At 37.3% G+C, this 119802-nt stretch overlaps 17 protein-coding genes across 20 annotated transcripts; 12 read left to right on the top strand and 5 right to left on the bottom strand.

The window, feature by feature from the left end:
- Positions 1-16345: 16345 nt before the first annotated feature.
- Positions 16346-17185, bottom strand: LOC115624266. Its single transcript, XM_030518890.1, has 3 exons — positions 16796-17185; positions 16602-16724; positions 16346-16544 (listed from the first exon to the last, which is right to left on the bottom strand). The coding sequence occupies exons 1-3, from the start codon at positions 17128-17130 to the stop codon at positions 16418-16420; spliced, it is 585 nt and encodes a 194-aa protein (XP_030374750.1). The 5' UTR covers positions 17131-17185; the 3' UTR covers positions 16346-16417.
- An 840-nt stretch (positions 17186-18025) lies between these two features.
- LOC115624269 lies at positions 18026-18916 on the top strand. Its single transcript, XM_030518895.1, has 3 exons — positions 18026-18411; positions 18487-18609; positions 18668-18916. The coding sequence occupies exons 1-3, from the start codon at positions 18071-18073 to the stop codon at positions 18798-18800; spliced, it is 597 nt and encodes a 198-aa protein (XP_030374755.1). The 5' UTR covers positions 18026-18070; the 3' UTR covers positions 18801-18916.
- Positions 18917-21003: 2087 nt separating this feature from the next.
- LOC115623477 (serine protease 7) lies at positions 21004-24740 on the top strand. The gene is made up of 5 exons (XM_030517845.1): positions 21004-21274; positions 22101-22499; positions 22602-22710; positions 23513-23799; positions 24376-24740. The coding sequence occupies exons 1-5, from the start codon at positions 21205-21207 to the stop codon at positions 24678-24680; spliced, it is 1170 nt and encodes a 389-aa protein (XP_030373705.1). The 5' UTR covers positions 21004-21204; the 3' UTR covers positions 24681-24740.
- A 12320-nt stretch (positions 24741-37060) lies between these two features.
- LOC115624228 lies at positions 37061-38062 on the top strand. 3 transcript variants are annotated; one of them, XM_030518844.1, is made up of 3 exons: positions 37061-37386; positions 37454-37576; positions 37674-38062. In XM_030518844.1, exons 1-3 carry the CDS (start codon positions 37100-37102, stop codon positions 37711-37713), a joined length of 450 nt encoding a protein of 149 aa, XP_030374704.1. In that variant the 5' UTR covers positions 37061-37099; the 3' UTR covers positions 37714-38062. The 3 variants fall into 3 exon arrangements, with proteins under 3 accessions (XP_030374704.1, XP_030374705.1, XP_030374703.1); XM_030518845.1 differs by having other exon boundaries at positions 37678-37733; XM_030518843.1 differs by having other exon boundaries at positions 37062-37386; positions 37631-38062.
- Positions 38063-66496: 28434 nt separating this feature from the next.
- LOC115624275 (arrestin domain-containing protein 3-like) lies at positions 66497-69989 on the top strand. The gene is made up of 5 exons (XM_030518901.1): positions 66497-66612; positions 67159-67296; positions 67365-67576; positions 69086-69662; positions 69717-69989. Exons 1-5 carry the CDS (start codon positions 66498-66500, stop codon positions 69947-69949), a joined length of 1275 nt encoding a protein of 424 aa, XP_030374761.1. The 5' UTR covers position 66497; the 3' UTR covers positions 69950-69989.
- Positions 69990-70653: 664 nt separating this feature from the next.
- LOC115624098 (arrestin domain-containing protein 17) lies at positions 70654-73910 on the top strand. Its single transcript, XM_030518688.1, has 5 exons — positions 70654-70871; positions 72294-72440; positions 72498-72709; positions 72780-73365; positions 73424-73910. The coding sequence occupies exons 1-5, from the start codon at positions 70757-70759 to the stop codon at positions 73660-73662; spliced, it is 1299 nt and encodes a 432-aa protein (XP_030374548.1). The 5' UTR covers positions 70654-70756; the 3' UTR covers positions 73663-73910.
- Positions 73911-75253: 1343 nt separating this feature from the next.
- On the top strand, positions 75254-78334 carry LOC115624150 (arrestin domain-containing protein 17). The gene is made up of 5 exons (XM_030518747.1): positions 75254-75405; positions 76469-76597; positions 76655-76872; positions 76925-77516; positions 77572-78334. Exons 1-5 carry the CDS (start codon positions 75291-75293, stop codon positions 77754-77756), a joined length of 1239 nt encoding a protein of 412 aa, XP_030374607.1. The 5' UTR covers positions 75254-75290; the 3' UTR covers positions 77757-78334.
- A 2677-nt stretch (positions 78335-81011) lies between these two features.
- Positions 81012-83609, top strand: LOC115623991 (arrestin domain-containing protein 17). Its single transcript, XM_030518562.1, has 3 exons — positions 81012-81208; positions 82026-83042; positions 83160-83609. The coding sequence occupies exons 1-3, from the start codon at positions 81094-81096 to the stop codon at positions 83411-83413; spliced, it is 1386 nt and encodes a 461-aa protein (XP_030374422.1). The 5' UTR covers positions 81012-81093; the 3' UTR covers positions 83414-83609.
- A 1745-nt stretch (positions 83610-85354) lies between these two features.
- LOC115624042 (arrestin domain-containing protein 3-like) lies at positions 85355-88089 on the top strand. The gene is made up of 4 exons (XM_030518619.1): positions 85355-85597; positions 86676-87025; positions 87086-87641; positions 87710-88089. Exons 1-4 carry the CDS (start codon positions 85486-85488, stop codon positions 87982-87984), a joined length of 1293 nt encoding a protein of 430 aa, XP_030374479.1. The 5' UTR covers positions 85355-85485; the 3' UTR covers positions 87985-88089.
- Positions 88090-89098: 1009 nt separating this feature from the next.
- On the top strand, positions 89099-91266 carry LOC115623820 (arrestin domain-containing protein 1-like). Its single transcript, XM_030518364.1, has 4 exons — positions 89099-89210; positions 89924-90279; positions 90346-90919; positions 90983-91266. Exons 1-4 carry the CDS (start codon positions 89099-89101, stop codon positions 91264-91266), a joined length of 1326 nt encoding a protein of 441 aa, XP_030374224.1.
- A 1671-nt stretch (positions 91267-92937) lies between these two features.
- LOC115623818 (arrestin domain-containing protein 1-like) lies at positions 92938-94164 on the top strand. Its single transcript, XM_030518362.1, has 4 exons — positions 92938-93180; positions 93238-93763; positions 93826-94002; positions 94061-94164. The coding sequence occupies exons 1-4, from the start codon at positions 92938-92940 to the stop codon at positions 94162-94164; spliced, it is 1050 nt and encodes a 349-aa protein (XP_030374222.1).
- A 1272-nt stretch (positions 94165-95436) lies between these two features.
- LOC115623817 (arrestin domain-containing protein 17) lies at positions 95437-96985 on the bottom strand. The gene is made up of 3 exons (XM_030518360.1): positions 96872-96985; positions 95487-96355; positions 95437-95442 (listed from the first exon to the last, which is right to left on the bottom strand). Exons 1-3 carry the CDS (start codon positions 96981-96983, stop codon positions 95437-95439), a joined length of 987 nt encoding a protein of 328 aa, XP_030374220.1. The 5' UTR covers positions 96984-96985.
- A 1864-nt stretch (positions 96986-98849) lies between these two features.
- LOC115624282 (arrestin domain-containing protein 3) lies at positions 98850-101536 on the bottom strand (the record flags this gene model as incomplete). Its single annotated transcript, XM_030518905.1, has 4 exons — positions 101425-101536; positions 100831-101156; positions 99197-99839; positions 98850-99139 (listed from the first exon to the last, which is right to left on the bottom strand). Coding segments are annotated over exons 1-4 (1371 nt in total), but the record flags the coding sequence as incomplete, so codon positions are not given.
- A 1881-nt stretch (positions 101537-103417) lies between these two features.
- On the bottom strand, positions 103418-106610 carry LOC115624093. Its single transcript, XM_030518683.1, has 3 exons — positions 106409-106610; positions 104116-104901; positions 103418-104029 (listed from the first exon to the last, which is right to left on the bottom strand). Exons 1-3 carry the CDS (start codon positions 106521-106523, stop codon positions 103839-103841), a joined length of 1092 nt encoding a protein of 363 aa, XP_030374543.1. The 5' UTR covers positions 106524-106610; the 3' UTR covers positions 103418-103838.
- Positions 106611-107591: 981 nt separating this feature from the next.
- Positions 107592-114654, bottom strand: LOC115623484. Its single transcript, XM_030517853.1, has 5 exons — positions 113785-114654; positions 111640-111992; positions 110689-111577; positions 109687-109863; positions 107592-108497 (listed from the first exon to the last, which is right to left on the bottom strand). Exons 1-5 carry the CDS (start codon positions 113897-113899, stop codon positions 108370-108372), a joined length of 1662 nt encoding a protein of 553 aa, XP_030373713.1. The 5' UTR covers positions 113900-114654; the 3' UTR covers positions 107592-108369.
- An 806-nt stretch (positions 114655-115460) lies between these two features.
- Positions 115461-116659, top strand: LOC115623992 (pyridoxine/pyridoxamine 5'-phosphate oxidase 1). Its single transcript, XM_030518563.1, has 3 exons — positions 115461-115646; positions 115719-115790; positions 115865-116659. Coding segments are annotated over exons 1-3 (753 nt in total). The 5' UTR covers positions 115461-115645; the 3' UTR covers positions 116545-116659.
- Positions 116660-116932: 273 nt separating this feature from the next.
- On the top strand, positions 116933-117981 carry LOC115624246 (pyridoxine/pyridoxamine 5'-phosphate oxidase). 2 transcript variants are annotated; one of them, XM_030518867.1, is made up of 4 exons: positions 116933-117045; positions 117104-117254; positions 117313-117746; positions 117804-117981. In XM_030518867.1, the coding sequence occupies exons 3-4, from the start codon at positions 117432-117434 to the stop codon at positions 117867-117869; spliced, it is 381 nt and encodes a 126-aa protein (XP_030374727.1). In that variant the 5' UTR covers positions 116933-117045; positions 117104-117254; positions 117313-117431; the 3' UTR covers positions 117870-117981. The 2 variants fall into 2 exon arrangements, with proteins under 2 accessions (XP_030374727.1, XP_030374726.1); XM_030518866.1 differs by having other exon boundaries at positions 117308-117746.
- Positions 117982-119802: the final 1821 nt, after the last annotated feature.

Here is a 119802-nt window from a genome sequence, read left to right as displayed (position 1 = left end):
GGGGGACTCTGGGAAGCATGCGTGAAGTCCGTTAAAAAACATTTTACGCGTTCTATAGAAGGAATAATGACCTTTGACGAAATGACCACACTAATGATAGAAATAGAAGCGATACTAAATTCAAGACCATTAACTCCGCTGTCAGAAGATCCAAATGATCTTCAGGTTCTAACCCCAGGGCATTTTATATTGGGAGAGTCTTTTTCTACAATAGTAGACTCAGTAGACAGTAAAAGTTATAAAGGGTTGCGAGACCACTGGAAGGCAGTTCAAGAAAACAAAGAACAGTTTTGGAAAAGGTGGTCGTTAGAATATCTGTCCGAATTGCAAAAGCGTTACAAGTGGGATAAAGTAATGCCAAATTTAAAACCGGGAACCCTTGTATTATTAAAGGAAGAAAATCTGGCCCAAATGCATTGGAAGAGGGGCAGGGTCACAAAGACCATTGTAGGTAAAGATGGCCTTTGTAGAATGGTAGAAGTAAGGACAAGCAATGGAATATCGCTGAGGTCGGTGCACAATGTTTGTCCTTTTCCTGCCGAAGACGAGGATAACTCGTCAACTGCGGTAGTTACAACCGCAATACAAACAAGTAACCCAAATAAAATACAAAATAGTTATGAAAATGAACAGTATAAACCCAAGCCTGTAAAGTTAAAAAATAAGAATGTAATTTTATATATTTTAACATTTTTGTCGATATTTAACAATGTTAAGAGTCAAAAAATAGAATATTTAGAAAATAAGGCAGGGATATTTTTTGAGAACGTTGGCGACGTGGGATTAACGCGGACATCATGGAATATAATTATTCACGCAAATCTGGATGAGTATTGGGCATTTAAGCATCGAATAGAAGCATCTTGGTCCGTATTACTACATCTTAAGGAGAAGATTCAAAAAGACACAACTCTAGACTCAACGATGAAGCTGTTAGAAAACAAATTCAATAGGCTAGAACAAAATAATGACATTATTGTTCAAAATCAGAGGAGCAAGAAAGAACGACAACCTCGAGCGCCGCTCAGTTTCATGGGCAACATTTTCCACGCCGTATTTGGATTAATGGATGAAGACCATGCGGACGTATTGCTCAACAAAATCAACCAGAGCAGAGACAACGAGGAGTATCTCCGGGACCTAATTCGTAACCAGTCATCAGTGCAGGATTCTACAATAACCATTATGCGGAAACAGAATGAAGTCATTTGGGACAATTTCAAAGTTATTAACAACACGATGTATACGTTGTCAAGTGCTATAAATAAGAAACTAGACAACGATAACATTCTTTCCGCATTAGAAAGCTTTTCAATTGGAATGGATGCCTTCGAAGAGTTGCAGCGGGACATCATCGCAGTAGTCTGGAACACTAAGGGGAATTTTCTGGGGAGCTTGATGCCGTTGAAGCAATTTGAGCAGCAGATTCAAGTCATGGCTCTAAATATGCCTGAGGGCGTCCAATTACCAGATACGGATCCCGTCGAGCTGGGTAAAATTGCAAAAATAACGACGAGGGCTACAAGTACCTCACTGTTATTTAACATAAGAATCCCATTAATAAATCACAATAAAATGAGAGCTTATGTAATCTATCCATATCCCACATTACACGATGGAAAATTCGTCAGTATTCAGCCCGAATTTACTCAAATACTCGTCGATGACAACTCAGCCAGTTTCTATGGACTAACAGAAGGAAATCTGAATTACTGCCAAAAGATGGAAAGGCTGCTATTATGTCCGCAAATCCACCCAATATACAACGTTAACGCTGCTACAAATTGCGACATATTACTTTTACAAAAAACAAAAACGCTACCGCCGACCTGCCAGGTAAACGTGATGAACCCGCGAAATTATTGGGCTCAACTTCACAAGGCTAACTCCTGGATATTTTCACTGCCAAATAAAATAACAGCGGAAATGCATTGCAAGGAAAATATCACAAGCCTCACCATATTTGGTCAAGGGATCCTTCAACTTAATACAGGATGCTTCCTACAAACTGAAGAAGCCAACTTGTGGGCATACGAGGATACTACTATGGATGTTAACTTCCGTCTACCAACAGTAAATCTGTCCAGCCATTTGCCTGAAATAAGCCATATGCAGATAGAGGGTGAAATCAAAACATATAAGGTACGCGATATCCCAAGGATCAAAACAATCTTCGATTTCCCGATTCATCTCGATACGCATCAAATGGCACTTTACGGTATCAGCATCACCTCCTGGATTGTCGGATTTTGTCTCATCGTGGCGATCGTTATCATCTTTAAAAAGATGTGTCAACTTTCTACCCAATTTCTACCCGTAACATTTGCCTTACCACGTTTATCCTAAAAACTAAGAAAATATATGTAATCGTGTATAATTAAAATTAACCTTAAGAAACAATACTAGTTGAAAGGGAGTCCTTTCAAGGTGGGGAGCATGTTCAATTCTAACGAAATCCTAAGTAAATGTAAATTAATTGATAAGCTAGATTTGCTCTGTCTAGACCACAAATGGTACATTATCATATTGTTATAGATAAAACCTCGATAAACAGACATGCTCTCTTATACAGATAATAATGAGTTCGGCCTTAGATGCCGAACATAACACCAACATTTTCGTAGCTGGCAGGCGCCAGCTTAATAGATAAGGATGTGTAAGTACACAAATCATTAGCTCAGGCTCGCCACCGCGCTGGATGAGCATGCTGCGGCTGGCTAACATGAGCTACCTGATAAAGTACGCACACATGGTAGAAGATAAGGAATCGATGATAGTATGTAGGCGATAGCATAAGAACTAGGATAAGAATTTATATATAAATAAAGCAGTCGAGCTATCGACGTTGTTCATTCATCCACAAAACTTTGTCGCGTATTATTATCCTCCCACCAATCCTGCTCCGCTCAATACAATGATTGTTATAACAATTGATTTTTCAATTACATTTCCATATGCAATCATGGATGCGATTTTCAATGCAACTATTTTTCATAAAACTTTATTATTATTTAATAACATATTTGTTGTGGCTTGAAATATAAATAGCTTCCAAGTTGTGGGACTCTGATGCTAAGACAATTTGGTCTCATAATATTGATTTGAGGCTTTAAATCATGTAATGTAAAATTGTAGAGCAATATTTCTGGTTTTCCTCCACAGTTTCAATTTATAGTACTTATATAGGAAAGTTGCATTTACTCTTAATTCCTTAAAACCAGCTTAAATTTTATATTGAAATGTATGTAAGCCTTTTGCTATTCATATCATGGATCAATAAGGTTGCCTTTTAAGCTATTTTGTCCACATTGCTTTGCAGCCCTGTTTTGTGTGGAATGGACTTATGCATGCAATTTCCGTTTAGTTCTTGCACATTTTTGTCGATACCAAGCCATGCTCATTTATTGAACAGTCAGCTTGATCTCCTGACTGCTTTGTCCTGCTATAGTCCAGTACTATTATTACAGTTTTATTGTCTCGTTGCAGCACAAGTTTTGTCTCGCCTGCTGCTTGCAATTTATCGCGCCCGCCTTGACAACATGTTCGCAGGCATTTTTATCATTTCCGCATTTAAATGGTTTCCGCTTGAGCTGCAGGCAAACTCAGAAGTGGCTTTCTGCCTTATTGGGCTCCTCGACCAACTGGCCGACTAAGTATTGTGTGAGTGAGTGTGTGGCTGTGTGAGTGATGGAACTCAAATGGGCTAGAAATGTGCCCCAATGTTGCCAGCTGCGAGCAAGCTATATATACATATTTACTTACTACTTATATGTATATATTGTATGTGTGTATTTCTCTATAAACTCGTATACATGTACATACATAGTGTACTCTTGCTACATGTGTTCACTAGCTTCGGTCCAAATGAATTGTTTAGGTTTAATTTATTGGAGTGGACTGTGATGCAGACTCGCTCTGTATGCTATGCGCTTCATTGCACTGACAGAAAACACAGAACCAAGGGAAGAAGCAGAGATTACGGGTCAAAGTTGAAATTTGAACATGCAATACGAAGAGAAACTCACACACGATAGATTTCAGATTGAGCATAATAGGTTTGAAGTGCAACTTAAAATAGAGATTATTTCACTTCAGCCTTAATATGTATGTGAATAAAATAAATATATAAATATATATATAAAAAACCAGGTTCGCCTAATAATGTGAGGAAAGGAGTATCAAAAATATATAAAATTGGAATTCTTTACAAAGCCTTGAGGTCATTTGTTTTACAATTAATTTGTATTTATATATTTTTTTGAACATTTCTTTGTTTTATTAATTTTAAAAAAGTGCCATTAACCAAGCATCCCAAAAAACTAGCCGTGTAATATTGCAAAATATAAAAAATAGAAAAGAAACGCATGTCGTAAAAAAATTACAATGCTCATATTGTGTCCTCCACTGCTGGCCGCTGTTCCTATTTTCTCCTTCCTTTCATACTGTTGCTGTTGCTGTCCGCTCAGCATTGGGAAAAACAAACCTTGCCCAGCAAGTCTAGTTAAGGGTCAGTAATAAATCTCAGCAGCTTGTGCTGTAACTTAAATTAAATGCTGAAAATCGGGTGGGCATTGGGCAGACAGACCAAAAAAAGATGCCGGACGCGCTTGGTCGATCCGAACCGAGCGCGGAATGAGTGGCCAAGAAAAAAATTCAGCCAACTACACTCAGTTGAAATATGCGATGGAAAGCGGACAACGGGCAAGAAAAGTGCAGTGAAACGTGAGCAGACAAAAAAGTCGAAAAATTAAATAGAGTTTTCAAAACAAGCGGCTAAATATGCTGCAATTGCTTTTGGCCACCACGAACACACACGTATAAACACAATACGAGAAACACGCACAAACGAGATTGCGCCATGCAAATGAGAGTTGTGCAGTCTGTTTAGACTAGGTGAACTAAGTCTTATACTTTTTAGGTACTAATCAAATGATACCACAAGTTTTCATCTAGATAAAAAGGAGGGAATGTTCATAAGATGATATTAATCGTCCTAAGTTACTTTTTAAGTAAGTCGATTAAATAAAGTCACAGAAGAAAATGTAAATAGTATAGCTTCCAATTATTTATATAGATTGTGTAGAGCTTAAGTACAAAATGATAAAGTTCATACATTGCTATCAATACTTCAGTAAATTAAAAAGAATTCGGACTCAATTTGAAGCTAATATTGAATAATTTACTCTAATTACTTGTCCATAAAATGGAAAGAATAAAGCTGCAGCCATTAAGAAAATGTCAATTATTAAAAATATGAAAAGAAATGAATATATTTATAAAAAAGATTTATTATTTAAAGAGCCCTTATTCAGACCAATACTTTCGGATAACTATTTGATGATTTCGTTTTTAAGATTCAATTCAATAAATAAAATAATGCGTTTCCATCAGACGACTAGTAGATCCTGGCAGTAGCTCCTGAACCTAGATCTGTGAACAAGTTCCATATAAATCCACACAGATCGGACCGTAAAATTTCGCACATTTGTTAAAGCACACATGTGTAAAAGTCAGAGGCAAACTGCAAACTGAAAACTGTTGCCTACTTTTTAGCGCAGTCAAATTTATGGCAACTGCCATTTTCGTGTTCTGGTCTTTTTTCTTGTGTGACCAGCAAAAGGAACAGCACGAAATAAATGGCGGTGAAAAAAAGGAATGCGAGAGAATCGAGATTCGCACGAATGTGGCCAACAAACACATGTGAATTGTGTGAGGACGCATATAAAATAGCAGAGACTGGACAAGCGAAACATTTACAAATGTTTGCATTAAAAAGCCGCAACCATAATTCTGGACAGTTAAATGTATAAATATATTGTTGCTCAAGCTAGCGTGACTAACGGAAGGGTTGCCAAAATTAATTTTGATGACCATCAAATTGCAATGGGCAACAGTTTGTGAAAGGTCAGCCCAAGGGCGGGTGCGCACAATAAATAATATCGAACGTTGAATTATGACTTATTGGCTCATCAATTTTCCCCTTTCACATTTTTGTACCATGTTGGGCCTTTAGCATCAGACACATATTTCAATAAATTTTATTTTTGCAGTTTTTTCAGATATTGTACAGTATAAATGGTAGGGTTTCGAATGTTAAGCTGCTTATATATTTAATTTGTTATTGCGCACATTTATTTTCATTTAGATTTCGAGATAATAGTGCATCAAATAGTTGAATGGTCAAAGCATTTTACTAAAGGAAGTTTACTTTTTTACTTAAATAAATGGCTAGAAAAAAATTCAAATTCAAAAAACTCAATTGAAATTCTATATTTCAATTCTATATTCAACACAATTTAAAAGCTTGTTAAAGACAATCAGTTTTTAACTATAATGTATTCATAAGCTTAAAAATAAGAGTCATCCTTCAGGAAAAGTAATTTAACGCACCCCAAATGGCTTGGACATTCCATTTATTCAAATTTCATGCGCCGTCCTTTCTGGAAGGTCAAACATTAGCCATGATATTTCAAATTTAGCCATGCTCGCAACTAATTTGAATAAATTGGCACGCATTGGCAAAGTTTGTTGTCCATTCGGCTGCCACAAGTAATCAGACTCAAGTCCATATGGTGCATATTTCTTTGTAATATTCCGTAATCGATCAATAAGCCACTGAAATGAAAATGCCAACTCATCAACAATAAGTACCAGCAGACATCCATCCTGCTTGTAACATAAAAATATTCGTATGAATGTACATTACCATAACTTTGTTGTAAAACTAAGTTGTCCCGAAATGAGGATAACAAAAATTTCAGAAACCAATCAAAATTTTTGCAAACTGCATTAACGTTGAACGATTTTGTTGCTGCAACGGCAACTTTTGGACGCATAAACTTCATATTAGTTTTGGTTGGAGCTACGCAAAACTATAAAATTGAAATTATGGCGCTTGGCAGACTAATGAACAGCAATAAAAATAGATATAAGGGACCCCAGCGATGCTGCTTATATTCCCTTTTATTTTATCTTATCTTTTTTTTACACTACACCCAGACAAAGTTTTTGCACACACCTGAACGACTTTGATGTGCTCACGGAGCATCGGCAAGGGTGTAAGGAGAGGAAAGAAAAACTTACGGGGCGTTGACGTTAGTTGCTGAAAAACTGTAAAACTATGTCAATGCATTTAAGCCGACTATGCAAAAAATTGGTAACTGTACAGTAGAGGATGCCAAAGCTGAAGCCATAGATAGAAAAGTTAATGTTAATTACATACGTATATACATTTTCAATTTCAATGCCATCAATATTTATGTTGCTGTTTTTGTCAAGGTATCAAATATTTCCCATGTAGTGAACAGAAAATTAATAGTTCAATTCTTTAAATTCTTTTAATACATTTGTAAATAAAATTCAAATTCCAAAAGGAATGTGTAATTACGCACTAAATTCTTTGTAATATTTGTGTATAAATCAAATAAAGTGCATTCAGATATTTGTGAAATATTTGTAAGTCAATTTAAAACCTTAAATGAAAACTAGCTAACAGACATTGAATACCAAAGAAATTGTTGAAATATTACCCTTTTGACTTAACCTTTTAATTAATTTAATTAAATGGAAAAACGGGTTTTAAAAATGTCTTAGTTTGCTAATGTCTACTCACTAATAATCACAAAAAAGGCTAATACAATTCTGTGGACAGTTCTAAAACTAAAAAGTACCGTGGGTTTTCAATTCCTTCAACTTGAAGCTAACAAGTGACGAAAGGCCCCAATTCTCTTTTTCCAAACACTGGCCATTCCAACAGCCTCTACTGTACAAACGTGCATGGCTAGCCTGCCTGGCTGGTTGGCTGGCTGGATGGCTGGCTGGCTGGTTCGCTGGCTGACTTGGTTATCAATTTTACGCTTCAAATCAGCCAAAGGAAATGCGCGCATATGCGAAACTTGTTTAAGCCAAAATACACACACCGAATCTTCTTAAAGTGCCAACATTACGTATACGCAATGTATGCTACGAAAAAGAACATAAATTCATAGCCTCCTCTTGTGCGCTCCGCAAACTGCCTGCCGGTGCCCAGCTACGCATACTGACTTATAAAACCCGAAGCCCAAGTCACTTCGGGTGCTCAGCTTCGGCTGCTGGAGCTTTTCGCTCTTTACCGAATTCGAAGAGTGGCGGTTTCTCTTCGGTGTGTGAGCAGTGTGGAATGATATTGCTTGCGCCGCCAGCAAGAGACAGCAATATCATGCCGCTCGCTCGCACCTCGAAATGCCGGAAGCTGCAGCGGCGGCAGTGGCGGCCAAAAGCGTCGAGTGCCACTTGTGACGCTTTGCCATAACAAATGTTTGTAAAGCATGGCGCCAACTTTGGCTTTGTCTGTGTGTAGGCTTGTGTGTGGGTCTGTTTGTCAGCTTCGGCGTCCGTGTGTGTATGTGTGTTTATGTGTGTACGACATTAAATATTGTCGTTGTTGTTCCTCTTGTTGGTGTAGTTGCCTCCTGCTGCTGTCGCCTTTACCAATTGTTGTTTGTTTAGCGTGTGCCTGCAACAAGCAGTTAGTGTGCCAAAGCCGGCGACATTGCACACCAAGCGCCATAAGATTTGGGACAAAATTGTGCGGAACGTAATGTTCCACATACACCCACGCCAGAGAGCTGGCAAAAGATAAATCGCATAGCTAAGTCCTATACAAATATTTTGATACAACAACAATGTTTGCCAAATAATCATTAAAAATATTAGAGGCGGATTATATCAAACATTTCTAGTGCTGAGACTTAGAGGCACTACATTCAAGAACTACTAAGGCGTTCATCTTGTTTGCTGATTGAAGGGAAAATAATTTTAAATTATTGTTTTCGCTCAAGTTATTTTTAAGCAAATATATTCAAGGTACCATGGGGTTCATATGATTATAAACATTTTAATAAAAAATAGTATTGAGGTAAAGTGTGGCTACAATTTATTGTAATATTTATTTCAAAATAATTTCTTCTTTTAAGAAAATAATTTCTTTCATTAATATTATTATTTAAATTTCTACAATTGTATGTTTGTGAGCTGCCTAAGACCTACTAGAAACTAACTTAAATTAATATTAAGGGGCAAAGAAGTTATTCTTTAATGTCAACTAAAATACATAATAATATTTAATATTTTTAATAAGAAACAAAGCGACAGTGTCGTTTAATTACTTTCCTTCATTGTCAACGTACTTATGGCAGCTAGTGTAAGTGTAAGTTGTTAAGCGCTTTTTGTTTATGTTTTTACAGTTGTTGTTGTCTTTGGGAATTTGTGCCGAAAATGAAAAGGTACTGCGACAGTGAAATGCATTTCAAGTCTAAGTGTGGGACACACAGTTGCACATTGTTGCAATTGCAGTTGGAGAAAGTAAATACAAAAACGCAGGCACACACACGCACATGCACACCCACACCCACGCATACACACACAACAAAGACAAAGCTGTGTGCTAAATGTGCCACGTCTGGGTTTGCTTGGTTGGTAGTGTCCTCCCATCCTGGCTTGGCATGGCCTGACCTGGCCTGTGCTGTGCTGTGCTGGAATGGAAACACGTTTGAGCATTTAAGTGCAAAAATTGGGTTAATGGGTTTTTAGTTGCCCTTTTCATTTAAACTTGACTTGCAAATTGTTTGTTTGTTTGTTTGTTTCTATGTTTGTTTGTTAGCCAGTTTTGTTATTGCTGGTAATTTGTAGCTGATGCATTTGTGTGCTTTCATAAGCTGGTGGGTGTGTACCAACAAAACGTTAATCAAATTATTGCGTATAAATGCATGAGGGTCTTGCAAGCAATAAAATGCATAAATAAGAAAAACGCCCAGCTTTGTAGTTGCTGGGGGAGATACGAGTATTTAAGCCTGGCACAAACTGGTCGTTAAATCGTAGAACAATACCACATTGTATCACAAATAGTTTCAACCATGAATGTCTGCTAATAGTAAGTATTTTAACGAATTTACACTACCCACTTCCAGATCTTGAAAATGTCGAGCAGCTCCTCCAGAGAGTTCATGTAGCATCTCTGAGTATATTACTCAGCTCTCACTTGACAAGCGTCAACGGCGCACTTAGCATTCCCTGGGTGGACCAGCAGATTAGCTGAATAAATAATTGCTGTGGGCAGAACCAACCACCTGGCACTCAGCGAATGGTACAAAAGCTGAAGCAAGGAAACACTGAGCCACAGCTCTAGTGGCACAATTCTCTCCGATATAAATCATTGAATTTTATTTATTTATGATTTATTAAGTTGTATATAAATGGCATAATGTTCTTTTGTATGTGCTTTAAAGAACAACTTCGTAAATGAAAGTTGAATTAAATAAATGTCTGCACAATTGAATCTTCATTTTACTGTGCTGCTTTTTTAATTGAGTGAGCATTTTAACACATACTTGCATATTTTTTCTTTATGGTTGATATTTCTGGTATACTGGTATTTGCTGGTTTCACCAGTAAGGAGGAATTAAGCCAATTGTCTTATTCAACAAAAAATAGTTTTCAATGGATTTACTTTAACGAAACCCAAATACGCTTCATACAGTTCAATAATAATAATTATTAGGTTAGATTATTGCGATAGCCGGGGGTATATCCCTGACTTATTTACGCCTAAATTTGGAGCACTCTGAAGCCGCTCGGAGATATCCATTGGATTCTCAACAGATTTGGAATGAAGTTACCTACGAAAAATCGATGTCTAGTTCTTCGTAAGTCCACCGAAAAGATAGATCATTGTTTCCTCTTCCTCGTCATCCCAGTCGAAGGTCGACATTTCACATTTAAGTTGCGACAAATACTAAGTAGTTCCTAACTAATAGCTTACAGCTGGCCATCGGTATTCCAATACTATCAGTATCCGGAAAAGGGCTCTACAGTTATCCTTTGTATCCCTATGGTCTGAAGCCCATAGACACGTAGACTGTGAACTGTGTTGTCAACACTTGAAGAGATCTGTGACACGAAATTTTAATATTATTTATTATTACTTTTTCCAAATTAAACACTAAAAAATACGTTAACTACAAGCGCATGACACTTTCAAACTATCATGGTACCTCTATAACTTATTCTGGCCTTGGGGTAGCATTAAATTTATTCTATTTCTCAAATTCTATATGTGCTATCAAGACTTACCAATCACATTTAAGTTGCCTTTCAATGAGCTCGAGTTTCGTTTTGTTCCCCATTTTTCGAAAGTTTCCAAACTAGCTGTGAAAACTATTCTCTTGTGCCCAATTAATAATTTAAATTGACTGGCGCATAATCAGATATTCCACAAATTCCCAGAATTTTTTGCACTCTTAGCTACCAGCATTGAACGAGTTTCCAATTAACAGCACTTCAACTTTTTACCAAAAGGCACACATTTTAGTGCTGAACATGACAGAAACAATGTTTAAATTAACAAAGCTGCCTTAAATTTATGCCTCAATTACTGGAAACAATGCAAACGTGGCCAAAGTGCAAAGGTCTGCGCATGCAATTCAGATGCATAAATGGCGCGTGTAAACAAAAAATGTAAATTAGCAAAATGAAAGAGCCAGAAAGTAGGATGAAAGATCAGACAGTGGAGAGTACGGAACCGCTTTAATTTCAAATTGACCAACGTATCCAACCGACAGTGCCAACAGCACACTACAAATAAAAATAAAAATAAAAATAAAAGGAATCAGAATTAATGAACTAAAAAGAGCTACGAAAAAATAAAAGAGATGCAAATCAGCCACAACGGAAATTCATGGACGAGCAAAGCAAGCTGCATATGAGAGCTGTAGCCATGGCCCCAAATACTTGTTCAATTACGAAAATTTGTGTGGCAGCAGCAGCAGCATTTCAAACAATTTTGGCACACGAGTGCAAACAAAACGTTACTCGGCAGACAAACAACAAAACGTACCACGGTACGTATAATTTATATAAAACATAATTTTTAACTGCAATGTAAAATTTAATTACTATGTGTGCGTGTGTGTGTATGTGTGCGTATGTAAAGCATGTTCTGGAAAGGTTGTTGTGCTCCACACAAACAATTAAAAATGCCCGTAACTGCATTGCAGGTAAATAAGTTCAATTGCCCACATTGGATTCGCTGTGTTTCAGCTTGTAAATACTCGCACATGCAAATAAACACAAGTAGGTACGTGTGTGCGCATCTGCACTGGTTTGTGTGTATGTGGGCCATTGAATTAAATAACAATTAGCTGCGAACCAAGTTGTGTGAATGCTTCTCGGTCATGTTAATTAGTTAAGCGTGTAAATGGAAAATTGAAATTTCCGCCATTATTATTGCAAGAAAATGCACAAGTAACATAACCTTTTTATAGTTTTGAAGCTTAAATACGTTAAATATTGTGCTAAATATAAATAGTCTATGACAACTTTGATGCACTTTTATTCAATATGCAATAATATATGTTTAGTTTGCTCCATAGGTCATTATATTTAAGAAAACTACCCATTCTCCCTGTTCCAATACAAATCATGAGCAATATTCGTCCATCCTTGCCATGGCTAATTCAACAAATGCTTCATAGTGACTTGCTTGACAATTTGCTGAAGAGAGCCCTATGTACCGGACGCAGGAAAAGATTGTGTCATTTTTCATAAGCAAAGTATTCACTGGGAAATTTTTCGTATATTTTCATTCGAAGGTAATAATATTTATCATAACAATCAACTACTGATATTAGACTCTTTATCTTCTATACAAGCGCCTGCCAAGAAAGGCCTAATCTTATTTCTATATATCCAATATATTAAGCATAATTTTAAACAAAATTACTTTTTATAAGCTTTAAAGTTAGTTGTTACTCTTACTCTGAAAATGACGTCCATTAAAATGAAAATTACAACTAATTTGTCTGCAAAATTAAAATGTACAATTTATTCACAAATGAAGGGTAACTTAAATAATTGGCTCTTTGCTTAATGCGTACTGCTTACTAATTCACCTTCCATATTTCAAATTTAAATTTGTAGGACTTTCAGTATGCTTTTATCCATTTTGTTCGGAGTAGGATACTTATTTATAAAAGGTGTTGTAATTCTTCGCTTTCCAAACAATAAGTAACAAGAAAGATAGTCGGCAAATGTTGTTTTAAATAGTATTGATGTAAGTTTTCGGGGAGCAATGCTTCGCCGAGCAATGCGATAAATGCTAAACTGAATTTACTGTTGCATTTAAAGGGCAGCCAAGCAAAACCAAAGCCAACCATCCACAGCGATCACTGAAATTAGCACTCTAGGAAGGATAAGAGCACGCAATCAAATGTATCCATTTCAAATGCACAACACTTGAGCGTAAATCAAAGCCATAGCCGACACACCTATCTCTGGGAAAACACAAACATACCCACTTATGCATGTACGAGTATGTCCAATCAAGAAACAAGCAATTTGATGTGGTTCGTAATTTCAATTTATATGCGGAAAGTTCTTAAACGCAACCAAGTTCTCATTTACACTCCCCTTCTTCGGCTCTTAAAGCGAGCCAAAAACGCAAGTTGACAGCCACTTGAGAACCACAACTTGACTTGTCTGGCTTGCATCAGTAATGGTGAAGGAAAGCAAGTGGACTGTGCTGCAATTGATGGATGCAATTTAAAAGTGCAAGTGGACACCTAAAGACTCTCTCTCCCTGGCAATGAACTGCAGAAAATACTTGAGCGTAAGGCACAGCGTGGACCGCAGATAAATAGACTTTAAAGGAGGCATCAAGTGCGGCAGCAGGTGCTGCTCAGCGAAGCGTTCAAAAACGGGTTCAACTTTTCCCCAACTATTTAGTACGTGCCGTGAACTCGGAACAGAGCAACAAATTATCCCTAATGCCAGCCATCAGCTTTAAGAGCTGCTGTAATTTCATCATTATGTGCGCCAACTTATGTCGGAACAGCTGAAAAGAGAGATGCGAGCTTTGCAGCAGCAGCCGGCGCTTTGTTAAATTTGCTAGAAGCATAATTTTCAACAAGTTGTGCTTGGAATTTCCGGTGTCATGCTGGAAAACCCATGGGCTAAGCAGGAAAATTACTAAACAATGCACCAAAAGAAAAAACTCGAAAGGAAAAAATGGACAGGCAGGCAAATGAACAAATAGCAACAGAAATACCAACACCAGCACCAAAACCAACAACAAATGCGACAGGGGCGAGCCATGCAAGTATGAAAATGGCCAAAGTGCTGACCTAAGCCAACAAAACAAAAAACGTTGCAAACAACAGCAAAAAATTACACAAAAAAAGGCCAACGAGCCAAGTCAGAGACAAAAGCATTGCTAAGCAAAATGAGCAGCTCAGCACCAAAAACAAGAGAGACTGCCGACTTAATACCCTCAACGAATGTTTTCATATGCTATAAATGTTTAATAAACGTAAAAATATAACAAAATACGAAGCCAAAATGTGAGTTCTAAAGAAAATCGAGACAATATATACATAAAAAAATACATTGCAAAATAAAAAAGAAGACGTAGACGTTTCGGTTAAAAAACCGAAATCTCCCAACGCAACTGGCATTGTAGATGTCCCATACAAAAACCCATGATATTTCTGAGAAACTACTAGCTTATAAAAAATGACAAAATCTCTTTTTAATACTCATTTGAAGCTAGATATCCAAATATATTGGCAGATTTCTGTTCAATGCTAGCTAGAACTAAAGGAAATAGGTGTTTAAGGAACATTATAAAAATAAGATAAGCTTACCTTCTATATAAAGTTATTTCTGATAATACTATTTTAATTCAATAGATTTAAAAGCATAAGGTTATGTTCATTTAGCTATTATTTATTTATTTATGAATAAACTTTATCCTTGTGTTACAAGTACCAGATTACTTTTAAGTTATTACGCTAGTCATTACATATTTATTTCTAATTTAATTCAGTTTAATTGAATTTAATTACAAATTTAATTGAGTTTTATTTGTTTTATTTTTAATTAGAAACTCTGATGAAGGTAGAGTCTATTTTGAATTATTTAAAAATGTTATACAACATCGCTAGTTTTGTTGTTATTTTTATTTTGCACAAATTATGTGCTTTAGTATAAAGATAAGCCGCATTGAAAATATAACTACATATCAGAAATTAAACTACAGTTAGAGTTCGATATAATCCACATAGGTAAAGATAAAATACAATTTTATTTTTTAATATTTTTTATTATGAATTTAACATATACTCACATTACATACATAGTTTCACAAAGTTTTATCTAAATAAATATAGATGATAATAATCGAGGTTATAAAATATATTTACAACTGCGAGTACTATGTACAATCTAGATGTGATTTTATTTATTTATTTTGATACTTCTTTAAATTTGTTCAATATTTTTGTAAGTAATAAAAAAGTGGTATAAATATATTATTTAAAAAAATTATATAATTAACATAAATGTTTCGATTGGAAACTGCAATTAATTCATTACAAAAGAAATATCTCTTTTTCGTGGGGAAAAGCATTTATGGACCATTAGTTGTATGATCAACAACTCCATTAGTCGTGTCACAATTTAACGATTAGTGTAACCTCTAAACTCATAAACGACTGATTTAAGAGAAATCGCATGTACATGATTCAATTGGCATTCCAGCTTTATCTGAATGTTTATAGTTTAAAGCTTAATTTGAACAGTTTCTTTTTTTTTATTAATTTCAAGTAATAATGTTCGAAACGAAACACTCGTACACACGCACGTTGATTAGTTTGGGATTTAAGGCTGCATTTTACTGACCTCCACACCACATTTTACAGTGCTAATGACCCACTTTTTCAGACTTTGAAACGACAATCAACTGCTGTATAACTAGATTCAATTTAAATCAAACCCATAAAGCATGGATATGGGATTAAAATTGATGCAATGATATGTAATAATTCAATATTTGTTTTTTTGATATTCAGGCTCTCGAGACCTGGTATCGCAGACAAATTCCATTTCCTTTTGACATACGAGTACACAACTGGGCTGCCAGAGTGGTGGGGGAGTCAATAAAACGCACTCGAATGCACGCATACCATGACCAGCTAGATATACGCCATGAGTTACGACATATGTTGAAAACTGTTGGACGTTTATTGAGCAACTGATGCAGCACCAACGACGAGCGAGGACAATGAGCGCAGTAGGGGAGGGACGAACAACAGAACCGACAACGGCATGTGGCAGTCTGGGCAAAGTCAAAGCCGTAAACAAATAACCAACTCAACTGAAGTTGATGTAAAACACTGCGTATGAGTGATGTCCCATGGACACACACAACAACTACAATGACAAGAACTGGGCTGGCAATGCAAGGACAAACTTCTGCTGATATCCTGAGTGAGCGTGTGTGTCTGTGTAATTGAGATAGTAATCAGACCGTTCCTTTTCTAATTGCCAACTTTTTTTTATTTTTACATTGCTTTGCAAAGCTATACATGCATTATGATATTTTCTTTTAGCTTCCCATTATTTTGCCCAGACGTTCCTTCTCCTTCTTGGTCAGCTTGTAGAAATATTTGCTCGTGGTATTAAGCTCCGTTAAGTTATGGTAAGGCGGCCAGAAAGTGGTGTAAGAGATGATGCTGCGCAAATAGATTGGATATTAATGAGGAAAATATACAAATATACTCAGTACTCACCGGACAAAATGACAGGCCTCTCCGGCCGAAATCTGATAATTGATTAACTCATCGATTTCATGCCGAAATTGCTTCTCATATTTACGGCAAGTTCCGTTATAGCGGTCAAGACATACTATATCACTATAGAAATAAAGGTAAAAATGCTTAAAGGTTTCAGATGTATACTCGCATGAATAGAAGCCGCCACTTACAATGGTATTTTGAATTTGCTGTAGCTCGGTTGGAGACTAGCAGCATCGTTTGTGTCATCCGGAAGGTATTTATCTTGCTCAACATTCAAAATACGCGTTTCTCTGTTGTAGGTGTCATTTTTAGAGGTCCTGCGGAACAATAGATCCTCCTTGCTGCGGCTGAAAAATTGGCTATTCTGGCGGTTTGGGTCCACATTAGGAATCCCAAATACTACTTTAGTTATTGTGGACTTTCGTGGGTGTTCGGTTATCCGTTCGCGTATTGAACTAACCCGTCTTGACACAATACTTCTAAGCGACTCCCGCCGCTCTATTACACTTTCACTTTCCTCCATTTCATTTATCGTAGTATTTCGTTTGTTTTTGTGTAGTTCGTGTAATGCTTTAGCCTAATTTATGTTTGATTATGAGTTTCTGGGTACCTACGATGCTTTATAGATATAATGTCGATAGTCCAACTTTGATTTCGTCTTTTCTTAGAGTCGTCCCAAAATTTCTTCGTACGACGCAATAAGAAGTTCAAAATTAATGCGCTTGAAAAGGAGGATGTAGAGAAGGTTCTCGAACTTAAAACAGCAGCTGAAAAAATGTTGAACCATTATTATAGACTCCATGTAAGGGCTAGAAAAAATGTATGGTTTTGAAGTACCTTCAGGTTTCGAGGATATCACTGAAAGGCTCTTAATGCCTGTTAGCAACCTCAGAGCTATGGCTTTCCTAGACTAAACTAATCCATCCCGGGGCTTACATATTTTTTAAAGGCGTTGAACTAATACGCTTTATTCCAGCAATTTGAGGTCAGAAGGTTTTCGTATGATTTAGTAATTTTTTTTTTTTGTAAATTTTGGCTTCCTATTTCATAGATGTTGGCAGAATGTCTCGATCACATATACATATTTGTTCCTCCTAGAGAATATAAGGCATCAGTTTACGGGTATCAGCTTAAATTGTAAGCTTCACTCCAGTACTGCGTTTCGGTTCCGGTCCGTTTACATTACTAGTTAAAGCTACAATTATATTACTGGTACGGGCTTTACTTGCGATTCCTATACTGCTTCATATTTGATCTCTATTGCTCTCACATTTAATCTGCTCGTTAGAAAGCACCCCATTGTTTTTACTCAAAAACAAGGTGTAGTCATGATTTACTTGTACACATTTACACATTAATACAAAAAGTGGACAAAAATAAAAATAATAAAATAAAAACAAATACAAAAAAAACCCAGAAACCTTCAAAAAAAAACCCAAAAATAGAATAAAATCCTTGCCAAGATGAGTGTGAGCTTAAATCCACCCAATGCCGACTTGGAAACTTTCTCGTTGCGCTCGCATGACTCGAATATTTCGAGACGCAACAGCAAGTTTGAAAGGCGCAGTTCGCAGTTTATGAGTCAGAGACAAATAAAATACTCTATTCCGCCGGATCATGTCGACACGCGATCCTTTGCATCAATGTATAAGCGCAATTCAACGGACTATCAATTCGTTAAGGATTCATATCTGCTTCACGAAGGAGAGAAAGTGTTTTGGGAATCATTTCCAAAATATGTGCACAACGATAGTAGAGATATTCCAGATGTTTTTCCCGACTACGCGAAATTTGTGCTTCCCTTGTGAGTATATCATATTAAATACTATAATACTATCTCCCAATCAAACCAATGATTTGCAATTCATGATCTAATCAGGCACATTTACTGTCGTATGCGCTATTCGGATTCGCAAAAGAAATATGAGGCGCAGTTTCAAAAGGAAATCGAACTGTTGACCGAAAGTCAACCAACAGCCAGTGATGCATTTGGCTTTGTGCGGTTAGTTTTCCATTCATTAGTTTTGTTAAAGTTCATTTTTGCAGTGTCCTTTTCACAGCATTATGTCCTACACGACGCTGTGGCCCCCCTTGCATACCAAGGCTGAAGTAAACTGGTCGAGCTCAAATATTTGCCAACTGACGCCTAAAGAGAAGAGCCGGTATCATAAAATAATGAAATGGAATCTTTGAAGTTGCAGCAGCAATTCAGAGGATTGAGGAGCAACGGAAAAAAAAACTACACACATCACTTACTTATATACTAATAATAAAAAAAAGAAAGAATAAACTATTCAATCGGAATAGCAGTATAAGCATTTTATTTGTGTCTACAAGTAAATCTACAAATATGTGGATATTCGAAATATTTATTGTTTATTTCCTTTGTAAGTAATAAGAATGAGAATTTATAGCTGTGTTCCGTCAGTTTTTAGAACAACCTATATAGTAACGTTTTCAAATTTAAGAAGATGAAGGGTAGGAAAATAATGAAATAAACACAGAAAACGTGTTTTGATTAAATTGCCACACTAAGCAACAACAAACAAGAAAGGAATGCTAAAGTCGAGCAGGCTCAACTCTTAAATACCCTGTACCACCCCACAAAAAAGTAATTAAATTAATTAATTAATTAAATTAAATTAATTAACTAAATTAATTTAATTAATTAACTAAATATTAACTAATTAAATATAAAATATTCCATGCATGCATACATACATTTACATTTACATCAGAATCGTGCCTTATGCGTGTTTGTGTACTTGCACATATGTATGTATGTGTGCATTGGGCCTGGTTATATGGCTATAACTTTCTTTCCGATCATTTTATCATAATGAAACTTGGTATACGGATATATAATTACTAACCTAATGTGACTACCAAATTTTAGCTCAAAATTCCAAGAATTACGGGAGTTATAGAAAATCAGTAATAGGGGGGGAGTGGGGGGGCAGATCAGAAAAAATTAACAAACTCGTCCTTTCTCGGTCTCAGGAGAATCTGTATACCAAGTTTGGTTATTCTAGCTCTTATACTTTCGGAGATCCTTGCGTTCATACAGACAGACAGACAGACGGACAGACGGACAGACGGACAGACAGACGGACAGACGGACATGGCTATATCGACTCGGCTTGTCATGCTGATCAAGAATATATATACTTTGTGGGGTCTACCAAGCCTCCTTCTGTGTGTTCCATGTGCACTCGCACAAAACTAATATACCCTTGTACCCTTTGGGTACAGGGTATAAAAAGGCAAGCAGTTAGCTTCAATTTTTATTCAAATAGAGGAGAAACGATACAATATAATGCATACGTTTTTAAAATATCCCATAAGTTGTTTGTTTAGGACTTCTGATGCAACCTAAATCAACAAAACCAAGAGAATTAAAATCGAACGAGTGTAGAATTTTTTTTGACAATAAGAAAACCAATACCATTTGACACCAAATTATATCAGATTTCAATGATATCATGCAAGCCCGTTTTTTGTAAACAGATAAGATATGGATTTATGGTTTCGGTCATGCTTTGAAGCGTAGGTTAATATTTTAATATGAGATAAGACCAGTCAGCCCAACTGAACTAAAAGTAATGTCAACGAAACTAATAAGCGATTCAAAAGGTCACTCGTTAAAATTAGGCAAATAATATTTGTTAAAAGGACGGTTTATAAAGCACATATTGACCCTTTAATTGATAACTTTTACGATCGATCTTGTTTTAGACAGAAAAAGAGTCAGTTCCCATAATTGCGGGAAGTTAATTACAAAACTCTTTTGGATTCCGAGCTTTTGTCGTATTATCTTATAACATATGCACGTGTATATGAGGATTTGGATCGCAAATGGTCTAAAATGAAATATAGCTGTAGTAGGTGTTTATAGAAAACATTTTCTTGAATCTAAAGGCATACATTTTTAAACTGGTGATAATTAATTATATCGCTTTTAAGAAGGAAATATTTCAAATAAAAATGTCTCCTACAAAATCTAGTTTTTTTTTTTGGATTTAACGCGTAAAGGGGTGAACATACTTACACTCATTTTAATTGTAGAAAAATAGTAATCCACTTATATCGGAAATTAACGACTAATTTATCGTACAGACATCATTCGCATGAAGAGACCGCGAGACTCAATCAGAGCTTAAAAGCTTTCATCGTCGTATACGATTTGAACTCAAGCTCATCTTTACAGCTCTCTTCAGCGCTCACTTTTAAGAACCGGCCTAATTGCTGCTCAGCAGAAATACACCGCACCAGCTCAACGACAACTAAAGACGTTCAGTCTATTTATCAGTTTCGAATCTGGTCTTTCGAGCATTAAGCATTTACTTAAGCGCTGCGATCGACGGCACTGCGATCAGTTCTAAGCTGGCGAGCGAGCGGCTAACAACGTCGGCCAGTACTTTATGGGAGTCACGTATCTGAGTGTATAATCCGCGTATATTCGAGGTCGAAACGCCCAGTGTGCACAATCGAAAGTGAAAGACCAAGAATTAATCAATAACAATACGACAAAGTGTAAAGACTGTGGGAAAAACCGCACTCGCGATTTACATTAATCGACTGCAAATAAACAACGACAATGAAGTCGAAAGCAGTGGGAATTCTCATCGTTTGCAGTCTCCTGCAGCTCGCAGTGCACGCACAGCAAAGTTAGTAATTAACATTCTCGCTCACAGTAGCCACAACAACAGCAGCAACAGCAGCAACAGCAACAACAACATCAAACTGATTCATGAACTTGAACCTATTGACGTTTCAAGCTGCGCTATCAAACAGAAATGACGGCAACGAACGTAATCAACGCCAATAGCCGCCGGCTGGTATCTCTTGTTGTGGTTTACATGCCGCTCATCTGACTTTCGCTCCTCATGCGCGGCCCTCAGTATTGTCATTTCCACAATTTGGCAATTTAGCAGCGCGAGTGGAAGTGACGTGCTTCGGGGCGCTTTTAGGAACCACACAGAAGTGCCTGACCAAGAAATGATTCATTTGGGTTTTATTCTGCTGTGATTTTGGAATTTTCTGACAAGTTGCTGTCAAGTGAGCAGCCTAATGAAGGCCATAAACAAAGCACCGATTATTCAAACTAAATTGTCATATGAATGTGTAACTTTCAGATTATATTTCTCGAAATATATAATCAAATACAAATAAATCACTTTCTACTACATTTTATAAAACCTATCTACATTTATAGAGCGGGTAGCTAAATAAAGTCAGATGCCATGCATAGAAACTGTTCGGCACTGCACATTACTTAAACCATTACAACAACAGAGAATTATACGGTCATAATACAGTTAGTCTCTATTGCAAATTTGAATGATTCAAGCTGATCCACAATGTTTATACTATTTCATAAAATGTATATATCTAATAGCAACTTTTAGCACAGGACCTTCCCGTAATAAGCTTTGACAATTAGAAAAGCGAAATGAATTAAAAAAAAGTTATCCCTTCTCTTCCATTTTATAGGATGCCGTAACCCCAATCAAAATTTCGGCTACTGCATATCGATCTATGATTGTCCCAGTCTCATCGAGGTCCTTCAACGCATTTCACTTACAAGTAGTGATCGAAGCTTTCTGCTTGAATCTCAATGCTCAAATGGATTTGGACGTCAGCCTTATGTCTGCTGCACAGCCGATCAGAGCTATGCGGGTCGCATAAGCACGCCCCCACCAGTAACGCCCACACAAACAGCGCCCACCCAAGCGCCCAGACCCACAACACTTACACGCGGCAATGGGCTAGGAAATGTGTTGCCTTCTCCACCAAATTGCGGGCCCGATTCATTTTCGGATAAAATCTACAATGGCAACGATACGGCTATAGATGAATATACATGGATGGTCCTATTGGAATATGTGGATAGTAAGTGCAGAGTGAATTAAGATAATTATTTCTTGTCTGCCTAATACAGCACAGGCAGGTTTTCTCTGATGCAGCTTAATTTATTTAGTTCCACATTTATAGAGACTGGTCGACGTGTGCTTAATTGTGGAGGCAGCCTAATCAATAGCCGATATGTATTGACTGCCGCCCATTGTGTGGTTGGACCTATTGAAACCGAAGTGGGTCGCCTGTAAGTACACAAAGCAATTCAACTTTCCCGCCTTAAAGGCAGCAGAGAACCTTTAGGTAATAACTAGATAGATAACTATGTTAATTATTCTAAAAATGCATGCTAGAGCAGTTTGATTGTGAAAATCCAGACCGAGATAGTTACACAAAATGAAAGAGCGAGAGAGAGGGAGAGATGAAATCTCAATATCTAGAGCCCACTATTATTCCAATTTGTAGCTAATTCAATTAGTAGAGAACAATGCATAAAGCAATTAGCTGGTAGCATATGAAAGCGTATTTCAACATTCTCGTGTATTTGATTCAACAAGTTAGTAATGCACGAAAATAAAATATATATACTATCTATCTCTACTACATACTACCTATCCATATTGCTATCCACACATTTATATATTTATCTCTAAAAAATAGATAGTATTTTTAATTGTAACAATATCAAATTTAAAAGCTCACCATAAGTTCAGTTTTTAGAACGCCTAAATAAAACAGCTCTGTACGGAATGCAATTATTTAATTACGTGGAATTGGAAAAGAGAGCATTTATTTATCTCCGATCCTGACTATTTTATGTTATCTACAAATTTTGCTTCCACTTATCTAAGCCGATAATGATGAATTTCAAAATCTCACAATGAAATACAATTTGAGTTTGTCAATTTTAAAACTATTCAACATTTTTTTTTATAAAATATTAAACATTTGTAAAAAAAAGTCCGGTCTAATTAAACTCTGACTTGTTAAAGCATTTTTCTGTTTATTATTAAATAATAATCTTTGATACCATATATTTTTGATAACAGGACCACAGTTCGCTTGGGAGAGTACGACATCAGCAAAGATGTGGACTGTGTGCGAGGTGATTGTAACAAACCCATTATAGAACTGGGCATTGAACGGGCCATACCGCATCCGGAGTTCGATGCTGCGAGTGCTAGTCGTCACCATGATATTGCTCTGATACGTTTGGATGCCGATGTGGAACTCAGTCCTTATATACAGCCCGTGTGCCTGCCCCTGGCGAGCACACGGCAAGCAATAAATGCTGGAGAGACTCTGACTGTTAGCGGCTGGGGCCGGACATTATTAGGTGAGTCCCTAGAATGGATCCTAAGAATAGTCTAGCTCACAAAATAGTTTGGTTATTTCAAGTTAATTAACTTAGAAAATAACTGATTTTGGTTTGAGGAAGAGATCTAATCGGACTAATATATTGCATATTTAAATAAATGGATTTTATTTAAACCTATATTCTGAACATAAATCAAGCCGTTAGATTAAATAATTCAACTGCTTGCATTAGCAATAGATCTAAACAAGTATCAGGCACAGAAAATCCATAAATTCATTTATAAACATTATATCTAAAAAATATTTACCGTAACCAAAAATCTCAACATTTTCTACAGACTTAAGAATATGAAATATATATACAAACCCTTACAATTGATAAAAAGCTGATCCGATCAAGTAATTATCTTGTTTTTCAAATCCGGTTCATTCGACTTCCTTAGACAAAGTGGCCAACTAGTTCTCACCATCCACTTCTTAAAACCGAATAACTCGGTTGTTGTTTTTCTTCTTGGAACTGAAGACATCAATATAATAACTATCTAGGATTGAACTGAATTATATGCTCTTATTAATACTTCATTTCTCCTTGTAGCGCGACAGAGCAACATTAAGCAGCATCTGAATCTTCCAGTCACAGATCACGACCAGTGCGCTCAGAAGTTCTCCTCGAGACGCATTCAGTTGCTCGATTCGCAGCTGTGTGCTGGTGGCGAATTCGCACGCGATAGCTGCGATGGGGACTCTGGTGGTCCGCTGATGCGTCGTGGCACCTCGAAGAACTGGTATCTGGAAGGCATTGTTTCGTTTGGCAATCGCTGTGGGCTGGAAGGCTGGCCAGGTGTGTACACGCGCGTGGCCGATTATATAGAATGGATTCAGGCGAACCTACAACCCTGAAGTTGAACGCTTTGTTCAAATTAAGTTTTAATTAAAGCCAAGTCGAGTGTTACACTTAAATATGTAGTTTGTATAGAATGCGGTGTGTTGGAGTATATGTAGTGTGCGAGCATTTTGCACATTTCAATTAACTTGCATTGAATGCGAGATTTTATCGCATCAGCAGCTGCCACGCTGCGTATACGTAATGCGCTTAGCTCGTGCTGTCGTCGTTTGCGGTAATTAAAATGGTAGCATCCTTGAAGTAACTTGCAACTGGCATTTACCATCTTATGCTGCCCCTCCCCCTACAACGCCTCTACGCCTGCTCACCAGCTTTTCTCTCCATTCAGCTCGCCGGCACTTTGAACAATTTTCTATGCAATTTGGCAATGATTTTCTATTATGCACATTTTGCGCCAAACGCTTGGGGGGTCCGAGCAACGCCTCCCACGTCCAGCAGCTAAGTAAATTGTTTGTTAGCGCGTAGACAATGCTTCGCTCATTATTTTTGCATAAAAAGGTTAATGGTGCCTTCAAGAACTCACCGGCAAAATAATGAATGGCAAGGTGAGGCTTTATTTAACAGTGTGTGTGTGTGTGTGTACGTGTCTTCCCTTTTGTGATTGAGTCGCAGTTGTTGGCCAGCCTCCGGCTATTGAATTTGCAAATGCAGCACGGAAAGTGCAAGAAGCCAAGTGGGGGAAAAAGGGCTGCCTTTTCTCATGGTACTTATGGCAGTCTTATTGTAGCTGACCATTTCAATGGAGCGGCAGAAAGTAAGTAAGCATAACAGATTGTGTTTTAGCTTAGTAATTAAATTATATTGTTTTCTTTTGAAATGCAACCGACAGCTAAACGAAAAAGATTTACCTTTAAGTCCAGCAAAAATAGCTGAACCATTAGGCAAACCATTAGGTATTCTTTCTACAAATTAAATTCACAACTAGTTGCAATTTGAATGCTCTGGCGAATGAAACAAGCCAATTGAAAGTAAAAAGTCAAAGCTGGCAGCTTAATAGATCAAAGACAATATGCATATTAAACCAATTATTTACTTTCTTCCCAGTGTGCTGAATTTATTTTAAGCTATGGTTGGGCACTTAAAAAAATGTGTAGAGTAGATGGCAGTTTATACTATTTTAAGACTGCCCTAGCCATGTCGAACGTTTAGACTGAGCTCGCTTAGACTGAGCTGGTGTGGTTGCCTGAAAATAAAGCATTATGTGGAAATAAAAAGTGGAAAGTATGACGAAGTTATCTATGGATCTTGTATAGAAACTGACTGGTGCGACACAATAAACGACTAATGTAAATTTACACGATGTTGTCAGATGGCAGATCGCTATCTACCTCAACAGTCTGATCAATTTCTTGTAACGATTACTTTAGAATCGTTTAATGGTGTCGTGTTCAAAAACCAAACCAAGAGCCATTGAAATATATACCAATATTTATAAATGGTCGCATGATCACTTTTTTTACCGTCCGCTTAAAATGGTGTTATTTGCACAATTTCTAGTGAATCTTTTTTCAATAGCTACAATCTATAGTCATATGCTCGGCATTGTCAGTATTTTTAAAATTATCTTCAAATCCGACTGTGATGAACGTCTTTCATTCTTAGTATCTACAAAATAAACACTACTTGTTTAATATATTTAATTTGTTCATGAGATATATATTTTTTGTATTTTGAAAGCCGATCGTTGTTAAGTTTCCTTTTTTTAATGCCGACTTTTGTTTCTTACATCTGCATATATTTAAATAGTTTCCATTGTCTCTGCTCTGCTAAATTCCTCGTTATATTGTCAAGCCTCCAAGACATTATAGAACCAAAATATTTGTGAACATTTCAAAAAAAAATAAGATTAGGAAGTCTTCCCTAATTCTCTCTCTCCTGCTCACTCTAATTATTAGCAGTAAGGATCAGGGTCGTGCAGCTTTAGTTACACTTCTTAAATTGTAAAAACTTTTGCAATATCTTGAGTCTAGGCATTCCTTTCGCTTTGCATGCCAGCCATGCAAGAAGCAATTTATTTAAAGTTTGCTCCATCATCGCTTACTTTCTCTAGTAATTGTTTGTATTTGCAGGCCTAGAAAAACAAATAGTAAATTTAAATGACAAACTGCAGCTCTCAACTACTTAAGTTATCGCTTGCCAACTATTTTTTAGGAGAGGTTGTGCCAAGAAAAAAGGCCCGTCGACAGCATTGGGCAGTCGGCCATGTGTGACTAAATGGGGCAATAAAAACAACAAAAACGACATACCAAATGCCTGTGAACGAAAAACTTGTAATTCAATTTTGGCAAACTTCACACAAATGCAAACCAAATGTAATTAACACCGACAGAGCGCACACAGACATGCATACTCGTACATACGGTGACACAAATACAAACAGAAACGAAAACAGAAACAGAAACAAACACGGCCAACGCAACGAAATGAAGTGGCTAAAATCCACCTGCTGACCATAACGATGGACAGAGAACGAGGGAGGGAGAGAGGATGAGGCGGAGTAGAGGTGATGTCAATTGGCCTCACGCACACTAAGTGAAACGGACCACCCTCAGCGAGGAGGGGGAACAGCACAGGACAGGACAGGACAGGCCAGGCCAGACCAGGCCAGCCAGGCTAAGCGCTGTGCAAATTTGTTGTTGGCTGCCAGGCGGGGGCAACGTATAGAATGGGCTCTGGCCATGGCACTTACAGACGTAATTGAGTTGCAATGCCCACATTTAAAATGCCCGTCAGCGCTAACGAGCGAGATGTGGGTCCGGGAATGGGCTCAGACACAACACCTACAAACGTTTCCGGTGCAAATCGGAGCAGGGACGAGGGCACATGAGGTTGATTCCGCCTGTCTGTCACCAAAACTGTCAAAACGTTCAAACCGCATGTGTTGGCTTTTTTCTTTGATAATGATCTTATGGGGAAACCATAAGAGGATTTTTTTTTACAGAAATATAAGTATGTCGAGTATGTCCTGCAGCAAGGCTTTTAAGGTGGTCATAAAACTATCAATTTATTTTTATATGCCGGCTTACTAGAAGATTTTCGATTCTGGTTACAGCCAATTTTCTATTAGTGCTAAGCCGCAACCAAGCGAAAAAATGTATGCAAAGCACTAATAATATTTGCGCATACAAACCTTTATCGTCGCACTATTTTTTGTAGAGGCTTGGAAAGAAATGAAGGAATGGTTTCAAGACAGAAAGAAGTATTCAAGTGTTCAGTATTATAAGATGGGAAAAATAGCACGTTCTAGAAATTAAAATAAATTCTATTGCAATTTTGAATTTGGATATCATTAATAAATCACTGAATCCTGTTTTAAAGCAAGCGAATATTTTAATGAAAAAATGTGCAAAAGCCGAATACTTCTTCTTCTTCACTGATATCGCCATGGATTTAAATTATTTACCCGTTAAAGATGACTTTTCTTAGGCAACGTTTTGGCAAATACTTATCTAAATCGATTACTTAATGAAATAACTATTGGCAAATAATTATTACGATTGCTCAACTGTCCTTCTAAGAGCTCACCAGAACTGAATCTTAAATGTCAACAATAAAATGAATACGTGTTGTTTTTTCAAAATATGATGTCATCTTTTTCTATGTGCTACCTGGTAGGTTCACATTTCAATCACTCTTGATGATCCCGCCCATGGTGCGAGTGTGTTAAACGACCATGCATTCGTAGTATACGCACCAACAACTGCACCAAGCTTTTCGGTCGATCTCCCATGCCACAACATCCATGGGAAATTGGATTAAATTCACGCAATTTGCTGCTGGAACGGTGGCGTTGCGATGCGATGCGAGATGCTTGGTGTTGAGTTTAAGCTAAATTGGCGAAATTGAAATGGAATAAAAAGTGAAAGCAGTTTAACAAAGTTCTATTGTTGTGCTGTTGGCACAAAAGTTGCGTTGCAGCTGAAAGGCTCACATAACAAAATCACGCCCCATGGCGTCTGTCACATAAATCTAAACCGTTTTGATGGTTCTGCCTGCGCCTTCCCCACAACAACAACAACAACAACCATATCAAAAAAAAAAAAATTATATATATGCATGTACACATCACAAAATTGCCGCAACAAAACGGGGCTAAAACTGAGGGCGAACAACAGCTGACGTGGCAGACACGATATTTTCGTTGATTGATGAATTGAGCGAAGGAGCGAACGTGCATGTGAGCCCACAGTGATTGCCGCACGTTGCGCATACGCCATGTGTGCGTGTGTGGGGCAGAGTTGCAATAATTTCATTTAACATGCATACCAAAAATGCCGCTGGACGTGGGCGCTGCCTTCTACCAAATTTATGGGAAATTTATGACTTTGGGCCTAAACAAACTTGCAACATGGCAACGAGCACAACACACACACAATTTTTCGTGGACAACCAGAGGGACAGACAGAAAAAAATGGATTTTACAGCAATTTTCGTTTCACTACAATGGAGTGTGCGATTTGCATTTGAGTGTGTCAGTGTGTGTGTGTTTTTGTAGGTATGTGCATCGCTCTCTTGATTACCATTGTTGGGCATTTAATGCGATTTGCTTGCCATCGGCAATGCTGATTGCTGGCCATGGCCAGCTCCCAGTTTCCAATCATAAACATAACGTGTGCAACGGCCACATCATTGGTATCGAAAAAGCAATGATTATTTATTTGCTTAGCATTTGCATTTGGCAATTGTTTATGCACCGACATCGGCTCAGCCATACACTCACTTACTGCATATAGTGTATATAGTTTTATCAGATGTCCCCTTTTTTGTTTGTTCGATCTGCCGCATTATACTCTGCTCTACATTTGGGCGTAATTAAAATAAATGTTCCAGCTGATTAGCCTCTGCGGCTGACAGTGTGTACACACTCATATGCATATCCCCGATTGGTCAGCAATATTCGCTGTTGATTTAGGCCGGCTGTCATTTTTGGGTTAATTGGATACAACGTTTAGAATCAGCAATTCAGCTGGAAAATGTCTATGGCCATTTTAATATTTCTAAAAATAGTTAATAGGCTTTTACCAAATTCAATATTTATGGAACACTAGATAGAATTCCATTAAGTTCGATTTTATCTCGTCAGAACAATGAGCGGCAAAGAGAGAAGGCGGACTCGATGGTGATATTTCATGAATTAACACTTGAACAAGTGCTGAACAACAATTGTGAACTTAGAACTAAACGACTATTGAATTATGCTGCCAATTCTAAGTACAAATACTATGTGTGCCAACAACTATTACATAGAAGATTAAAACGCTTCTAATATTCACTAACTTAATACCTAATCAAATTTCTAGTCATGTCTAGACATCATAAGCATTCCTATGAAAACAGATGCAGTAATTCCAATCAACTAATTTCTCTGCAAAATATAGAACATTCAGCACATTTTTCTATGATGTTTTGGGAAATTTATTAAAGGGTCGTATAGACATACAATGAAACCCAAATAAATCTACAATAGATTTCCTGAACAAAAACGCGTTTATGAATACTATATGCACCTTGCATTAAAGGATTCATCCATAAAAATAAATTAAATAGAATCAAAAATAAGACGCCATTTGATTAGCTAAATCCAAAGCTTGAACTTAACTTATTCTTCAAAATTCAAGCCATATACGAGTGTACTAACATTCAATTCTTAATATCTGTTGTACATTTTTATACATATTTAAATGGTATTCATACGTACCACTTATTGCATAATGTTTAAAATATTGTGTGACTTAACTTTGTTTTTTTTTTATCATACATAGTTATTATTCTAACCTTGAACAAAAGTTTAAGGGGGAGATAAGCTAAAAGCAGAGTGTAAAATGTGTTTAACATCCTTGTCTGTAAATATTAGCGCGAGGGTGAAAACACAAAGTGCTATAACTATTCAGCTAGATAGAAATAACAACTGTTTTCAACTAAAATTGCACTCTACGGGTCGCTAGCAAGGTAAATAAATACCCACACCGTCAAATAATTACAAGAAAAACAATCCCTTTTTTATGAACTATTCAGCAAAACTTCCAGAAGTGAAGATGGAAAGCAGAGCGCAAGACCCACCATAGTGTTAAATACCTAAGCAACACATTCAGCTGCAATCATTTTACCTTAATTCCCAATTTGAAGCAATTGGTGAGCAGAGCAGCTGCGCCCGTAATGAAGTCTCACAGCTCTACATAATCAAGAACTTCCAATTTAATGCACTTACACACATTTCACTAAATACTTTTGCTGTATGTGCTGTGCGGCAGATGTGTGTGTTCTTATGTGTATATATTACACGTATGTATGTAGTACATATGTAAGTGAATTATGAATTGTTGTTGAATTGAGAGCAACAAATTACAAGTAAACATATGTAGGTACAAAATGCCAGCAAGCTGAGCAAGCTGAGCAAGCCAGGGTAGATGGTGGCTGGCGAATTGCAATCGCAAATGGTTGCGAGTACTGCCAGAAAGGAAAACACTAAACTTTGGCAGAGGCAGTGCGCAAACAAACGAAAAACGCTCTAACTTTTCCCACTGCTTCTCTCCTATCTCTCCCGCTCTCTTGTGGCGCTGATTTTCAATACAATTGTAGTGAAAATTGAATTTCTGTGCTTTCAGCTTTCATTGTCTGTTTCCTGTTCTTCTTTTTGTCCGTTCAAAACTTTCAACTTAAAAAACCAACTTTCAACTATTTTGTGCATTCCACTTACCACCACTAACAACAACAACAACAACAGCAACAAAAAGAGGAACTCCAACAATCTGAAACTTCCAAAAATGTTTGTAATGAATTTTTCACGTATCTCGTTTTGGCTGACAACCGAAAATATAAACAAATGTTAACAATTGCTTTGCAACAAACTCTGATGAACCGAAAATGAAAACAATTGCACAAATGGGAGTCGACTTGTAGCCAGAAGCAATGGCTAGAAATTAGTGTACTAGGTTTATATTTATTTTAATTGGCAATTGTTTTAATATCATTTTTTTAATGAAAACATATTCTTATTAATAAATTACAAGCTTGCAACAATTTAGCCATTCATTCTGTATTATTGTTTTACAAATGGCTTTCACGTTTTTTATTTCGCATTGCATTGCTTTACATTTAAAACACGAGAGCATTCATATTTCAATCGTATGTAAACGATATGCAAATTAATTATGTACAGCAAAAAACAAAAAAAAAACCACAGCAGGGCTTAAGCTTAAATAAATGTTGTACTTTAATGGAATTTCGTGAGGACTTTTTTTGGTCTGATATTTTATGCATGCAATTAGTCTCTTAATATGCATTTATGACATTATTATAAGCCAGCTTTTGATTGAAAAATAATTAAAATGCAATAAAGACTTATTTAATATTCAACAAAAATTTAATTTAATTAAATTAAACTAGAATTGAAACAAAGGCAATGTTCGATTAAAAATAGTGAAACAAATGTATTTCGTATTTTGTTGTTTTTCTGCACTCAACAGTAATACGAAGAAAAGTATATTTTTATTATTATAGTATATATTTGACAAAGAAATTTAAACACATTTAAATTTATTTAAAGGTAGCTCATTAATACTGCAAGTGCAGTGAAAAAACTTTCGTTTCTAAAACAACAGTTAAAGCAGTTTCTTCAATGGCTGGCCATCAATAAGTGAAATATATTTTATCTATGTAGAAAGAAAATGTAGATAGATAGTTAAACTTATTTTAAAGACCAGTAACAAATTTTGAAATGAAAGTCTTTTTCGCAATGAAATTTAATTGACAGTTAACACCTAAAAGGAGGAGAAATTAAGAGTTTTTGACACATTCAGTGTACAAAGAAATTGAAACTCACTTTAGAGATGCCGAAGTAAGGCGTAGATATCGGAGAGTCCTACATGTTGTTTTCTTCAAACATAAGTCTTAACTGCAAAACTTACGCGGCATTTACACAGAGAAAACTTAAAGCCTTAAGTCTACGTTTCTATGTTAAGATTTGATAGAAATGAATGGGTTTTTAGCCCTCAAAAAGCCTTCTTCAACGGTAGTAATATCTAAATTCGAATGGGTCTCCTCCCGATTGTATGTTCAAAGGCTGAACAAGCTGGTCGGCAAGTGTTCCTCTTTCATTACCAGAGTCCCTGCAACAAAATACATACTCCATATCATTATTATTTAAATTCATCTGCTTGAATCGCTATATCAATTTATTGAATAGCTAAATACCCAATGCCCCACTGCCTACATTAACTGGGCCAAAACTGTAACTCTAATCCTTGGCCAATTTGATTGTGGCTCTATAAAATTGACGCCAATCAACAGAACTACCAATGCCATAACATATTTGTGGGTGAGTGTGTTTGTTTATTTGCCTTTTTGGGATATGTACGAGTATGTGTGTTGGTGCGTTTGGGACTATATCTGATTTGGCAAATTAGCCACATTCAGTGGCACACGTTTTGTTTTGGTTCTTTTAAGTGTTGGGGCAGCGACACCATCGGTGGCTCTTAATACGCATTACGTGCGTAAACCTTTAATTAATGCCCCCGGGGTTTGTGCAATAAAACGGATTTGTTGTTAATGTTAAGCATTTGGAGAGCTGTGCCGACATTAAGCTGACATATTGATCAGCATGGGGCAGGCAGAGGAAATTGTGGCAATGAGAATGAACAAAACGACAGTGGAATAAATAATTGCCAAGAAAGTTTCTGCATTCAAATTAAAGTCAGATAAAACAACATCACGAACAATAAAATTCAAACTTATTTTGGCATTCATAATTGTGGCAATGAAGTTTCATTTGGCAATTGTAAGTTTTGTAATTTTCATTTTATAAATTCCAAGTATCGAATTTAAGTGCTTTTATTAAAGCTTTAATTAATTTTCAAAATGGACCTGCTATATTTATTGGCTTTTTCTTGTTCGCTTCTGCTTAAGCGACAAACAAATGATATAGAGCGCATGATTAATGAAAGTATATTGTTCATTGCCACCATTTGCCTTAATTATGATGATTCATTATTGTTTTATCATCACACATACACAGACACGACCACACCCACACATTCGCAGCTCCTGAAATATCAATAATTTAGTCGAGAAAAGGAAACTTTGCTATTGTATTACTCAATTTGGTGTGTTTTCGCCATTCTTTTAACTGTCGAGTTCATAAATAGTTCATTGTATTCCCATTAAGAACACATACTCTATAATACACGCAGCAGCTGAGCAGTCCTTGTTCATTGACCATGTAGAAGTGTACGAGTGTGTGTCTGTGTGCGTGTGAGTGTGCTTCTACAATTCATTATCTGCAATTAGAGTTCAATTCAGGCTACAGCAAGTTCAAGGCTCATATTCTCAGAACAAAGAGCAGCACAGACGTGTGGCACCTCGTTGGCAAAGAAATGAAGCACACATGGAGCTACTTACTTGGCTCGATGCGAGTACTATCATGATTCAAAGCAGCCCCAACAAATAGCTGCTCGACTGCGACTAGAGATGGGTGCCACACGTGATGGGAGAGTGCGTGAAAGCGTCAACAATATAACAACAAACACTTCTTTTTTAACATTCATCATTTATTTATTAAATCTTCGCTTATTCTTTTAAGGTGCTAACAATAATAAGTCAAATTTTATTCAATTTCATTTTTAAATTAATTATTGAATTGCACTTATGTTAGACGGCCCTCAAAAAGGAGGTAGGTCCCTGAGCTGGTTGGTCGTTAAGCTGCCGCCGGTTGTGACTGGAAACTCGGGTTAGAGATATTTCAAGAGGACTTTATAGTAATGTGAAGTGATGTTTTGTTATTTGGTGTTTTGCTGATTGTTTTCCAATTCTGTGTGAGCCCCACTGATGATTCTCAGGATTTTGAACTGTCCTTCCTGTTTAATTTTGTGTTGCTTAAGCATTATCCCATAACTGAGAGCCGTAGGTCCAAATAGGTTTAAGCCAGGTTTAAATAGGTTTAAATAATTTAAAATAATTAAAATATTTGTTCTTTAAAAAGAAGAAAGAAGAAGAGGAGAGGCTGGTAAAAAACGGTATTTAGTTTTAAATAACGAACAAAGTAAAATTCTTACAACTCTGAGCTCTGCTCTTTAACGACGCAACTACTGGAGAATTAATGAGAATAACCAAATTCTAAGCTTTTGTTATCACCAGCCGCTCCAGAAAATTTTCAAAAATATAGCACACCCCCCACATTTTTCAGTGGTGCGTACTTCCTGCTTTTATGCTCACAATACACAAGCGATGGGAACAATGGATGATTTACGGTTGCCTAAATCTTAAATTTTGCTGCGATTGTGGCACCACTGAACACGGAAAACAAAACGGCAAAGCAGAACCGGAAGCAGAAGGTAAATAAAACAAGAAAACGCCCCAACTTTCCGGGTGAAACCATATTTTACAGAGTTAGCATCAAAATGTTCTCTCTTACTTAATTCCCACAGCACTGGTGAGGGTGCTTATTAACTTCAATTTATCTTCTGCAGCAAATTACAGAAGTCTATTTTGGCGGCACGCAGCCATCTACTTGTTCATTCACATTTAATTCCACTTAGGGAAGTTTCATGGTGACTTTACACTTTCTTAGTGGTGATGAATAGAGTAATGATTCAAATATATCTCGTATTTTTATTGAAATTCGACATTTGTATGAATTTCTACAGAAACGGCAATCCGTGCCAAGTGTTTATTCACCCCTATAATTACATTAGGAACCCGATTGTTGTGAACAGGACTGCAGCGAGAAATCGAATTACAATAGTGGACATAACACTACTATTTTCTCTTACAAAACTAAACCAAATTTAACTAAGAGCATAACAAATTGTAAGATTTTCATACTGATGTAATGTAGAGATGGTTAGTTTGAAGTGACATTAACAGCTTAGTTTGAAATATCCACCTGTTGCCTTTCCTTTAGACGGCGGGTGGGACGCCCACCTTGAAGCTGCCTGGCCAGTCAGATTCATGTTTTTTAAAATAATTCTTGAAAAGTTTTACATACGAAATCCCAAAAACTACACATATTAATAATTCTGTTAGGTTTTTAATTTATTTTCTAAATAAACGAACTTGATTTTTAACAACCTAGAAAAACATTTTTTTTTTGTAAATGTTGATGTATTGATTCCTAATTACATTCAGTTTAAAGCATTGTATAGCTTATTAAAATACAATTTTTATTAATTTGTATTTAAATAATGAATTTTTATGTAAAATAGGGCCTACAAGAAGACACCCAACATTCCATTTGGGCTCTTTATTTACACATGTCCGTGTAGCCCTCCGTTAGGCAAAATGTTCTTTAAATGTTCAAACCCAATATTCAAATTGTTTCCAAAATCCACACTTCCATTTGAGCGAATATTGAAAATTTATTTAATGAAATCAAAAAATGACATTGTTTACAATTTTCTTTAATTTTTCATTGGCTTGGCTATGGAGCTTTGAAAGCGAGGAAAAATATCACAATGCCAGCCACAATATTAATCAAAAACAAATTCGCAGAGGCAGCCAGACCTCTCGTTTTCGTGATTTGATTAAGGGTCTATTGCTTTCACGCACTCCACCTCCAGCTAGGGCTGTGACTATGCATGACAATACTAGAGACGGCGCAGGCGGTGGTCCTGGCAACGGGAACAGTAATGTTAACGTTCCACAGACGGTTCACATTTGTTCCTGTGGCCAAGACCAAAAATAATAATAATGTGGCAGTTTGTTTTCATTGCACACGTGCACAAGTTGTTAAATGTCGACATCGGCGCCAACATTGCTGCTTAATAGACGCCGTAGACTGAGGCGGTAAGGCAGCATTTGTGGCCAAACGTTTGGGCCACAGATGCCAAGGCTAAGGCCTACTTTGCGGTGTGGCTTATGGCCGTGCACTGTGTCTTGCCTGGATGATTGATCAGTCAGTGCGCTTATATATGAGCATATTTGTATATATGTGTGGGTTTGTGGAGCGTGTCGTAAGAATTAAATTAAGTATACGCATGCCAGCGTTTGTATTTCATGGCGCCCAGAAGCGTGCAATGATTTTTTCCCTTTTATTTCTGCCTCCGCCATAATTACATGCATTGTTGGCATTAATTGCATTTATTTTGGTTTTTTCCCCTTTGGCATAAGGCCTCGGTATGCATGAATGCGTACATTCGAGCCTGTCCACTTAAAGCCTGATTGTTTAATTAAAATATTAATGAGGGTGTTTTTGTTAAATGCATGCCCACTTTTGCAGATAAATTAAAAAGCCCACAACAATTTTCCATTCGTTTCTTATTTAATTAACAAAAATCACTTAAAGTCTACAGAAAAATTTATATACTCGTACCATATAGTAGACTTTCCATTGACATGTGAATGAACAAGTACAAGTAGAATATTGTTTACACACTCACAAAATTTTCTCAGTGTCTGCATTTCGAAACTAATAAATTCCAAAATGAATGACTGCCACATCCTCTCTAGACAGCGGAAGAGGAGCGCGAGTAAAAGCAGTCTCCCAGGCTGTGTTCCCTCCACTCTTCTTCCTCTATCGATATCTGAGCATTCGGTGCCAGAACATAAGTTGGCCACAGCAACATCGAATATTTTCACCCACAGCTCCAAGAAGCCCAGCTATTATCGGTACACACAGCTGGACGAACTCTGGGCACAGACCGATCGAGTTTGCAACGACGAGCCGGACGTCAGTCACCATCCCAGCTACACAATTACCAAATTTTCCTAGTGAGCAAACAAAAATCAATATCTTGTTCGAAGCTATTAATAATTAACACGTCCATTTATAAATCAGCAATCTGAACTGCCATCTGCGGTATAAGGACGCTACCAAAAGGTACAATAATCAATTGAAGCGTGAAATAGCAAATTTTGTAGCCAGTCGACGCTCAATATGTGACCAACACTTTGCCAGAAGGTAATCGGACAATCATTAATATCTCTAATAAAATTATGTTTACAATATTTGCAGCATTTTCTCCTATACTTCGTTGTGGCCGCCGCTTCATACGAAGCAAGAGATCGAATACTTTAATAGAGCATTCTTTCAACTGACGCCAAAGCAAAAGAAACGCCTGAACTATTTAATGAAAACAAATTTAAGTGATGTTTAAGATACTTTCTGGAAAATAAACAAATTACCCGTAAACTAGCACAAAAGATAGCGTCCATAAAACCTGAATACAGTGTATGACTTTTTATGCGGTCAGAGCTTAAAGACTTCAAAAATAGTTAGCTGCTCTTGTGGCCCAGTCTGGCAGCACCGCATCGGCGCAAGCACACTCCTGCTCCCAGAGTTGTATTCGGGATTTGGTTCAGAGTTGTTTAATGGTATATTCGATTTCTAATTTATGTTCTAAATCTCTCCAATTTACTTGTATATATATTATTCAAATTATTTAAATTGCTCTTTGTTTCTTTTTTTGAATATGTTTTTTAGGAGCACTTTTAAATATTTTAACAAATATTTTTATGATTAGAAAATCACAGATTTCGGTTCGGGCTAAGAATTAATTTTGCTATATGGAATTGTTATTATACACCAAAGCGTTTTTGTATAAATGTTGAAAGACATACCCCTTTTTATTGCCCTTTTTCAGACCCATTTTCACAAGTAAGACCCAAGTCTTGCTGTAACTGATTAATAAATTTCTGTATCAAATTTGTACTCAGTTTACATTTAAAACATTATTGTGAAACTCAAGAATTTGCAATCACATTCTTGCCGATCAGACAAAACTCGAAATTCTTCTGAGTTCATTCAAGTATATTTAAGGATTTATTTTGTTCATTAAAATAAAAACACTTCATTAAACCAATATTTCAAGAGTATTTATAGAAATTTCACTGGTAGCTATTTACTGTAGTTACTATAAATAGTGAGTTCAATAGTTATATTAAGCACGTAGTGCCGAATAAAATAAAGGCAGGCAAATATATGGCTTGGGACCATGGCAAGGAAAAACAATTGCATGCATTTTATTGTCTTGCGAGCTTAAATTGCATTAATTCCTTTATTTGCATTTCAATCACAATTACAAATTGAAATAATGAATTTTAAATCGCTGCCACTATTGCACTCAATATTTGAATTATTTAAAGGTAAAGTGAATGTTTGATTCACTTGTGCTATTTGTATCCGTAAGCATACTTGTATATGTAAACATATATGTAAATAACACACTCAATCATAAATATTTCAGGCCAATGCAGGCAATATTTAATTTATAAATGAAAATTTATATCATTGTTAAAATGTTGAACAATGCGCGAAAGAGCATGGTTTCAAGCGTTAAAATGTTGTCGCAGTTATTTGCCGTTAAAAAAACATACATAAATATTTTTTATATAGCTTCCAGATAAGGGCTACTAGCGCTTTTTTCCATACATCTGCTTGTGTGTGTGGATGTGTGTGTAGGTGTGTGTGTGGGTGTGCGTGTCAGCAGGATGTTTGCCATTTGTCACATAAAATTTAACATTGACTAGTTTGCATTTTCAATTTCTTTTTGCTTTGCTCTTTTCAGTCGAACGCTGCCCAATTTTATTTGCCCTGCGCAAACACCTGAAAAAGGGGGGCAGCTTCCTCCCCGATATTGGTCCTTTGTTGCCGTATTTCATGCATTTTAAAAGGACATTGATATATATTGCGCTCAAATTGTTTGTTTATTTGCATTTGGCCCATAAATAAATGGGCCATGCATATGAATGTATGCGTACGAAATTCCTATGATATTAAATATTCAGAAACACATTCGGCAGAAGTATTCATAAATGCTGCTCTCTTATTCACGCTGCCTGTTTCTGGCGTTTTTGCCCATAAAGTGATGGCATTTCAGAAGGACTTATTGTCTATTCACAATAAATTAACCACAATTAAGGCAAATTTGCCGCTCGATAAACGAATAATTTGAAAATAAAAGCTGATCTAACCGCAAATCACTCGAGTATGAAGAACACTGTGATTAAAAATAATAACAATATAACATGGACATTAAAAAAAAAGTGCAACCGCAGGCTGACAATGATTTAAACATTACATTTTGCAAAATAATTTATGACTATTTTTTTTTTATTCTGCGTTATGACGCCTTCACGCCCGAGGGCTTTTAGTCAATGAATAACAAATTACTATTCGCTGAAAATTAAAAAACATGTATAACTGCTTGTATGCATTCATCGTCCTTGTTGATGTCTGGGGAGCAACGTTCAATTCCCACTGTACACTCTGTTCATCTCAGACATGCTCATCACAACAAATGCATTTGATGTAGCGATGCAATTTTCATCTAACTCGAGCGACTCCACGTCTGGTTGAGAACGAGGCCAAGCCTGAATCATCATTGTAAGCAGACCGTGAAAAATCTACTAAGGCGATGCTCATTGAAACATCTACTCAGGACTTACACAGACACAGACACACACAAAACACCTTAGTCATGCCAGGCCCGGAGCGAGCCTTTGTGGAGTGCAAGATAAACTGTGATTAAGCAACAAGGTCTTACTAACTCACTTCAAATGTGTAGTTAAATAGTCTGGCTGAAAGGACCAGCTCTGCCAGTTGTTGTCAAGCAGATAAACCAGCCAAAGCGACTGGTCGGAGACAGAAGCTTGGGACGGTTTCACTAAATATGGGACTGCCTAATCAAGTGATACAAATTATTCAAATTAGGTCAGTGCTTAATGGGTGATGAATAATATTTATAGTTAATTTTGGACTCAACTGGACTTACTACAAGTATATGTGCGATACATATACACTTGTAAATATTCAAGCTGCTTTATTTTTGAGGAAGGGCAATTAAGGTAAAATAGCTGTTGGAGTCTTCTGAATTTAAAGCAGCTTTTGGTAAAGTAAAGTAGTGCCAAAAAAGTCAGCCAACAGGTACCCTTTTCGAAGTTTTGTTAAAAGTTTGCAACTTGCAAAAACATTTAAAAGTTTAAGCCCTCTTTTAAAAAATGGTGTGATTTGCAGATAGAACTTGTAGAAGATGATTTTGAACTGTGATAGATAATGGTGAAATATCTTAAAATAGACTCCAAAGAAGTTTGTGTTGTCTATCGGTTGTGCGGCGAAATCATTTACTTAGGACATCGATAGATTGGGAGCAGCTACTGGCTTGGAAATCAATATAAACAAAATAAGATTAATGCGACCTTATGTGGACAACCCGAATGTCAAATTTGCTTTTCTCGATGGCAACAAAAATCTGAAACAAGGGACATCGACCTTCCTCAAGCGCTCAATAACCAGCCAGCAACCGATGTCTACGCATAACAATGTGTAACTTTTCGCCAGAGGTCATCAGCAGCCAAAGGCCAATTTGCTCGGAAATACTCCAAAGGAAATGGTCATGGATTAAGCACATACTCAAGAGGCCTGACGAGACACTGCAAGACCGACAATCGATACGAATCTACTCTACTCTCCTAGCACCACTCACAAAATCCCGTTCACATTTCGAGTAAACAAAACAAGAAGCAGATGAAAAAATCCCCCATTCCCGCGCCTATGATGATAAAACTCTACACCGCCCAAGTGGAACGCTGTTAAGTAATCTCCATTACCAAAAAGCCAAAAAGAGAGCGCACTCCCCACCGACGGACTACACTATATACTTGTAGTATTTACCCCATAAATCATGTTTTTTTCCTCCACTCTAACTGCTTAACAGCTCACGTCAGGCCATCGACTGAAAGGATGATGCCACATGAAAATTTGGTAGAAAGGAAATTGAATCATGTCAGGCATTAAAGAGTTAAAAAGTCCCATTGTGCTCGTGCTCGTGAGTGAGCGCCGCTCGGCCTCTTTGATTGCACAATAAGAGAAGAGCTGAGCTGTTGGCCAAATGTTAAGTTAACATAAGCATAAGTTGTGCTCCTCTCCGAAAATTTCCCTGTGCCATTAGTGAGAGTAGATTATATTTTCTCTTTACATGGCAGTTTAATAGTTGTTTGCCAACTCTAGAACTATTTTTTTAGGCAATCAAGTTAATGCTGAAATTTTATTGTCACAAAAATTGTTATCGTCGTTTAAATTCTGAGTAAATGTCGCACTGCTTTACATTTATTTTTTTATCACGCACTTAATTCCGAGAATCATTCCAAGGCTCCGCACCCAGTTCTTTCATGTCTGTTGACCATCCTATGACATACGCTGGCCTTCATAGAAGATGCTTAGCACGCAATGTTGCATTTTAGCATGACAAAGCAAATTAACTACCTCAATTTTGTCCACGTTGGCCAGAACGCTTTGACAAGCTGGCAACAGGCGCCGGGACATGAATATTTAATCAAAATGATGTGCGTCACAAACTGGCGGCCATTGGGACCTACTTCTCACCTTCCACTACCCCAGACTAGCAGGCACTGTGGTCCGCGAGCTGACATCCTTTTGTTTTACTTTCGAAACAAAAGCATAATGCATACATAAAATTGAACTGGCAAGCGTTTCATTAGCACCGCAAAAAATTTGCATGAATTTTAACAGCAGCTTTAAAGGCAGACCCTCGAACAGGAACAGAGTGGATGGGGTAGGGGAAGCCCCAATTTGCGAGGCGACGCAGCGTGGCAGAAAACAAGAGGACGGTGGGCGGCGGGAGGGGCGCGGGGGCACATCCACCACCACTGTCGTCGGCAGCCGCAACTTTTCAGCAATAAATTATAATTTCCGCATGCGAGCCTTTCCACCACGTCTCCTGGTCTCCTCCTCTTTTGTTTATTTTTTTCTTTTCTTTTTTTTTTTTTTGACCAGCACTCCCAATTGCCCAGCACTGGTCACTCAGTCATCGTTTCTTTTTTCAGTCTATGGCAAAAAAAAAAACAAAAAAAAAACAAATTTGTGTTTTTGCTGCATGACTGCAAGGTGTGCGGCAATTTCCGGTGTGCAGCTGCGTCTATCGGGTGTGCGAGTGTGCAAGTGTGCGAATGTTTGGCTTTGCAACACTTTTATAATTTTAAAAACGTTATGGCAGTGATTTTTTCTTGTAGTTGCTTTTTTGCCATTCGCCCGTGTTGGCTTAGGGCGTACATTTTAATTCAAAGTAAGAGCGTAAAAACTAAACTGCAATTAATTACGCTTTGAGTGCTCATTAGTACGTAACCAATTCCGCTGCCAGCTCCCTCCACAGGATACTCGTACCACTACTTGCGACCATTATCAGTTCATTCACACCAACGTCACGTATCTAAGAGTTGGCAACGAACATTAATTTCAGTTTATCTCCAAGCCAGGCTTTTAAAGTTTATTAAACTGCACTCATGCAGCCAACGAGTGAACGAGCAAGCAGCGAGGCATGAGCGTAATAACTTTATTAAAAGCATCACTCATACGCGCCGTGAGCCCACCACACCGAATCAGAGTCAACAAATGTGCTGTCACTGCTGATTGGATTAGTTTGTGCTTGGAAGAGCTTTAGGCCCGTTGGGAAAATACGAATGACGTGGTTTTGCTGATGGAGAACATGATGCCAATTGTTGTTTTTGCGGTTTACTCGACAATATTGTCTGAGTTTAAGCTGCTTAGACAGATGGTGGCTGGGGAGGAAAATGAGATTTTATTGGAAGGTGAGGAAACCCCAAACTACCTTTTAATTAACGCATTTCGAATTTTCTGAGCTTCACACTTCGACAACTTTGTCCTTTTAATGGTGATTTAATTAAATTGCTAAATGCCTATAAGAACAGATTATTTTTCGTTTCCGCTAAGTGATGGCTCCCAGCCACCGCCATTTGTCACCCAATGCTCGCAATGTGAGATCATCCGTGTTATAATTACACAAAAGCTTAAAATAGAACAGCATGGTCGTCATTGTCCTGCTGGCTGTAGTCGTGTTGCCAAGCAAGGCTCCTTTATTTGGAGTATTCCGTGGAAGATTCCATTACAATTGAACTATGTAAGTGTTTGCCAGAATAAATATGCCTCAGTATATTTATTCACAAATATATATACTATTATAATATAATCACTGGAAAGTTCAAAATATTGCATTAAAAAATAACTCTCATAATTTCTTTAAAAAGATATTGCCTAATAGTGCCTTGATTGAATACATATTTGCTTGCAAACAATTTAATATTCATTTGGTTTATATCTGTAGAAAAAGAAGTTAAAGGCTTACAGTCTCAGATCTTATCGTAGTTTTTGTTGTTTTGACTAATTAATGTGCATATCGCTATGTTTGTTCAAAAGTTAAATCAATCAGCATTGAATGATGAATTGATGTGGTACTTTATTGCTCCTAGTTTCAATTATTAATTAATAATTCCAAAAGTTAACACGATGACAAATTTGTTGTCTGATTAACAGTCGCTTCTATTCCTATTCCATTAAAAAAAAAACTTTTTTAATAATACATACACTTGCTCGTAGACTTATCAAAACACTCTCATAGTCGTCCCTTTCACAATCTTGTGCTCAAATCGTTGGATGAATAACAGACACAAATTTTAAAAATTAATCATAAGACTCTTTCAAAGGTAATCTTTCAATTTGCAGTTTAAATTTGTTTCAATATTAATGCACGTCTCACTTCATTTGAAATACGAGTATATTTTTGCTGTCAGCTAATATATTCAGCTGTACATTAAGTATTCATTACACAATTTTTGTCATCCCTCCTTGGCCAATGCTGTGTGTTTGTCAATTTTCAAGCAGACTCCATACATCATCCTCAATCTTCGGGGCTCAGTGTGCAGTGTGATGGTCGCAGGACCGCCCCAAACATAAATGTAATGAATGTGGTTAGTATGTGTTACAGACATATTTTACAGCATTCCTGGGCAATCATTGCAGACGTCGCTGCTTTACTCTCTCCATTTTATTCCTGCTGCCATAATTTTTATCATCAAGTTTTTTTCTACACAACCACATACGCAACTCTTCCTGTGTGGTTTTGTCTGTGTCTTTATCTACGTGTATGTGTGGGAATTGCGTCTGTCGTAACTTCCGTTTGTAGCGCACACCACTTGAGTTTTGTGGCATTGCAAAATGCATTTTATACGCAATAAAAATACGCTTACGGGCTTTTTACAACGCTCGCTATGAGTTTGTTTTTCTTTCGTATTTTCTGCTTTTTTTCTCTTCTCTTGCTCGGTTTGCTGTTGTGGCTGTTTCCCTCGCACAGACACTTACAATTCTTTTGGCTTGTTCGCAGCCGTTTTTCTGCCATAATATTTCGTACTTAAAATACAAAAAGCAGAAGAAAAAATGGAGTGAAGTAAGTTGGTTTGTTGGCCAACTGAGTGTTTGTATAAGTGAGTGGATGTGTGTGAGTGTGTGTGGGTGTGTCTGCGTGTGTGTGTGTGTGTGTGTGTGCATGTTTGTGTTGGTTAAGGAAATTTAATGAGCTACTTAATGTTGTTTCTGGCTGCAGATTGTTGTTGTTGCTACTTTACGATTTTAACAAGTCGGTTGTTAAATAAATTTAAATTATATTGTCGCTCCCTTAATATGCCATTCCCTTTCATTTTCTTTGTTCTCACTGCTTTCTTTACTTCTTTTATTTTTGTTTATTTGCTGCTGACCATTTTTTCCTCTTTATAAACACATTTTATTTGCGCTTCATGCACCACGAAGGGCGCCAAGCAATGGAAAACAAAATTAAATTCACTCGCGGCTGCTACAAGTTTCTTAATACTACTACCAAGTGCTCAATCATTTGACTAACGAGAGAACTCGGGGACCTCAGCAGCTGGATGCGGAAAACAAAATCACTGAACACTCACCTGCCTTGATTTATCAGCTTCGACAGACACCATATGTATGTAAAATATTGATACGTACATTTACACATATTTTGTTATTCATGAATTTGACTGCAGGTGATACAGCAAATAATTTTCGTTTGCAGGGAAGAGTTGCTGCTGTGTGAGATTAAGTTGGGGCCCTGGGTAAGCGGCTTACGAAACCTTTACAAAAAAAATGTATGCAAATGAGTTTGCGGCATAAATAAAGGAACTCCTTTGTAGAGTTTTTGGGTAAACTGATCAATATTCTTAATTAAAGTCATATATTCGTTGTTTCTTTTTAATAAAAACACAAAGTAAACAAAATATATTACCAGAACAAACATAAAACAAACAAATACTCCCAATGAATCATGTAGCTGGAGACCATAAAATTCGGTGCTACTCGTAAGTAAAATAAACATGAAAAATCGTTACTTACATTGCTTAAATATTAAACTTAAAATACGAGTATTAAATGTGACGAAAAGTAATCTTTGAGAAGGCACGCATTCACAGAATATCCAGTCTACAAAACTCCAGAAAGTACCCAACAAATAGTATTTGAACTCACGCCATGACTTTTCTATTTAATTGACGACAAATAACCTCTTCTCTGCATCTTATTAAATCAAAAAATTTGCTTCATTCACTCCGAATATCCAACAGGGTGCAGGAGACTACTTTATGGTGTGGATGGCCAAAGTGTTTTCTCAACCGTGACTTGAAAGCAGGTGGACTCGAAACCAAAATCACTCCGAGGCTTACACTCCTGAATACTAATGAGGTGCAAGCCGAGCGAGTTTCTTAAGCTCTGATTTATTTTGAATAATGCACGACATTTTATACAAATTAAAGGGTAAAAGCTGGAAGGTGTGCTAAGTATTTATCAGTAAAAAAAAAAAAAAAAAAAAATGAAAAAAAACGAAAAAACAAGAAGGGGAGCCATAATGTACTTGAGATATGCGCAGAGCTAGTATTTATATGTAAAATAGACAACAATGTGCTTTAAAATATGCGTGAGTTGGAAAGCAATGCCGTGGGAAGACATTAAATAACAGCACGTAGATGCACGTGTATAGTGTTGTAGCTTGAGGGCCTTTCCACGCCGCTGTGTAACATCCGCTTCCTTGTCGTGCCTGGCCTTGTCTTGCCTTGCCTTGCCTTGCCTTGCCTTTCCTTTGCCTTGCCTTTCCTTGTGTTGCCTTGACTGTGTATGTTCGTGTCCTGTTGCCACTAATTAAAAATCCAAGCATGTAGTCAAGTGTGTGGTGTTGCATTCCTAAGATCCTTCTTATGTCTATTGTAGTGTGTGGTGCTGCATTCCTAAGGTCATTATAATCTATTGCTTAGCAGCATTTGCGCTGACTAGTGCCAAGAAATGCTTTATGATGGTCTTGAACTCGAATTCAATGCCACCATTTGTTCCTTAATTAGATGACAACGACTTTCTCGATACTTTAATGGCAATGGCCGAAATAAAACCAAATCAAAATTCAGCAACGATAGCAGAGATAGTCGTGTATTGCCCCGCTGGCGCCAGCCAGCCAACAGACAGACAAGGCTGGCCGAAATTATCAATTCGGTCAGAGCCAATACGCATTTGAAATGCGCACATAGACAAATAAATGGGGGAAATCAAATGAAACAAGCAACATTTAATAGTAGTTTCAGTAATGCTGGCCATTTTAATGCTGGTTATTGCAGAGGCTACTAAATATCCGGCTCAAATCGTATTTTAGTGATGACAGTGTTCAGTCAAGAGCTACAGAATTGTTTTCCAATAGAGGCTCTTACTTACATTACAAGTATTAACGATTTGCTGGGATTGTTCAATCTCATTGCTTTTCCTTAATATTTGTCATTTTATTCATGCATACGCCTAAACATAAGTTAGGCAAGAAGCTTGATGGTCAGCAATGAATATTCATTGAAAGTTCAGTTTGCCACATCTGGCAGACATATTGAGCTCCTCCTTTACTCCAAACTTTAGTTACAACAAATTCATTCCGTTTTCCCAACTTGTCCGGACAATCCATGACCAAATGGCCAAATGCCAACTTTCACTTGGAAATTTTAAGCCCAGAAGCCATTCATTGCTTGCTTAGGCCAACATAGATATCACACAATTTTCCACAACTCAAGTGAGTCTTTACAAGTTTTGGAAGAAGAACAAAAGCAGCACCCGTTGTGTCATGGCAGGAATTTAATTTATTTGATGACTGCAAACTGTTCCACCTTTCTGGACAGAACAACACAACACAATACAACAGAACAGAGCAGAGCAGAGTAAAATTTTGCACATTCTGACCATTTCTCAACTTGCAACTCTGACACTGACACGAACAGGAATACGAGCATAAGCACATAATTGAGCCGGAGGATTTGTCTCTCTGTTTCGCAAGCAATTAATTTCATCTAATGCTGCAATTAGTCAAATCAAAGCCAACATACGTGTGCATTTTAATGAAATGAAGACCCGACAATATGTCGGGCATATGTTTCACAAAACAATGCGCTTGTAAAATTGTGAAACTTCTTCTTCATCTGCTGGTGCTGCTGCTGCTGATGGTGGTGGTGGTGCTAGTGGAAAACTTGAGAAGTTCAAGAAAATCTAATGAAAAAGAAGTGGGAATCTCTTTGCGTGCCAGCAGCAAAAAGTTTCCCTCACAACAACTGCAGGACAGCATTCAGTCGCAAGTTTCATCAGCAGTTTGATATCAAATGAATATGCAAATTTAAATGTGTAAACTTTTACAATTGCTAGATTACAAGGCACGCGCACGCATCATACACACAAAGACGCACACGCACACGCACACATGCAAACGCACGCACGCTCAGCCTGAAAGCATGCAACAATAAATTAAAGCAAAGTGTTTATATTAAGGACCATAGAGATGGGTGTGAAAAGTTTTGTTGTTATGAATAAAAGTATTTAAATAAAAGTCACGCCAAAAATCAAATAAAGGAACCCCATTAAATCACCAACAACAACATTTTCTTGTCGCAGAAAGTTCATGCGCACAAGACTTTTATTAAATCGTACGTCAAAAGTGATGAGCCCCCAATCCATCCCTTGAACCAGCTGCGAAAGAATGTAAATGCCGTTTTAAATGGAATGCAAATGTATAACGAATAAGGCCTTAGGAATAAGCCATTCATCGAAATATAGAATAGTAACCAACAATGAATAATAATTCGTTGAGGAAAAATAAAAGCAGAATATTATTCAATTTTAGTTTATTGATCACTGTGTGATTGCAAATGCGTTTAATTTAGACACTGAAAATATGGATTTCAAATCTAAACTTTAGCTTTGCCACAAGTAAAATGATGTAGACAAGTTTCCCTTAAATAAAATCAATAAATTGTATGCTAAAAATTGTGATAAGTGCTGGCGTTAAATGTGCACAGAGAATATGCAAAATATTAAATGATAATCTACAATACTTTGGAATATTTTAACAAAATAAATGCATGTTTTTGTTCGTCATGTTTTCCAGCTCTAGTTTTTTCCCTTTTTGTACTGTTAAGCTGATGTTTTCTATTTCAATTTAATAATTCATTTTCAATATGGCAATTTTATGCCAATTTTGTAAGCTTTTTTAACTATGTGCATCAGCAAATACAAAATTAACCTTAAGTTGGTGTCATTAAACGCAAATAAAATAAATATTAATGCCTGTGGCTGTTTCACATTTTGTATTACTCCATAATTTCAAAGTTGACTCAAGTTTTGGCGAGTTGGCCAAGTAAGTCGTGCTTCCAAGTTGCCAATCACTTACCGATTACCAAGGGAAAAAATGAAACGACTTATACGTGAGTCGTGAAAAAAGTCCTTTTTTTCTATTAACTGGCAGTGTAAAATTGACTTGACTTAAGTGTGATTCATCACGCGTCCATCTCCACGAGCATCTGGGTATGGAAAAACTGAAAGAGGCTCAAAATCGTCTGTTGCGTCCATGATCTGCACTTTGTCACCAGGCAAGCGTAAAAAAACATTTGAACCGATTTTTTTCTTTTGTTTTTGTTGGATTTATTTTGTTTTGTTTGTGGGGCAGCGCGATAATAAATCTTACGCTTGAACAAATCACAGCAATTTTATTATGTATATTTAATGATGTCGAGCGACAGTCGCAGTCGCAGTCTAAGTCGAAGTCGCGGTCGTGGTCGTGGTCGGAGTCGGAGTTGAGACCGCAGCCAGCGTCAAAGGCGCCTGTGACAAAGACAATTACTTGCAGCCCGCGAGCAATTTGTATGGCTGCATGGCAGTGAGCAGCAAGTGGACTGCAAACTTGTTGGCATAATCCGAAAGAAATGGCAAACCAAGCAAATGCTGCTACGACAACAGCTTTATAATGGCAGCGTGCACAAAGTTTTGACAGCATATTTTTATTTTATTTTTTTTTATTTTGCTTTATTTCATTTTATATGTATATATTTTTTGTTCATCTTTTTCTGTTGTTCGCTGTGTGTATTTTAATTAGCAAAATTTTGTTTATGCGCAAGGCGCATTGACAGCGCCCAAAGTCTTCCATTAATTAGTGAGTGCCGCAGCCATATGTATACGCTACGTATACGTAATGTGTAGCCCGCTGCAAAGTATGCTACGTGCACTGGGATTTGTGGCACCCACACCGACACACACACATTCGCACTGCTATACAGCTATACAGACGAGCATGTGTTGATAATAAAGTTTTGCCACCTGCATCTTGCGTCCCGCCTGTGGTTCTTATTTTGTCATAAATCTGAAGCTGCCACGAAATGGAACAAAACACAGGCACGCCCTCAGGCCGGCTATGCGAATGAATTAAGAGCATGGGGGAGGGAGTGGAGGGTGGCGGAGTTTAAAGAAACCACAGCACAGCTGCTTATTAGCTTTGACTTTTACTTTATGCAAAATACTATTCGTGTGCACTTTTATATGCAAGTATATGCGCCGGCCATTGTTTTTTCTACTCCCCACTTTTTCCTTTTTTTATATATACTTGTATAAGTATATTTTGTGCAGTACTCGCATGAAATTTACTTGCGGCTATAAAATATGTTTTTAGTGTCAAGCCAGCTGCATAATTTATTGGTTGTAGACCATGTACAAGCTTGGAATACATTTTTAGCATAACTTTTTTTTGCTGTTTAGTTTTTATGTTTATCTCTTTTTCGTGTTTTGCTGCGCATGTTGATGGCTTTTTAATTTGCTTTGTCAGCTAAATTGCTTGACATAAATGTTGGACCACATATGGGTAGCATAGATGTCGGCCTGTACTATATGTGGGTAGGTGTGAGCTTAGGCTTTAGTTGATTCCCAAAACATTGCTACAGTCAGTGTTGAACTTATGCGGACATATGCATAGATTTTGATTTGAATCTAGACCGATTTGGCCTGATTTCGGGTCACTTTTTATTAAACATTTTGAAGCATTTTTCATACTTGATTTAAAGTGCGCTCATAGGATGAATTAGAAGTGCATGATTGCATTCATTTGCTATGGCACAATAGCACGAATAGTTCTTACCAGCTTATTGGTGAATGTATGAAAAGCGAATGCCATATTCGATATGTGAATACAAAGACAAACATAGCATATGCACGTATGTTCATACAAATCTATTTGCAAAGAAACGTGCAAATGCTTTGATTTAATCAGGCCATTAAGCCACTACGTCATTCCAAATTGGCCATTCAAATTCATTGAACGTATTAGGCTATTGTTCCTACTTACAAATCAAGCTTCTTCAAATGCAATTCATGCAGCTTATAGTATAAATTATTCTCAAAATAATGCGAAAATTTACATAAATTCGCAATTGGGGTTTCAGTAGCTCTGCGGTTTAAATAAAATGCGAATGCATCCGACATGCCTGCTCGCTGTGGGCTGTAGATGGGCTATTTAAGCTTATGTGTCAGTAAGTGGACTTAATTGAATATTCATCATTGATAATATCAATATTGAACTCTGTTATCCAATGTGGGGGAAATATCAATATTTCACATCAACAAACAGGTTTGCAAAATGGCTTTTAAATACAATAATGCAGACAAATAATATGTAAGCGCAGAGATACAACATCAAACAATAGCAGCAATTGGTAAAATTATTTAAAAATTCAAAACGTATAATATATGTATATACGAGTATGTATCAATAATCGTGATTAAATATATAGCTGATTTTGCTTGCTGTTTATGAAATAGTTATTATTGAGATCTAAATTCGTAGCATCTATTTATTTATTTCGTAATTTGTCGATGCAAATCGATTAGTAAAATTGAATATACATAAAAATTCAAAAAATACATAAACTCAATATTTATTTTATTCATGAATATTGGCTTTCAGGCAATTTTGGGATGAAGGCATTGCATGTAAACTGAATTTGATCTAAGCCAAACAGAATATATTTCGCTGCAAATTTACTGTCTCTACATTTTGAGTCGATGATAAATATCCTTTGGGTTTTGCTGCAAAGATTACATATTTCATTTCATTTCGCCTTACTTCACTTTATCAGAGCAGTAGGTCAGGGACATTCGTTGTCATCGGCCATCAGTCAGTCATTCATTAAAGTCCCGCATCACTGCAAGTTTTTTGTGTCTTCAATTCATATAACATAGTGGTATTATGTTTCTGCTTTACTTCTACAAAGCAGATTACCTGTAAAGCAAGCTGCAAACAAAATCTCTTTTTTTGCAATATTATCAGCTACATACATATGCCTTGTACTGTCTCTGTCTCTGCAGGAGTCTCTAAGTGTGAGTGTGTATGTGGGTGTGGGTGTGTGTGTCTATCTCTGTGTTTTTTCTCTCTCCCCCCACAACTCATCGAATAACTAAACTATCATAAAAGTTTTCAACTTGGTCCTGCGGGCTTCTGAACGCTCACAACTACGTGATGCACACACACACACACACGCACAGATATACATATTTTTATCTATGTATGTATTTATTATATATAATTCTATGCTTGTATGGCATATCAAAAAATATTTCACGTTGCGCTGCTGCTGCCGCTGCTGCTACAGCTACTGACCGCGTCACGCTTCACAACATAAAGCAATTACAGAGCTGCGTGCGTTGGCGTTGCACGAAGGACGAAGGACGGAGGACGGAGGGAACGCTGGACGTTGATGTTGATGTTGACGCTGGACATGCTGCAGTTCTTCGGGCATCCGTTGGCGCAGACAATGCTCAAAGTTTAACGGCGGAGAGGCGGAATGCAGGACGCAGGACGCAGGCTTGTAACGGTGTCGACGTCTACTTGAGTTGCTGCACGGGCGAGCGCCGAGCCCTGCCTTGATTTATGAAATTTAGTTCGCGTCCGGAAGGGAGAGCTGGAGGCGAAACAGCAGCAACATCAGCCTTGTCACGACACCCGTGCAAGAGCAACAGCGGCAACAACAGTAAGTCAGCAGCAGAAACAATAACTCAGCCACGGACCACGCCCTCAAACTACGGGTGGGAGAGGCTGGGCATTGATTTTGCACCCGCCATAAAGTTCAACATTGACTCGACTGTCAAACTTTTTGTTGACTGCCTCAAATTGGCCACACATATCGCACCTGTGCAGGTGCAGGTGCAGGTGAAGGTGCCGCACCTGATGTCAGGGACTGCATTTCTGTGGAACACAGCGGTGGGCATGAACCATGCATGCTTCTGGAAAAATAACTTTGAAGCACGCAAACGATTTCCTTACAAATGTTCACATCAGGACTGTGAATACAGAAATGTAAACAGAAAAACTTGAATGTAATGTGAAGTTGAGTTATTGACTGAACAATTCGCTTTTTTAAAAAAAGAACACCATTTATTTATTTTAAGAACATTTAAATGCAAGTAAATATCGCGTATTTAAATGAACAGAGTTTTAAAAGAAACTATTAAGATACTTTTAATGCCTTCAAAATTTTAGTTCTATAAGTTTCACAACTTAAAGCAGCTTTATTGTCTGGAACACAACTTCGCTTACAACTGCCCTTGCAACTTGTCGGGGAAGAGCTGCCTAGGCTGCATTTAAAAACATAAAGCTATAGTCCTACAAGTATAACATCCAAATAATTACAAAATAATCATAGCTGTACTGTGAATTTTGAAATTAATTCAATCTAGCATTGATGCCAATATATTATGTACAAGTGGCAAGGTATTGTCAAAATAAAGGGTAACAAATATTCTGATATAATTAAATGTGTTGTCCATCAGATCGTAGATTCGGAGCTGTGTGTGAATTGTTATTAGCAAAAGTTTATTGACATAGAAAGCTAATAAAATGATTAGCGTGCTCGATTTTTTTTGTTTGCCCTTGCAATGCAATACTGATTATTGATAACCAGATCAATACATATTTGACTCCAAAATGATTGGCAATTTAAACAAATTTTTAGTTAATTTAAAAATTATAAAAAAAAAGTCGAATTTTTTACACCAATCCATCACCATATTTGTCGAACAAAATGTTTTATAAAAGCTCATAACAACTTTTTAGAGTGTATTCTTATTTGCTTACTGGTAATTTTTTTAGTTTTGACTCCAAACATTATCTTAACTGTATTTGTTTCTATTATTGTACTTATGACAAAAAAAAAGCTGTAATGCTTTCTTTCCGTTAAAATAATATCTTTATTTATAATGTACTATATCTAATTTTCATGAATATCGGCCCAGAATTAAAACAAGTTATATAAAATGAAAAATTCCTTAAGATACATTTTACTATTTAAACTAAATCCAACCACACATAATAGATAAAGCAAAATTTCAAATTTTAATAAAATAATGAAAAGAAAAAAAGCTTGTTAAAAGGTAGAGAATTCTGCTTACACATTAACTTTATTTATTTGTATTTGTTCTCATTTCGTCAATGCTCTAAAGTTTAAGTCTAAAATAATACAATTTGTAGCTTGAGAAAAGACATTTTTTGGTTTTGGTTTCTAACGGACATTTTTTGTAGGTTTCTCTTCTAATTTGTATCTATTCAGCCATCCATAGATGCTTATTCGTGCGTATTGCTTGCAATCAAGTTGCTTGGCACGCTTTAAAGAATTCAACTGGCACTCATCGCTAGCATTGACGGAATTAAATAAAAGTTCATTTCGCGCTTAGATTATCCCGCACATACACACACACACACACACACACACACACACAGAGAGACATAAGGACATTGTCTTCCACTTACAGTTGCACATCGTTGCACCGTAGTGGCTGTTTTCTTGGTTTTTGGCGCCTCTATTAACAGCATCGAACTTTTAAGGCCCCTGCGCTAACTCTTTGAGGTTGCCAAAGTAGCTTACATTGTTTGGCGACTCACACACACACACACACACACACATTCTCACATACAAGGACATACAAAGACACATACATGGGAATATAGGAGCTTAGTTAACGTTGACACAAAACTTGAAGCGAAAAGCAAAGTAGTCTCAACTCTTAACCCTAGCACGCCCACAACGCCAACTGCAATTTTCGTAATGTTTTCGCCAGCGAAGTTTTCTTTGTGCCGAAGCGTGACTCTGACGAGTTTTCCCCATTAGACAAAGTTAAATAAACTTTGAGTTTGCTTTGCTCTCTTTGCCATTGCTGGAGCGTGTGAAGCAGCAGAGAAAATATCAGTCAGCACTGTTTAATGTGCATTAAATTGTCATTAATGCTCATGGCCTGTATAATTTCCCAACCCCCTCCCCACCCCATTCCTCTTCTCTTTACCCCCTTTTTTGCTCGCACAAACGAGCTTCAAAACATTGGCAGCTCCTTATGGAGAAACTATTGAAGTTGGGGCAACTACACGTATACTTCAAATTAGATTTTGACGCCAAAGTCGAAGTTTTGAGGATGTTTTAAAAGAAAGGGAAATGGCAATTTTCTCATCATCCAACTATGTGAATTGAAAGGAAGCAGGAGAAGACTTTAAATTGTTAAAGAGTGCTCCACAGGCATGCTTATCAAAATGTGCAGTAACTCTGGTCTGGCACTCAACGTTCGAGTTTTTTGGTATGACTAGCTACGATTCTTACAAATGTATAACCAATTCAATACCTCAATTTTTGTAATTGCCAGCGGTCCGAACAAAATGTAGCAGCTTTGTCTGTTATTTATCCATCCATCTGTTAAAATTTTAAAAATCCGTCATAAAAAAAAATGTATCAACTGAATTGAATTCAAATTTCACAAAGAATTTTCCAAGACAAATCTTTGTATTCAACATACCCAAAAATAAATAACACCTTTCTTAAATTTAGCAAAAGAATTTGTCCTATAATGCATGCTCAGGGATACATTTTCTTTAATAAGAAAAATGTGTTTTAATCACACTCAATACCCTTAATATTTGCTTCCATCTACAGTTTCTTGCGCCAATATTGATTGTTTTTCAAAATTTAAACTACTTAATCATATGAAGAAAACATTGTGATCTAGAGCTGAAGACATTCGTGCGGTTCTATTCGAATTATTAATGCGTAGTAATACTTAATTTTTACCCATTCAAAAAGGGCTCACGTGAAAATAAATAAATAATGAATGCTTAGTCCCACAATTTTTAATTTAAGTCCGCCTTTAGCAATGCGTTTGATACACGTATGCTCATTAAATTTAAAGTCGTTATACCTTTTTAGCTTTAAAGGCTCTCTGAGCTTGGCCGCAGCCATGTCTTGCGCTTAACCCCTTTTCAGACGAAATGCTTTTACCGCTCACGCATTTGAGGTGTGCCGATGAAAGCCCCATTTACTGCGGCAATGTCAGCTGCTCGAGGCATAAAAAAAGGAAAAGTCAATTTTGAGGCAAACAGCCACACTAATCACAAATGCCCACTCGGCTTTATTGCATCGCACAAATATAAACACGTGTGCCTTAGTCGATTACTTAACAAATGCCCGCTGTGTGCTTCCAAACAAACAATGTCTTAAACACTCAACGACCGCCACACACGCCCACCTCTACACACCCACACCTGGATTGCTGGCACAGCAAACGAAATTCGTTAGCCAAGAAAATTCACTTGTGATTGTTGCCAGAAGAGCTAAACCACAAACACAATGAGCAGAAGGAGCAACAACAACAACAACAACAACAGCCCAGCACCAGTAACAACAACAGCGCCGACTTGAAAGCAACCAACAGTGAAATACCCATAGATGCCGCACACACTCATTCGGCATGTTGCGAGGGGAAAAAAAGTGTGTACAAGTAAAAAGTGTAGCGTGCTTCAAGGCGCCATCCCCCAACCACTCAAATCAACCTCAACACACACACACACACATACGCTCACACAGAGAGACACACAGACCGTCACGCGCAAAGGTGCAAAGCTGCTGGATAAACAAAAAACACGTTACTCTCGAGTGCCGGCAAACCGGTACCGCAACCAAAGCTCGTGGCTGCAAATCGAATGGTTACAGCAACAACAAAAGCGAATGCTAATTTTGTTGTGGCGCGACGTGAAAGCAGTCAAAAGAAGAAGAAGAGGAGGCGGGAGATATGAAAGTTAAGGAAAATCCATGAAATAGAATTTGTACGTCCCTCCGAACATGTTTATCAATAGCCACGTGCATTCGTGCAGCGCTTCGACGGCCCGAAATGAAATTTGTAAATTATCTGGCCGCCTTGATTTCCATCGCCAAGCGAGTGCAAACAAAGTTTTGGCATTAACTGTTGATATATATACACTCGTATACTTGTGCTTATTATATCTCAAAAGCTGCTTATAAAATGCAAATCAAATTGCCAACAAGAAATAAAGACTTGGCAGCACACACACAGTCCCCCCTCCTCCGTCCCCCCTACATAGATACGCACACGCACACGCATACACTTATCTGACAGATGAATAAATTGACTTTAGGAGTGACATAAAAATAAATTAAATAACAAATGCATTTCAAATTGACTAAAGCATCCATTTATGTAAGCTGTAGTGTACATTTGCAACAACTTCAAAGTGTTGACAAAGCGTTACGTAACGCTACAATTTTGGGCAAACTGCCACGCCCTCTTACAACATTCGCAGCACTTTCCTCGAGCACTTTCTCTGCTTCTTTCTCTCTTTCTTCTTTCTTCCTAATGCCGTATTTACTGTTTTCCCAAATGCGAAAAACAGGCAATTAGTCTAAATCAAAGACATTTTCCCGTAACTGTGGGCGCCGCTTCCTGCAAACAGAGACAATTTTGTGGCGCAAGAATGTTGGGAAATCAATTCTGTATCCATTTACAGAAGAAAACATTTAGCAACGCATCTGAATACCTTATTTAAAAATAAACAAGCTGATATAAACCAGTCTAACAATCACTGCTTGGTAATTACAAGAGCTTTTAAGCTGTCGGAGGGAAGTTGAAATCCCTTTATATAGAAACACAGGTGGTGCTCTTTCTACAACCTACTTATATATAAAGAAAACCAACTAGGAATAAGATGTGATATTTATAATATATAGTAAGAGCAGTAGTTTAATGGTATTTTTTAAGGCAGCACACTGTAAAATAATGATAATAAAGACTGAACTATACACTGTTTCCATTACAATGATTCGTTTGTTCTTTAAACGACCCGCGAATGTTTGCCATCAACTTTCTGAGACACTTTGTAGTTCCTGTTCTTTCCTGTTAATTATTTGATTGGTTCCCAGAAATAGATCGAACCATATACCCAACTTATTCACGATCTTCTTCCTTGTCTGATAAGCAGGCCGTTCACTCTCATACCCACTCCCAGTGGCATAAGTCGTCTAGTTAGGACACCTATCAACAAGGGCTGTGGTTCGACTAGGTCCCTTTCTTCATATCCAGCGAATCCAGCAATCTTGACAGTAAAGATCTCGACATTGCTACCACTCTATAGGTCAGGGCCAAGAATAGAACCTTGGACTGCACAGGAAGTCAAGCCTTTCTCTTCTCTCCCATTGCTCGTGCGGATCATTTGTGCCATGTCTTGCCAATAACGCCCCTCTAGGGATAACGACTATATACGGTTTTAATTTAACACGACTTTTTAGGAACCAATCTACCGTGTAAAAACAGAATTAGGTGTAGTTATATTCCGGTGCTGAGTTTCTAAGGCTGCAATAGTTGATCTTCCTGACCGGAAGCTGTGTTGCCTACTTGAGAGACGAGTAGAAAGACGAGGCTTTAGCATTATCTCCGGCAGCTTAGCAGAAATATCGGGTAAGCACAACGGCGTATATGCACTTAGAATACTACGATCTGCCTTACCCTTACTGATCAACATTAGTTGCTGCTTCTTCCATGGCTTAGGAAATATTTTACTTAAAATATATATGTCATTTACGTCCAACTGCTAAGACAACTCAGCCAACAAAAAAGCCACAAGCATGTTTATTATTTTCAATGATTTCCACATCTAGAAAATCATTTTTACTCATACATCCATATTCTAGAAAGTCAGCTAATTCTTTTCATACACAGCACACCATTTGATTGAAGTACTTTTCAAGTTTTTCAATCGATATCCACTTCAGTACACTTCTGCTGCCAAAAAGCAATGAATTGGGTCGCCTTTATCCAATTGAGACCAAAATGCAGTTGCTTTTCATTTCGGCTGCTGCCAAAAGTGCAAAAACATTTGCAAAACTGCAAAACTACCAACATGCAACAGAACAGCAGCAGCAACAGCAGCAGCAGCAGCAGCAGCAGCAACAACAACAACAGCAACAGCAAGTAGTTACCGCTATTTAGTTTTAGCCAGCTTGAAGCTAAACATGCCAAAGCCAAATGCCAATTACCGCGAAAATGCCGTTAAGCAAGCTATTTACACGCACAGGCAACGGCAGGCGAGCAACTCGAAACTGAAAACCATAGAGCAAACAGTTAAGCTAGACTGGTGTGTGGTAGCTGCAAGTGTGACTGTATATGTGTGTGTATGTGTGTGTAATACACTGTTTAGGAAATTGCTTTATGCCGCCATTAGAGTGGAAGCTGGCGAATTGGATTAACAGGATTAGGCTGACACTAAACGCTGGTGCGATGAATAAGCAGAAGTAGCTCGACTAAACATTAGTCTGGCTATTGAGGCTGCGAGCGAAGACGAGTGCTGTGGGGCTACCAATGGATGGATGGATGGATGGGTGAGAGGGGGGGGGGAGGTTACCAAAGCAAAGACGCACACAGAGTGGATATTTCATTTAACGAAACTCAAACAAGTTTGGTCAACTTAAGTTTTTGTTAACTATTTGCCAAGACGAACCAAGAGTTGGGCAGACTTGTTTGCAAATCCAGCCCAATGCCGCCTATAGATTGAGTTAATTAGAAAACTGGTTCTTCACTACAAACATTCAACTTACATTTTACAGAGTCCTTGGGGCCATTGGTTTCGACTTTTAGCAACGTTGCGGTGCTGCGAATTAAAGTATATAACTTGAATATGAAAAATGTGGAGTGCACTTTAATTAATAAAACATTTATACATATTATATGTACAAATTATAAAGCCTTCCATCACAGTTTACCATTTAACTTTTTTTTCATTTAAACAAAAGTTCAGCTGTGTTTGTTTATTGTTTCTGAATTGTGAATTAAATCATGTAGTTTGTTCAGTTTGAATTAAATCAGGTAGTTTGTTCATTTCTTCCACTTACGTCCTCATTTTATTAATGAACACATTCACTTGTTTATCATCATTTCTGCTTTAAAATTACAAATAATAATACAAGTAATTAAATTTAAACACCATGCCATATCTACGAAATATGAAACCTTCCATTACAGTTTACCATTTAAATTTTGTTCATTTAAACAAAAGTTCAGTTGTGTTCTGTTCATTGTTTCTGAATTGTGTATTAAAGCAGTCTGTTTGCTCATTTCTTCCACTTTCGGCCTCATTTTATTAATGAACGCATTCACTTGTTTGTCATAATTGTTGTTTTAAATTAATTTAAGCACTTTGCTTAATTGATTTCTCATTTCCTCAATTGCCTTAAATAGTTTGCAAATGAATTGATTAAATATTGCCATGAAACATAGCAAGGATATAAATGAGAACCAGCACACTAAGTCATTTAACTAACCCCTTCAATTAACTTAATCTGTATAAAAAAACAAACAAACTTTTAATGGCAGTTAAGTAAGTTGAAACGTTCAAAAAAAAGTTCCTTCCTTAAAAAAGAGAGAAATTTAGTTAACAGAGAAATTTCTACGAAACAACAAGTATATCAAGAATGAAAGTATAAATTGATGTTCACTTTGCAGAGCTCTGCTAACAATAATAAGCTCCGGCATAGAAAATTATTTTCCAATAATTACAAATGCAATTCAACTTTCAAAAATATATACACAAATTAGTTTGTAATTGTATTAACTAACTCTGAGTGTACATTTTGTTAGAAGAGCACTTAAGCGCGAGGTCATCAAAAAAGAAGTCCTTCAACAAACGGAGACGGTTTATTTGAAGTGCCGCGCGGGCTCAGGGGAGAGTGTTCACTGATTCCTGCTCTGGCGGAAGTGACGGTCGTGCACTTGAAGCCACTATTGGCCAGTAGGTCAATGATAGTTGAAGCGACGGTGTCAGTGGTCGTCTTTCATTGCCCGCCAACCCTCTTCCTATTCCACTTGCCCAGAAACGAGAGTAGGTCTAAGTCTAATTTGAAAAAACTACACTGATAGACAAAATCTGGTCTGAATTTCTGGTCGGGCACACCTTTGACACAAAGCAAGAACAAAACCCTTTTCAAAATAAATGATAAATAAATATAGAAATTTAGATCTCGATTTAAGTATTGCTTATAAACTGAACTGAACCAGATGTGTAACCCTTAATGTGAGTGCAATGGATTTGTTTATTGAATAAATACGCTGAATACCGGTTTTATATTTTCAACGAGACAGTCAACACAATTGCTGATAAAATCAGCAGAATAAATTCATATAAATTTGATATGTGAAGCATTATTTTCAGCTCAAAAAACTTAAACCAATTAAAATTTCAATCAAACATATAACATTTCCAATTAAGGCAAAATATTGCATTTGTGTTTTGTTCTTTACTTTTCCACCACCAGTTTGTAAACAAAAGTGTTTAATTTTTTTACAGGCAGCTCCTATACACAGTTACTTCATTAGTTTAATTATTATTTTGTGAGTGCAGATTATTCCAATTCTAGCTGCCAGACAATCGAAGCCACAACTCATAAAATACTGTAATTAATCATAGAATGGACAGCACACATACGCCTAGAGACACATTGCAATAATGGACATACAAACACAAAGTTAGTACAAAAGGTTTTAGTAATTAGTCTGTCGTCAGCACTAGGCCATCTGGACTTGTCCGCTCGTCTGTTGTTCTTGATGGAGATAAACATTTTATCAATTGAATTAGCTTTGAAGCGAACAATTGAATCAAGCAAATGGAACCGTTTAATTGCTTAACTTTTCAATACAATTTCTCATCATTGCATTGCCAACTTACAATGAAAGAGCTGCCAGAAAATTGAAAACTAATATCGCATTTGGGTGTGCGTGTGTGTGTGTGTGTGTGTGTGTGTGGCGGAAAATGAATTCCAATAGTCCAAAACAAATAATGCAGTCATTAGCTGAACAATTTGAGCTTCTCATATTCCTGCATTAACATAATCGTAACAGGCAACTGCCATTCTGATTAGAACCACAGACACACGCGCACACATACATACAAGCCTCTCGGGGAAATTTTCAGCTTTTTGCGAATTCATTTCATATCGAAAAGCGGCAGCTCGTGGTCTCGCAACAAGCGTTCGACTTTAATCGCATCAAACTGATTACAAGTTGCGAAACGGTTTGCAGCGAAATGGACTCGCAGGACTGTCGGCATTTGCATTCGCACTTAACCCATTAAAGCCACATTCTAATGTCGATCGAACGAAATGATATAGTATTTGAAAAATATAGTCGAGCAATGTTGAAAAGTTTAAAGCTTGGAACCAGTTTTAACAAATAAGAACTATACTTAATTACAGCATTCAATCACATTCTCGAAATCAAATGTTATCTGTTTATTTTTTCAAAAATAAAAAAAAACTTAAAAAAAAAAAATACAAAACTACAAAAAACTATTTGAGAACATTTTTTATTAAAAAATTGCAAATGTTCCAATGCAAGTAATAAAGAGTTTCCCCTATTTTTCGCAACAACACAAATTTAATTTATTTTTTAATGTAAATTAAATAAAGAAAGGAAAAATACCAAACAATTAATTTTAAAAATATATTTTTAATTAATTATTAGAATATTTTTAAGCAAGCTTTCTTATTCTAGCTCTTATACTTCTTATACCTGTCGAGATCCTTGCGCTTATACAAACGAACAGGCAGAAGGGCATAGCTACTATGTATATTAACTCGTCTTATAATACTGATCAAGAATATACTTTTGGGTGTCCGCCGCGCATCCTTCCGTGTTTTAAATAAAATCGCACTGAACTCGTATCCCCATTTACTCTTTGGCTACAGGATATACAAATGTATATTAATATTAACGTCTCTTATTTATGCTCCGTTTTTAATTAAAACAGCTTTTTAAGTCTTTCATTTAAAAGTGATACTTCATTAAGATACTGGTATGTGTTGTCATCCGAAACTAATTATTATTTGCCCTAAAATTATATTGCTTGTCACATATGTATGTAATGTAAATACATAATTAATTATTGTTTGCTTTGGCATCACCACATTGCTCTAACATTACATAACGGAACGTAATTTGGCAGCTTCTGCAGCGCTCTCTGACGCTTATTTGCGCAATGAATGTGTGGAAAGTTCGTATATTCCCTACTGAATAATGCGGATTTGTTTAACATAAAACAATGAGTGCTTTATTTAAGCTTCGCGGCAGCGGTTGTTCTGCAGATCGATTGGTACATAACATATATCGAACTACTCATTCAAATTAGTTAGGCTTGATCAGCAAAAGATGGCGCCAAAGCCCGTCTGGAGTTTTCGATCGACACACACGCAAGCACGCACAGCAAAGACAGTTGGTCAGGGCTACAGCCATCATACTTACATACTATAATATAGTTTGCAAGTGACAATAAATAATAAATTTTATGGCGTTGTTTTTGAAGGCCAACTGGTATCTTTTGGGTGGATCAATACAATATATGTATATAAGTGGTTAAAATATTGGTGAAATTAAAAAAAAAAAAACTGCTGATTAGATGTAACTCCTCTTCCAGGACAATAAAATATATCGCTGTGCCTGTCATCAGTGGGTTAACGCATCCACGAGAGTACTTTTGCAATTGTGACTGTATTTGAATGACCAACGACGCAACAGACGCCGCTGACGTCGACGTCGACGTCGAGTGTCGAGAGGGAATTGCCCAGCAAACAAGCAAACAAATGAATTGGCGGGCAGCGGCAGCGGCAGCAACGTACCAAACAGTTCGCCAGTTGGTTAAGCAGGATGGCTGCTGGGTGATGGGTGGTGGGGCGGACGGCCTTTGATTGGGATGTGACGAGGTGGGTGAAGCGCGAGTAAACGTTAAAAACTAAACATGTTGGTCGTGGGTTGTTGCGGTTGTTTGGTTTATGCTAACTCGCTGGGATCTCGCTTGTAGCCAAACTGATTAAAACTTAATCTAAACATTCACACACAAACAAACTCACACACAGCCGCAAACAAACACTCTCACACACAAACACTCACACACACTCACACACAGGCACACATGATGCGTTGCCTTTGAGCGGCACGTGTGAGGATTATAAAGTTTTGTTTATACTTAGCAAAACATTAGACGCAATTAAAAGTCGATTAAAGCGGGCAACGATAAAACTAACATTGTGTTTGGTTTCCAGCTTTGAACATTTCCATTTAAATTCGAAACATTTTCCGGCAATTTAAAATTGAATCTTTGTATCCACTTAAGCGCTAGACAGACGAATTTGTGAAGTGCATTTTGTGTCGACAGAACTAATTTCGCTTACCTTTTGTCTATACAAGTAGTATATTTGAGAAATTGTTTTAATTTCAAAAGGCATTTTATTTAATTTTTAATATTTCAAATGCATATGTATATTTTTTTAAATTTCAAATTTACAACAAGAAAAAGTGTCATTTCTTTTAACTTTGAAATCGCAAAATATCTTATGATTTAAATACGTATTGCTCATGAATAAATAGATTAACCACATAAGTATCCTTTCGCCACTCCATGGACTGCCATTTCATATACGAGACTCTTTTAACAGCACTCCTAAACACACATGTTAAATTAATTAATTATAGCTTGCTTATTTAAATATAGCAGGTTTCCTAGAAAACTTACTCCAATTTGGGAAATTATTGCCTATACAAACGGCATCTTACAAACTGTTGCTATACAGATGGCAAATTAGTTCAACACTGCTTTATTCTGTTATATTTGAAATGTTTGTTTCTGTTATATTTGAAATGTGGTGAATTGTGCGACTTTAGTACATATTCTATTTTTTGTTGTGTCCTACATATAACACTAATTTTTATGGCACGACGTTACTTTGCATAAAAACTGTTAACTGTTATATGTGTAGGACATTTGCGTTAGACACTGCCTTACCGGCCATACTACAGCATACTCAGTCATTTGTTATATTTTATACACGAGTGCTACTATAAAATTCTTAATATGTGCTATACGGAGTAAATCAATTAATTATCCGGGGTGTTGAATTTACTATACTATTTAAATAATTCTATGTTTTTATTCGGAGTTATTTATAAATTTTGCAGTCCTATAAAGCACTGCTGGGATAAGTAAATCAAGCAGTGCTTTCTAAGGAAAAATAAGTTTAAAATAAATAATATAAGTAGATTTGAAATGCAAAAATGTTAATATATTGATGATTTGATTATAAATAATACTATTTAAGATATTTTGTGAGCTATATTTGTAATTGTTTGTTGATTGCAAATACTTTTATTAGTAAATAGTTTTATTTTTTATTTATAAATAAACAATATAAGTAGATTTGAAATGCCAAAATGTTAATATATTGATGGTTTGATTATAAATAATACTATTTAAGATATTTTATGAGCTATATTTGTAATTGTTTGTTGATTGCAAATACTTTTATTAGTAAATAGTTTTATTTTTTATTTATAAATAAACAATATAAGTAGATTTGAAATGCAAAAATGTTAATATATTGATGATTTGATTATAAATAATACTATTTAAGATATTTTGTGTGCTATATTTGTAATTGTTTGTTGATTGCAAATACTTTTATTAGTTAATAGTTTTATTTTTAATTATTTATTTTTTGTTTTTAAATTCCATGCTTATATTCTTGAATATTAGTTTCTCAGAAAAAAGTCGATAAGCAAACTTAATAACTTAAATAATTTCGAGACAATCAAAATAAAAAAGAATTAATAGCACAAAAAAACGTTTATAGAAAATTTTTAATTAGGAAATAATTAAGATTTCAGGCGATTGTAGATTGAAGATAAATATAACTATTAATCAAAAGAAAAAGAACAAAAACTTAGTAAAGACATTTTTAAGCAACAATTATTTCAAAGAATTATGTATTTTCAAGAAAACACAAAAAATATAAAAAGCAATTAAATGATATTATTAATGTGTTGAAAAGATTAAATAACATTAAAGCATAACTGCATTGTAGCATTATATTAAATTAAATAATTTTCAATGCGAAATAAAAATGTTATATCATTGCAAATATTTAACGTTGAGCCTAAAAGTGATGTATTTGCTGATTATTCCATTTATAGAAACTACAGATAAGTACGTTGTTGGCATATCATTATAAATAATAAAAAATTAACCTGAAAAAGATAAGATTGATGGGGGGACAACCTTAAGTATTTCAGTTTTTGGATTGGAATGTAGTGGCGGCCTCCCCTCAATGTCAATGATGCCTCCGGAATAGAAAAAAGAGCGAAGTCTCGAAGACTGCGCTCTTCCTGCCAGTACTTGCCTCGTTCGAGTGAGCCATTTGTTAAATGCCAGCAGATAAGATAAGGACTGGCCAAATGGATTGGAAATGCCAAACAAAGTGTTTCTATCGCTCTCAGTACGTTTGCAGCCAGTCAGCTGAAATGTTGACAGCAGGAGAAGGCTAAGAGCGGCGAATTAAGTTCAGAAACTGTTTGTTTATAAGGCCGAACAGCCATGACAGTGACGTGTGAAATCGAGTTCGACGATAATCCGCGAGGCACCTACTTTGCGGGCCAGACTCTGAGCGGCCGTGTGATACTGACAACTAACAAGGTTAAACATGTAAAGGGTAAATACAAGTAGAGCCTTTGGGCATGAGTCATGCTTGATTTGCACGATAAACGTATCGGGATAGCCGTCTGCAATGAGTCATAAAGGGTGCTATTCAGATACTTATGCTTGGGGCAAGGGCGATCCCCACAGATACCAATGCATGTTAAATACTTGTAATGAAAAAAAAAAAACGAAACAGCTTCAATTTATGAATAAACAAATAAAAACTAATTGAAATGAAAAGTCAATTTATAATAGATATAAAATGCATCTAATGGAAATAAAATGCATCTAATGGAAATAAAATGCATCTAATAGAAATAGTCTAATCAAATCACCTTTAATTCTATTATCTAAGGTAATTCAATTTTTGTGACTAGCGCATTAATTTATATTACAATTTAATCTTGCTTGTCGCACTACAAAATACTAATAATAAATGGATAAATCAATCAATCAATCAAAAATAATGTCCATGTCACAGAAATCAGTTGATAAGTGAAGTAAACCATTCTTTATTCTAATCAGTTGCTTGATTTGCTTTCCAATCCACCAACTGCAGCCATTTCTCTGACCATAAATGGACACGCTGAGACGCGTTGGACGCAGAGCTCGGCTCTATCTGGCCAGACGACCTATCTGGGCCGTGAAGATTACATAACCTCGCTCACATATCTCATGGGCTCCGATGCCAGCGCCTGTGAGTTAAATCCCAATGAAACGCATCTGCCATTGCCATCTCATCACGAATGTGAATTCAAATTACAGCACAGCGCCCCATAGAGCCGGGCACTATTACGTACAATTTCAACTGCCAGATCCCCGACACATGTCCCTCGTCCTTTGAGGGTCGTTGGGGCAGGGTGCGCTACGAAGTGAAAGTCACTCTGGTGCGTCCCTGGAAGTTCGACAACACCTTCTACCGCTTCTTCACGGTCTTGAGAGTGATGGACCTGAACTGCGACAGTCCGCTGCTGCGGGTGAGTCGAACATACACACATACACTGATAAAAAAAACCTAGTTAGTTTAAATATTTGCACGTAGACTGAAATATCTTAAACAATCGTGTGTTTTAGTAAATTCAATCCAATTTCTAGTTGAATGTTAAAATATTAAATGTAAAGTGTGACGATATTAAGTCACATACAAGTATTATTTATAATAATTATAAAATATTTCTCCCACTTTTTGTACACTTAACTCTTTTCAATAATGCATATTTTATATACATACAAGTATATATTTTATATATAAAGTAATTTTCATATTCTTACCAATTCATTATTTGTTATTTTGTATGCCCTTTGTATAGTTTAGCATCAATACTAATATCGAAAGTGAAGGTAAAGCTGATTGAATACCCTTACTCGACTCATCCCTAACGATCAATCTTTGAATCTTTGAAGTTATTGCAAACAAAGGGGGAAGTACTAAATACTTAATTACTCCTAATTAGTATATTTTTAGCAATTTAAATTACCAAAGCCATGAAAAATGCGTTTCTTATTTGTTTTTTAGTTTTTAAATTACTGAACCTATTCAATTCACCCAAAATAAATTTGAAAATTAGGTTATATTTTTGAAAAAATTAAAAAAAAAAATGGAAACATTGTTGTCAAGCCCTATTCTCTATTATTCTATTCTCTCTAGCAAATTTTATTTGATCCCTATTGACAATTTTGTTTAAAAAATACAACTATTTTCGTTTTTGAGAATCGTTGAACCTATTCAGTTGAGCGGCGGTGTATCTCAATGAGTTACACAGAACCGCTGAAAACTGAATTGAGAATTCTAGTCATCTAGTCATAAAGTTTACGATATTTGATTATAAATAATAGTATTTAAGATATTTTGTGAGCTATATTTGTAGTTAGTTCTTAGTTTTATTTCTCACCCGTTTCAAAGTACTTTTTCTTTTTAAATTCATGCCTATAATCTTGAACAATAGTTTCTCAGAAAAAAGTAGATAAACAAACTCAATAATTTTAATAATTTCGAGACAATCAATAATATACTTGTAATAAATTTCTAGTATATTTAAATCTACTGCAAAAAACGTCAAATGAAAGTTGAGAAAAATAATAAAAATTAACTATGGAATATAGTTAATTTAACTATTTAAGTGGGCGCACATTAAAATTAAAAAAGTCCAACATTAAATTAATGACAAGGATTTACTGACTGACTGGCTGATTGATTGGTGATCAACGCACAGCCCAAAAAAGCTAGGAAGCTGAAATTTGTACTCAAGTATCCTTTCATAGGCTGGCGATTAGAAAATTCCAGCTCCAAAGGGGGGAAAACCGCCTCCTAAGCTTGCTATTCACATTTAAATCAGTAATTGAAAATGTTTTTATCTAAATGTACGCTGTCTATATTTAATTAGAATATGAAATAGTAGAGCATTACATTTAATTCATCATTACTGTGCAGCTTTTTTATCAGAGTATGTGCAACTAGTTGAATGCTTCACAAACCTATTCCACAGATGCCAGCCCATGCAGAAATCCTAAAGCGTTATTATTGCTGGCTCTGTCGCTCGCAGCCGCTCGCTCTGCAGTTGATTCTGCCACGAACTGGCTTCGTTCCGGGCCAAGACATACCAGTGAGCCTGCTGGTGGCCAACGATAGTGCCGTTAACGTGGACGCATTGGACATTTCCCTCGTAATGTCGATCTGCTACTATTCCCAGGGGCCGTTCGTGCGCACCAGACAGGACCGCATCGTGATTAGCCGGCTGAAGGGCGATAGAGTGCTGCGGCATTGCAACAAGCTGTTCACCTACGAGCTGCACGTGCCGGCGACGCCTCCCACTTGCTTCACTCTCTGTCGGATCATACAGATCGCCTACCAAGTGGAGGTGGAGGCCACAGTCGAGGGCTTCCACACGAATCAAATCGTAAGCGTTCCAGTCACGATTGGCAGTGTGCCTCTGTCCCAGCTGGTGCCTCCGCAATGCTGCAGCGTGTCGCCACAAGCCCTCGACGTGCAGACTCTTGCCAATGCCACAAATGACCTTCCCCTGCGAGATGTGTCTCGACCGTGGGCTGTGGATCCCAATATACGTGAGTTCGCGCAAACAATTCCCGCCTCTTACTTCAATTGTCTTCCATTCACAGCTCCCCCCAACTATGAGGCTGCACTCTATATGCTCGACATCCAGCCAACTCCCCTAAGTGAAGCAGATAGTGTGGAGCGTCCAAATAACTTGGCCTTAGATGGCAAAACGTTTACTCCGCTCTACCCAGTCTTTAGCATTCCTAGCCCCACTGCGGAAGGGGAAGCGAGCCGCCTGAACTCAAATGAAGCGGCCACTCCAGTAACCGAAGAGGAGAAAGGAACTTGGCTGTGAAGGCATAGATAATCAAATAAATAAATAAATTCGCATTTATCCAAAACACACAATGATGGAGATATAGAGATATAAGATGTAAGATGTCATCTTAAAATCTGAAAAATATTAAGCAATACTTGCTTATTCTTCGTTTGTCTGCCACTGTAATTCAAACTGTGGAATTATTATTATTATCTGTATTTCAGTTTTTACAAAATTCTGAATACAATCCTTATTATTAGCTTAAGTTTTCAACAACAACAAAATAATAAAAATTCTTATAACAAGTTTAGTTTTCAACTACCACAATTTATATAGGAAAATACAATTTATTAATAAAAATGTTTTCATTTATATTGTATTTAAATCAACTCCTCTTTGAGTAGTTTTCTGAATCATTAGAATGTGTAAGATTAAATAGATTTATCATTAGAATAGTTTCCCAAATTTGTCGGCTAGTGTAATCAGCTGTGCTCTCAAAAGGTGATCGAAAGGCCAAGCACATGTGGCAGTATTGGAGGAGCCCTCTTTTTTTTTTTTGGCTAACGATACTGAATTCTGACGAAAGCGTCACTCCACTCTTCTCTGTTAGCTTCGGTGCTTGCCTACTTGGCTCTTTTTTATTGTCAGGCCGATAAGATAAAAGCAGTCCACTATTGCAAAAGCCAAACCAAATTATTGTTTGGCTCTCAGTACGTTTCTGGCAAACGAACTGAAATGTTGACAGCGCGCCAAATTCAAGAGCGTCTCTTCTGAAAAGTGCCAACAAGTTAAAACCAAAGCAGAAATATCAATCAGTCAGTCATATTTTAAGCCTCAACCGCCATGGCAGTGACATGTGTAATCGACTTTGATAATAATCCGTACGGCACATATTTTGCGGGCCAAGTTCTTAGCGGACGCGTTACATTGTCGTTGGATAAGGTCAAATATGTAAAAGGTAAACGAGAGTTTTATTCACTATTGGTATATTATTTTTAAATTTATGCAAAATTCAAACAATCATAGCTAATATGAACATGTTTGAATAGATTTTTAAATCGAATTAGTTGACCCTGACGTTGTACTCAACAAACGTCTCTAAATATCTCATGGAGGAGGAATATGGTCGTGAGTCATTGCAATTATTATCTAATCATTTGCACCCACAGGGTGAACTTTAGATCAAGTAGGATACCATTCTATAGAAATGAGTCATCCTATAAATAGTCAAGTGCTGCAAATATATGCATGTATGGCTATGTTGAGGCACGTGCTCCCACTACTGGCTGATAATGACACATTTCAGTGTGATTTTCCGTTTATCACATAATCGCAATCGCCTTGCCGATGGTTATAAATAAATAGTTATAAAATACTTATTGTAACATTTATTGCATGTTCAGTGAAAATACATACATGCAAGTATATACAAAACGGCTGTCATTTTCTGTGAATATTAAATTTGTTAGCTGCGCCATCTGTGAAACATTTTTTCAAATTAGGTAGTGCCTTTATATTTGTGACATCATCTCAATAGCCTTGTCAATGGTTATAAACAAATAGTTATAAAATATTGTACCATTTATTGTACCATTTATTGTTCGGTTAAAAATACAGTATAATTTACTTAGCTGTCCCAATTCTTACCTGCATCGGCAAGATAGCTGCATGAGATTTCCTTCTGGCAGGATAACGAGTTGGTGCATTTCTGAGAATATTCTAAGAGTTAGCAGCGCCATCTATGAAACATTTTCTCAAATTAGGCAGCGCCTTTATATTCAGTATAGAATGTTTTAAAAGTGAGTTTTGAGTTTCCTTGCATGCATAGTTGTATGTATATATTTACATAATTAATTGTTAATATCTAAAAAAGGTAAAACAAAGCTCATGTACAGGATCAACATGTTTGCTGCCTTTTTAGGATAGCTGCCAAAAAGTATGTGCCAAGTATTGTAGGCAGCTAAGCAAATTATGCTTCAGTTCTAATCGTGCATTGATTCTATAAACAAATTTAAATTTAACAATTTGAAGAACAATGCCGCTACTTTTTTTGAGCTATCGACTGTCGACTATCCGCTGTTGGTCCTTCTGCAATATTGGATATACTCTTATGTACATATACGAAGGAAGGGACAAAATATCCTTTTTTTTTGAACAAGGAAAACTGTTTTCTTTCAATAAGAATAGACTTTCCTTTCAGACCTTTCATTCACCATTAAATAAATGCAAGCAGTCAACAATTTGAATTGGGAAAGCGCTCAACTTTTGAATCAAATTATGAACCTTCATTAGAACTACTTGTAGATTAATTGTTGAAAATCCATATATTCTTTGATTAATCGAATAACAAACCGTTCCACATTCTTTTCACAATTTTCAGCCATTTCGCTGACCATAAGTGGTTATGCTGAGACCCGTTGGTCGGAATCATCGACCACAAATGGCAAGGAGAGCTCAGAAACCTATCACGGACGTGAAGACTACCTGGCTTCATTGACATATCTAATGGGCTCCGATGCAAATCCTTGTAAGTGAACGCAACTACCCTTTTGAGATTCCATAATAATCTCTCATCCAATTACAGCACAGATTTCCATTGAGCCAGGAATTCGTACTTACAACTTCTCCTGCCCAATACCCGCCATATGTCCGTCATCATTTGAGGGATCGTTTGGAAGAGTGCGCTACGCCGTGAAGGTTGCCTTGGTGCGCCCCTGGAAGTTCGATAATACTTTCAGTCGCTATTTCACGGTCTTGAAAGTGATGGACCTGAACTATGACAGTCCGCTGTTGCGTGTAAGTGGAGGGAAACTGAAATATATGGTTTAAATGCGTAATTAGTACTGATATTCGAAACACTTTACAGATGCCGGCGCACACAGAAATCCAAAAGACTTACTGCTGCTGGCCCTGTCGCTCTGAGCCGCTCGTTCTGCAACTAGCCTTGCCGCAAACTGGCTTCGTAGCTGGCCAAAATATTCCAGTTGGTGTGCTGGTGACTAACGACAGTGCCATTAAAGTGGAGGAACTAAAGGTCAGACTGGCCATGCTGGTCTGCTACTACTCCCAGGGACCATATATCCGCACCAAGAACGAACGCATCGTGGTCAGCAAGTTGAAGGGCGACGAAGTGCTGCGACATTGCAAAAAGCAATTCACTTACGAGCTCCACGTGCCGGCCACGCCGCCTACTTGTTTCAATCTTTGTCGGATCATACAGATCGCCTATCAAGTGGAACTTGAAGCCAAAGTCAAGGGCTTGCACATGAATCAGACCCTAGCCATTCCAGTGACGATTGGCAGCGTGCCTTTGTCCGAACAGGTGATTCACCAGCCACGTGGCATGATGCCCCAACCTCTGGACGTGAACACATTGGAAGGTGGTGGGGCTCCAGCAAATGAGATCGGCTTTAGAGAGGTGTCCCAGCCATGGGCTGTAGATCCCAACATACGTAAGTGCTTGAAAATCTTTTAAAAAGCGGCCTTTATTTGATTTATTTCTATTTACAGCTCCACCCAACTATGAGGCTGCCTTGCATATGCGTGATGCCCAGGCAGCTGCCTCGACCGAGCCCGATAACAGAGAGCGTCCAAACACTTTGCCTTTGGATGGCAAAGGCTTCACTCCGCTCTATCCAGTCTTTAATATACCTAGCCCCACGGCACCTGTAGACTGGGAGCAGAACAACATGCCATTGGGTGGAGTTGCAAATCCCAACTCCGAAGGAGACAAAGGAACTTGGCTGTGAAGACAACTAGTCTATAAAACAATGATGGTGGTGCCACAATCTATAAATGATATGAATGATTAATTTAAAGTTTTTGTTTGGTAATGAAAAGCAAATAATGATAATTATGTCAACATTTCTGAGGGTCGTACTACTTATTATATACCATATTTATATTCGAGTTGGTATGGGGATGGCCTTTTCTTTGTAAACGCAGGGAATATAAATACTTGTACTTAGAATATAAATAAAACCAATAAGCCTTTGAAGACACTTTTTGTATGCAAACTTTCAGTTAAATATTCAGTCAAGCTCTTATTCTTCTTCTTCCGTTCGCGAAATTCCCAACTAAGTCGGACTTTTATTGAAGGAGTTGTTTGCAGGAGCTTGGTAGGAAATTCTGCCGAAAACGAAAAATAGGTGGAGCTATTCAAAAATTATTCTTTATGTATGTTCATTGTACAAGCATCCAGCTGATTTGTTAAAGATTTTGTATTAGAATGTAATCATACCTGAATGTGAACTTCGACTTTCTTGACTTAATAAATAAATTTACAAATATTTTAATGAAATCGTGAAATTCCCAATTAAATCGGACTTCTATTGAAGCAGCTGTTTGCAGAAACTCGCTAGGAAATTCTGCCGAAAAGGGGGGAAAAATTGAGCTTTTCAAAATAGCCAGCTCAATTTTTTAAGATTTTGTATTAGGTTGTAGGATGTTATCAAATAAATATTAACTCAAACCTTTGATTTACTGGATTCAGTAAATAAATTTACAAATATTTTCATGAATTTAAGTTTAGTTAGTTTTCATAAATAAAATTAGAATACATTCATATATAAGTAACACTTTACAGATGCCGGCGTTGTTATAAAAATAAAATAAATTAGCTCGAAAAAGCTCGAACAAAAATCCGGTCTCCATCATTATATTCAAAGAAACTCTTATCATTAAGACTCTCTACGGACTCATAATAGTTTAAAAATAGCAAAAAATCGTAATGCTACGCTCAAATATTTTGTACACAAATCGTAGTATAACATGAATTTGAAATCATAAACAGCTTGATAGTCGAAGGAAGCATTGTTATTGTTTGAATATCCTTGAAATTATTTTGAATAAAAGAACATTAACTGGCATAGTTCGGACATTCCTATCTGATCGTAGATTACGAGCACTTGCATATTTAAAAAAAAGCTTTCCTTTCTCTTCTTCCTCTCTGTTCGCTCTCACCATTTTACTTTTTAACTCTAGAGTACTCTTGAGTTTTTTGTAAATATAAACACACCCCATACGTCCATTGTCAAGGCTATGTAGAAGTCGCGATAAGAGCCCCACAACTCGCTTTGACTCTTGCGGCGCACATGGTGTGAAGGGTGCCTTCAGACTCTTATACTGATATTTCAGTGCCATTTTACGAGTATATCGCTTGTGGCTGCTAACACTAGCCGGCCTTATCGCTTATCTAATTCAGCAGCAGCACAAACAACAAATGTCACACCAAGGCGGTTGGTCTGTACTTAATTTAGTTGGAATCAGTTGTCCAGCCCCATGCGGCAGACTCGCATTTGTTTTCGCGTTAAAAATCGCAGTCGGTTCATATTTTTTAGAATATAGTTTCTCACACCTTGCTGGCAACTCTGCGAAAATGGTTGTAACGTGTGAGATCAGCTTCGATAATAACAAGCAGCGCGTCTTCTATGCCGGCCAGCTCGTGAGCGGTTGTGTGACTTTAAAGTCCGATAAAGTGAAGGAAGTGCAAGGTATATACTCGTATATATGTAATTAAGAGTAGATCGCATTGTTATAAAAAATATTCACATAATTAACCCGTTTTTGCAATCAATGTGTTTAAGGAATGTGCGCCTGTCACATTTAATCGCTTGTATTATAAATTCTTTGCTCGATAAGGCATATATTATATAAACCCATAGAACCTTGAGTGATAGCATTTGCGTATATTTATGTATGACGACATTGACTCTTTAAGGCATTCTTTAGTGTAAATACTGAGGGTATATTTATTTGCGTGCTGTCGCCCAACAAACAAAACTTAACGATACTGTTTCTTCTACAGAAAATTTTGACATATTTGATGTTTTCAAGAAAAGAAAGAAATTCATAATTGTTAATCATTTTTTATGTTGACATTGTTTGATTACATAAATGAGCGTCAATTTTAAAAATAATATACAAAATATATTTTAGATTTAATTTTTTAAATCCAGCTTAAAGGAAACTCCCAAGCAGTATTTGATTATGAGACAGAGTATGAGTGCAATTGTCTTTTTAACCGTTTGAAATGTAAACTGCACAACAAAGCAGTCTAACGACCGAGCAGTAGAAAGCAGTTGAAGATCGCTGCGAACTTAAATTAAATTTAAATGTTCGCTCTTAATTCTTTAATAATTAACGAAAAACGGACTTGAGCTTATTGACGTGTCTTTTTAACATGCCTTGAAGCACGTATGTACTTGCTATATTATTGCCAACACTTTGGTAATTAATGCTCCATTATTGTCCGATTAAAGTCAAATCCCATAAAATGTCATTAACAATAATAATAGTATGCTTATCGAATATACCTTTTCCAATTTCTGATTAAACATAATTCGGGTAATTGATTTGTAGATTTTTGAGAACAAGTCTGGATTGTGTGGAATCTCCGCTTTTTGCACAAATGATTCACGGCTTCAGCATTTTGCAATGTTTTATAAATGTTTTTATTTATGTGACAAGAGCCTTATCAGCTGCCAAGGTGCAGATTAACTTATAACAAAGATAATAATTGAAATGTGTGACGTCTCTCTTTTGCTTTCCCGCCAGCCATACAACTTAAGATTGTGGGCTATTCTGTAACAAAATGGTCCGAAAGGCACAGAGCGACGACCAAACTATATGCAGGTCGGGAGGATTATCTATCGTCCGTCACATATTTGCTGGGCTCCGAGCAGAGTAAGTAGCAAGAGATTTAGATTGGACACATGTCAGAGTCGTTATTGTTTGTGGCAGACACTGACAGACTCACCATAAGTGCGGGCGTTCACACCTACAACTTTGCCTGCCAACTGCCCTATCAGTGTCCTTCGTCCTTTGAGGGACGCTATGGCTGCATACGCTATATAGCCAAAGTGGAGCTGCTGCGGCCCTGGAAGTTCCATCAGGCCTACACGCACGGCTTCACAGTGCTCAAGATGATGGACTTGAACTTCGAGACGCCACAGCTGAAGGCAAGTATCTGGATGAATATCCTTTTTATACCTACAATGATTGTTCCCACAGTTGGCTGCCCATAGCGAGGGTTATCGCACGTTCTGCTGTGGCCCCTGCAAGACAGAGCCGCTAAAAATGGAGCTGCATCTGCCGCAAGCGGGCTACGTGCCCGGACAACGCATTCCCGTGACTGTGGTGGTCATAAATAATACCGGTGTGGCTGTTTCGGAGCTGCGTCTCTCGCTCGTCATGCTCATTCGCTATTTCAGCGTCACTCCCGAGCACTCGCGGGTGGAGCGCATTGTGGTTAGCAAGGCCAAAGGCGACTCCGTGCTGCGTCAAAGCACTCGCTCCATGACCATCGATCTGCTGGTGCCGGCCACTCCCCCCACCTGCCTCAGTCTCTGCAATCTGATACAAGTCGCCTACCAGCTGGAAGTGGAGGCCTTGATAAAGAGCCTGCGGGAGCAGCAGGTGATGACCATGCCAGTTACCATCGGCACCATACCCTTGGCCGTGGCTGGCGTGGTGGTTCAGCAACCGCCCCGTCGGAGCGCCCACTATGAGGCCCCATCGAACAGAAACTCGAACGATGAACTGCCCATAGTAACGGCCATAGCCAATGTGCCGAATCAGCTAACCCCCAGTTCCGCAGATATACGTAAGAATACAGTTTATCGTCAGCATCCCCGAAAATTAACATTTTCCTCCAACAGCTCCCCCCGCATATGAGGAGTCGAAATACACGGTGCGGGGAAACATCAACGAGGAGGAACTGCACGCCTTCGGAGCCAACGAATTCGCCCCCTTGTACCCCATTTATAGTATGCCCAGTCCAAAGCCGGTTCTAACACCGAATAGTCGAAACATCGGTTACATCAACCAGACTTTTGAAAAGTGAACGCATGCGCTGTTCCAGCTCCAGAATAGTTCTAAGGTTGTTGCGTACGCTTAATATTAAATCGGGGTGAGGCTGTAAGATATGAAACTTTATTATATATTTCACCAAGCAGTGCATTTATACCCTATAATTGGAGAGACGAGGGTGTGTACCTTTTGTGAGAATCCATGCAACACTATAGAAATGTAAAAATACTCCTAACTTGTATATTTCAAAAGCTAAGAGCACCAAATTTTTGGATCGTTTATTAAATGGAATAATATATCAGATAATCAAAATTGATAAAAAACAAAAAACATATTTTTTGAGGCCAATAAGTAAAAAAATGAACCATTTCTTGCAGAGTGTGCAAAAGTCGACCGTGAGGGAGACATTTTCGTGGGGGTAGAAAATATTTAATGTCCGGGGGTGTTTCCAGCAAGTGGTGTGCTATACACACAGAGAAATCTTGCATTGTAGAAAGAAATGCATTCTTAAAAAAATGTGAATTCTGATTTTGCTTTGGTTTGAATAGGTGAAATTCTTAGAAAGGAATATTAATATGCATTCATTGTTAATAAAGTGTACATAAGCAGATTTTAAGCCAATTTCATATGAACTTTTATTAGTTTAATTTCATCACAATATAAAGTTGCAAGTAAAATGTTATGAGGATTATAAAAGGTTAAGAAACAATTTATAAACCATATATTTCAAAAAATTATAAATTATAAATTATTATATAAACATATGTCAAATAAAGAATAATTTTTAAAATTATTTATTTTTGAAACTACCTTTGGGAGACCTTACGTTATGCTTATCTCTATTCAGATTATTGAGGTAATCACTTTATTCTTTCAGTGTATCGATGTTCTTACACTGTCGATACATTTAGAGAAAAATATAGTCACCACAATAATTAGTATACTACAGCTAGGTAGGTAATATTTATATGCAAGATTCGTTCCAAAGTGTAGGTGAGCACAAAGGAGCGACTTGCGAAAACTCGAACTCCAAATGGGGACGACGTTTATATGAAAAAGATGAATTTATCATCCTCTATTAACTTCAAAATTGGTTTTTTTCTCTCTTAGCACATTATAAAACTAAATTAATTTAAGATATTTATTAAATTACCTTTTCAAAATCAGTTTTGAATATTTTATTAAAGGCAATGCACACTCGTATTAATTTACCTTTTTAAATACCTCTCTTATACAAAAGCCAGTGAAAACAGAACTTTATGCTAGATTTCTCTGGGTGTATAGCACATCACTTGCTAAAAACACCCCTGAACTTTACATTTTCCACCCCTACGAAAGTTTCACCCTCACTAAATGCACTGCTTCCTTAAATATATAATAAAGTTTCATACATTTCAGCCTAACCCAGATTAAATATTTAGCGTAAAAACCAACTTTAGAAGTATTCTTGAAGTTGAACCGAACTTGAAAGTTTGGTTGATGTAACCGATATTTCGACTATTCGGTGTTCGAATCAGCTGAGAATATAAACCATTCTTTAAAAAGTTCCAAATATTTTATAAATATTATACAATTTTATTGTACTTAGGAAAAATAAAATAGTGTTTGTTTTTTATTTATGATTACATTTTTAAAATTTGAGATTGCAACGAAAATTATATGCAAGTACAGTCAAGCTATTGAATAATAAATGTGCTTTTTCTGAATGTTATGAATTTTTTATTTGTCATATAATAATAATATTTATTTCTTTGACGATTACTTGTCATATAAGTTCATTGATTGCACATTCATTGCTTCGGCAGTTGCTAAATTACAGGTACTTAGCCTGTATTAAATGCAATGTGCATATGCGATATGATTGGAAAAGTATACCGGATTTTATAGGTATTTAGGGGCTTATAACTAAGGACAATACTTTGAGGGCTCTTTTCACTTGATATACCGTTCCGTAGTAACTAACTTCAGCCCCCTTTTTCAAGCATTTCATATTAATGAAGGCTAATATATTTAACTTTTAATACCAGCTCCACTAACTACTTTATAAAAAGTTACAAATAAAAAAATTAAAAGCAACATATAATACACATAGTATGTATAATTTATATTTATTTCTTTCTATATTCGTTGTAATTTCTTTTATCAATATTTCAAAAATTACGGCCTGGAAACAGCTTCATAAGTGGAAGTTACTCTGTCAATTCATTAGTCACTCAATCATTTAATAACAGTCCCTTTCACCACCTGTTATTGAAGAAACAAACAGAGCCAGGGACTGTTATTGCACTGTACACACAACACTAACAGCCTTTTTAACATAGGCAGTAACAGTCGCTTTTAGCAGCAACAGCTAACAGGGGTTGCTTAACAGAAACAATGTAAACACAATAGCAAACCATTTGTTATTAACACGCTTTTATTAGCTTCACCTGTATGTTTGCATGTATATATATGCATGCATGTATGTAACAGAATCTTTCATTTATATTTCAACTCTAACCAATACGTTATCAAATTAATGCTTAAGTCACTCCTAAAAATCAATAAATGATATTGTGAAAATATTGCTGTTACATCTGTTTCACTTTTGTGAGTTGTAAAATGTTAACTGTGCTCTTTAACTTTAATGCAACAAGTTGGCGGAACAAAACTAATAATACCCACTATCTGCTTTTAAGCTACAGTCTATTCATTTAAGCAATAACAAATATTTTTAGTTTATGGGTGACTAAGCGATGGGCACTTCTTCAAACACAGCTATTAACATGTATATCTGCAAAAAAAAAGTATAAAAGTACGTGCGCATAAATTAGTGAAAGTTGTTTCAGATGTACATTTTTTAATAGCTGACCAAGTATATGCGCAATTGATAATAATATTAAATTCAAAGACATGTATTCCAACAGGTATGTGACATCATAATACACAAATTTATAACGATCCATTTGTAAAATCATGCGGAGGGCGACTTGCACTCGAACGAGTCTTGTCTCTCTCAACCTGTATAAATCAACTACAAATAAAACAATATAATTGGAAATAGAGGCGAAAAGAGGCAAAGATCTGCAATGATTGCATTATACCTGAACAGGCTGTTAGATATTCGCTCACCTGGCAGCGTTCTCCAAACGTTGTATATACGAGTAGATACACCCATTCACCCATTGACTTTGGCCAAACATTTGGCATTACAGGGAATTCTAGCGCTTGTACGCGATAAGATAAAGTCCAACCAGGTCGGTTTGGGCCAAATGTATTAACTTCAGGTTCGCTCAGTTGCCGTTCAGCAGTGAGCGTGTGCGGTACGCTCAGTTCGTTGGCCGCTGGTATTCGAAAACAATAACGAAAAGTCTCATAAAAACAAAAACAAAATGTCCAAACACTGCATGATAACTTTTGATCAAAATGAGCACGGAACTTATTTCACGGGCCAAGTTGTAACCGGCAAGGTGTTAGTAAATTTTAACAAACCCAAAAAGTTGCGAGGTATGTAAATAAATTAATTTCGATGCTTTTTTCAGCTCTTTTCCTCACTGCATCTATCAGCAAGAACTATTGGATGGCTATGCAGTCTTTTTAGTTAACTTCTAGTGTTATCTTATCGCCGGCAATGGGGGATTTTGTTTCTGTGTAATCGCACAAAATGTATAATGTATAGATAAGCAAAGATTTCCCTAGACAGCAATGCTTTATAATTAATGGAACACACAAAAAAATAATAATAAAACGTAATAGCTAGAAAAAAGTTTGGCATGCCTCTCCCATTATAATCAGAGGGCTCTACACAATATTTTCAGTTTTACTTTCAAGTTCAGGAAATGCCTACAAATCTTAGTCATTGTTAGATACATATGTATGTATGTACGAGTATATGAATAGGTGTGCTACAATTATGTGTCTTCTATAGTCGTTCTCTTTTCATGCTGAAGGCCTCTTGTGGCTCATTAAAAACGTTTTTATTAAAGAGTAATTACACAAAAAATGAATGCCATGCTTCTTTTAAGATATCTTAGCTATATATGATATTTATGCGTCGCTATAATTTGATCCAAATCGGTTAACTAGTACTGTGAAAACTCTCTTGCCGGACACTGACGGTCGGCCAATTTTTGTCCGCCGAAGGGGAGTGTCCACTTAAGGGGATACTTAAATACTTCATACCGATCGAATGTTTTAGAAAAACTGTCCGCCGAAGAGAGTGTTCGGATAAAAGAGGTGTCCATTAAGGGAGTTTTCACTGTATATCATACATTAGTTTGTTTAACATTAGACATTTTTTAATAGATATCTTTGTACTTTGCAGGCATTAAGCTAGAAATCAGTGGCTTTGCCTGCGCACAATGGCGGGCAAAAGGACGTCGAGTCGTACCGACTGACGATAGACGACGTCGTCGCAAGCACGTCTACATGGGACGGGAGGATTACATATCGTCGACGACATTTCTGATGGGCTCGGACCAGGGTTCAAACTTTACCGTTGATGCGGGCACATATAATTTCAACTTTGCCTGTCCCATACCCGCCAACTGCCCCTCGTCCTTCGAGGGTGCCTTCGGACACATACGCTACTTGGCAAAGGTCACTTTTATACGTTCCGGTGCCTCGAACCGCACCCACAACGTCGGCTTCACAGTTCTCAAGTTGCTCGATTTGAATGCGGAAAGCAAGATGCTGCGGGAGCCGGCCAGTAGTGAGGGCTTGGAGTATTTCTGCCTTTTGCACGCACAGCCGGTTCGGCTGCAGGTGACGCTCCAACAACAGGGCTATGTACCCGGCCAGTTCATGCTGGTGAATGCCGATGTGGACAACAATTCCAGCGCGGACTGCAAAAAAATGTACATAATGCTGTTTTTGCGGGCCAGCTATATGGCCGATGTGCCCGCCCTGCGCACCACCTCCGAGAAGATTTTGCTACTGAAGAAGGAGTGCGGCGGAGTGGCGCATCATTCGCAGAAGTCCTTTGCCGAAACCTTGCGTATTCCGGCCACAGCGCCCACCTGTGAGCATCTGAGCAAGGTCGTGCGTATTTCCTATGAGGTGCGTGTGGTGGCGGTGATGAATTGGCTCATGGCCAACCCCAGAGTGGTGGTGCCCATTACCATTGGCAATGTGCCACTGGCCCTGGCGGGTGTGGCGCCCTTGCCAGCAGACTTGCCCAGCACCTCCGCTCGTGCCATGGCATTGGCCGTACGCAGTCCTAGCTCGGACCTGGGTGTGGGAAATGCTGCCTTTGAAATTTCCGACGATCTCGACGATTATGCCATGCCCGAAGATGGCGACGACGAGCTCGAAACGGAGGAGGAATTCGTACCCGAAATGCGTAAGTTTATTAAATGGCCTTTGACCCAACCATTTTATAGCGTAAATCGCGGATATAGTGTCACTTGATTACTGTTTTTAGTTGGCTATAATTGAAACTTGTAATGCCTTTTTACAGCGCCGCCCACATATGAGGAAGCAATGTTTATGACTACCGATATAGCAGACACTGATGTGAATACTGTGTGCGAGGCATCGCGATTCACGCCCCGCTACCCTGTCTTCGATGTGGACACATTCCAAAGCCCTCCACCCAATCCGCCCCAGAAACGACGCCGTCGTCGTCGCCGCAAGGCCCCAACCGTGCCCGATCAGGAGCAACAGGAAGTGGCGAAGGAGAAGCAGCCAGTTGAGTCCCCAGTGGAGATTTAAGCAGCGCCTATCTAGCCATTCCCGTATCTTATCGCTGCAATCTTTTTTCTTAGCTAAATGCATGCCCAAGTACCCCCTTATGTACCCTGCTTTGTATATATGTACATGTATAAACGGAAACTGTGTTACGGAGAAGGCTAAAGTAAATAAACAAGCACATAAACATGTCAGCTGCCAGTTTTGTTAGCAGCTTTAACACTCTTGGAAGAAGTACCGAAATGTTTGAAGATCCGCTTAAGTTGTGTTCAGACAGGCAAATAATTTGAACAACCATAATTGCAAGCTTTTTTTTTCTATTTACTTTTTACAGCCAACTCGCAAATATTATACTTATTTAAATATGTAAATAAATATAAAATACAAAAGAAATCCAAATTCAAAAGAATATGGCTTGGCATCACCTAAAAAGTATTCATATTCCTTTTAAAGCTAATGTCACAATTGCATCACGAATCACTTATTTATATAAAAAGCGCCAGCTTTTTTAAATTGTTTTATTTATTAAATTGTGAGAAAGGCTATTTGATTAATTAAGACTTTTAAGGGCGTTTCAGTCACATTTAACAGCTCCGTGCGGTAAAATAAGCTTAATAGATCAAATAATCAAAAAGATGATAATCAAATTAATTGACAAATTTGAAAAAAATACATACATTTACTGAAGAAGAAGAAGGTCTAGAGAAATCATGTAGCTTAAGCAACAATTTTTAAAAAATGCGTGAACAAATTATTAAATTTTGGATTAGATAACATTAAGCTTTATTCAAGCTTCTGCTTTTTAGCACTATGATTAATGTTCAGACAATCACAAATCTCGTAAAAAAAAACTGAAGTAAATAAAAAAAAAAACAAATACGAACTCAAACAACGGCAAAACAAATATAGCTAAATTAACTAAAAATAGAAGCAAATAAATAGAAAGAACATTTAAAGGCAAATGAAACCTGCAGTATAGCTTGGATAAGCCGAACACACACGGGAAATGTTTAAATATCGGTAAAACTAAAAGTAAATACTTATTTTTAAGATGTCATTTATGTCATTTGTTTATTTCTGAAATGTTGTTTAAGCAGAAAAAAAAAATTGATAATCTTTTCTTCTGCCTTGATTACGCTAATAGGTTTTTTTATATTTTAATATTTGTGGTTTAAGCAGATACTAGATTCAGATGAAAACGTATTTGTTTTCGAAATAAATACAAAGCAAATAAACAAAGTATGAGGATTTCTGCGCTGACAAAAAAAAAACGCGGTGATTTTAAAGTCTCCGATAACAATTAAAGTATGTTCGAACGCACTGTTCGAATTGTCAAGTGCCGATCTGTCCATATTGTACATATATTTTTAAAATACATACATACATACGAATCTATTTAAGTTATTCGACTAGACTTAGCACCTGTTGCCATAGGAACGATAAATGCGAAGCTACATTTTTTATTGCCAAGGGCCGTTTTATTTAAAGCATTTTGTTTTTATAATATAATTTTCATTAAGCAAGGCAAATAAATAGTGCGGTTGCTTTTATAACCTTCGATTCAGTTCTCTTTTCCCTTCTTTGCTAACTTTGTTTACATTCGCCACTCGTTTTAGCCAACATTTTCGTAACAATCAAACTGCTGTACAACAACAAAGCAACAGCTCCACTTCATGTTAGGGACCAGCCTAAAGCCTAAAGCTCTCTCCGATGCTCAGCGTTGTGCTCTGTGCCGTGTTGTCGAGTGCTCTGAATATTATATCGCATGAGGCGTCGGACGCTCACACGAGTCGACTACTGCTAACGCGGCAACCCTCCCGCTTAGCATTTACGCTCTCAATTGATGATGTCACGGTTCGGCTCTCTGCCCTTTACTTCGCACTCAAAAATTGTTTGCTGACTTTTAGAAATTGTATTTGTCGGGCAGTTTCTTTTGTGCCGTCGGCTGGGACGCTTTTGTGATATCACTAGACTTGGTTTCCAGCAGCAGTCGGCACGTGAGAAAGAGATCAACAAATTTATTTTTGTTATAAAAAATCATAATTGACAAAGCGTGTCGGCCACTGCTTTGCCACAAATATTATCGCGTTGTTGTGATGCCATCCACATGCACATTTGAATTCGATAGGCCCGAGCCGGTTTATTACAGCGGAGAGACCATCAATGGGCGTATTGTGTTGCACACGGACTCCAATAAGAGTGTGAATGGTAAGTCAGGCAATAATCGTATTGGAGAATTCGAAACTGGTATATTTTAATTATATATTTTAAAGTTGTTCTAAAAAAGGAACAATAAAAACATACATAGAAGTATGTATGTACATACATATGTGCACATGCATGTGGGCATCGGAATGCCTTCAGAATGAATCACCCGTGTAAGTTCTTATCTCAATGTTAAGAAGAACAAGCTACACATTTCCGCCATACACATAAGTCTTAGCAAATTATTTTATTTAAAACCTATATACTTCTTATCTTTATCATTATTATTTTTAACTGCAAACAACAAACCAACATGCCAATTATTTTCAAATGATCCCATTAAGCCCTGCGTACTAAAATATTTGGTGACAGCCGCGCAATTTTATATTTGGCTCAACCAAATATTTTTTAAATATATACAGTAAGTACATATGTATGTATGTATGTAGATGCACATCGATGTTATTTTTTGTGAAGAACGGACACTCATAAATTGTATATATACTCGAATATTTTGAATTTTGGCAAGCTGCGAACGACAATAAGCGTTGGATTTACTTTCGTTTCGATTTTCGTTATCGCATGAAGGCATTCAGAAAGAAATAAAAAGATTAAAAACAATAAAATTATTGAAGTCACAGAAAGTTTCGAGAGTTATCAGATAAATTTAAATATTTAAGAAACATTTAAATCGATAACGCGCATATTTTTATAAATGCAAAAAGTCATTCTAAAGTTTTTCGAAAACTACTTTTCCATTTCCTCTTATACATTTTTTAACATGGTTGAGATGTGATATACAAAATCATAAGCTGACGGGATATTAGATCTGTTATATATAAATCGGAAGTACTCCTCTATAATTGTCAAGTAGTGCAAGTAGCCGAAGATCTAGTTGCAATAATCGTGCTCCGAAACCTGCTTTACTTTTTTAAAGAGTTTCATTACTATATTGTGTTTTTATTACATTCTAATACATACAAGAAGACAAGATATGTATGTATATGTATCATCTTTTTTTCATCATTTAATTAATAAGACAATTTAAATATCCACATCTATCTCTTATACTACATTACAGAGGTCTATATACTGTTTCAAGGCGAGGCTAAAGTACGATGGGAGGAGGGCAAAACGCGGACAGTGAATGGAAAAACAGAGCACTACACAGAATATTTTCGGGGCACTGAAACGTATCTGAATACTCGCACCAATGTCGTCAATTCAGGCGAATTGCCGGCAGGAACACATACCTACACGTTTTGTATTCCTCTACCACCACAGTGTCCCACCTCGTGTGTGGAGAAATATGGCAAGATTGCGTATGAGGTCTCTCTGGTGATAGACAGGTCCTGGCGTTTCAATAACGAGTTCAAACAACCGATAACTGTGCTGCATAGCTACAACCTGAATATGTTTCCAGAGCTACTGGTAAGGCACTCCCAAATACCCAATTCGAGGTATTACTGAATGCGTTTCTTTGTATTTCAGGTGCCGCTTAAGAATGAGGACATTAAATATTTTTGCTGTTGGCCCTGTTCATCGGGTCCAGTCGTCTCCACACTCACAATACCTTTTGGTGGCTATGCTCCCGGCCAGCGCATTCACTATCAGTTGGAGGTAGATAATCAGTCGCATGGCTACGATTTGGATGGTATTGCACTGAAACTGTATCAGGTTTATACATTCACGGCCACAACCCCGCGACGGAAGACCAACTCACACAGCAACACATTGACCAGAGATGGTCAGGCTGAGCGAGTTCTGCGTCTTTCGAAGAGGATTATCAAGGGAACATTGGTTATACCGCCAGTGCCGCCATCATCCCGGGAGAGTGGCATCATACAAGTTAGCTATCACATTTTGATGATCATAAATACTGGCGATTGTCACACAGACTCGGAAATTCAAATTCCAATCATTATTGGCACCATTCCGCTGGTCCAGAGCGCCGAAAATCCCGCAAATGCCAGCATCTGGATACCACAGACGCCGGATACACCCGAGGCAGCTGGAGGCGACTTACCGCCGAGCTATGACAACTGCAGTAAGTTTCCAAATCATCAACATTTTTACTATACACAAAATTGTAATAAATGTGATATATATTTTCAGAGCCACCCTCCTTCCTGGAGGCTACCCACATAGGCGACAAATTCGTGGATACTGACGTGAATGAACATAATCGCACAGATGATTTCATACCCAAGTATCCCATGTATACGAACTTTGCAATGCCAACGGCACCACCGAATGATTTGCCCGACAGTCCATTGCTAGAGCAACCGCCCTCTTCTAATTCAAACTCGGCGGTGCCTTCCGCACCACCTGACGCCGGCGCCGCTGCCACAACAAATACTCATGGCTATGGTTGGAATGCAAGTTCATAGGGTCCTCCGATTAGTTATACGAAATCTTATCTGCCTCCAATGGAAATATATTACTTAACTATTTTATAAATTTTTCTTAAAAACAAGAATACACTTACACAACTATTTATTATTTCATTCTTACACTACGGTTAGACTAGTAAGTTTTAAATAGCCCCCGGCACTCAAATAGTGTTATTTTGTAAATTTTACATTTCTGTTTTATACAGCTATAGAGTTACGAGTGAGTTATAAGCGTCTGAACTAGTAAGTGTCCAGATAGTTTGGACTCCACTGAAAGATAGTTATACATTTATCGCAGAAATATACATGCGTTTTCAATGACTAATTTAATTAACGTTTTATAAACAAATTTCTTGTGAGATTTCCAAGATCCATTTATTTATAAGTTTATTTAAATTATTCTCCTCAACATTAACATTTCCGCAACAACTCATCGACCGCTAAAGACTCTCCCATTGATCTCCCAATTGATGATGCCACCGTCTGGCTCTCTGTCCCTTACCACGCACTCAACAATGATTTGTTGTAGAGATGCCCATATGATTTTTTTTCTTGGTAGTTTCTATTGACAAATATTAAGTTAAGCAGGAATGAAATGCTGGAGTCGAATGGGCTCAACTCTTAAATACTATACCTTGTACCCATTCCGTCAACAAAAAAAAAATAACATTTTGAATATTTTGAAAATTAATTATACAGAAGGCAGAAGGATTCGTGACAGACCCCTCAAAGTATATATATTCTTGATCAGCATGACAAGAAGAATCAATCTAGCCCTGTCTGCCTATCTGTCCGTATGACCACCTGGCTGGATCTCAATGACTATAAAAAATAGAGTCCGATAAAAGCCGAGAATATTTTTTCATCATAGCAAATATTTCTCTGGAGAAAAATCAACTCTTCACCACAGCGATAACCCAAACCAATTCACCACATCATAAAAATCATATTGAAAATTATTAAAAGTCTCCATAGCTCGCTTGCTCTCATTTGAGTTTTGATTGCAGAAGCATTCGGACCCTAGCTGAATAAGCAACCATCGACCAATTCCAGAGGGAGTTCAAATTAACTACGAAAATTTGAAGCAGCTTTTAAAGAACTTATCGCGAGAATGACTTCGACATGCATATTTGAATTCGATCGACCTGAGCCGGTCTTCTATAGTGGCGAGAATATTTACCTACGTGCCACATTAAATTTGGCGTACACCAAGGAAGTTCACTGTAAGTCAACCAAACACAATGCTTTTCATAACAATAGGGTGGATAGAAACACAATCAACAAACAAAACATGAAACAATATTCTATTTTCTGAGCATCTCACATCTGAATAAGCAACTGTATTTTGTACATCCTTTTTTTTATAATTACATACATTTTAATTTGATTAAAAATGCATTTTCTTTTTCACAAATTGAAAATTCTATATGTTTTCCATTCCATACACTCTGCCTTCCACACAAAAATCGGTAAATTTATAAAGTCGCAAAGTAATTAAACTTTAAACCAAACTAAATTTTTGGTTTTTCTAAAGTTATATTTCTGCTCTGTTTTAAATGTTCTTCAATTGAGATATTAGTCGAATACATACATAGTAACTAATTTTTGTGAAATATTCAACATTTTGATAACAGAAAATTGTCCAAAAAAATTGACCAAAAAAGCATAGTGGTGATAATTTTTTTTTGCAGCAGCTTTTTCTTTTCATTTTCAAAAATATATTTCCCAAGATTGTCGACCGAGATCCCCTGGGATTTCAATTAATAGTTGGCTGGTTGGGTATTCCCGGTTGTTGTTTATAAAAAAAACTTATCGCAATGAAGAACTTTAATGCAAATAACAAAAAACATAATCTCCAGGGTACCCTGAGGCCTTAAGTATATCAACAATCGTTGATTAAGCCTATATATGTATGTGTCTCAAATGCTTCTTTCAGCAATTTATGTGTCCTTCGAGGGCACAGCGTGTGTGAGTTGGGAGAGGAGGGAATGGTTGAATAAATTAGCCCTTCACGATTGGCGAACTGATGACGACACAGTTCATAGTTCGGACTCCTACGTCATGGCCTTCACAAAGCTGTGCCGTAAAGAGCAATTGCCAACGGGCCAGCATATCTTTGAATTATGCTTGCCACTGCCCGCCAAGTCCCCCAACTCGTGTATTGCCAAGTACGGCAGGGTATTCTATGAACTGGGCCTGGTTGTAGAGTATCCTGAGCATCGAGATGATGAGTACAAGCGGCAGGTCATCGTTATGTACAATTACAATTTAAACTGGTATCCGGAGATTTTGGTAAGTTGGCCAAGAACGGTGGCTAAACAATAGAAGACCTTCCCTTTCATGACTTTTCTTTTTAAGGCCCCACTCAAATTTGAAACCGTTAGCGAGTTTTGCAGTTGGCCCATTAAGGGAGGAGCAGTGTTTACCATACTCTCTCTGCCCTGTGGTGGATATGTGCCCGGTCAAATGATGAACTTCCAGCTGGAGATTGACAATCGCTCCCAAGGTCATGACGTGAATAATGTCGTAGTACAATTTATACAGACCACTAAGTATACAGTGAGTTTTCCAAAAACCAGACGCACTGAGGACAGCAAAGTGTTGATCGAATATGGTCCAATCGGTGAAGTGTTACGTTATTCGAAACGCGTAATCAACGACGCTCTTTTTATACACAACATGCCGCCTACGACCAGATACAAGACCCTCATCGATGTGAGCTACCATTTGGTCGTTTCTATAAAGACGGGCGGCGTGCAGCGTGACTCGACATTGTCGGTGCCCATTATTATTGGCACCAAGCCCCAGCAAAATAGCGTTGAAGGGCCAAAACTTCCCATTCTAATGCCAACTGATAAGCTCCCAAAACTTCCCACTCTGATGCCAAATGTGAAGTCAGACGACGATAAGCCCCCAAGCTATGAAAAATGCAGTAAGTACGAGTATAACTTTGCCTTTGTCTGCGATTCATTATATCCCTCACTATTGCCCACAGAATCGCCACCGGGCTTTGTTGAGGCTGTGAGTGGGGCTAAGCCCGGCTCCGATTGTCCCGATGATATTGTACCCCGCTATCCAATATGCACTAACTTTGTAATTCTATCCGCATCCACACCGGATAATACCAACACACCATTCCTTACCCAAAAGCTATATCCTTATCCACCAGTGGTGGCCTCCAAAGGTCCTAACGTTAACGAAACAGGCACTGGCATCAGCGGCACAGCGATTCCTTCAATTGCGGCGGAATTGATAGCTCGTAAGAATATTACTGAATAAAATGAAAATATCATTTTAATGAATCTGAAACGTCTGATTATTTATTTGGCTATTCATGAAAAGCTATAACTTTCAATACTATATATGGGATAAGTCCATTGCAGAAGTTATTATTATTGCATTATTCATTGGTAAAATGACGTCACGTAGCGAACGAACTTCATCTGGCGAATTTTACGATATAATTTATTTGATAAATTTGATTTTCTTTTTGAAAACACATTTCAGATATAAAAATAAATATATTATATTATTCCAATATAACAATTGCTTTTATCAACTTCTCTAATATATTTTTGTTGAATACATTTTTCACATATATAGTATATCTCCGAGATATAGACGATAATACGAATGGAAAATCGGAAAAACGCCCAAAGGGTGGAAGTGCGGGGGGGGGGGGGGGTAATCAAAAAAATAAAATAAACTTGCACAGCGTACACACATAAGGCATCTTTGTGCAAAATTTGGGGTCTCTAGCTCTTATAGTCTCTGAGATCCAGGTGTTCATACGGACAGACTGACAGACGGACAGACAGACGGACATAGCTATATCGGCGGGGCTTGTCATGCTGATCAAGAATATATATACTTTGTGGGGTCTGCTACGCCTCCTTCTGCCTGTTACATTTTCAGCTCCCGCAAACCTAATATACTTGTACTCTTGTACATTTTATGTACAGAGTATAAAAATTTAAACTGAAATAGATGATTAAACGAAAAATGTAGACGATGTGTAAGGTTTGCAAAATTGTTCGTCACAATATATCATATTGTTTTCATCTCGTTTTCGTAATTTTAAAAACTTTTGTACGACGCGTAAAATATCGAACCTTTTATTTATAAAGAAGTAAAGCTGAACGATCGCCAGAAAAGTCTGGCGTGTTCCCATAACCCGTTCAACCCATTATACAGTAACATTACTTCGAACACGATTGCTTTAAAAAAAAAAAAAAAAAAATTAATTCAATTCTATTATAAGGGGAGCATGAGAGAAGGGAACAACATCGCCACAGAATTCTGGAAGACTCTTCGAAAAGTCTTGATTTTCACCACGCAGCCTGAAAATATAGAAACTCTAATCATTCAAAATGCGCGTTTGTTTCATATTCAAGTTCAGTTAAGCTCGATTTGTGTTGGAGTTCGGTATTCGGCAATTAAGTTATTGAATTCCAATCATTTAAGTGCGACAAATATTTTTGGGAACATTTATTCAAATTAATCAAACAATAATTTTTGTTACGGCAAACTAACGATCAACATTTGCAATGTATGTTGTATTTGAAGTTGATAAGGCCGACCTGATTTATTATACCGGCGAGATCATTACGGGATGTGTATCTTTAAAATTAAATGAGAAAACATATATTCAGGGTAAGTTTACTAGTTTGCTTATACCACCACATCTATAACTTTATTTTGCAAAACCAAAGCGATTTCCGTGAGTTAGTTTTCCCAAAAAATACAAATATTTCAATTGAAACGAACAATTACGTTGATAAAGATATTTGTTTTCTTTGTTTTCTTTGAAATTTAAGAGCGTGTTTGTACCTATTTCTAGATATATACATCAGTTTAAGGTTCGTTGTCACCGTGGAGTGGGAACTGGGGCCCTCAAGCACTAAGGATAGTAGGACTAAGCAATATTTAAGCTATGCTCGTAACATCGAAATGGATATGCTGGCTAAGAGAGCCAAAATTCAGAGAAATATGGAACTTGATGCAGGCACCCACACCTACGACTTTTCAATGCCACTTCCCCCCCAATTTCCATCGTCATTTGTAAGCGATTTCGGAAAGATTGTCTGTGAAGTATTGCTGACTGTGAATCGGCCGTTCGGACACCGTGAGTTGTTCAGGCATCCGCTGACAATATTTCAGTCCTATAATCTTAATCAAAGTCCGGATTTGGTGGTAGGTCCTTAAGATATTGATTAAATCATTACTTCGACCAGCATTTCGATCTTTCAGCATCCAAAGAGTCTTGCTTATACCAAAAAATTTTCATGCCATTGGTTTTTCTGCTCATCTCCCGTTACTGCCACACTCATCATTCCCTATGGCGGCTATACGCCTAGCCAGTTGATAAATTTTGAACTCCATGTACAAAATCCATCTTCCTATTACACCGTTCGCAATATCAAGTTGAAGCTAGAGCAGATTTGCAAATATAGAGCAACAATGCCGAAGCATAGAGTCCGGCAGCAGATCACAGAAATCGCCGAATCCTCTCATCTAGGCGCAGTTGAGCGCTCATCCTGGCGTGTAATTACGGATACACTGAAGGTACCATCAGTTCCGCCCTCAACGCATGACCACAGAGCTATAGAGATATCCTATGGGATTGTTGTATCTTTAACGATGGGCGATACTAAGGAAGAGGCATTATTTCGGATGCCCATCGTTATTGGCACCATACCGCTGGCCAAAAACATCTCAGATCCGACCAACAAAAGCACCCCACCCGAATCAATCAGCCACAATGCGCACAATTCCAGTGAGTTTAAGCCTACAACTAGCCAGATTTTGACATATCTATATTAAGATAATCCGTTGCAGACCAAGCCAGATCAGAGGAACACATTAAGTTGAATGTAATCAGTTCGCACTCAAAATCATGGGGCTGGAGGCCAACAACGCCCGAATCGCCAGAAACACCAAGTCCGCCAGAATTCCCGGAAATGCTAGAAGTGCCAGACATGGTAGAAATGTCAACGCTCAACGAAAGCAATCTTTGTGCGTATAAATCTACAATTAGTGAAGTCTTTCTATTAACTTGGCTAATTATTTGCAGATCAATGCAATATAGATGTGAATTGCGAGTCAGCTGCTTCCTCATTTCAATGCGATACTTTGGATTATTCAGATACGGTTTGTGTCGACATCTCAGATGATTAAAAATTATAAAATTTCATTACATTTTCATTTTATTATTATTCTTCCAATTCTTCCAAACTTAAATAATTACGCAGCAGTAATGTACACTTCTTTTTTTAAATATGTGTTTATATATAAAAGGTTTTTGTTATTTATCTAAAAGCTGGTTGGTCAGATTGTCGGTATTCTTTTTTCTTACAATTCTCAATAATAACAAAAAGAGGCAATTGACAATCTCTTTTCAATATTATTGATTGTTATAAATTTTTTTTATTAGATTGCACATCGAATATTGGTTAATAGTTGAGAAATAAAAAAAGATGTTTAACTAAAAATTTAAAATATATTGTTCTACCCGAAAGTTGTAAAAAATGGGATGCAGCATTATTTTTTTAAAAAATAATGATTGCTTTTTGAGCAAGCTTTAGAAAAGCTGTTTAAAATGAAAGTAATGATATATATAGGTTATATTATAGATATATTGGATTAAAAGCTTTTCACATTAGTGGGAGATAAAATCCATAAATAACTATAAACAATAAATAAATAAATGGCAATATAAATCAATTAAAATGCAATTTCAGATATAAATTGGATATTACTATTATAAGATAAATTTGCAACCGTTTTTATGATTTTTTAAAAACAATTTTCGTACATAAACGTTCATCAAAAACATATGACAATTACAAAATTATGTATTAAATAAATTTTGCACAAATTGTGAGAATTAAATTGCAACAAAAAATAATTAACAAATTTTCATATTTCCAAAATAATTGTTTCTTATTAATAAATTCTTAAAAATTATTTCCATCTTATTCAACCCAAATTTGGACTTAACCTAATAGCCTACATTTTTAAAATTAATCTTTACTTGCATGTTCATTTAACGTTTTGAAATACAAAATTGTATGAATATTTAAATATTTAATGAATTAAATATAGATATATGTTTTCTTTAGCTTTAGAGCATTTTCTCGCCTTCGGCGTGCTCCATCTCATAATAGAGATAGCGTGGCTTGAAGTCAAGTGATTCTCCACTCATGGCATGCTTTATGCCTTTGTTTGGATTGTTGGCCGTCATGAAGTCTGCCTCACGAAACGTGGAAGCTGTGGCAGTAGAATTTAACTAAAATTTATTCATAAATTTAATTGAAGTGAAACTTACCCAGGGAGTGCATGGAGACACTGAAATTCGGAGCCGTCAAGTTTGTGGCTGTGGGCGTTAGTGCGGGCGCTGTGGCAGCATTCAGCTCATCCATGGATCGGGTAACAGCCAAATTGGCCACACTAGCACTATGCATATTGATGGATAGTCCCTCCCGCATGCTCCCGATTACCACCGGCACCTGGGCCATGATGAAGCGCGTGCGCTGTGTGGTCTTCGCAACCACCTCCACCTCATAGCTCAGTTGCAGGCACTGGCAGGAGACCACCTCCAGCGAAGGTGGCATTTGTGGCACCGTCAGCGTGTGCAAATGCTGGAAGAGTTCGCTGCGAGGCGTGTTACTGAGTTGATGCACACTGCTGAGCAGATTTCGACGCTCCAGCTTTGTGTCCTGACGCTTCGGCTTGCCCCGCTGCTGACCCGTGTATGTGGTCAGGAGATTGAGCTTATAAATCAGTTCGCTGAGCATCAGTTGTTGTGGATTGTGCAGTCGCACATGCACTGAGATACCCTCGCCAGGTGCATAGCCACGTCTTGGTATATTCAGCTCCAAGAGCAAAGGTCGCTGCCAAAATTTCATGCGTGGTGTCCGTTCCAATTGCTGCTCATCCAGCGGCTCATTCAAGGTGGCTGACTCGTGCCGCAGATCGGCATGTTGAACCACTTGCAGAGTGCGGTAATGTGCCACCAAACGCTCATTTGTGTCGCCGCCCAGCAGCAGCACCAGCTGTAACGTATAGCGTATGTGCCCATATTGTCCCTCATAGGAGCTCGGACAGTTCTCGGGAAGTGGCACGCTGAAGGCAAAATGATAAACGCCCGCATCCATGATCTTGTGTCTGGCGGCCTCGGAGCCAATGAAATAACTCGTGCTGGCCAAATAGTCCACTCGTTGCTCAAATGCTATGGGTTCCTTTTGTTTTCCCTTACTCTTATCAATGACGACCACATTTTGTTCCTGCGGCTGCTGATTCTTCTTCTTTTGCTTTTGTGGCTTCAACCAGGAACACGCTGCATAGCCATTGGCCTCTAAGGCAATGGCTGCAAACAAAACAAAGCGAAAGGAAAGGCAAGGGTTAGTTTGTTAATAGGAATATATCTTTCTTTTCCACAACAATTTGAAAAACTAAAGGTATGCAACAATATAAAATAATAAAAATAAATCAAAATAATTTTGTTTGCTATTTCCCATCAATCGCATTATCAACAAATAAATTATGAAACGACAAAAATGAGCGAATTAATTGTTGTTCTTTTTGTTGTATTTTAAAATTACTAAGCATTATTTCTCTTACTTATAAAACATTTGATTTGACGACTATTTCAAAAAATTGCCTTTATATTGCAATATTTCAATTATATTAAATAAACATCTGTTAGGCTTTTACAGGATTTAACTGCATTAAAGCTTATCTACAAACACTTTAGCGGTAATCTTTTAAATTATAAAAATGTTTCCCCAATAGACCACTCGTCTGACTCACTCTGCCTTCAAGTATTTGGTACATTTTGGCTTATCAGCCATCAGCCAGCACTGGCGTCGTCTGTGACTCATACCTTTGATTAATTGGCGCTCGGGCAGCGTCAAGTAGATGTTGCCATTAACCGTCTCGCCAGCCTGGTATTGTCCATTTGGCCTGTCCAATTGCATGTCACAACTCAACGTCATATTTTTTGATTTGGCCAACTCTGGGGGGCTACTACTGTTTCTATAAATGTTGTTTACTGGCCAACTGTTGCTCGTGCTGTGTCGGTAATAGGCCAGTGCTGTGGACTCTTAAGCTCCAATTTCTTATCAGCTATATCTAGAATATGTAACTACGAATATTATCTAATCTAACTCGGGCAATACGTCGACCTTCATTAGAAACGCACGCGCTTATCGTTCAATAGCAAATCGTTATTACTACGAGTATATGCAGACTGGCCATAAAATAGGCCCGAACTTAATTAAATTCAATTTGAATTTTGCATTTCATAGCATACTATTGGGCGCTCTACTGAGATGAGTGCTATTGGTCCAAGATCATCAACTTATCTGAGTTTAAATCGAATTTGATTTTTTTTTGTTATGAACGAAGCACCGCATTATAATAATAAATTGGGTATTATTGGCATAAAAATGACATAAATCAGAATGAAATATTGATGGCAGATAAAGCATTTTCCCAGAATAGCACACATGACTAATATAAATATTGGTTCAATATATTTGATAATAAGTTGGTCATTTAACGAATAAAGTAGTCTATAAATCTAGCTGCTGCTCGTGTTTCTCGTTTAGTGCTTTGGATCAATGTTTTAAGAGAGATTGGCGTTTCGGTCAATTTTATTTGTTGTGGGCCCTAAAAAGATATATACTCGTATACATATAACGTTCCCGTTAAAAGTTTCGCTTTTATTATAAACTAAACAAGTAAAAATGCTAAAGTCGGGTGTCCCGACTTTGAAATACTCTGTACATATGTTTAAAATAATTATAGAAATTTAAAAAAATTAAGAGAATTAAAAAATAAATTTGATTGATTTTACCTCTCTTGGTATTCGAACTTACGTAACGAACTTGCACATTTACATAGCAATTGCGTCTATGTGAGTGTACTTATGTACATATGCTTATGCGCGTCTATTCGTGTCTGTGTAAGCATGTTTGCAGTCAACCAAAACTTCTTGCTAAATCGGTCTATCATAGTGAAACTTGGCATACGGACAAGCTCTAAATCAATTATGAAAGGCATTTAATTTATGCCAATGAAGTTCAAAGTAAGATTATATATTGAGCTTAATTTGAAAAGACATCGTATTATTTATTTAAAAGCTTTAAACTAGTTTTGAACGAAGACCATATCTGACTCCAAGGCCCGAGCCATAAGCCTAAAACAAAGCGAATCAAACCTTTCTGATAACAGAGTTGACATCCAGCTCTGAAAACATTAAAAAAAATGCAGCCCGTTCGGAAGAGATAGAGTTTGTAGAAAACGAAGGCTCTTCAAAAATATTTTCAAAATGAGATATTTAAAAAGAAATTATTTCAAATTGTAGATTAAATAGAAATGCTTAAAAAAATGTTGCATTATTTCACACATCTTTATTGTCCAATTGAACACTTAAGAGTGCACCTAAAATTTACTGAAGTGAATTAATTTTGTATACATATGCATAAGTATTATAATTATTCAATGTATAAGTAAATAGATGAGTAAATAGGCACTAGATGGACAATTGGGCACACGATAAGTTCGGGTTACTAATAAAAATGGCAGTTAATGAAGAATATTCGTAGGTGCTCATGTAAATATAATGTGGACTGAATAGGCAGGCCCAAAAGGCAAACCTTGCTTCCTTAAATCCTAATCTAGTTCCTAAAATTAAGATCGCATTGCGAACTTAACACTAATGTGTTGTCAAAAGACAGAAGCACTTAGAATTGATGCTCTGCTTGCTGGTCGGATTGTTGATGTCGTTGTTGTTCGTGCACCTGCACTGTAACCTGTTGGACAGTTTTACAAGCTGCTTCTTCTTCATCTTCTTCATCGGCATCTACCTCTTCAACGCCATCCTCGCTTTCCTCACAAAGTGGACCACACATCGAGCCAAAAGTGTCCAAGCTGCGACCCGTATGATCGGTGTCCAATGAGCCATAGGAGCGGAATAAGCGCAAGTCGAACGCTGAATCCTCAAGTCCGCCGTGCGCCGGCGCAGTGCCTATGCACGTGCTAAAGCCCGGAAACTTTGGCAAATTTATGCGCTGATGCTGTCCTGACAATTGACTCTCCAGGGTCTGCAAGCTGCCAGCCAAGGTTGCAAAACTGAAGGACGGTGGCACTGCAATTGGAAAGAGAAGGTGAGTTGATTAATTGGGAAGATCTGAGTCATTCTCACAGCAGCTGTCGTAGGATGGTGGCTCATCGGCCTCGAGTACTTGGTGTGTCTCATCCACAGCCGTTTCCGACTCTGGCTCCTCCGCCACTGTCGGCTGACGAGGCGGTACGCGTTCTATGAGACGTTCACGCTCAGGTGTGCGCCTGGCCGCGGCTTCGGCTCTCGCTAATAACTGGGCCTGCAACTGTTGGAGCGGCTTTGTCCCAATCACAATGGGCACCGATAAGTCTGTGTCGTAGTGGAAGTAACCCGTTTTCAGTCTCACTTGAAGCGTATAGTGCACGAATACAATGTAGTTGGGATTCAGGGTGGAGCGTGGCGTGTCTATCGGCACACAAATACTGGACTCGTACACCCGTTTCGACAGACGCAGAGTGCGTTCCGTGACGGCCTCCTTGCACAACGTCTTGGTGTAGAAATTACGCTTGACAGGCTTACGGGAGAGAAACACAAAATGCTGCTTTATCGAGGCCTCGAGTCCAATAATGTCATAATGCGGTGATTGGTTGTCAACCTCCACAGTGAAGGGCACATCTTGCAGGGGCGTAAAACCAGATGCAGGTAGTGCCAGACTGGTGCATATGGGACCCGAGATGCAGGGCCAATGGCAGAGGTATTTAATGTTCTCATCCTTCACCGGTAACTGTAAGGGAGTGGAAGGATAATGAAAGAGTGTGAACGCAAAGATAGTTACGACAAGAAACAGATATCACCTATCTCAATGCCATAAAATATCACATAAAAGAAACGACAAAACTAAACACAAAAGATATCACAACCTAGAACAAAAGAATGAATCAGCACTGTTGATTCAATTCAAGCTATGGCTACTTTAGGAATTTGAATGGTATGTCCAACAAGGCTTCAAAGCTAAATAAAAATCTCTGTGCAACAAACTACACAAGAAAAAGCAGACCTCCTGAGTAATCAAAACATATAGTATTCCACTTAAAATTAAGTAGTATTCAATTTAAAACGCATTAAACAAATATGTCTAATAATGTAGTCACGGACAAAAGGAAACAATAGAACCAAAGCAATTGGCAGTGACTACAAGGTATGCCAAAATATTCTAATTTTTAAGAATTTTATCATAAATTAAAAGGGAATTCAATATAATTAATTTAAAATCAATACAATCTTAGAGAAATCCAATGAATCCATTAAACTTCAATGAAAATCAATGGAACCAAAGAACATTGGAACCCACTAATAATTTACTACAAAATGTTATAACCCACTAAAAATATAAATAAATGCAATGTATTTCAATACAATTTGCTTAAGATTTGATGAAAGAAAATAGAGTCCCACTCTTGGTCAAATCGATGTTGCCAAGCTTATGTGTTTTGTTCTGTTGTTTGTTGTTATTTATGTTAAAGGTTTATCGAATACATTGATGGTAGGAAAGATAAGAATTCATTACAGAACACAGATATGCATTATATTTAAGCTTGAAGTATAAAGATAATTGTGATCACCGTTCTTTGCACTATTTTGAAAATAGAAATTGAAGCTAAAATCAATAACTAATGGTTTTCATTTGTAATCAAAACTAAGATGGGTCTTAAAATCATAATATGCATCTAAAATATAATTAAGCCATTTTGTATATCTAAATATTTTACACTTACTGCAAACTCTGCATTGTAGTTGAGATCGAGTGTTTGGATCACTGTGATGGGCTTGCGAAAGACCTCATCGAAGCCCCAGGGCTTGTCGATGGTCAGGGAGATGTTGTAGGCGATATAGCCATAAGGTCCTTTACACGTGCTCGGACAGTCGGGTGGAATGCGCAGCGTCAGGACATAGACGTGCACACCAGCGCGGAAAAGTGAGTTATCAAAGACGTTGGTCCGTGTGTGCAGATATTGTTGATGGCCCGAATAATTTGCCGTCTCACTCTTGCCGCTCATGGACCACTGCACCTTGGCCTCTCCCTCCAGCGTTACATAGACGGCTGAGGGGGGAAAATATGTGTAATGACAATGAACGATGAGTTTACTGTTTACTTAAGCTACCGCAACACAAACAAGTCGCAAGGAGCAAGGAACGATGGGTTTGGCTTGAAAAGAAAGAGCAAATAACAAAACAATATTTTCGCAGAAACAAGATTTGTCTTGAGTTTATGGAAAAATGTTATTTAGGCAGCAAATGTTTTGCAGTTGTGTGTGGAGTTTTTGTTAATATTTCATGCATTGTTTTGTTTATTATTATTATTTGTTCACCATTCACACGCTTCACTTTATCGGTGCGCAATAAAATGCGTCCACTGATATATTCGCCACTGTTGTAGGCCGGGTTAAGGCGATCCAATTGGAACACACAAGTTGTGGGCATGGCTAAAATGTGTTGGATAATTTGTACAGCCACTTCATCACAATTGCCAATTATTTTGTTTGGCTATTTGGTTGTTGCTTGGTGGTTTTGAGCTGAACTTTGCGCTCCTCTCTGCGGCACAGCCAGACGCGCACTGAGGCCTCAACAGCTCTTTGTTGGTCGCAGCATCCGCCGCCTGGCTTTCGCTTTTTGTGTTGGGACTGCGGGGCAAGGCGCCTGAATCGATAAGTTGGCGCCATGCGTCTGTGTAACTGTCTGCTTCTGGTCTAATATTTCAAAACGAAACGTTCGGAAATGGAGCAAGCAACGGCTTGTTGGTTGCCCCTTTCAGTTTCTTTGTTTTGCTCGGCGGCATCCGCAGAGCCAGGAGGTGGCGGCGAGGTCGGCGTCCGCCGCCCTCCCTAACCAGCCCAACTTTTGCGCACTACTTTGTGTGTGTTGTTTTTTTTTTTTTTTTGGCAACAGCAACGCACAATACAAACAAACAACGATACCAACAACAAAAAGTCAGACAAATTTTTGGCGGCATTGAGAATCTTTGTGCCTATGCCTATGTGTGCGTGTATGTGTGTCTGTGTCTATCGAGCCTCTATGACGTCGTCATATGCCTCATTACCCTGTCAAAGGCCGCCACAAAATGTCACCAAATAATTTAAAACTTAATTAAGAGCTGTTGCGGTTTCGCGGGTTCGTTACTCGACATTGTGGCCCACGCACCGCCCGATTAATTTGGCATGCATAATTATTTTAATGAGCTCGACATGACCCATTTGCCTGCCACAAGTATGGCTTCCACAGCTAGTGGTAGCGCAATGGCGTCGAAATAGAATTGAGGATTATTTAAATTAGCATAAATTGAAAGGGTTTTCTGCTGAGTGCTTCCAAAATAATATAAATGCATAAATAAAGCGGATATTTTTAGCTACTTAGCGTCAGGATTAATAAATCATATATTTATTCAACCACTTGAATTAAAGGCCAAATCACGGCTGACATTTTGCTACTGCAATGTTTCACAAATGTAAGGGTATAAACTAAAATGAAGGAAAGTTCTCGTTTTTCTATTCTATATCATGTGAGATATAATACACATTTTGGAAAAAGGGACAGCACAACTATTTTCACTATCTTTCAGATATATTTAAAACATATAAATTCCAATATTTTAAGAAACAATTATTTTTATTTTGAAGCAATTATCAACATCAGATATATGCTTGATGAGTGTGCTGTATTTGCATCATTCGTAGGAATATAGATGTCAGTCTAACTTTTATTTGAAAAAGATCATCAACAAACTATTTGAGTTAATGATTTCATGGAATTTTGATTGGCCAGCTTTTGTATTTTTAAGATTTGCATTTTCTTTAATATAATAAAGTGCTTAGAAACAATTGTTCTTAATGGTTTACGAAAGCTGATCGCCGGAAGGGTAAGGGTAGAGACAAACAATTCACTTAATTCGTCCTGCAGAGAAAGGAATGTGCCTGAGAGCCACTCATGCCAATAAACTGGACATCACAGCAGACAACAGATGCAAGAAATATGAGGTACCAGTAGGGAACATTTTCTCCGTCGCTACAATAGAGCTGGCAATACAGTCTTCCAACGCACTGTTGGTGTTTTCACACACAATAGAACGCCGATGGAATATTCACAATTCACCAAACTGATCTTCAATAGCCGGAAACTTGGTTTACCGATTTAATCATTTAGATTCTTCTTATAAAAAAACACTGTTAAGTTACACGGTAACTTAAAAATTTAACTTTATAACACAAACAAACCTATTTTATGTTTACCGTTCAAATCAAAATATAAACAAAGTGGAGTAGAAAAAATACATAAAAATGTCTGTATATTTCAAATCAATTTTTTAAATCAAAAATACTGATAGTTCTGTAAAGCATTTAAATGTTTCAGTATATTATATATTACTTATATTATAACATCTGTTTATAAAAAATGTGGAGCTTAGCTCATACTTTTGAGCTTATATACGAACTCCAACCATTAAATTCTTTGCATGCCATTTAAAAGGTTCCATTAAAATTAAATATTCTGCTTGGCCTTTTCTATTACATATGCACAATGGAAATCATTTACTTTAAGACAACAATGCGCAGTTAACTTGAATTACAATCAAGTAGTAACAGTGTTATGCCAGCGCTTTTTATCCGGTTTTTTTTTTAGCAATTTCTCTCGAAAAAATACTGCACTTGCCAGCTTTCATGCAAATGAAAAAACCGCCCATGTAAATCAGATATAGGTCAATAGCGTAATCATCGGCTACTTAATACACTTAGGGCAGCATATTTTTATAAAAATAATGCAGAGCCCACTTGACATACGACTGCTTCTTCTGATGCTTCAGTAATTTGAGGCGATCGCATTGCCTGCTGATACCGAAGGCGTTGGCTTCTCTGGAACAGCTGTGCGGCATTAACTGATTGAATGGAGCGAACAGCTCGTTTTGGCTCAGCGCAGTAGTGGCTATTTAAAAAAAAAAAAAAAACATAATAAACAGTTGGTAGTTAAGTAACAATGCTGTTTATAAATAACAATAACAATCAGCTTACCAAGGTTGACAAAACAAAGGGGCTGAGAATCGACATGGGCGAGCGGATCCGTTTCCATGGGAGGCGCCACAGTCCCCACGCAAAGCGGCAACCTGATCGATTCGATATCATCGAGAGCTTCCAAATAATAGCTGATCTCGATGAGGTCCTGGTCTGCCGTATCACTCATAATGGGCGCTGTCAATGGCAATTGCAAAGCACCGTCTATTTCAGAGCTCTCGTCCAGCACACGAAGGACGCGCTTGATCTTCGCCTCCGGTGTGTGGCTCCGATAGGTGATGCCTTGACAGAGCCGTATATTCAAGTAACCATGGCTGTGCAACCGCTTGGGAATTAATTTATAGGCCACACCTTGTCCCGGCACAAACACAGAGCGTTCTAATTGCAGCGAAAGAGTGGGAGTTGTGCTCTGTAGAGGTCGAAGGCTCCGGAATTCCACGCACTTCCTAACGATCAGTCGTTGTTTGAAGCACTTGACGTATTTTCCACGCCTTTCGAGCTCCACCTGAAGCGTATAGTTGATGGAACCGTACGGCAATTGGCATGTGGCGGGCAGTGTGTGAGGCAATTGGAACTGAAAGCTTCCCAATTGTGTGTTTCCTGGCAGCAGCACCAAAGCTCCGGCCAGCTTTTGTGTCTCCCTAATGTGTACTTTGTGGCCTGTGTAGTTCAGTCTGAGGGGCTTGGCATCGTGGGCGCTATCATTATGTTCGATTTGGGGCTGTTTAAGAATAGCACGCTCACTCCAATTTGTGCTGCTTTGACCGAGCAATGTAATGTTGATGGCTGCCGAATGGGTCGTGAGTAAAGTAATTTCGTTATTGATTTAGATTGTAGATAAATTATAATGCAAGTAGACTTTAAGGCCTGTTGGCATTTCCGAATTCCATGAAATGTGTCGAAATGTTCCATACTTAACAGAGTGAGGAAATATATGATATTTATTGTAAGTAAATTTAAGAATTTTTCCTCCACCTTTGATTCGAAAAGTGAAAAATTTTTAATAGCATATTTTAATTTTCAAATCCAATCGATTTATCATTAAATATTGACAAAACTTTAATAAAAAAATCAATTTTTGAGTGGCTAATAAAATGGCATTTATTTTTCATTTTTCATTCAAGTATTAAATATTTGCTTTTTAACAGTCCGTTTAATGAATATTCTAGAATTTTCTAAAACAAAAAAATCCATTAAAAGAACATAATTTGTATCCAAACTTCGATAAACTGGATATTTCTGAAAAGCGTTATTTGTATACAGATTTTTAGTTTAATATTCCTGAGTAGCACATTGTAAAATTAAAGAAATTAAGAAAAATATCCAATATATTAAAAAAAATATATATAAAATTAACAAAAGATTAAATTGAAAAATAAAAAACGAGTGGATATTTGGTAGTATAGTCTAATAACGTCCATGACAACAATTGGCTATGACTTTTATTTATTTTATTTTATTTTTGAGGGTTTCTCATCGAAGCTCTAATTTAATATTATTTAAATTATGCATTAAAGAACCGATTCACCCATTCAATATTTCCCCTTCAAACGGCTGCCTACTAAAGCGAATTTTCTCTAGTCTCCTTTGGTGATATTTCAACATTTTTAAATGCATATTTTAACAATTGATTAAGCCATATAAGAAGTATTTACTATACATTCTTGAAAACAATTAAATAAATGAATTCTTAAATGTCAGAAACTGTCATTGTTCAAACGTACTATATTATTAAGTACATAAGTCAAAAAGAAATAAGTAAACCTAGACAACAGAAGGAAGAATATAGAAGGTACATAAGGGATGCAAACTACAAAACGACGAAAGCTACAAATTTGAGAGGATCGGCTGCCCAGGAATCTAGTTCTGCAAAATCATGAGAGGATCAACAACAACTCTATGCCTTGACGGGCAGACGGTCCGGCAGAAGAGCCAGCGAAGTTTAATGATTGCAATAACTTTTGAGATTCTTAAGCTTCAAATATTTAATCTAATTATCAACTTAATGAACTTTTTTTTTTAGCAATTAAAGCACTTTAATATATGGTCTTTTTGTCGTTTTTAGCAGTTGAAAAACATGTTCATCCAAGATTCGCTCTGGACCACGTGCTCACCACTCATCACAATAATGCCAAACCTTTTATCTAATCAGCCCCAAATGACTGCACGCCGTTTATTTTTTGTCAACACCACAAATTCATTAAGTTAATGATGCGCCGAGCACAGAACACACGCAAGCACACGCATAATGCAAATAAGTACAATTTTATATACAAGTATGTACAAGACTCACCTTCCAGTGAGACGGCCTTTTTGCTAACCAGGAGGGTGAGTGAGCCCGAAATTTGTTCGCCAGTGTAGTAAACAAGCGCTGAGCGCAACAAATTAAATTGACAATTTATTGGCATTCTAAATTATTTTTCTGTATAGTACAAGTAGTCGCATGCAAACCGAAAGAGGGCTAATTATATTTGTATAATTATGAGCTAAACAATCTTTTTGTTGTTTAGTTTGTTAGGCACGATTGCACGCAAGCACGCGACAATTTTATTTAGCTGCGAGTTTAGAGAATTTTTGGAGCTTCGCCGTCGAGCTGCCGAACACAAATGACAACTGTTGCTCAAAACGCTTTCCTCCAAGGCACAACAATTGTACGAATTGCTTGTGGCTTGAAGTCGGGAGAGATGCCGACGACTGTTCTGACACAAAACATACGCCCACAATCAGGCCGAATTAAGATACGTTTTTGCTTTGCTTTTACGACGCGGCTAATGGACATAAATAATGAGGCGCCGCTTGCAAACTGGCCCGAAGTTGCGATCGAACTGCTGCCATATGCATATAGTATTTGTCCGCTTTATCATTGCAGTTTGCTGCACTGCTGCATTGGGCCAACCAGTTGAGTTAGTTGCATGCCACAATGTTTGGCCATAAGCTGGTCCGAAGTGGATCAGGCAGTTGCCAATAAACTGGTTCTAATGTTTTGCGGCTGATAACAACAAGGAGTTGCAGCTGCGGCCAACAGAGAAAGGCAGCGCCAGAGAGCGGAAAGAGAGAGAGTGATGAGAGGGAGAGAGAGAGAGAGAGAGAGAGAGTGAAGAGAGAGCAGCTTGCACAGCGCCTTGACAAAGAAATGTTTGGGCCAAGCAGCAGCCATTTAATTATTTAAATGACTCAAAACATAATAATTATTATGCCGGGCGTTGTAAAGCAATTAATTGCCTTCAATTTCTTGCTGTTCCCAAAACGCGTTCATTAAAGCGTTTGTTTCGTTTGTGTTTTGTCGAAATTGTTGCGCGCCCAGCCACAAAACAAGTTTGAAAACAAGTTGCCTTGCCGTCTACAACTAAGAAATTCATTGAACTCTATATACGTACTATATGTATAGTAATGGTACTTAGCTGCTTTTGCAATAACAAACGAAAACAATGAGCAGACGTGCTCCATTTTTAAATTATTTATTTTATAGTATAGTATAATGTATTGCTTTATTGAATTAATTGAAGACAGAGTAGACTTAGAGTGTAGACTAGTTTCAAATAATGTTTCAAAGGGAGTACAAAGCTGTACAGTGGTACTTAAATATATATTCTTAATTTAAATTAATTGTTTTATGAAAATACAAATCAATCATTGCTAACTCAAATAGGTGTTTCGAATTTTAAATTCTTTGCATTTACTTTGTTTCTAACATTTAGAAATTGTAAACGGGTTATTAATTTCAGTTAAAATTGTGCAATTGCCTTTAGTTAATGCCTAAAAGTACGCTAATTAATTACTATAAAATTTCCTTTAATTGTTGTTAGTGCAGACCTCAAAAGGGATAGGAAAATTTTCAGAATATTGGGTGAATAAAAGGTTTTGGCCAGAGGACTAAAGAGAGAGTCGCAAAGTTGGGAAGAGTTCGGGAGGTAATGTCAGAGGGACAGGGGATTTCAAATCAGAATAGTTAATAAGATAGTGAAAAGTTGTTAATAAATTTAGTAGGACTACAAGTAATTGCTATATTCCTTTAAAGTTTCGCTACGTTTTTCGCAAAATATACTATACATATATATTTGTATATAAGTAGTACTATCGTGTTTATATAAAAAGTTGTTCAATTTAGATTCCATATCAGACTTAAAAGCTATACTGACGCACTGCTTTTCAAACTCGGTTAATAATGTAATATTTTGATTTCAATTTTGCTTGATTAAATAAGTTTATATTGCTGTTGTTGTTGTTGTTGTTGCTGTTGTATACGTAGCCATATCATTTCTTCTCATAGCGCATAATTTTAGCGAAAGTTCCAGTTGCTGGGCTCGTAGTTTCCTCCTCCGAAGCTGCTTCCGGCTGCAAAGCGATTCGCAGCTGCGAATTGCTCTCATCGTAGAGTGTCTCTGTGGTGCGTGTTCGTATGGACGGTTGGGCGGTTTATTGGGCAGGTGGTGCACATGTTGGGCATTGGAATATGTTGCGTGCGGGGGCGGTAATAAGAGAACAGAAATTCACAAATTAAGCATAATTGTTTATCAACACAATGGACTTAAACTAAGAGCAGGAAAAAAGTTAGAAACAAGAGCAAAAATTCGTAAATGTATTAATTCTGTTCCATTGCTTCGTAAATCAACACTCTTTGAGTGTCGGCTTAAATTATAAATTCTCTGTTAAATATCAATATATTTCAGTTATTTTAAATATTTAAAATGCATGTAAATAGCATAAAAGTTTCATTTGCATATATACTTGTTAATTATATTATATAGGTATGTTTAACAATAAAAAAGTGAAGGAATAAAAACTACATCTGATAGCGATTACGTATTTTAACAATAAACAATTTTATTAATTTTTGAAAAAGAAAAATACAGAAAGTGTTTAATTTTAATTTTGTTGATACGTGCAAGTTGTACTAAATATATGTACTATAAATATGTAAGTATATGTTAAATATTTGTAAAAAAAAAAAATAGGAATAAAAATATTTTATTTATTGCAGAAATCCATATGAAAGATGAACTGAAACAGACAGACGACGAAACAGGACAAAAGCTCAAAGAAGACAGACCACAAAGGACCGCACAGGACAGGACAAAGGACTGCACAGGACAGGACAAAGGACTATTAACAGAAACAGCCACAGGCATTTTGTTATGAGAACCAAGTTTAATGAATGGACAATGGTTGGTATATCATTTCGAACTACAAGAACAAGTTCGTATATAAAACTTGAAATTTTGAAACCTTTGCAATGTTACAAGTACGTTTGTTTGGAAGAGTATTACAAACAGACCACGGTTCGGGGACACATCTTCCATATATTAACAACATAGCTATCCCCGCTATGATTATCAAACACAAATGCTTATTAAAAATTGTTTTCTAACTACTTTTTAAATGTAAAGGAATAAAATTAGTGGAAAATGGAATAAAATGCCACTCAGCCATTCAATCAATTTGCAATTTGTTTGTTTTGCATTCTGTTATATTGCTTTGCACTTTTGAAGTTCTTTAGTTCATATTGTTTTTTTTTTTTTTTTTTTGTAACAATTTGATTTTATGTGTCGGATTCATTGGAATCATCACTACCGGGCGGTATGGTCGGTGTCTCATAATCGTAATAGACCGGATAACGTGGCTTAAAGGGCTCACTTGTAACATCGCCCTGTGTTGACATAATGCTGCTCATGCTAACATTTGTCAAATATTCGGTATCATCGTAAAATTTTTCACTTAAAGCCATTGCATCTTCATATGAGGGCGGCACTGCAATCAAAATCAAAATGTAAATCATTTAATTATAGAGATAGTTAGACTAAGCCTTATGTTGTGAATTGAACTTTTGGAATAGCTTGCTTAATCATAAAGATTTTGAATTGTATGTGTATGCTTGTATACTTGAAACTTCTATTTGTGGTGTTGGTACTTCATTTTCCAAAGAATTGATCAAATAACTTAATAACACAGCTTAACTACTTTTGGCAAGGAATATCTGAACCACTTCAAAACCAGAATCGAACAAACGTATAGGCAGTTTAGAGACAGGATTTGTGCCACGTTCGACTTAGTTTTTAATCCTCTTCTAAGCAAAGATTTAATGTTAAAGTCAGCTTTGAACGAATTTGAAAAAAAGTCTATAAATCTCGTATAATAATGTCATTTGAAATGCATGTCTAAATTACTTCTACTAACTACTTTCGAATCTGTTCAAATATAGCCTTTAAAAGTTTCCTTATCAATAAGCACATAATGTGCATATTTCACAAAGATCAGCTTATCTGCTTAGGCGCCTATTTAAGAGGTTTTTAAAGACATGGCTCTGAAGCACTTTTGAACCACTTTCAATCAAACTTAAAGCCAGCTGCATGGCTTAAATATTTTCTAAAAATTCGGAAATTTTTATAAATTGGCAAGCTAAGCCAAAGAATGAAATGGGAACTGGAGAAGGCTACGTCTAGCCTGACAATATAGATTCTCAGATATTCCTATTTACTTGTAATAAACGTTAACATTAAAACGACTCTTCACGAGCTTGAGCTTAAGAGTTCAAATTCACAACACTAAGGTGTATGGGTGTATTTAGCTATTTACTCATGGGTATATAGTCTGGCGGATTATCACTATCGGTCACCAATATCGCAGGCATTATGGCCCTAACGGCGGCAGTCGTTGGCGTTGACGAGGGCGTTGAATTTGTTGGGGTCGCTGAATGAATCGGCAGTGTTCCACTGACTAAACGTTGCGCTTGTTGTTGTTGATGTTGCTGATGATGTGCATGATTGTTGTTGTTGTTGTTGGTATTATTATTAATGTTACTTAGACCTAATTCTTGTTGTTGCTGTCTTCGCTGTTGGCTGCAACTTTGCTGCAATTGTGGCAGCTGTTGTTGTTGCTGTCGCTGCTGCTGTTGTTGTTGCTGCTGCTGCTGCTGTTGTTGCTGTTGCCGTTGCGTTGATATTTGTAAATTTTGACTAACTACTTGGTGCTGTTGTTGCTGACGATTGAATCGCAACAGGGCCTCAGGACTATCCATAATTGGAATGCTGCCAATGGTCAGCGGTATTTTAAGTTTCAGCTTCCAATGAAAGTCCGTCGGATTGACTATAATCTTAATCGAATAGTTAACGCTAATGGGACAAGTGGGCTTCACCGATGTGGGCGGTATAGAAGGCAGATCCAAATAGCCCCTATATACCTTACGGGACCAGCGCAAAACATTCCCAAACTGCTTGCGTGCTATCAGATGTTTGTCATAACGATATTCGTGCTGGGGATCATGCGACTCATAGCTGACCTCCTGCTTCAGTTTCACCTCACAGGCTGTAATGTCAATGGAGGACTCGTTATTGATGTACAGCACAAAGTGGATTTTCTGGCCGGGCGCATAGCCGCAGTAGGGCGTCGAGAATTTCACCGTCAACGGGCCCGTCGGACAGCAAAAGCTCCAGAAACGCTTTCGATCCAGTATCTCCAGGGGAACCTAAACAAACATATTCTCATGAGTCATTTGCCAAATCTAATATAATTTATGAATGCGCTTACCCTATAAATGGCATCTGCATTCAGATCCAAAGGCTGTATCACGGTAAATGGCAGCTTGAATGCTTTCGGCGAGCGGCCTGCACGTTCAATCGTGGTTATGATCTCATAGTGTATTTGTCCGTATTTGCCATCGAACGATGTGGGCAGATTGTCGGGCAATATGACATGAAATGTATACGAATATTCGCCAGCGATCCAGTCAATACTCGAGCTATTAGCACAGGATCCGAGCACATACGATCGGGACGACAAATACGAACGATAGGCACGACACATGGCGCGCTCACTGTCGCGCGGATAGCCCTTTTTTATCCAGCGTATCTTTGCATAGCCGCTGATGGTGACATGGATGCCTACAAGTTGGCAAACAAAATTATTGGAAGATAAACATTTAATCATTTTTTAAAGCATTTCTTCCATTTCTAGCAGCTGAACACTCTGACATCGTTTTGAAATATCATCGCTAAGCAAAACCATATTACTATTAGTGTCTAAAAGAAGCTTCAATTATAATTGCACTTCTTTATTTTTTAGTGAATATATATTCATATGTATGTATCTTGTATATATTATACATGCAGATTTCAAACATAAAGTAAACTATAATAATTGTGGTAAATTATCAATAAACACCGCATGCAGACAAGTTAATTCGAGCATAATATAAAGTTGTAGAAATATTTGCAATGTGTATCTACTAAAACCTGCTTTCAGTGAAATCCTTAACCGATTAGCAACAAGATAATCAGTAAATAAAGTTTCCACTCTTCCAAAGAAATACGTTTATTCTACGATCAGAATAAGAGTAAAATATTCAATAAGCAATATATTAATGAAATTAGCGATTCAAACTTAACCTTTTAATCGATAGAGAAAATCTATAAATATGAGATCGGTTACAATTCTTTTTTGAAAATATCTAATTACTGTTTGACAGTTTTATTTCAAAATTACGATCCATAATAGTTATAATATTTTCTGTTCCATATAGAATTATTATTATTATGAAAAATGCGCATAGACAACAATTGCTATTTAATTAATAAGACTATGAGCTCCAAATAGCTCTATATATTCAGTACCACGACATTTCGGAATCATTTTGAATTCTCTTCACAAGCTCGTAAGTAGTTTATATAATTGTAACTAAACAGAAGTGAATCTAAACAAAACATCATAATGGACTCACAAGGCCGTAAACTAAGAGAAAAGTGGCTCGTTACGAAGCTCTAAATATTTAAAATATTACTTATTAAGAAAGATTTTGAGCTCCGAAAGGCTCTAAAAATGTACTTAACTAAAGCTCTCACGGCATTTGGGAACCATTTCAAATTCTTTTCACTCTCGGGCGCTTTTTTAACTGACTTTCCCTTCTCTATGTTACCACTATGTTATACAAAACTAATCAGCCCAAAAGCAGGCAACAGAATTTATCATAAACCAAATTAGAATGCAAACTGCCCCCTCGAGGGCACACCCCAGTAAGCGAACAATTGCAACCACCTCTTCAGCGTCATCATCATCAGCCCACTTTCTCGTCGTTGTCTGCTACAGCAAAAACAAGTACAACAACCATAAGAGGCATTGCAATAACATCAACGATGCGCTTACCACGCCTTTAACGAGTTCATGGATAAATAAAAATGGCGGCATGCCAAAAAAACATACACAAAATGGCATTGCACTAAAAATAGCAAACATAAAACATTATAAAAGCGAGCGAACATACATACATATATGCCGATATAAGCTGAACAACAAAAAACTATGCGACTCGCCTGGTCACCTGAGACATGAACATGCGACAGCGATTAATTGTGTGCAACATTTTTTTGTGTTTTTAAAAAAGTAAAATGGCGACTTGTCGCAAAGTGAATGGCTGTGTGAGTCAGATGGAATGTCTAGTGGGGAGCGGGTGAGGGGGAGAAGAGGGACAGCAGCTTAATTATACGGAAAAGTGGAAATGAATTTTCATATGCATTTAAATATGACAATTAGCGAATGTCCTTCGCCTTTAGAAAATGGAATCATTAAAAGCACTTAAGCCTTATAATATTCAATTGCAACGCGTGAGTCATGCGTGTGTGACTTTGCGTGACTTTGCTGAGAGTGTGTTTGTGTGTGTATGTGAGTGCATTCGCTTACCTTTGATACGCTTTGTGGCATCAACGCTAAGATCGACAATGCCAGATAGTTCCTGTCCAGCATAGTAGACACCTTGTGGATTATTATCAAATGATATAAGGCACTCAATTGGCATATACTTGTATTGCTATATAGAAGCGCTTGATGCGTGTGTATCTATGTGTGTGTTTTTGTGTTTGTGTGTGTGCTTGTGTTTTGTGTTTATTTTCCTCTCGTTTTGTATCTTCTTTGTACTGTGCAAAAAGCAGCAGCAGCAGTGGGCCGCAATTGTAAAAATATCACTTGGTTTTATTTAAATTAAACTAAACGTAATTTTGCATTTTTGTCATCAAGGCATTTGCGCTTCTTCTTTTATTTTATGCTCTATTATAAATATTTCTCAGATTTTTCTGCCAAGCATTGCATTTTTCACTCCCTTTTCTTATCGCACACATGCAGCGTCAGCTTTTCTTCCACTACTAGGCGACGTAGTAAATTCTCTTTCCTCTTGCCTTCTCCTTCTTTTTAAAAATTTTTGTTGTTTTTTTTTCGACCGACCTCCAAACCACCGTGCTAACTTGTTCGCTTCTCCTCTGCCTTTTAACCTACTTTGCGTGTGCAGCGCCACATAAAAAGTTCTTCACAAGCACGGCACAGGCACAGCAAACCAGAGCAACAAAAGCAACAGCAGCAACAATTAGACACTCGCAGCCGAATTCGCAATTTCGCTTTTTTGATTATTCATAGTTTAACCATTCGTTGAATTAATTATTTATGCATAGAGTGCATATCTGTTCGCATATGTGTGTGTTTGTGTGTGTCTTTATGTATGTATATCCGCAGCCTTTCTCTATAATTCCTCGCTTGCGCTCCGCACTCGTTTCGCTCGTTCGCGCTCACACACGTCCAGCAGCCTTTAATGTTAAATTTGTTCTGAATTTGTTCGCATGCCATCATCGTTGGTTGCCAGCAGCAGCTACAACCACCCTCACAACAACAGCAATAACCATACGCCACCAAAACATGTCATTTGTTTGGAAACGATGAAAATGAAACGGATAAAAGTGTGTACACACTTGGAGCTATAAATTAAATGTTCCCAAATTTTCATTTTGTATTTTCAAATAAATAAGCTGGTATTCTTAAATTATTGATTTTATTTCCAAATTTAAAAGTGATAGGGGAAAAGCTGACATCTAAAGGAAAACTAAAATTATTTCTTACTCTTAAGACGAGTTTTCTGCATAGGGAAAGACATACCGAATCAGTTGTTTATTGTCTAGTCGTAATAATTCGCAAAAAATATAATTTTCAACCTAAAGGATATGGAAATATAAGAATGCAAGTAATTGCATTAAAAAACAATAAATAATAAAAGTAACATATATATAATAAGCTATTCAGTTCAATTTTGAATACTTTTCATTATACACACATACTATTTACATACGTCTAATAACAAAAATTAACGTTAAACTAATTTTTAACACACTTTTCATTGGCCTTACATTTTTTATAAACCAACAGTGTTTGTATTATTCCCACATTTTGAAAGCATACTTTTAGTACAAGTTCTTTGTGTAAGCGGTAGAGGGCGCTTTTATATAATTCACTTAATTTCTCACTACATTTTCTGTCTTTTATTCACAATATCTTTCAAAAATAAAAAACTTAACATATAACATTTTAAAACCCACATCAATTTATTAGCGATTCAACATTGTTTTGTTATTTACGCACAGAATTATCAATCCAATTCTAACCAGGTGGCAGCACTGTCGACAGCTCGCAACAGCTGTGCGCTAATCAATAAGCCCATTATAGTACTTGTAAAAAATCCACAATCCACTGATTAAAGCCATAATCAATGTGACTTTCAACAAGTACGTGTCTTTTGTTTAAATAAAGAACAGTCGTTTGACTTCTTAACCCCCCCATACCCATCCACCGCACAGTGCGTTCTCTACAGGTATTTGTGCGGAAAATGAGCCAAAGTCCAGTCCCGGCCGGCATACAGCAGCTCTCAGGTGAGTGCCAAAAAATAAACAAAACACCGCCCTTCTGTTAAACAGCGTATGTATGTATGTATGTTTGCTTATAGCGCTGCGTTTGAAGTACCATGAACGCAAAGATGCCTTCCTGGAGGAGAACATCAAGATAAAGAATCCATTTTGCTTGTTTCGCGAGTGGATGGAGCTGGCATTGAGTACACAGGAGATTCTGGAGCCGAATGCGGCAGCGCTGGCCACCGTAGACGCCGAAGGGAAGCCCTCAAATCGATTCGTGCTGGTGAAGGAGGCCACCGCTCAGGGCTTCACCTTTTTCACTAACTACGGCAGTCGCAAGGCGGATGAAATTGCCTGTAATCCCAATGTTGCCATTGCTATATATTGGTTGCCGCTTCGCCGCAGTATCCGCATTGAGGGCGTGGCCGAAAAAATACCCGAATCCGATTCACTCAAATATTTTCATCAACGTCCACGTGCCAGTCAGATTGGTGCAGCGGCTAGTCCGCAAAGTCAGCGCATTCCATCACGCGATTATTTGGATGCTGTTGAGGCGGATATTAAGAAAAAGATTGGTCCCGAAGGCGAGGTCCCACTGCCCAATTGGGGCGGCTATTTAGTGCGGCCCAACCTTATTGAATTCTGGCAGGGACAGACAGATCGCTTGCACGATCGCATACGTTTTCGACGCGGCAGTGGCGTCGAGAATGAGGTTGATGACAAGTTAGTGCATCTCGGAGACGATGGCTGGGTCTATGAGCGCCTGGCACCTTAGAAGGAATCTTAAAATATTGTTGATTGCAATGTCTTCCAAAATGCTCATATAATCAAAATAAATGCAAGTGTTGAAATGTTTAAAAATTGAATAAAAAACTTGAACTACGAATTTATTTTATTATTAAGTATTATATTTTTTGTAAATTACCAATTAAATCGAATCCAAAAATGAATAACTCTGCAATTTTGACAAGTAATTTATGATTTTCAAATAAGAATAATTTTTCTAATTATCTAATTCCAAAAAAACAAAATCGCAATTATACTAAAGCCTTATTTGATTTGATGACTTAATGCTCATTAAAATACAGATAGTTTGAAAAACCAAATCTCAAGATAAAGTAAAATCTGCAGAGTTTCGAGTAACATTTCCCACATTGTTTTAAAAACATCAATATATTTTCTTTTGATTTCTAAGCCTTTACACAAAATTTAAAAAATTCTACAAATAAAATGAAAATGCCTGCGGCAGCTTCAACGTTTAGGAAATTGCATGCAGGTAGGAGTTCGGCACAATCACATTCTACAAAGCTATATAGTCCATTACATATGAATAGCCGCCTCTAAACGTCTGACGCATGTGCCCAGTTTTGAGGAGAACATTGCGATTAAGGAGCCACATACGATACTGCAACAATGGCTGGCCGACGCACTGAAGCATGCGCCGCAGAGCAAGCCACGGGTCGCATGTCTGGCCACAGTAAATAGGTGGTGATATCTGACCAAGTTATACGAATATTCTAGTTACGCTTCCTTCACAGAACAGGCAAGCCCTTGACAAGCTTAACGACAGTGGAGCAAATTAGCGATGCCGGCGTCACATTCTACACAACTCTGGGCAGGATTGAAAGCAATGCGCCCGTCTCATTGCAGTTCCACTGGCCAATGCTGACGAGGAGTGTGCGAATAGCCGGCCGGGCTCATCGCTTGACAGATGCCCAGGCCATGGAACAGTTTCGCCGCTATCCGCAACATGTCCAGAAGAGCATTTGTACGGGAAGGAGGGAAAGGCATTTGGGAGGAGTCTATAAAAAAATCTCTTCATGCCTGCGCTCTCTATTCGCCCAAGAGGAGAAGCCGCAGTTAATGCCCACTAATTGGGGCGGCTATTTAGTGGAGCCCATAATCTACGAGTTCGACGAAATCAGTGGCGTCAGCCCCTGTACTGACTGCCTGCTCTTTCATCGCGGCAGTCCGAAGGTAACTCGTAACAGTAATTCTATTAAGGATTTATCTGATGACTGCTTTACATTTCAGAGCATAAGGAATCATACTGTCAATGATAGTGCCTGGATCTTTGAGAGTGTGCAGAAAATTCACTAGAGCCGTAGCTGTCCTGATTTGGGAACATTTCTGCAGCTTCTAATAACATTATAAATTTTCACAAGTTGGCTTTGGATGTTTCGATTGACAAATTAAATTATTGTATTTTCAATTATTTGTTTTCAAATTTACCATGGTAAGTCGTTTTAAAAAGCAACCAAAAGAATATACTTGTACTTAGCATTAGTGGGGTAATTTTATCGATTTAAAAGAGTCAAACGCTTACCATAATTTTCAGAGGAATATTTTTAAAGTTTTAAGCAGAAACGTGTTTTTTTCAACTCTTCAGTATTCTTCCATTTGTCAAAATATACAAGTATTGGTTTAATATATTTAAAATACAAATAAATAAATTTATATTCAATTTTGGTATTTGTTAGCCTTCTCCATTTCGAATAATTCAGCATCCAACTACCAGTTTTAATTAAATAAAACCACCATCATTGAAGTATTAATCTTTTCAGCTGCGCTTTTTCTTGCTGCCCCTGTCTGAACCAATCATGACGGATTAAAATTGTATAAACACAAATTAACGTCAACCATTTGACCTTTTAACACTTTTTTCTCTATATTCAATTTTAGGCTGTCAATACAAAATTTTCCCTCCAACATTTAAAATAATTAATCACTCAATTATCTGTTAAAAAAAAATTCAGTTGAGTATTAATCTTTTAAGCCGGGCTTTTTCTTTCTGCCCCTGTCTGAACCAATCATCACGGATCAAGAGTTTATAAACACAAATTAACTTCGGTCACAGTTTTTGCGATATTCAATTCGATTTGACCTTTAAATGAGAGTTTTTTCCGCTGTCAACATTAGTTTAGTTGAAATTCGCCTCAAATATTTAAAATAATTCAGTTAAAAATTAACCTTTTAAACAGGTGATTCTTCTTGCTGCTTCTACCTGAACCAATCAGGTGCGTTGAAAAGTTTATAAACACAAATTCATTTCGGTCACAGTTTTTTCGATATGCCATTCGATTTGACCTTTAAATGGCAGAGGTTTCTCGGTTGTCAACTTTAGTCTGACTTTACGCAAAGCCGTTGAAAATTTGCGGCGCGAACTTCAAATTAAATTTTCGCTCAAAACTTTTGCCATTTGGCAGTTAAATGTGTTGAAAATGCGTAATTGGAATGGAATTGAAATAAAATTAAAATATTGCCACGTTGCCACAAATTGAAAACAAGTTGTAAATAAAACGAGAACAAAAATGCAGCGCCTGTGGCTGCATTTAAAATGCATTAAAAAAATATGCAGCCTTAATTGGATGGCGTCGGTCGGGCGCAACAAATGAAAAACAAATACAAGTCTGGAGGCCTCTAGTAGGTTGCTTTGTGTGTGTGTGTGTGTGTGTGTGTGTGTGTGTGTGTGTGTGTGTGTCTGTGTGTCTGTGTGTGTTTGTTTGTGGCAGAAACGTGAAAATGTAATAAAATAAATACACGCAAGGCCATCGAGACAAGCATGGAGCGGCTTCTTAAAAATATGCACCCAAGCGTGAAGAGTAATGCCCTCCGGGATATGTTAGGCCGCAAACGAGAACAGCAACAAAAAGCCAACCACAACAGTGGGGGCAAAAAGGAGAAGAAAATGGTGGCACCAAAGAAAAAGGCAATGCCGGAAAAATGAACAACAAAAGCTCAAAACGGCAGACTGACTGACAGAGAGACCAACCTACCAACAGACCGAAAAACTAAGAGACAGAAGGACGAACAGGCAGGCAAAGAGGCAGCCAGAGAGGCCGCCATCAAGAACTGCCGACCCTCGTGGCAAAAAGCAGTGGAAGGCAAAGCAATATAAAATTTGTTGCATACAACGCGCCGCTTTAGGCGGAACAGGCAGGGAAAGCAAACAAACACGAACTTGTAGCGCGCCTTGCACAGCCTTTGTAATTTTACCTTTGTGTTCTTTCTGTTTCTGTCGCTGTTCCTCTCC

This window comes from Scaptodrosophila lebanonensis, unplaced genomic scaffold (assembly GCF_003285725.1).
Source record: "Scaptodrosophila lebanonensis strain 11010-0011.00,11010-0021.00 unplaced genomic scaffold, SlebRS2 tig00000053-arrow-pilon, whole genome shotgun sequence".
NCBI lineage: Eukaryota > Metazoa > Arthropoda > Insecta > Diptera > Drosophilidae > Scaptodrosophila > Scaptodrosophila lebanonensis.
The sequence above is the reverse complement of the archived record's forward strand: the minus strand, read 5'-3'. Positions and strand labels throughout refer to the sequence as shown.

Excerpts from the sequence above, each read along its gene's own strand:
- LOC115623817 (XM_030518360.1), bottom strand. The coding sequence starts at position 96,983 with ATGACGTTGAGTTGTGACATGCAATTGGACAGGCCAAATGGACAATAC. Across the intron at positions 96,356-96,871 it reads CGAGCGCCAATTAATCAAAG|CCATTGCCTTAGAGGCCAAT; the intron begins GTATGAGTCACA and ends TTTTGTTTGCAG.
- LOC115624269 (XM_030518895.1), top strand. The coding sequence starts at position 18,071 with ATGAGTGTGAGCTTAAATCCACCCAATGCCGACTTGGAAACTTTCTCG. Across the intron at positions 18,412-18,486 it reads GCGAAATTTGTGCTTCCCTT|GCACATTTACTGTCGTATGC; the intron begins GTGAGTATATCA and ends TGATCTAATCAG. Across the intron at positions 18,610-18,667 it reads GATGCATTTGGCTTTGTGCG|CATTATGTCCTACACGACGC; the intron begins GTTAGTTTTCCA and ends TCCTTTTCACAG.
- LOC115623991 (XM_030518562.1), top strand. The coding sequence starts at position 81,094 with ATGTCCAAACACTGCATGATAACTTTTGATCAAAATGAGCACGGAACT. Across the intron at positions 81,209-82,025 it reads CAAACCCAAAAAGTTGCGAG|GCATTAAGCTAGAAATCAGT; the intron begins GTATGTAAATAA and ends TGTACTTTGCAG. Across the intron at positions 83,043-83,159 it reads GGAATTCGTACCCGAAATGC|CGCCGCCCACATATGAGGAA; the intron begins GTAAGTTTATTA and ends GCCTTTTTACAG.
- LOC115624093 (XM_030518683.1), bottom strand. The coding sequence starts at position 106,523 with ATGCCAATAAATTGTCAATTTAATTTGTTGCGCTCAGCGCTTGTTTAC. Across the intron at positions 104,902-106,408 it reads AAAGGCCGTCTCACTGGAAG|CCATCAACATTACATTGCTC; the intron begins GTGAGTCTTGTA and ends CCCATTCGGCAG. Across the intron at positions 104,030-104,115 it reads CCTTTGTTTTGTCAACCTTG|CCACTACTGCGCTGAGCCAA; the intron begins GTAAGCTGATTG and ends TTTTTTAAATAG.
- LOC115623477 (XM_030517845.1), top strand. The coding sequence starts at position 21,205 with ATGAAGTCGAAAGCAGTGGGAATTCTCATCGTTTGCAGTCTCCTGCAG. Across the intron at positions 21,275-22,100 it reads CGCAGTGCACGCACAGCAAA|GATGCCGTAACCCCAATCAA; the intron begins GTTAGTAATTAA and ends TCCATTTTATAG. Across the intron at positions 23,800-24,375 it reads CTGGGGCCGGACATTATTAG|CGCGACAGAGCAACATTAAG; the intron begins GTGAGTCCCTAG and ends TTCTCCTTGTAG.
- LOC115624275 (XM_030518901.1), top strand. The coding sequence starts at position 66,498 with ATGACAGTGACGTGTGAAATCGAGTTCGACGATAATCCGCGAGGCACC. Across the intron at positions 66,613-67,158 it reads CAAGGTTAAACATGTAAAGG|CCATTTCTCTGACCATAAAT; the intron begins GTAAATACAAGT and ends CACCAACTGCAG. Across the intron at positions 69,663-69,716 it reads GGCTGTGGATCCCAATATAC|CTCCCCCCAACTATGAGGCT; the intron begins GTGAGTTCGCGC and ends TTCCATTCACAG.
- LOC115623818 (XM_030518362.1), top strand. The coding sequence starts at position 92,938 with ATGGATATGCTGGCTAAGAGAGCCAAAATTCAGAGAAATATGGAACTT. Across the intron at positions 93,181-93,237 it reads ATCAAAGTCCGGATTTGGTG|CATCCAAAGAGTCTTGCTTA; the intron begins GTAGGTCCTTAA and ends TCGATCTTTCAG. Across the intron at positions 94,003-94,060 it reads GCTCAACGAAAGCAATCTTT|ATCAATGCAATATAGATGTG; the intron begins GTGCGTATAAAT and ends AATTATTTGCAG.
- LOC115623992 (XM_030518563.1), top strand. Across the intron at positions 115,791-115,864 it reads CGGCATACAGCAGCTCTCAG|CGCTGCGTTTGAAGTACCAT; the intron begins GTGAGTGCCAAA and ends GTTTGCTTATAG.
- LOC115623484 (XM_030517853.1), bottom strand. The coding sequence starts at position 113,899 with ATGCCAATTGAGTGCCTTATATCATTTGATAATAATCCACAAGGTGTC. Across the intron at positions 111,578-111,639 it reads ATGCAGATGCCATTTATAGG|GTTCCCCTGGAGATACTGGA; the intron begins GTAAGCGCATTC and ends ATGTTTGTTTAG. Across the intron at positions 108,498-109,686 it reads GACACCGACCATACCGCCCG|AGACACTCTACGATGAGAGC; the intron begins GTAGTGATGATT and ends CACGCACCACAG.
- LOC115624246 (XM_030518866.1), top strand. The coding sequence starts at position 117,000 with ATGAAAATGCCTGCGGCAGCTTCAACGTTTAGGAAATTGCATGCAG. Across the intron at positions 117,255-117,307 it reads TGTCTGGCCACAGTAAATAG|AACAGGCAAGCCCTTGACAA; the intron begins GTGGTGATATCT and ends CTTCCTTCACAG. Across the intron at positions 117,747-117,803 it reads TTCATCGCGGCAGTCCGAAG|AGCATAAGGAATCATACTGT; the intron begins GTAACTCGTAAC and ends TTTACATTTCAG.
- LOC115624150 (XM_030518747.1), top strand. The coding sequence starts at position 75,291 with ATGGTTGTAACGTGTGAGATCAGCTTCGATAATAACAAGCAGCGCGTC. Across the intron at positions 75,406-76,468 it reads TAAAGTGAAGGAAGTGCAAG|CCATACAACTTAAGATTGTG; the intron begins GTATATACTCGT and ends CTTTCCCGCCAG. Across the intron at positions 76,873-76,924 it reads TCGAGACGCCACAGCTGAAG|TTGGCTGCCCATAGCGAGGG; the intron begins GCAAGTATCTGG and ends TTGTTCCCACAG.
- LOC115624098 (XM_030518688.1), top strand. The coding sequence starts at position 70,757 with ATGGCAGTGACATGTGTAATCGACTTTGATAATAATCCGTACGGCACA. Across the intron at positions 70,872-72,293 it reads TAAGGTCAAATATGTAAAAG|CCATTTCGCTGACCATAAGT; the intron begins GTAAACGAGAGT and ends CACAATTTTCAG. Across the intron at positions 72,441-72,497 it reads GGGCTCCGATGCAAATCCTT|CACAGATTTCCATTGAGCCA; the intron begins GTAAGTGAACGC and ends ATCCAATTACAG.
- LOC115624042 (XM_030518619.1), top strand. The coding sequence starts at position 85,486 with ATGCCATCCACATGCACATTTGAATTCGATAGGCCCGAGCCGGTTTAT. Across the intron at positions 87,026-87,085 it reads ATATGTTTCCAGAGCTACTG|GTGCCGCTTAAGAATGAGGA; the intron begins GTAAGGCACTCC and ends TTTGTATTTCAG. Across the intron at positions 87,642-87,709 it reads GCCGAGCTATGACAACTGCA|AGCCACCCTCCTTCCTGGAG; the intron begins GTAAGTTTCCAA and ends ATATATTTTCAG.
- LOC115624266 (XM_030518890.1), bottom strand. The coding sequence starts at position 17,130 with ATGGAGGAAAGTGAAAGTGTAATAGAGCGGCGGGAGTCGCTTAGAAGT. Across the intron at positions 16,725-16,795 it reads AGCAAATTCAAAATACCATT|TGATATAGTATGTCTTGACC; the intron begins GTAAGTGGCGGC and ends TTATTTCTATAG. Across the intron at positions 16,545-16,601 it reads GAGGCCTGTCATTTTGTCCG|CATCATCTCTTACACCACTT; the intron begins GTGAGTACTGAG and ends CTATTTGCGCAG.
- LOC115623820 (XM_030518364.1), top strand. The coding sequence starts at position 89,099 with ATGACTTCGACATGCATATTTGAATTCGATCGACCTGAGCCGGTCTTC. Across the intron at positions 89,211-89,923 it reads GTACACCAAGGAAGTTCACT|CAATTTATGTGTCCTTCGAG; the intron begins GTAAGTCAACCA and ends TGCTTCTTTCAG. Across the intron at positions 90,920-90,982 it reads CCCAAGCTATGAAAAATGCA|AATCGCCACCGGGCTTTGTT; the intron begins GTAAGTACGAGT and ends TATTGCCCACAG.
- LOC115624228 (XM_030518843.1), top strand. The coding sequence starts at position 37,100 with ATGAATGACTGCCACATCCTCTCTAGACAGCGGAAGAGGAGCGCGAGT. Across the intron at positions 37,387-37,453 it reads ACAATTACCAAATTTTCCTA|CAATCTGAACTGCCATCTGC; the intron begins GTGAGCAAACAA and ends TTTATAAATCAG. Across the intron at positions 37,577-37,630 it reads GACCAACACTTTGCCAGAAG|CATTTTCTCCTATACTTCGT; the intron begins GTAATCGGACAA and ends CAATATTTGCAG.